Source organism: Dicentrarchus labrax, unplaced genomic scaffold (genome assembly GCF_905237075.1).
Source record: "Dicentrarchus labrax unplaced genomic scaffold, dlabrax2021, whole genome shotgun sequence".
Classification (NCBI taxonomy): domain Eukaryota; kingdom Metazoa; phylum Chordata; class Actinopteri; family Moronidae; genus Dicentrarchus; species Dicentrarchus labrax.
The window spans coordinates 20,454,902-20,599,080 of NW_026136709.1; the positions used below are offsets into that span (position 1 = coordinate 20,454,902).

At 38.7% G+C, this 144,179-nt stretch overlaps 1 protein-coding gene across 1 annotated transcript; it reads right to left on the bottom strand.

The window, feature by feature from the left end:
- Positions 1-12,570: 12,570 nt before the first annotated feature.
- LOC127369695 (cadherin-12-like) lies at positions 12,571-110,710 on the bottom strand. The gene is made up of 12 exons (XM_051411305.1): positions 110,183-110,710; positions 75,446-75,878; positions 57,250-57,544; positions 53,613-53,732; positions 51,642-51,809; positions 47,830-48,017; positions 34,918-35,171; positions 29,552-29,688; positions 23,974-24,095; positions 18,694-18,811; positions 16,760-17,011; positions 12,571-13,857 (listed from the first exon to the last, which is right to left on the bottom strand). The coding sequence occupies exons 2-12, from the start codon at positions 75,689-75,691 to the stop codon at positions 13,346-13,348; spliced, it is 2,412 nt and encodes an 803-aa protein (XP_051267265.1). The 5' UTR covers positions 75,692-75,878; positions 110,183-110,710; the 3' UTR covers positions 12,571-13,345.
- Between the last annotated feature and the right edge of the window lie 33,469 nt (positions 110,711-144,179).

Consider the following 144,179-nt stretch of genomic DNA (forward strand, 5'->3'; position numbering starts at 1 on the left):
ACATCAAGTTAACATTTGACTCTTTAAATTGTGAAATAAACACATTGTCTCTTTAAATTATGACCTGAATACAACACATCAGGGATTTTACACACCTCATATTCTCTTACAAGGTTATAGCTTAAATACACATATCCAGTAGTCTTAAACACTACCTATTATTATTATTATTATTATTATTATTATTATTATTATTAACTAACAAAACAAAAGTGCAAAAATAATCTTATACACCATCAAAGTAAAAGACTGCTACGACTCATAATTTTTATATTTTATAGCAGAGATATACTGCTTTAACTTTCAGTAATATTTAATCTCAAAATCAAAACAGTAGATACAATGTCAAGTTAACATAGCAGCAATAAGAAAAGAAAAGACACGCTGCTGCGCCATGTGTTGACAGCACGGGCTACTATAGTTAGCCGCATTAGCAAAACTCCAAACTTAACTCACCAAAACTCTGCCAAAAGCATCTAACTCCTGGCACACAGATCATAGAATTCTTCTCCTACGTGTCGTCTCAAGGTTGCCTTAATTTAATTTAACCACGTTCTTTTTGTGGGACTTAATTCCTCTCTCCAATCAGATGTCTGTATCGACTGATACAGCCAATAAGAACCAAGGCTAAGCAACCTTACTTTGACTGACACATTTTTTTAGCGAACAGAAAGTAAGAATGAGAATAAAATGAAACTTATAGAGATAAACTATCTACTGGGTTACACTTGTTTTAAATTTTATGTTTTACACATACCTTCATGCATGATATATGCATAATGTGAATGTCATGAATTTTTAAAAATGGCACTATAACCGCCACTCCTATTATGAAAACATACTTCTGTTAAGGAAGAAAATGTCAAACTGTACTTTAAAGAATAGAAATGGCATATTTATAACTGAATGTGAGACCTAAAGTAAGGGCAGTTTGGTGAAAAATATTTTATCATAATTGGCATACGGTATATTATCCTCACAAATGGGGCAAATGACATTTCAGTTTGTGTGAATAATTTCAATTTAATATTTTCAGTCCTGAACTTTTATATAAATGTGCTATAAATGTAAGAAAGCACAGATAATACATACTACAGTACAGTACAGCAAACCAAGTGCATCATGGTTTGCAGCTAAAACAGGTGGTACATTAAACTGATGCGTGCAAACTAACCACAACTGCTTAAAACCTCAAACCTGTGGAATGACACCATTCAACATGTTGCTTACAGTCAGAAAATTAAGACAGCTTTTTGAGATAAAACTAAATAATTCCAATTTAACTGAACACTGTTAAAGACAGTTGATGATGTCTTCACTCTTAAACTGGAGCCTGACATGAACTGGAGTTTGGTTACAACAGTAATCACACAACTAACTAGAGGAACAGTGACAATACAAACAGAAATACTAATAAAAGTGGTTATAAATTAAAATTATTGTTAAGGATGAGAAAACTTTTTAAAGCTACTATAAAGTGAGTGTTTAGACTTTGGGTAGAATATCACTTGAAGGGTTGCTTGGACTTGACTTGGCAGACTTCAGAACAGCTCTGCAATGAAACCACAATTGCAACATAAACGTTTGCTTATTCAGTCTAGTGTCTGGAGTCAGGTAGTTTGCAGAGGACACACTGTTTGCTGGGTTTGATTACAATCTTGGTTAGGCATCAAGAATTAGCTTCATCCTTTTTTTGCTGGAGTGATAATACAAGTTCCATCATGCAGAACAGAATTCCACTGTAACCGTCCGCACTTACACCTGAATGAAGTGGCCAATTTCAGGGTTACTACGTATGTTCTTTCTTCTATTCCCTCTTCCCCGCTGGCAGTTTTTGAGTTAGAGAAGTGTGCTTCTCATCAGTGAACAAAACTGACATGGGTAATGAGTTTCCTCATTTTCTCTTGGCGAGTTTCTATTTCAGCAATGTAGGTGCTTTTGGCAAAGTCATTAGAGTTGAACTTGTGCCACTGACTGCTGGTATTTTCTGCCTCTCAGAGCAATTCACACAGAAAAAATCGTTACCACCCGAACCTAAATACAAATACAACCCAAATACTAACCCAAGCCTTTATGCTGCATTGTGTATGAAGGTAGTTGTCTTTTCTCACAGTCTCTCAGTATACAGCTTCCCCGTGCTAAGAAATATTGCACCTTTTTTCATTTCTAACTTTAGCCTATAATCCTATGCCAACCCTATTCTCAAAAACTAAAACACTCCTGGATCACTTGCTTTCTGCAAGAAGCTAATTATTTAGTGTTAGCGGAGCAGCGCTGCCAGTGACACAGAAAAGCAGTTATCTCTCCTGGCAGAGGTGGTGAACTGTCTTTTCATTAATAGGTGGCAGCAAGGGTTTTCACTGGAGCAGTCCCAAATCTCAGATGCTGCAAAGGTTTCAGAAGTGTGATGACACCCAAGTGTGTATTTCTGGTAGACAAAGACAATAAATAGGAGAGAAGGATGTAAAAAAGGGGGAAAAAAGAGAGATTAAACTGAGATGATAAACAAGTAGCAAAAAACAAAGTCATGATAAGGACACAAAACACAAGGATTAGACTAAATGACAAAATAACAAAACATCATAGAAACAACAACAGATGCATACAATTGAAAGAGATTAAATTAATAAATACACTTGGACGCAGTGGCCTCCCTTGAAGATATTCTTCTTTGGTGCACAGGATTAAGAGAAGTGTGTGGTTGAATCTTGTTGCACTGAACACAGACTGAGGCAACAAGAATCTTAAAGCATAAATCTTAAGACTTCATGGCGTCCATCTTTGACTATGAAGGTCAAATAGATATTACAAAAGATGGAGTCATGCAGATCAAAATCTGTCGCATTACCTCAGGACTTCAGCTCCTCCCTGGAATAACACATGGATGTGATAATGTTTAAGGTTCCTTTCAGATCTATGCACAGAGATTCTAGTTTTTCACATAAATAGTAAAGCTACTGAAATAGGGTGGAATGAGATGAAACATTTGTTGCAACCTCCTTAAGGCCATTAAATCAAAAAGAGCCAGATGAAAGGAAAATGGAAAATAAATAAAAAGTTTTACTATAAAAGAAACATGACAGCATCTTCAGTCAATACCAATTAATTTTAGATGAATGTAAATTCAAATATCGGCCTCAAATTCCTACTTTGCCCATATTTAATAGAGTAAATCAATAATATTTACTAAATGGTAAAATATTAAATTCTCCTAAGTGGGGGATGGGGTGGGGGGTAAATCTGTTCATCACACTTACAGTACCACTGCTGAATGATGAAGACATAATTACTATTATCAAACTGTCTGAACAACAGGAACATCATGTCACTACCAACAAGTAAAGCAGCCAGTGCATAAAAGCAAACCTGTCATGTCTTTGTATGGATATTGGGGAAGGCAGCCATTAGCGACATAATGTAACAGGGTGAATTGCCATCACTTAGTTTCTTTTCATTAGCCTACTGCTTGTAAAAGAAATAGATGTGGTCTTTAGTGATGATGCAAACCAGTATTGTATATAGTGAAGGACACGCAGAAGGATATAAAGATAATAAACACTAGACAATTACAGAAAACTTCTTAATGTGACCGTGTGTGTGTGTGTGTATAACAAATCTTTAATGCCTCACTGTACAACTATTGAAATAAATGATTGTTATGCATACCATATAGAGGAAGGTGACAACTTCAAGGAAAAACCAACCAAGTGTCTTAATAAGGTGTTGGGCCATCATGTGCTGCACGACCAGCCTCAATACACCTTGGCATGGATTCTACAAGTCTCTGGAACTCTACTGGAGGGATGGAACACCATTAAGTCCTAAATACCCAATAGGTGTTCACTTGGATTAAGATGTGGTGAGATTATTTTCATACTCATTAAACCATTAGGTGACACCCCCCCTTGCCCTATGGATGGGGTAATTGTCAATCCCATTAGGATAGAAATGTTTCATCGCAGGATAAAGGTGATCACTCAGAAAAACTTTGTATTGATTTGCAGTACTTGACTGTTCTTGCTGACAGTCCGATCACGTCCTGAATTGACATTCACCTGAGGAAGAGCTTCTCTTCTGTTTTTCCTTACATATCGCACTAATGCACAAGAATCACAGTCATTAGGTTGCTAAACACAATTCCCTATCATAGCTGCTGGTGTCCTTCCCGTAGATCTAAATGCATGTCACTTTAGTCATTGTTCTTAGTGAAACACGAGCCAGTTGAGCAGTTTTCTGACTGAAGCTCCTGCTATCGGCGGCCCAACAATGAACCCTCTATCAAATTCACTTAAATCGTTTCCTCTTACGATGTTGATACAAAATCAGGCTTGACTGGGTCTGCTTTTTATACATGCCACAGAGCACAACTGGCTATTAATTGCTTAACTGTACCATGCAGTGGACCTGTGTGGAAGCATCTGCATTCATAATGTTTCTTCACTCTTTTTTCAGGGTTTCCTTTCATTTTGCATGTTAGTTGCTCTATACTGTGTATTTTACTGAATTACATAGATGATTTTGAGATCTAAAACTGTCAAATTCCACTGAATATGCATGAGAGAAATCTTTTTTGATGGATATTTTTTGAAAACAAAATCCATCAGGATGACAAGCAGTGCTAGAAGAAGTGTTGAGATCCTTCAATTCAGTAAGAAATATAAAAATACCACAATGCAAGTACTCAGTCTCAACTTACAAGTAAAAGTTCTGCATTCAAATTTGAACTTTTGTAAAAGCACAAAAAATATGAGAAAACCATGTTAAATAGTAATTGTTCAACAAAGTGCAATAGTGGAATATTGTGTGTAAATTTTGAACAATTAGAGTAAAGGTACCTTGATACAGTAACAACAAAAATGAATGAAAGTTTTATATGTATTACCTCATGCTGCTGTATTTCTTTTTCTTGCTGTTCCCCAGAGAGACTCATGAGAGTTAATGTCATCAGCAGCCATCCCAGCTTGTTTATATTCCCAGACTGGGCTGTAAAACTACATTAGCTTGGAGCTTTAGACTGAACGCCTGTGTTTCACCCCAGAGTTGAATAGAGGTGGCCAAGGTGCCATTTCACAGAGCACAGGGATAATCACAGGCGTCGTTACACCGTATTATATGGTTGAGATATTATTTTGGTTGCTTTTCAATAGAATGTGGTGCTTTTGCATTTTGTTCAGTGGCCTCAGTGTATGTAGGATGGAATTAGCAGATTGGTGGGATGTTATTAAAGGCCAGCAATGGCAGGCAAAAACATAGTTTTTCATGCACTGGTCAATTTTGAGATTTTGGGCTAGTTTGCCTGCCTAAGACTAATAGAAAGAAAAGAAAACATCCACAATACACATTTAAGTGTTTATTTTGCTACTCTTTGGATATCAGCTATCCAAGATTTTGATTAGATATTGTAACTGTAAAATGAATTGCACTGCGATGCAAATTTGTTTCAGTTTTTTCACATACTCTTACACACACAAAGCTTTTCAGTTTTATTCCTAGCTACATTCTGAAGCTTTGTAAGGTTTGTTCATATACCATTCATTTTTTTATGGCTGTATTTTATGATTTATGAGTAAAGAGATATTTCTTCTGCATAAGCCTTTGACTCACATGAAACAAGAAACTTGAAGCTGGCTTTATCTGATGTTTTTCTTCTGGAAATGTATGCAAATTGGCGCATAGTTAAAATTAGATAGTGAATCATTTTCATATTTAAACATACAATTTCAGAAAACTGGTAAAAGAAAAAAATATTTTCTTAATGCTAAGTAATCAAGTGGGTAAGTGCCATGTATAGAAACCACTTGTAGTATCTTGCCCTAAATAGACCTTTTATGATTAGATGCAGCCAAACAAACATGTCAGCTGTGTGTTGAATCAAATTAAGGTGTTATTACTTTAAATCTTACTGTTTACAATCTATGGAAAAACCTGCCAGACAACACGGAAGCTTATCAACATGAAGGACTGTGAGGAAAGGTACAGAAAGTCTTTTCAAGGCAGAGGGGGATGTCGCTGACTGAATCCAGTTGTCTCTCTGTTGAATTAATTTGTTTCACCACCAGCGCAGAAAAAGGAGTGTGTATTGAGATTTCAGCAGGACTTGTCGCCATTCATTTGCAGATCGTTGTGAACAGGATGTAATACATTTTTATGAATAATTAATATTTTCACACAATAAAAAATATGTTAATGAAGTCATAATGGCCGCTTTTTGGGAACTGTGGAAATTATTTCATTACTTATTTAGGTTTTTGCTCATAACTCCTGAACTGTGAGACCCATCTCTACAACTGAGATATTTTTTACCAGTCTGTACCTTTTGCTAAATTTTTACTCACAGATTATAAACAGTCTTTGCCAAATATCATACAAATAATCTTGTAAATATTATTATTTGCCAAAACCTTTTATTTGTAGCAACTGGTTAAAATAACGACTCGGTTACGGTTAGAGAATAATGATGGCCATCTTTCAGTAAGAAACAGGAAGTGAACCGACACATGTCAAAGTCTTACATTTTGTTGGACATGTCATCCTTAAACAAATCCCATCATTCCCTGTTTTATTAGAATAACGGACTTTAGAGGATTGTGCAGCCACGGCGAGGTATGCACTCTCTGAGAGCTTTTTGTGTTAATCAGTAATTTGTTCAATTTCACAGATCTGTGGTCAAATCTTTTCAAGCAATCAGGGTCTTCCACGCTGAATCATTTACTGTACCAGCAGTGCATAGAAGAAAGCTTCAGGCAGGGATGCTCTGCTAAATTCAATATTCTTGAAGCTTTCACTCTCAGCAGACCCAGATCCAAATTGGGTGCCACGACAATAAGGTGAAATCACACACAAAACCCAGACACAGATAATAAAACAAACTGGTGTTCACAGCAGTTAAAGGTGCGGTTTGCCCTCAGTTCATTTTCCAAGCATGAGTAAGTGCTGCCCACTGGATATCGACCTTTTTATAACCATATGACCTTGCATTTTGGGTTTGTTTGCTGTACTTTGTTCATATCATTTGTATTTAGATACCACAACCGGCACTGCAGCTGGAGGAGATCTGAGAGCTGCATTTTAAATCATCTTGGTGGTCCTTTGGTACCTCATGAGTTGGAATAATATCGAACAGTCTAAAAACTTTGGCGTAAACTGCTGCAAACACACTAAATGTGTACATCCTTAGATAATCCTATACTTTATCAAGCCATTTTCGGGTATTGCAGAGGCAAGCAGCTGGCCCTTTGGCCAAAAAATAAAAATCATAAATTCATAAACACAATGAAAGTGGTCTAAGAAGAGGCTGACTGCAGACAGAGCATCCCTGACCTATATTCCTTTAGATGAGACCCATCACTCTATACCTAAGAAGTAGTTGGCTCTGTAATAGTATGCACGTTTGTATTTCACCAGGCTGCGCAGCCTGTTTGGTACTGCCTTTTGAAAATAACACTCACACACACACACACAGTCCCTTGGGACTGTTACTGCGTAGGAAATGGTCTGTGTCTGTTGTTGTTGATAGTAAAGCACACCGATTGCAAGAGGAACGAGTTCAAGCCATGTCTACATGTTTAATCTGAACAGAGCACAGAGCATACGGCCCTTAACTCATTCAGCAGTGAACAGAGAAGCTGTTTTTACTCAGTTAATGAACTCATAAAGATGATGGTGTCTAAAAGAGGACTATTTCTGGGGTTGTGAATACATTTCCCGCTCCAGATCATGGGGCGGCTGAGAATGAGGGAAAAGGTGAGTGAATTGTTTGGGTTGCCATGTTAACTGACAATAGAAAATATGTTGTATTTCTTTCAGCTTATATTGTGTGTCATTGCCATATTAAAGCATGAGAGAATGAGTGAGAGCTGGAGTGTGGTAAAAGCTGCATGCTGAGTTATTGTGGCATTTAATGCTTAATTCATCTGTGCTGCAGCAGTAATATCAATCAGCATAGAACATACTGTACTTTGATATGTTCATTACAAAATATTACTTAAGAATATGTTTTTTTGTATTACGTTTCATTTTCATATGGAGGGTATGAGTACTATTTCAATGAATTCTGTTTTGTTTTAATTTTCACTTGTTTTAATCTGCATTTCTTGTTCCTGATATAAATAACTTTCTCTCCAGTAAATATTCATTTTGTCTATTTCCAATAGTTAACTAACAGCCATATGTTATGTGACTAACTAAAACTATGCAATCTAGCTGGTGAATTATTTGATATTTGAAAAATAAATCTACCCATATTCTTTTATTCTTTTTTTATTATTCTTAATTGTTCAGTTGCTCAGTTTTGAAGTTTTAATGTGAGTGTTGATGTGTTCCCTAGCAGTTCTGTCATTTCTGCTCCATAGAAAGAAAAAAATAATGCATTACAGTGATTCTCATGACTCTTTAGGGATCAGGGTGCTACTGGAGAACAGTGACAAGTGGAAAAATAAAGACACTTCATAAGAGGAATTCACAATTTTTCACACATGCTTCTGAAAATTGTGGATGGATTTAAAAAGTTACTTTGCAGCTTAATTTTTATGTAATACCTTCAAAGGGAAAATACGATGCTTTTTTATTCACTGGCTGACTTTTTCACCCTGTTCTTTCCGACCCTGTCTCTGGCGTAAATCCAGAGACAGGGTTGTGTTTGCTGAGACTTCTAAAATGATTCTGAATAAATGAGCCACATGTATCAGGACTTTATAGTGTCATTGGCAGTGCAGAATCAGATATGAATCGCAATCACAAAGAACTGTGTAACTTTCAACCGCCTTGACTCAAATGGGTTTTGACACCAAAACAATGCAATTCACGACACCAACTGTGACCTTCAAATTGACCTATTCTTCTAAGACATGGTGTCAACAAAAAGTCATTTTAAGTTTAAAAAGATGTAATACCTTTCAATACATTTGATTTCCATTACCCATGTGTGACAAATAAACTGGCAACTCTGTTTAAACTGCCCAGGCAAACAACCGTTGGTGTTTCTCCATCAGTTAATGTCTTAATCATTGCTTAACACTCAGTAAACATGTTCTTAGAGTGTGATAATGACTGTTTTGTTTACTTACATGCCACTGTCTCAAGGTTAGTCACTGTTGCTGCTGCATAATTAAAAGGGTAAACAAAGGTTAGTGGCCACAAATATATGCACACTAAGATCAGCACATTCTTGTAAAGCATACCTATCAGCTTAGAGAGCACTCGGCAGCGGTGGTGACAGCTTTATTTCCATATGCATAAACACTCTCAGAAAAAAAACCATGAGATGCAGAATAATACAAAGTGACTGATATTAATTACAGCACCCATATGTATCAGCACTATAATCCCTAACCGCAGCAGTGAGCAGTACAGGGGTTCATTAGAAACTCAGGCATGTTTCCATAGCAAACTGAAAAGTAATAACAGAGAGTGGTCTAGGTGATGTTGTGTATTCATTTATTTCAGTCTAAGCAAATTGTTCAGTGCCCACAACAATAGAAGAGTTTATTCAAAAGGCGCTGTGACAACTCGTCTTTGTTGAATCATGACAGCTATGCTTGCACAGACTCGTGTGACTCAGAAATTGAATGCTGTAAACACCTTGGTTCACAACCAAACAATGTTTCCATAATTTGAAAGCCCTGTAAATTGTGATGTTTTCCCACATTGCAAAGTCAAATGTTTACCACATATTTCCTGTGGCAAATAAAGTTTGTCATTGTGATGAAATTATTGATAAATGACTTGCAAGGAAGAGGATATTTTGATTTTTACAGTCACTCTACTCATGCTGGAGTACTGGCAGTAAAATGCTGGAGAGGAGACTAAACAATGAGTGGACAGCGCTGTTCGCTGGGGCAGAGACGGTTGAACCCCATCCAACATAAATAGTATCAATGCCATCACTTCTTTTTGCTTTGGCTTGTGGTAATGGTTGCTCTCCCCTGAGCTATTTCATAGATTGTGCCAGTTCTCTCATGTTTATGCATAGGATGGCGGCCCCCTCATTCCCACACCCATCACTCCTCCCTCTTAGTGCTGATGTCTCTGTTTGGTCTGTCAATGCTGCCGAGTGCCACTAGACAGGGTGAGTCACAAGTGCCATGGCAATAGTGTGTTTTGGGAAAGGCCACACGGCAACGGCAGGGGGGATATAGTGTTTAGTGATGACATTTGTCTGCTGTATCAATTCAAAAATCACTTTCACCGAACTGACCACACACGGTTGCAGCTGCAGTATTTTCATTGTTGATTTGTCTCTCTATTGTTTTTTAATTTTTATTTATTGCTTTGTCTATAGAAACACAACACATTCCCAGTGTGTTTATCTTGCAATTATTTCCTTTGTCTGAACAACAGTTAATACAAAATCTAGAAAATAATACTAAATGCTTATATAGGCATGCCAAAATGCTCACAGTGTAGCACAAGTAGGTGTTTAATTGTTTACCATGTTCATAGTTTAGCATGGTAGCATGCTAACATTCATTTGTACACAAAAAAAAAGCAGCTGAGACTGATGAGGTCATTACTTTTACAGTTATTTTGTCCTGAACTAAACTTGAAATTTTGACATGATGAGGGCGATGAAAAGTCAGAGAAACACTAAAGTGATTACAATTCATCCTGAGAAGGACATGAATGTGTGTGCCAAATGTCATGGCAATCCATCTAACTGGTGTTGAGACATTTGATTCAGGACCACAAATGTCAACCTCATGATGGCGCTAGAGGAAAAGTCAGCGGATCTCCAAAGTCATGTGGATTTATTATCCGGAAACCATTAATGTCTGTGCCAAATCTGGTGCCAATTAATCCGATAGAGTAGAAATATCTCACAGGATAAGTCTCTCGGTTGGTTAAAAACCCAAAGTAATTCAACTTATATTGATAGGAGAACTGCACATATTCACACTGGAAAACCTGGAGCCTATAATTTCCCTACAATTGACTGAGCATTATAGCACTACACTCACAATTCTAGGAAAGAGAAAAAGTACAGGTCCCACTGGTTAAAGGAGTAATAATAAATTGTTGGACAAAATGATAAGCCTTGTATATGTTAAGAATGAAGGACAGTGGTACAAGAAGGTTTGGAGGAAAACTCTGCAACCCAATGCTTTGTTATGAAGCCACAAAAAGACAAAATACAAAGCTGCATTATTACAACACAGTTTGCAATTGCCTTCCAAATCACCCATATAGGAGTTTTCTGATCCTGTGGAAGATGTTATTTGTCAGTGCCCCTCTAACCTCATATGAGCACTACAAGAATAATTTGTGTGACGGTTTTCTCATCTGCCATCGCTGTGGTTAGTGTGAGAAACCAACCACTCCAACATCTTCTCTAAAAAGAGGTTTTGTGGCAAGTTTGCATGACCACATGTTGTTGTAGCACCTCTTTGCTACATTGTTCTGTTGTGGCTCTGCTCTAATTAGCCGACTCACTCATCTCTCTTTTCAAAAATGTGACTAGATTGTTTTCAAAAGGATGGTAAGGGTGTAGAAGTGAACCTATGTCACGCTATTGTTGCAATTCCTGCTGCCTGCAAGGGTCATAGATAACCTAATGTCCATTCAAACACATCACTACATGTTTACTGAAGCTCAGCTTTGAGTATACCTGTTGGATGTGATAGACAGAGACAGAAAGGGAAATCACTTCACATCCATTGGTAGAGAGGCTCTGCATTGTATGTCACTGACTGCTTTGGCTTTCATCCAGACCTTCCATTTTGTCGTCACCAGACCATGGCAAGAAGGGTCTGAGCCACTCTATTCAATGACTGAGGAAATAGGGGCATTTTGATACCATGCTGAAGTCTCGGTGTGATTTGTAATTCTAACAACGTGATTGCCTGTCCTCAGCTTGGTGATGTTTAGTTGAATCCGGAAACACTCTATTTAAGAGCATTTATTTGTTGAATTGTCTGAAGAAACCCAATCAACTGTAAAGTAATTTCTCTCTTCCAGGAAGGTTGTGCTATCTTGTTGGTGGGATACGGGACAGAAGTTCATGTGTGCAATTTCAACATTGTGTCATTTCATTAAGAATAGAGGTTTCAGAGGTTTCTGTTGTGCACACATACATGTCTTTTTTTGTTTCTTTCTTCAGATTTTCACTGCCCAATGCTAAGAGCTAGGTACTAGAATTAAACACAAGGTACAGACTAATGGGATACTAAAATACTGGAAAAGTTTTACCTGATGATGGGGCTACAGAGAACAATTCATTGAGAGACATGAATATTTGTATCAAGTATATATTTACCATGTATAGTGGTGGCTCTATATAAAATGCCACCAAAGTCATCCAGGAACCATAAATGTCTGTACCAAATTCTGTGCCAATCCATCTGGTAGATGTTAACATATTTAACTGGATAATTAATAAATTTGACCCGCTGTTGGTGTGAAATAAAAAATCAGGGGATCCCAAAAGTCATTAGGATTCATCCGCTGGGCAGCATGGATATCTGCACCAAATGTAATGCCAATGCATTCATTTCACACACAATTTAAAAAAAATAATAGATCACACACACACAGTAATGTGGGCTAAATAATTATAAGGATTTTGTCCAAGTGTGGTTTATTTAAGAAAAATGTGTTTATTACATGACTGAACTGCAGTATGTAGCCCTAATTTATTTTTTACAACTCTAGTACAAGTCTATTCACAGGACCCACCTAACAGAAACATACATTTTCATGTGGGCCTTGCTTAATTACAAAATTCCTCGAGTGTCTCCAAAAATAAAAAATACAGATTGATGACTGAGAGATAAATAGATAAATACACAAAAAAATCTAATCAAACTCAATCAATCAATAAATAAATATAACAATAAATAACATTCAAAACATCTTTGGCCAAACTTGGGCCACTTCATTGTCCCCACAGAGTTGATATTGGTCTTGGTAGATGCCTCGGCCAGTCAGAGCACAGTATGTCGACTGGATTAACGTAACCTATGGGGTTCTAAAGAACAACACTGGATATGTGGCATGAAATAGCAAGTGAAAGAACAATTATATTGAGGCACTTTTAAGGATGTTCTAGGAAATGACAACATTTCCATGTGTATGCGTATTCCCCAAGAGGAAACAAAATGTAAGACAAGAAACAACATTCAATTGAAAGGTAATTGAATGGCTGCTTTGCTCATCTAATCATGTTATCATATTTTCCCTCGTTTTTTTACAATTTTGGGACTGAGCATGGCAAAAGGTACCACATAAAATAGAAAACAGTGAGCTGAAAAAAGATGAAAACTAATAACGTGAGGAAAACCAAGGTAAAACATTGTGTTTCGCCAACCAAAAGAACATTGTTACATATTTGCTTTTGAGTCTGTGAATAACATCAATGTGTGTTCTCCGTGGTGGTTGAGTCCGACTGAGTTTCTGACTGCTCCCCAAATATCCCTGCCAGTGTCTTAAAGCGGGGTCCCCAGTCATTGAGGTAATCATAGTCCTCCTCAAGGTCTATGGCGAGGGAGTCGATGGAGCTGAGCGACTCGGCCACAGAGCCGTTGCCTTCATAGGCATACGTGGCCAGGGAGTCGTAGGGTGGGGCTGAGTTGTCCATGTCATGCTCTTTCAGACGCTGGTTGATGAAATCTCTGATGTCTGCGCTGTCCTGAGAGACTGGTGGTTTTGGACCTCTCTTCATCTCAGGTTTGACGTCTCTGCGGTACAGGTTCTCTTTGACAACCTTGGGATTGCGAAGTGTCCCCATGTCGAATGCGTGTGTGTCCTCTTCCCCGCCTCCCTCATCGTCATAGTGGATCACATTGTCCCGGATGTCCTCTTTGGATGACATGAGGGTTTCCTTTTTCTTCTGCCGCCTCAAGCCCACGTAGAGGACCACAATGACTGGGGGAACAAATTGAGAAATTTACATGTTAAACACTGCACATTACTAAGCCTTAAACACATTTACTGTGAGGGGAAAAAAATGATGATATCACTGTACCCTGGTAAGCATAGTTTTGGTAATTTGTATGTCAAATGATGTTATGATATTATGGTTCAAACTTCCAGCTCATGTCATCTGTCGCCACCATGAGCTTAGCATTTTTGTTTTTTAGTCAAATGTCCAGACAACTATTGGATGGATTAGCATGAAATTTGTTACAGATATGAATGTCCCTCTCAGCATGAATTGTAATGACTTTAGTGATCCCCTGACATTTCAGCTCCAGCAGATTAAAATGTTCATTTCACAAAGACATTGGTTTAAAGCCCCATATCTGCAAAACTAATAACCCATCAGCTGACCCCATGAGCCTATGTGCTTGTGTTTAGTGCTAATTACCAAATGCTAGCATGCTTACTTAACTAAGATGGTAAAGATAACAATCACTTAGTATTAGAATTGTTAGCATGCTGATGTTGACATTAAGCTCAAAGCAGCACTGTGGCAAAGTCCAGTCTCACAGAGCCGCTCACATTGGATTCTAGTCTTAGATATTCAAGTTCTAGATGTCCGTATTTGAGATGCCTGGTTTACTTTTAACTTGTGTTTCAGCTGCATTTAGATTTTGTAGTTAAAATCTGCCTCACACTGAGACACAGTGAATGAAATCCTTGAAACTACTCATTTTCACGTTTTCATCCAAATGTGGCCCCAGTTCTAATGTCTAGACATAATCAATGTCTACTGGGACTTGCTTTTGTGGTTCAAAGCAAATAATGTGTGCTTCCAGCATTACATACTTATAATAGATAGCACAAGAAGTGTAAACACTGTTGGGTAAAATTGTACCACTGAGAATATACCCAAAGAGGTGGTTTACTGCTGTAGCACGCAAGCCTTCAGAGGTTGCTTGAGGTTTTACACATTTCAGACACTGTAGTACATGGCGTGATTTTCAACACATAATGCTACAATAAATTTCCTTCTCTCCCTTTCTCCTGTCAGTGCAGCCTGTCTTCCTTTGTGAAAAATGCAGTACAATATGTTTTCTTCCTCTGGGTTTTCAAAATACAGTTGCATATAGGAGGGAAAGAAATGGCCAGGGTAAAACTGAAATCAATCACATGAAAGTCCAATAAATACATTCAGACTGAAAAAAAAGCCTTAAATAGGTCTCTTCCTTTCATCCTCGTTGTATCTTAGTTCCTTTCTGTGTCCCTTCACTCCCAAGCGATTTTATCTGCCTGTGTATAGTGTGCCAGCTCCCCCCAGTGGCACCTATGTAGACTTCAACAACAATCTGCTATTATCAGACTTGAACAGAGCTTGTCACTGGATACAGCCATCCACATCAGTTTGGAAGAAACAGCAATACAGATTAAAGCCTCTGTGCTGGGCAGTTTAATTTACCTCATCATTTCTCCTCACACGACAACTGGGTCATCCTGACAAATCCTGCACAGGAACTAAGTGGCTCTATGGAAATGTTCTCAGTGTGAGTTCTGATTCTCTCTGCCACTTCCCTTCTCAGGGACAGCATGACAGTTTGGCGTCAGCCTCAGCCTTGGGGGCAAGTTGACTTGGGGCTTTGAAGACATTCTTCTCAGATGAAGTGAACACACCGACACAGCTCTACAGCACACCACTACAATCGCCTGTGTGCTTTTATGTTCCCTCACATATAAAACAATGAAACTGAAGCTGATATTTAACATGAATACATTCATGAAGGTAATGAAAAGGATTTATGATGAGGCATAACAAGAATTTATCAGTGGATTCCTTGTTGGACCATATATTAGAGAGAGATAGAGGAATGTAAATACAGCTCAATTCAAAGGTCACAGCTACCCTTGACTTCCACTGTAAAATAGAAACTTCTTTAACAACCGACCATCCCATATTCATAATTCAGAAAATGATGCCATAAACCTACATTTACTTCCTCCCCACTATGTAGATGAGTTTGGACATTAATAGCAGAGAATTAAGGAGGAGTTTTACAACCATGACCTTGTGTGAAATGTAAAAGCTGTAGCCTGGGAAGCAGCCACAGGGCAGCAAGATTGGATTTAGTTTATAGAGCTAAGCGTCCCTCCCTCCAATCTTGAACGTCTCATTGAATGACCAAATTCATATGGGTTCTGTAATTAACTGCAGACACTCCTGGAGAGAAGCCAAACCAGGTCTGACCGTCAGTTTAGCATATTTTGAGTCGGAATGCAGTCAAAAAGGGCAAGAAATAGCAATAGATCTGGCCATTTAGATACACATTTATATTTCAGGTGTTAAGCTCAGTGTCTGAAATTGATCCTATGTCAATGTACACTTTACTTTGTCAAGGAAATCTGTGGTGGCTTATTCGAGTTGACATTAAGGTATGGACACTTCAACAACATATCAGAGTTGAAGCTCATACATTTTACTTGAAACTAGAAACAAAGAACAAGATCACCAATACCTCCTCTTCCACGGAGGCCGCCATGTTTTAACAGTCATATTTGTATAGTAGCCCAGAATGGACGAACCAAACACTGGCTCTAGGTAGAACCTCTTGCGAGTTTCGCAGCCACTGTAGTTTCTCCTACATGCAAAGAAGGCTGAGCTGTATTCAAATGGTTGCAATCTGCAACTTCATCGCAAGATGCCACTATGTCCAACAAGCTGGTCCTTTTAAACTGTGAAAAATCCCAATCAAACCCTGTTGGACCCAAGAGTGAAGTTACCTTGTGCTGAAGTTAGATCAGGGGCTGCAGCACTAAAGAAATACATCAGACAACTTCCTGATCCCTTTATGATTATCAATGATGCTTTGCTAAAATGAAGAATGTTTACAAGCCAGAAGACAACAGGTCTTACCTAACAAGATGATGATACATAGCAGGATGGCAATCAGAGCTCCTGTGCTGAGACCCACAGGGAGAAAGATGGCCTCTGCGCTGCAAGTTAGCAGGGAACCATCAGATTCGCAGCCACATACACGGATGGTCAGGGTGCCTGTGCTGCTCTTCGGTGGGTAGCCATTATCTTCAATCACAACAGGGAGGAGGTAAATCTCCTGCAAACGCCTTCTAAAGCCACTTCGCTTCGTCACAATCCCAGCTGTGTTGTCTAGAAGAAGGGAAAAAGGGATAATTTTGCAATCAGCCATCAAAAGCCAAACAAACAAACCAACAAAAAATAAAAAAATAAATCATCAAAACAGTCAATGGTTTTTTGAAATAGTATGTGGTCTTTGATTAAAAGAATCTACCAAACTTGTATGGAAAGGCCTGAAGTAGTGCAGCAAGTGTCTTTTCCTTGATCTATACAGGTTAGACGGTGTTCTGACCAAGGCAAAAGAAAATATTCCACCCAGTATAACCTCACTCCAGCTACATTACAAGTCTGGAGGTCCAAGTATGAGAAGATAGATAAAACTTTTCAATGTCTGATAACTCTTTATGTTTGATATCAAATCCACTCTGAATGTGATGAGAAACTGCAGTGTATCAAAGAGTTGTCTTATCAAAGCTCTCACCATTTTACACCACTTACTTTAAAAGCTGATAGAGCCTAACCACACCCAGTACATCATTCCCTGAAACACTGCAAAGTGTTTCCTGTCTACCTGCACTGTGAGAACTATTGGGATCTGTTGTTATTTTGTTATCTCTTAGTGCAGGCAGCATCACTCCAGAGAAACAGCAGATTAGCAATGAGAGATAATAGATCAAAAAAAGAAAAACACACACATATACACACACACACACACACAAAGGTAACAACTTGGGAAGACAGCCGGAGGTGTGAGGATGGCGAGTGGAATAGAGGTCGACAGTATATACGAAGGAGAGGTAACGTGTCAGGTTGGACCTGCCTGGTTCTGTCTGCTACAGCTAGACTGTCTGACCCCTGTCAGGCCGGGTTTGTTCCACTGACGAAGCCTGGCACTTTTTCTTGACAGGAGGTCAGGCATTTTAGCACACCTTGCATGTTGTGCACAACTGTGATTTTGTTTGCGCTCCCTCTCCCCCTCTCTTGGTGAACCTGTCCGCGGAGCCCGTGGTGTTTGTATTTTCTGTCCCTGCGTATCAGATCTCACTTTGTATCTGGAGAGTGTGCTTGCAGGGCCTCTGGTGGACAGGAAGCCGCAAGACGGTGTGTCCAAAAGGTAAAACTGGATCAGAGGTTCGGACCTGGGCTTGTCAAGGATGGTGAATTCATTCGTTTCCCTGGCCTCATCCTGCCATGCCCTACTTTTCATTACCCGTCTTTCTGGTTAGACTTCAAAGGGCTCGGCCAGTGCACACTACAGAGTGTCATATATGGCCTTATCGTGAGACAACGTCTGACTGCATGCGATTTAAGTTATTTTTAGCACAGAGACCACTATAAACTTTGAGTAACACACAAGCAGATAACTGATCTTTAGAGTGTGGTTGTCCCTATTTCAAATTAGAGATCGGATGGTAATTATTAAGATTTTAATATTTTAAAGCTGCTTGTGTAATCTCAATTGACCCCTTTTTCTTTCATGAAAAAGTCTTCAGTTTACCATCTGCTTTCTTTCTAAGAAACGGTAATTGATTGCAGGTGCCATTTGTTTGTCAGCTGTAAAGCTGTAAAAACAGCTTTTCATTGCTGACAGTGATGTGGTTTCCATGCTTTAGAAGAGGAAGCTGCATAAATTGTGAGAGTAAGTGTGACTGGGTGATATCTCCTCAGGCTATATTGTGAGAAAACAATCAGCTCTATTGCACTGTACGGATTTTTCATGTCACCAAACGGAGGTGTTGTCGAAATGCACTTACTTCCAAAGTCGCGGATGGTGAAATTCTTGTTTTTCATATCTTCCTTTGGTGATTTGAAAGAGAATTGTTGTCCAGCAGTCGGTAGATCCTGATCTTTTGCACTGAATGTTTGAATCACCTGTTGAAAAAGAACATTAAAAATATAATTATACCTATTGTAAAAGGGAAGGCTTTCTTAGTGTCCTGTGGTTATAAATGACATTTACTTGTCTGATTTTTTACTTTAAAGCTGCAGTAGGTTACTTTTATAAAAATATTTTTTTGTCATATTTGCTGAAAATTTTACTGTTACCTGACAGTAGTACACGAGGCACATAATGTGTGAAAAACATTGGTTTCTCTGGCTCCTCCTAGTGTTCTCACAGGCATTTGCAAGAATCTACTGTGCCTGAAGAAAACAATCAGAGCCAAGAAAGATATAAATACACTTTGGGTTGGATGGATGAAGATAGTTGATTGTTGAGTCTCATCCCCAGGTTCCCAAAGCATCTGTATTTGATGGCTTGGGAATGAGACTCAACAATCAACCATCTTTCTTGCCTCAGATTGGTTGCTTTTGTTCTGGTGAATCCTTGCAAATCCCATTAGGAGCACTACAGCGAGCCAGAAGAACATTATTTTTTCACAGATTATCTGTCTCATGTGCTACTGTCAGGATATAGTGAAAGTTCCAGCACCATGACAAAAAATATCTTTTATAAAAATGACCTAATGCAGCTTTAAGTTTTACTTTTCTAATGGTCCTTCCTGTATGGGGTACACTGGTTGTAGACTGGTAATGCACTTTTTTATATATAGCCCCAAAATATATATATATATATATATTTTGTATTTTTATTTTAATGCTAGTCACAGCTAAACATTGACAGTAAGGGGGCGAGAGAGAGGAGAGATGACATGCGGCAAAGGGCAACAGGTTGGATTTGAACCAGATCCCAGATGAGCTATCTAGGCGCCCCAACTGGTAACACTTTTTTACATACTACATACTGACAGAAAACTGTCTGTGGTTTTGCACAGTTGGAAGGTTTTGTTTTGAGTAGCTGTTTTGATGTGAGATGTTTCACTTTGAAGGAAAAATAAAACTCCTACAGGTCAAATTGTTCTTGCAGAAAATGTGTAATTATTCAACATTGAACAGCAGTGTCAACTAGTCCTGAACTGACTGAGTGTTAGACATGTCAGTGCTGAAACAAGGCAGTGAGTTGTTTCCCTCTGTAGTTTCGGATGCAGTCGCTGAGCACTTGATTGATAACTTGTTGGAATTTCTAGATCACCTCAACACATAGTGTGATGGATTAACTTAATTCAAAACTGCTGGAGCTTGTTCAAGGGTCATAAAGAGAAAACATGTTTATGTTGCACTTCTATTACAGTGCATCTTCTAAGAGCACAGGGCTAACTCCCAATTGAAAAACAACCTACGATAAAACAAGAAAAAGACACGATTTGAACAATCCAACACATACTGCAGCACTTCAACAAACTGGATGACTTACAAAAAATGTGTTTATTGAACAACACCCAACCACTAACTTGTGCTTCGACCCTGCTACACAGACTGCTGATTCAGCCGCCTCTGTGCCAGACTGCTGACGGCTATATACTTTCTTCTTTTCCCAAAACGTCTCAGAGCTTTGTCTGAAACCGGCTGTCCTGCCAGCCCAGCTGTGCTACCAGTCTGCTCTTCCCCGCCCACCGGGTTTGACATCCTACAGACCTGATGCCTCAGCCCTGGATCCCCCCACATTCAGGAGCCACTAATCAGCCCTGCTGCCCCACTACATCAACCCGACTATGTTGCTCTCCCTCTCTTTCCCCTCTCAGTATTTGAATAAAATTCCCTCCAGGGGAGTAAACCTGACACCAGGTGTGATGAGTGCTCTGTTGTGTTCCCCACAGCAGCTGTACACTTTATACTATTGATTTCCAAAGACCAAATTAGCTTAGTGATGAATAAATCTAGAGCTGCAACTAACAATGACTTTCACTGGCGTTTAATCTATCAATATTTATGTTTTTTTCAGTAAATCAGAAGTAATGGCTTATGTCTATCAAACCCTACCATAGCCCAAAGTGATATAGATATTTTGCAGGGTGTCCCAGTGGAAGAGCAGTTAAGCCACATACCATAAAGCAGCAGTCTCTCTCCCTCCCCCTTGTTTCCTATCCAACTACACAATTAATTGTCCTTAAAAAGGCAGAAATACCCAAAAAATATTTTGTCTGAATAAAAGTCCAAAACCCAAAATGTATTCATATTAGAATAGTTGTAAAGATTTGCAGCTTTTGTCTTTTTCCTCTTTAGAAGCAGAGTGTTTGGCATTTAAACAAATGACAAATGATTAGTTAAAGCAGTTAATAATTCATTATCTGTCGATTGAGCAACCAAATAGTTTCAGCTCTTCTAAAAACTATAGAAAATTTATTTCAGCTCCAGTAAAGTTAACAATATTATATACGGTCATATGCTTCCACTTCTGACATAGTGACATTTCCTTCCAGCAGCTACATAAAATCTCTCTGTAAAACGTATCCAGTATAATAAAGTTTAGTTTGCTCATTTTTTTTGTCAATTTCTAAAATTGCTCAGTAATATTTCTGTGTAACATGATCTCTCTAAGGATTCTTTAAATGCTGTTTCAGAGGCAACAAGCAATAATGAATTATATGATATAAATAATAAATGAATAAATATCTTCGGCTTCAGTGCAAGTATTTGGCATAAGCCTTTTACAAGCATAAAGGTTTGTTTTATTTTCTAATTACACTATTAATTCTAATCTAGCATGTAAAAAATGTTCCTTTTCTCGGACTCAAGTGCTTCCCACCTCTTCTCGATCATAAGTGGAGCTGTGGCTGCTGTAACTGCTTATTACTCTGTGCTATTGTATATGTTAAATGGCTTTAAGTGTATTCTGCTTTTCCACTCAGCTGCATTGTAAGTTAGGCTTGATAAGACTACCAGCTAAATGTTGTAAATGTAAATGTAATTATTATAGCATAGCAAACTGACTGAGTAGGATAGCATTTCAATGTGGCATTATAAAAAGCAGAGCATATACATTAAAGAGCAAGGAACACATTATAGCCCTGGTTGTCCTAAGTATATGTAATACCTAGAACTCCACAGTAGTAAATATGCTTGTTTTATGATTCCTTTGTGGTTGCTTTTTCTCATTTCACAGTTCATCAGTTGAGGACTCTGATAAAAAAAAAAATGAAAAAATAAGGAAGTATTCTACTGTATTCCTTTGCCAGAGCCTTGACTTTTTTTATTTGCAAATCTCAGTTTAAGGTCTCAGGACTCCTTTCTGCTCTTCCAACACATTTACAAGAAAATACACAGCCGCTTCTCTTGCTTGGCTACATCCTGGTTACAGATTATTTTCTACGGGAGGTTGTGCCACAGCGTGATACACTCCAAAACAAGCGGTTTGTATGTTTTTCAGCAGTGTGAGTGCAGATAATCATCAAGAGAGACACGTGATAGATTTTACAAGAGGGGGATCTGCAATTCTTTATCATCCACCGGCTGTGCGCAACACCTGGCGGAATCATGCTGTGGAAACACTGGGGAAAAGTGTATATTCTGCACTGGAGGGCAAGAGAGTAGAGAAGGAGAAAAGAGTAGATTAAAATCAGGAGATTGAAGTAAGGAAGTAAGGGGGAGGATAAACGGACAGGGCAGGAGAGAAGGTGATGGCTTTTAAATACAGGAAATTTATATTGCATGATGATTACAATTCCTCAGAATAAAAGGCTACAGTTATCTAATTGTCTTGTTTTATGCCTTTTTTGAAATTGGGTTTTGTACTTTTCTAATTGTGTTAATAATAGTCTCTCCATAATATTTAATTTCATCCCCAGCTGACTGGATTATCAACCTCAATCCTTTATGTGTGGTGTCAACGTGTTGCAGAGCTGAATGGTGAGGGTTACCGGGCATACTTTGTGCAAGTGAGTGTAAAGATCTGTTGATCCTTGAAGCCCCTAAAAGCTTGGTTTAAAATCCCAAGTATTTCTCTGCAGCTTTAAATATTTATGATACAAAACTGTAAGCAACAATTACAGTAAAAGTTTGGAAAAGACTTCCGTATTTATTATTTATTGAGTGCGTAAAACTCAGTTATTCTGCTTCATCAGTGTGGATATGGATTGACAGTGCCCCAGTAGCATAAACAAATAAAACACAAATTTATATTCAGATTTTTCTTAAGTCCTAACTGGCAGGTTTACGTACATGACATAACAATTTTTTTCACCCTTCAAAAGCACAGACAGAAAAAAAAAAAAAAACAGATCTCTAAAGTGAAATGATCTAAACTTTGGCAGGAAATTGTGCATTCATGTCGGATCCCATTGTAGTACACAGCTGATTGAAAGAAAAGGTTGTCAGGGCCATTTTGCTAAGTGTCTTGACTCAATCTTGAGGGCTAAAAACATGGAAGAAATCACAGCCAACTTTATGTTAGGAAGACAGTGATGCCTTCAAATGCAGGGCACAGCCGTTGTTTTGATTGCAACAGGCCTGAGGACCGGCAAAACATCCTCAATGTGATGAGGAGTCTACAGCAATTTGATAGACTGCCAAAGAAGCTGTTCCCTCAGAACGCTAACTGCATATAGATGCTAGTTAATGGGCTAATTTACAGGCACAGGTGGTTTACAATGCGCACAGGCAAATTCTCTGCTGCATCTCAAATATATCATCTGAAATGTACTCTAGGTTGCTGATATGCAAAGCACTACTGTGCTTTATGATTGCTTCTCCAGCTGAATCGAACTCTATGACACAATCAGTTCAAGATTTAGATTCATACACTGTGCTGAAGGGTTCTCTGCAAACTCCTTTGAAATAAAAGGTTTTATTCAAGTGACCTTGAGTAAAATACTGGAAACAAACCCTGTGTTTAGTATCAATCTGAGAGCTAAATGTGTGTAATATGGGGGTCCAAAAAGCAGAAAATACCACTGAATTGTATCTCCACACGCCACAAAATCAGTGTTTATTTCTGCCTAAGTGTAAGCAATGACTCTCTGCCAGCGCTTATATGAATCCACACCTTTCAGAATCAATTTAACACCTTAAGCTAGTTTTCAACAACCACCTTGAAGCCATATAAGCTCTATTGGACAACAAACAACACTCCAATCAACAGTTGTCAACTCACTGAAAAATCAACACGTCTTAACACTAGAACATTTGTTGTGTTCAATGCCACAAGCACATGACGTGTGCACAGAAAAAGGCAGGGAAGAGAGCAAACGTGAACGTACCTGTCCCACTTTGGCATTTTCACACACAAAGGTCTCATAAGGACTGGCGAGTTCAGGTGGGAACTCATTGATGTCCAATACATGGACAGTGACGGCCACCCGACTGGTCAGAACTGGACTATCTGGAGAAGAAAACACAACATAGAAGAGTTCAAATAAAGCACAAACTCAGGACTAGATAGTGTTACATGAATAAAAAAAATAAAAATACAGTATGGACGTTTTTTTTTTTAATTACAGCACTGACATCATGTGGATATCTAAAGTACTACCATCATATGATGAGTGAAAGCATAAAGGTTTATCATTGTTGCAGTAGGATGGCCAAGTGGTTTAAGAGGCCGCCCGAGTGTCCAGTCAGAGTGTCCTTGAGCAGATGCTAAACTGCTTAGCTGCTCGCCCACTGTAGGTTGCTCTGGTTAAATGCGTCTGCTAGGAAACCATTCATAGGTCTGGAACATGTTGATGCATAAATTGCACCCGGACACTGCTGTTTTATGACGCTTTTGATTAATGATGAAAAGGAGAATTAAATAAAAACACAGTAAATGCATCCCGTGTGCTGCCTACAAATAAAGCATGTCTAAGATTATATAATATGGGTCTTTAGAGAGAATATTTTCCTCAGGTTCTGTTATGGGTTTAAGCTATAAGATGTGCAGCCCATATTAATTATAGTGTGAAAGCCCCCTTGAGAGGGACTAACTTGAATCCAGGGTTGTTTGTTACAATGTTTCCTCACTGCAGGGGCACAACGGGGAAATGTTCTTTTTGTGTGAAAGCCCAAGTAAGGTAAACTTTATGGATTTGATGTGGGAATAGGCTTTGCTCTGCAGCGGGGGGCTTAGTGTGCGCTTGTTTGTAAGTGCTAGTGCATGGGTGCATAGGTAGGTTTGTGTGTAGGTGGGTGGTTTTGAAGAATGCTGGGGGGGGGTGGAGGGGTCTGTAGAATCGTCTCAAGGGAATTGGAGACGCAGCCACAGCTCAGTTTGTAACCTGTCTCTGACCTTGATGGAAAAAGCAATCTTCCCACCGAGGTAAAAATGACACCAAGCATGGGATTTGCTGCTTTGCACTGACTGAACTACTAACATTGATGCTCACCCAGCAAAAATACTGATCTTTTCGGTCACTGAGGTCCTCAATTGTTTGGCCTCTAAAAAGTTTGAACAACTTAAAAATCTTCTAGATCAATGAAAAGTCCCGGGCTTCTGGATACAAGAGTTTATCATTTCCTCCTCATCCCATCTCAAAAACTCATCTCCATAACTGTTGACTGGCTCTAAGCATGTCATCAGTGATATATCTTATAGCCCACTAGATGGAGCAATGGTATAGTGGTTATATTCAAATCTGACTAGTGTCAGCATTTCAGCCCAATAACAAATGCTCTATTCATTTTATTGAAACAAAATCCTGTATTGCCAGAGAATGCTTGGTTGGTCAGCCATAAAGTTGCCTGCTTTATACTGCTTTTCTACTGGATATTACTTTTTTAATTAAGCTCATTATAATAAAAAACCTCCATCTTTGCAAGCAATCAACCACAAATCTATAAAAATGTGCTGCAAAACATAGATAGGAAGATTCTTTGTGGATACCAATCTGTTAAAAGTGCAACTGTAGACAGAATAAGTAAGCAAAGTCACAACATAAAACTTCATGTTGGTGTGAAACTACACTCAATTGCTGTAAATAGATAGAGCGTGTGCTTCCTCATTGCCTCCTGCCAAGGTTATTATTGCATTTAATAGATCTTCCCCTCTCTTTGACTCCTAAAAATTGCCACTGGGCTTAAATGCCAAAAAGCAAACCGTTAATCTAGCCCCGGCTCTTATTTAGCACGCCTTCTGCTGTGTACTGTGTCTCAGGAGAGCAGCAGACACTGCTCTCATTTTGCTGCATGACTGCGGTGTCTAGCAATGACCGGACAAATCTCTGAGGCTTTGTGAAGTGAAAAGTCTCCATCTCAGGTGTTGTGCTAATCATTGCAGAGTAAAGGTACCTATATTCAAGGAAAATGTCAACCAACAAACTCATATTGTTGGATGTTTTCCTCAGAGTCATTGTCACAGAGAAGAAAAGGCGTGGGTGGATAAATGTTAGAAAGCATTAGCAGCAAGGACACACAGTAGATGCAGAAACGGGTCAAATGTGGAGGTCTGCAATAATTTACTGTTTATTGAAAACTGCTGTGCAGTGCCAACTGAGGCTGCTCGAGAATGTAGAAAAGTCAGGACATATTTTTCTGTGTGTGACCTCTTCTCATACAATGCATTATTTCTATGGGAATTGAAGGTATTTTGCTTCAATATTTATAGCTGTTCTTCATGGTTTAAAACCCGAATAACAGACAGACAACATCCTGACGATGATAATAGAATGCATCGCAGTGGAGCCATAACAGCTATCCAATACCCAGAACACGAAGTTCTGCCAAATCTCACTCAAGGTCAAAAACACATTTGAACTCACAAGTTGGGACACGGTCCGTGTATGTTTTGGTCATTGGATTTTCCTTTCAGAAACGGGTATTAAAAAACAGAAAACGAGTGGTTATTTGATTTTCGTTTTAAAATACAAAAATTAAAATTGAAATACAAGGCGTTTTTCTTTTTCATGGTCAGAAAGGGATGAGCGAAATTAAAAAAATTATTCGATTTTCATTTTCTATTTCATATAACAAAAATTAAAATCACTAGAAAACAGAAACAGAAAAAAGGCCTGTTTTTCATATTCTGAGACCGGATGTTGTCATTAACAGGACCGTGCTGTGTAGAAGAAACAGTAGGCTAGTAGACTGCGTTCAATCCAGCCGTGAGTCCGATCTCCGTGGTCAAATCAGCCGCACTTAAATTTAGAGTGTACAAGTATTCTCAGCATTATGGTAAATGCGGAGAAACAGCGTATTTACTTCCGGTTTTCAAAATAAAGGTATTTAGAGCCGTAAGCTATAATTAAAATATGTTACATTAAAGTGTTTCATGTGCCCCTGATGAAAAAAAAACACTTTATATCAAGTATCTTTACTGCACCAGTGTGGAGAAATGCCAAAATAAAAGCCTCATATTTATGCCTCCAGAGATTGCATATTTGACCATATTTGAGGTACTGTAAAAACATATTGCTCAGTGTTTCCTGGCTACTGATGGTATATTTGACTTTTACACATATGAGACTACAAACATACTTAATATCAAGCATTTTTACTGTACAAATTTGGTCCCATATTTATACTTCCAGATTCCATATTTTCTTATATTTTTGAGCTACTGTAAAAACATATTGCTCAATATTTCCAGGCTATGGGTGAAACATTTTCATTATACTTCAATAATGCTGCAGTAATCATGACAAAATTTCACACAAATGTTTAATAACATCTTGATAATATAAACACTAAACACAAAATCCTACACAATTCTAATTTGTTTACTTTTCTCACAAAATGCAATGCAGTCCACATTCTTCTTATTTTGCTGCTCTGCTGTGTCCATTTGTAGGTAAAAGGGAAAAATAATTAGTTTTAACTTCAACTTTGGGACTTTTATTCTTCAATTTCTCCAAATTGGTACTGTAAAAATGCTTGATATTAAGTATACTTGTAGTCTTAGATGTGTAGAAGTCAAATATATCATCCATAGCCAGGAATTATTGAGCAAAGTGTTTTTACAGTAGCTCAAATATATGAAAATACCACTTGGAGGTACAAATATGGACTTTTATTGTTGAATTTCTCCAAATTGGTACAGTAAAAATGCTTGATATTAAGTATGTTTGTAGTCTCATATGTGTAAAAGTCAAATATACCATCAGTAGCCAGGAAACACTGAGCAATATGTTTTTACAGTACCTCAAATATGGTCAAATATGCAATCTCTGGAGGCATAAATATGAGACTTTTATTTTGGCATTTCTCCACACTGGTGCAGTAAAGATACTTGATATAAAGTGTTTTTTTTCATCAGGGGCACATGAAACACTTTAATGTAACATATTTTAATTTACGGCTCTAAATACCTTTATTTTGAAAACCGGAAGTAAATACGCTGTTTCTCCGCATTTACCATAATGCTGAGAATACTTGTACACTCTAAATTTAAGTGCGGCTGATTTGACCACGGAGATCGGACTCACGGCTGGATTGAACGCAGTCTACTAGTCTACTGTTTCTTCTACACAGCACCGTCCTGTAAATGACAACATCCGGTCTCAGAATATGAACAAACAGGCCTTTTTTCCGTTTCTGTTTTCTAGTGATTTTAATTTTTGTTATATGAAATAGAAAATGAAAATCGAATCATTTTTTAAATTTCGCTCATCCCTTTCTGACCATGAAAAAGAAAAACGTCTTGTATTTCAATTTTAATTTTTGTATTTTAAAACGAAAATCAAATAACCACTCGTTTTCTGTTTTTTAATACCCGTTTCTGAAAGGAAAATCCAATGACCAAAACATACACGGACCGGACACAAACGCCGGGGTGCTGAGTTTATCTTTATCTCGACTGCACCAGTGCAACCATTATTTTTTTTTCTGGAAGTGAATTTTCTTTTCTTTCTTTCTTTTTTCTCTCATAGTGAAAATTGTCTCTAGAGGAACATCTGTCCTCCGAGAGGGGAATCGGAGAGGGCAGATGGTTGGATCAGAGGCTGACTTGGGCAAAGGTGATAAGAAAGGGCTAAAACGCAGGTGGGCAAGATGTGCAGAAATACTGCCTGATTCCTGCGTCACTAGAACATGTAACGCCCTTTTTTAAACTCCCATCTTCCTCCTACTCCCTCCTCCCACCATCACATATCCTTTCAGTCTACCTCATCCTCCAGTTCCTTGACACTTATGCACAAAAGTCACACAAAGAAACACACGCACACACACATTGAAAACAGAATTAGCATGTCACTCCAATGACCTTGAGGGGAAGTGAGTAATATCAGTTTCCAAGGCGACAATGACTCAAGTTTTAACAGCCCATATTTCACAGTCTGTCCTAATGAATATACAGCGTGGGTAATTTTGATTGAGCACCAGCCTGCCTCTGGGATAATGACTTTGACGGTTCTTAGCAGATTTGATGACTTGATGACGATGGATTTGCTTATTTATCCGGAAATTTGCTCCACTTCCTTCATAAAAACATAATTAGCTTGATGGCATGTCTTAAAGCCACCGCTCTGCATTACTTCACTCTTTCTTGAGCTTGGCTCACAACATGCTGTGACGCGACCACATCTGCTCGCTGTAAAACTCTGTAAGGTTCACATTTTACTGCGGTGTAAGTAAAAGTTGACTCTGGCAAGAAAAGCTCTCTTCCAATGCCAATGTCATCAAACGTGTTAAAAAAGACAGTTAAAAATGAAAACAGAGTTGAAGTGAGTATGCTAGAGGAGACAATGTCCTGAAGATACATCCCTCTGGGAAAGCCATCATGGTTTATAGTCACCTATAAACCTTTCCAGCAAAATGGGATTGAGTATTGACTTGAGTAAAAGCGTGTTAAATCCTTCACACAGATTATGGTGGGGGAAGGACAACGCCACCTGCATGAATCACAATCGATCTTGTTGTCATACTTACTAAGTTTGGTTGCCACGATGGAGATATTGTGCTGGGCGATACTCTCTCTGTCAAGGAGTTCGTTTGTGGAAATTGTTCCCTCCACTGGATCAATGTCAAAGTAGCTGTCCAAGTCACTCTTCCAGTCAATGGAATACCTGAAAGAAAATGTTTGTTTAATGGCATCCATTTCCAACATAAACCAGAGAATTAAACCACAGTGATTCTCCCTCTGGTCTCATGTATATGAGTTAGGTGTAATATAATGTTGGCGTAGCCTTCATTACTCATTCTGAATGGTCATTTCCAGAAAATGTGCTGAGGATCGCATATACATTCCAATCTAGTAATGGGGCACATGTACTTTGGCCATGCTGAGCAAACGGATTTCTTGGGAACATAATGAATTTTAGGCACTGTTGAAACCGTATCAATCTCTCACGGCCGATGAACAACAAAGGCATAAAATGTTGGTTTGGTGTCTGAGAACAGAGGATACGCCGTCCTCTCTGAGAAATACATCTCTGGTCTTGCCCAGTCGCTCTGAATGCAAACTATGAAATACAAAAGAGATCTGAAACCAAACCGCATGCCACTGACAGCGCCATTCATCATGCCATGCTATTTGATCTTAAAAGGCTATTTTTCATTAATAATTTTTGCGATCGTCAGTGGGGCTCCCACAGGACAAAATATGTTGTTGTCTTTTATTCGTCTTCACAAGGAGGTCAGAGGTTGGGGGTTCAGTGCCTTGCTTGCAGGCACTTTGCACAGGACAGATGCTTAATTTCTCATGGGCTTGAGCCTGGACTTTCCACATGAAGGACAGCCACTCTAGGCCAAGAGTCTGCCATTTTTCTTTTCTTACTCTTAGCAAGCTATTTGATCTTAAAAGGGCATTTCTCATTAATATTTCTCATGCTTGTTTTTTTTACACTGTAGAGCCTCAAACTGGACTTGACTCACTCATTAAGAAAAAGAGGCCTAGCGTGCATTTAAACCCCCAAGTATTTTACTGTAATGAGAATGATAACAAAACCACTTCAGTAGAATTTTTTTACAAGCTTTGGTTCCATCAAATTTTCTGTTTCAATTTTGATTTGTCCACGTCCACTCTTTAAGTGTGTGTTGCGCGTAGCCTTGAAGTGAACATGATCGTGTCAAAATAGTTTAGTGTGAGTCTCTTTGATAAATATTACAGCCAAACTCCCATCAAGGGTTCAAAAGATCAATGGTTTGCGATCTTTCCTCAGGGCAAAACGCTTTTTTGTGTGGGGGGGTTATTATTTGAGTCAAGCTGCTATACTAAAGCATACGTTTCACTGTCAGTGTGGCCCAGTGGTTTGAGAAACTGCCTCATAACCAGACTATTACAAACTAAATCACAGAGTATGAATGTTTTGACATTTCCATGACCCAACAACAAACCCCCGCCAGGGCACAAGATAAATGGCAAACATGTTTCATAAACTATACTTTTCTGTACTCACGTGAGATAGAAAACATAAAAAACGTTTTACCTGTAATTGGTTCAATCTCAGTAATCAGTAAGGAGAATAGAGCTCATCAACAGCTGTGAGAAAGAAATCAAAGATCTAAAGAGTCTACTTAAGCTCAACTCAGCTCTGAGAACTGTAGATATGAAAATTAATTACAGCGTTATCTCCTACTTGCAACAGCAGTGCAGCGAACATTACACACGGTAATACACACGGTAGTTGAGGAAAAAGTAAAGGCACATTTGTGTTTATTTTCCACAGTCATTGATTTTTAGAGTTTATGGTTTTGCTGCAGTAAACACTTTCAAGTTCATGACCAGTGTGGCTCTTCGGTGTCTTGTGATCTGTGGTTACCATTTTAGATGGAAGCCAAAAGTTGAGTCTTTAAAACTTATTCTAACTTTAGGAAGCTCTTTGGATTCGACCAGCAATGCAGTATTCATGATGCCCTTTTGTTTCTCCAGCTGGAGATAACTCTGCACTATACTGCTAAATAGCAGAATCAGTTGAGTCTAAAGTCTAAAAGCATAATTCCCTATGCATGATGGGTCATTGGGTCTATTGTTTTGAAGTGAAGAATGCAAGGCTGCTCTCTGAAGACACACAAATGAACAATGTCAGCTGTGGTACTGATGAATATTTAAAGTGCTGAAGACAAAGTGGAGATCCACAGAATAGAGGGAATACGCTTTTTGTTGTACAAATCTCTGCTGCTTCTATTTTTTGTTGTTCCTGGAATAAAATATTCATAATAAAACAACTTCTGTGCATGCAACAGGTATTTTTACCATTTGTGTTACGATCAAACGAAACATCTTCGAAGAACCATTATTACAAAGCAATGTGCCTGAGCAAAAGTAGCAACTGTAATAGATTTTAACAAAATGGTTCTCATACATTTTTAAGGATGCACTTCTTTTGTCTTTGCCAATGACAGTCTATTGTTATCTACCACTCAAGTTGTATGGTAGAACACAGGATAGCGTGCACGTGTGTGTATTTGTGTGGTAGTGGGTTCATAGCAAGACGGAGAGACTGAGAAAGAAAAGGAATGGCTTGCCTTGAGTATAAATCAGGAGTTGAGTCAAGCATGTCAGAACTATAAAACTGAGCAGTGATGTTTGAATGTCCCACCTGATAATTATAGAGGAGAGACCAGCAGTCTACAGTATAGTGCCTTGTAAAATTATTTAGGACCCTAAAGTTTTGGGAGATATTGTTTTGCTATGAATTATGTTTGACAATGATTAATTTTTTTAATTATATGGAAAAGCAATCAAAGATAAATGAAAACATAAGGAATGCCACTGAATGTATAAATTAAAACAGTAGAGAAAAATTGTTTGCATTAATATTTATTCTTCACTGATATACTACACTACTGCTTATATTTTCTATCAGCTGTCATGTTCAATTTAGATTGTATTTATTTTTACTGAACAATGTTTAATGTGCAGACTTTCTTTGTATGGTCCAAACACCAACTCTTTTTTTCGAATCCATCCCAAAACTGTTAGTGTAACACTATCAGGAGGATGGCTTCCTCTATGTGACTTGGTCCATTTTAATTAAGGCCCATGAAAGTCTGAAAGAAACATAATAATCCACTTGATCATACCGTTGCCAAGCCAGACCAACAACACTAACATTCAATGTGCACTGTTATGTAATTCAACATCTACACAAAGATAACTTTAATATTTAGAATTACCATTAGCTAAGTTATGCCAATCATCACGATAATAATAAACAAATACATCTTAAAAACTGTATTATTTTACAATAGCTTCAAAGTACTGCACCAACTGCATGGAAACAGTTGGCCACTCTATTAAGAAATAACTTTTTTTTAAATGAACAAAAACTGAAACTGTGCGTATAACAGGTATGATGCAGCAATAAATAAAACTGCGTGACTCAAGACATGAGACAGAATAATTCCTTTTGAAACTAAAAATACTTTTTAGCCTAAGCTGCAGTTTTAGGGATATCAGCTGAAATGAGGCATATTATGTAAGATGACTGCCTCTGATAGCAAAATGTGAGTGTGTGAACAGGGTTGCTCTCCTTAACCAAAAAGTTAATGTAGTGAGTAAAGATTAAAAAAAATGGAATGAAATGTAACTTCAAAATAGTTTGAGCATTCATTGTCAGACTTAAGTCAGTATCTGCACTCTAAAAATAAATAAGAGTTCAAATATCCCTCTCATTTTAAGAGCGCAGATATCAGGTTCAGTTATGCAAATATAGGGCCACTAATAAAGTTATAATATTGTCTATGTCACATCACCAACATGTCCAGTGCCAAGAGATGATTCTGGCAGGATTTTACATGACAATGTCAAATGTACTACATAGATTGATTAGTGCACAAACTGATGAGTAAAACTGACGATACTCTCAAGATTAAAGCCATGATGACATTGATGAATGGAGACTGGAGACATTGATGAATGGATTAGAGCTCTAAAACCTTCAATCACTGGCTGCAGTATCACAGTACTTCTCCCTCTAGCTTTTTTTTATCCTCGCGGGAGTTACGAGGGATATTTGGTTCAATAGTAAAGCCTCTCAAGATGAAGATGTGCGTTCATATCCAGGCTTAATTCATTCACTGTTTCAGAGTAAAATTGAGTCAGTCTGAATTATTTAAACTGATTTACATAACTATAGGTCACACTGACATGCAGCTTATTTCTTATTTCCTTATCGCTATCTACTATTCAAGGAGAAAAGTTTTACGAAATACTCACAATTTAATCAGACAATCAAAACCCAGTTCTTATAATCTTTCAATTAAGTTATTAAGATTATGTCGGAACAATATCAGATTCAGAACAGAACAGAAAATATTGTTCCTTTATGGATTATATTCCATAAATATCATCCATATCTTTAAATTGTGTTTTAAAAATGTAAATAATTAGATTATTTAAATGAATACATTTAAATGGGATAATTCATTGGAAAGATTTATGTTTTTTCTCATTCAGTTTGTCCATTAAAGCCCATAATTTCCATAATAACAAATTCCCCTCAGGGATAAAAAGTAATTCTGATCTGATTCTGAATTTGTTTAATGCAAAAGATTGGAAAGAAATGAAATATCTATTTTTCTACCAAGATAACTGGACTTTATGATATTCACAAATAAACTCTATATTGCCATTAAAGTAATCTGATTCCCCCTTAACGGACAAGTGTGTATGATTTAGTGACATCTAGTGGTTAGTTTTCACATTGCAACTAATTGAACACCACTGGTATCTTGGAATGAGAATGGGTTGTGAATGTTGAAGGAAAAACCATGGTGGCCCCACAACTTGTGAAAGAAATGAAAGGTCCTATCTACAGCCAGTATACTGTTCATTCTGGGCTACTGTAGAAACATTGCAGTTTAACATGGTGGACTCCATGGAAGGCAACCCTTTGCATTTATACACAAAAAAGGCTCATTTCTAAAACACAACAATTGAAAACACAACAATTCGTAAATTCAGGTGATTATACACTAATGAAGACGTACCTATGAATATTATATCCCATTTCTGCAAAGAGATCCTCAGAAATGTTACACAATAAAGTGCTAAAGGGACCTTTAAGTCCCTTTTAAATTCAGTTAAGATTGTGAATTTGGGCTGTTTGCTAGAGAGAAAAAGAAATAAAACATGTTCACCAGACATAATCTAAATATGTCATGAGTAACCTAAAACAACATTGACCATTTTAGTCAAAGTGGAGCAAAGCAGTTGAAAGCTTACACAGTATAAATGTTTGCAGCCACTTAGATCACTTTGATAAATGCATTTCAATTTAACACCAAAGTACAAAAGAGTGTAGTGAAACTCACGTGTAAAGTGTATATTGTTTTAGACACTTTAACTTTACCTGACTGGACTGCTGCTGGCATCTAAATCCTGTGCTGTCACCGCTCCAATGATGGTGCCCGCGGGTGTGTCCTCGTACACATCCATCATATAGGAGGGCTTATTGAACACCGGGGGCTCGTCCACATCCAAAACGTTAATCTTCACTGTTGCTGTGTCTTTGAAGGCCCCAAAGCTTTGAAATCGTGGATCCAGATGAGCATTAGAGGCATCTACCTTAAAGGTGTATGCCTTCTTGGTTTCAAAGTCCAGCGGCTACAAAAAACAGAAAAGAATACAGTTAACATTACTTTTATAACTAGTTCATTTTCACATAATTGTACCCTGATCTACAATGTGTCAACTCTCCTGCTATAATTTACTTTCTGTGCAGTGTTCATCCAAGAGCACTTGAATAAATGCAGTAAATTAATATGAGCATCAGTGTTGACAGCAAGTTGGCCCTCAGTTCATTTTTGTTATTCCAGCATTTTCAAGGATGAGTAACTGGTATCAGATGTCAACAACAGCCTCCTCATACCCAACAAATTTTAGTATTTGGGTGATTTGAATGTTTATATTGTCACTCAGAACACATTCAAATGGCATTGTTCTCACCTGCCTGAAAAGTGCAGTAAACACACTTGTGAAAACACCCTCAGCTTATGATATCAAAGGTGATGATAGAATATATTTGTGTTATTTAAATGACAGCTCAAACGGCAGTCAATAGCACAGCAGTGCCTATTTCATTAGGATACACAGTAGGTCCTGACCAGGTTAATGTATTGTTCTCTCAGTGTGAATAAGTCAAGCTACAGTTACTTGGTTCTGCAGTATACGCCCCTGTTACAAGAGTTCTCCAAACAACAGCTCACAGGTTCATGTTCTACCTTCCAAAACCTCTGACATATCAGCCCAGGGTCAATTAGTCAAAAGCGAGGGGAGGAATCTGCATCCTCGGTATGTCTGTTGCTGAGGTGTAAACATCTGACAGCAGTGACACCCGTGTTCGTACTTCTGCCTGTCTCCTGCCCTCTCATGTGTGACCAACCATACTTGGCGAGCTTGCAGTCGTTCACGCTCTACTGGCCTTGAGTCACATGAGAGACATTCCTTTCTGTGTATTTCAAATTGACTAACATGTAACTACTATGGCGCCAATGCTATCTTCCTGCCCCAGGACTTGGGCTCCTCTGGCATGTTGTTTCAAAAGACACTGAGTGAAAACAGCTGGTAATAGCACAGAGAAGTGCGCTTATGTAAAGAGACAGTGAACGTGAGAAGGGAGGTTGTAGAAAAAAGCCTTTTTTGTGATGCTAGATAAATATGACCAGTCATCTGTCCAAATTAAATGCATATGAATTAGCAAAATAATTAGAGTCCAACCACTAGAAATGACCAGAGGCTGTGCAATCATGATTTCACAGTGATAGCAGATGCTTCTCAAGCCCTCAGTCTCTCCTCCATCTCCATGGTTTCACAGTCTCTGCTACAGCAGGTGTCCGTAAAAGAAAAAAAAAAAAGAGAGAGAGAGCTATGTGAAGGCAAGCCAATCTGAAAGCAATCATTGACCATCAACCACCATGATTGGTTTGATTACAGTGCGCCAGATGCAACTGGGTAGGCACAGCTATAAGATCCTTCAACAGGAAATACACTCTGTCCCTTTCAATCTCTTTCAAGAAGTGACAACACTGAGAGAAGACCAAGCTCCCCCGAAGCAACAGTCCCGCAGAAAAACTGAATTCACTGCAGGTGTCATTCAAATTCTGATCCCTACAATCAAACTAAAGGATTTCTTGCCAAGTTACATCTACAAAGTGGCCTAAAATTTACAGTCATTATTTAAGTTTATTGGACTTCCTGCTGGTTCCTGTGAATTCCTAGAAATCAGCATCAAAAGAAACTCAGTGTACTTCACTTTTCAAAGAGTGAGTTTCAGTTACGGAAACAAATGCATCAATAATGCAATCAAAACATTCTTGTTATTTGCAGTTTGTGTGATGCAAAACCAGTATGAAATATGCAAAGAAAATACCAAAGAAATAAATTAATACCAAGTAGGAGGCCCTCGTGTGCTGTATATCATATTGTTCCTGAACCACCACATGTACAGCCATGCATAGCTCAGCTGAAATACGTGCACAGGTGGAGGAGGAGGAGGAGGGAAGGCTATGCTGGGGAGGTGGACAGCAGGAGGTGTACACCAGGCCTCATTAGCCAGAGTCTCACTGGGGATGAGGAGAAGCACTGCTTTCCATCTCAACATGCTGCATCGCCACAATTAGGATAGAGGCCCAAACACTCACCCTTTATAACTGTCTAATTTTCATGTAATCCTCAGCTATCCGAAGACAGAGACTTGTGGAGTGCAATTGGGAAATGTTCTTTTCACTCGCAGACTTTGCACTTCTGACACAAATCTCCTCGCAAGCACAGCTAGCATCCTGGAGTTCCATTTGACAAATTATGTGCGCAAACAATGTCTAAACTTAAAACAGTTGAGCATGGATAAATATTATTTAGGCGCAGTAAAGTTAATAGTGACTGTTCTGATACGCTATTTTAAGGTTTTAGCTAATTATAGAGCTATCTTGTTTTCAGCCTTCTCGCTGTGGCCGATGAAGCAGTTAGACATTCAAAAGCACGTCAGTTTCATACAGTTATGTTGCTATAAAGTTGCTGACAGGCTTATTCAGCATTACACAGCCAAAACATAATGAGTATACTGGTTTGGTACACTCTCACAGAACGCCCAACTATACAGCTAAAACTAGAGAGCCATATTTTAACTCAAAGCTAGCTGGTATGCAGCTCATAGAAACTAAATTGATTGTACATTGATGTAGAATATACATTTTTAAAAACCAGAATCCTGGTAATTCAAATTATCGTTCCACATAACTTAACAGGACAAGTTAAATCCAGTCATTGAGAATAAAACAAAACTTCTAAACTTCTGCTAATGGTTACTAGCGTACAGGGCTAGTAGAAGAGATGACAAGCAAAACATAGAAACATTTGATATCAATGAATTGTTGAGTTAAATAACCAGCCTGGAAGCCATGAAATGGAGGCCCTACAATCTGTTTCATCTGTGACAGTTTGTCGGCTGGCCTGCAAAGTTTAAACCCTGTTTTTTTTTTTTTCCCTGCCTTTCTAGTGTCTCTCTACCTTTGTTGGCAAGAATTAATACTTAATGATCTTATGATAACATGCAACTGTAAGCCACTAATAACTTTAATGAGATGTTGTCTGCGAATCACATATCCTCACTGACAGTAGCTTTATTTGTGAGATAAATTCTTAGTTGATTAGCGAGCTAATAAGCTAACGACAAACAACAACAAACTCAAACTGATTATTTTCTCTTTTTGCCGAAGAGCCACCAGAGGGTGTGGTACATGACCTGAAAACTCTCTGCTCTGAATGACATCAAACATCTACTGTGTGTCAGCTGATTATTCAACTCATTATAATGTTTTACGTAGTTCATTTGACATATGTATCCATTCTAGTACATGTTTTAGTATTCCATTAGGATTGAAAGGTTTTGCTTGTGAAGGTACTCACTAAGTACCAGCAAATAATAGAGATGAAATCAGTGGAACAAATGCAGCTCATTTTCTCAGCAGATGGAGGCGGGAGAAGCCTTTGTGACACCCGTAGAACAATGCATGGACAGCCATATGATGAAGTGCCAAGACAATCCCACAGATGATTTTACATATTCTGGTTTGGGTGCAAAAAAGCAATGTTGAGAGCTTCAGACACACGATGCTCCAAGTATGTCTGAGATATCTGTTGTTAAATAGGAATAAAATGGGGCCAGGAGGGGGTAATGAGAAACTCTGAGTTAATGAGAAGACGTGCTAATGTGTCAACGCTTGACTTGGGGAGAATCAAATCAGATCTGGAGGCCATAGGGGAAATTTCCCAGGAAAGAAAAAGACGGCCATTCATTCTCTGACTGCATGTATCATTTTGCTCATTTTTTCCCCCCTTCCTCGAAGATGACCTACTTATGCGCTCAGAACCAGTGCTGTATGGGTAACTATTACCCATATCCACACATATATTATCTTTAAACAAGTTGCACGCACCTATGCATGTTCAATTACTCGTTTGAAGTGTCTCATTATAGCTTCAGTTGTTATGCACCTTTTATGGGTTACTGCGGACACAACAAGGAAGTGTATCAACGGAGGAATTTGTAAGGAGGACAGACCGAGTTCCTCTCATGTCAGTGCTGCTGCTCTTCAACATCACAACAGAACACACTTGAAATTCTAGACATGGTGCTGCGCCCTTTGATATGTAAATGTGCACCTTCATTGCACTGGCAGTGATACTGAATGAAGGAACTTTTTTTTTTTTCTTGCCAATTGAACGTGTTATGTTCCAAGGGAATTTGTTAATTTAGAACAGGGGACTAATCAAGGCATCACAGTCTCATAGGTACAGTATTATACTTTACAGGCATTAAAAAGTCCTTACATCGTCAGGTTCACATGTGCGAATACTGAACAATGGATTTGCTAGTTGATGATTTATACTGAGCTATAATAAGAGCAAATCCATAAACTGAAATCTGTTCCTCACTTGATACTTAGGTCTGTTCCTGGTCCCTCCCCCATAGCTTGCTCCCTGCGCGTTGTAAAGTGTTGGTTGCAGCTGTTTTTTCAGCTTGCTGGTTATTTTGGGGATGGGAGAAGCAGAATGATATGCATATTGAATAGATTCTCAGTTTTTGCGTTCAGTTCAGTATCACCATTGCAGAGTTCAATATTCTTCCCAAACCTCAGCTACGCTCACTCAGTAATATGGGTCTACTGTCTTCTGCCAACACCCAGAGTGAACCTAGCCTTTCCCCTTGAAGAATCATTATCACAGCATAGCAAGTCATTAGCAGCCTGATATCATTTGTTTGTGCTGAATACAGGTATTACCTGAAGAGGCTGAAGATTAAATAGGCTGAAAAATACTGCAAATGTTGTTTAATATGTGATACGCAGAGCAGTCTTAAATCCATTTAACCACAGTATTATATATTTACAATACAACTTATGAATCATTAACACCCCCTCACATGATTTATCCTCTGAGAGTAAATCAAAGCTAAGCCAAACATGCCTAGAATATCGCACATTTCTAATTGCAGCTTTGTGAGCCAACATATTTCTCCAAACAGCAACATGAGGCCTTGTTTGGATGCTTAATTCTAGTGAGGCCAACACCTCCTGATCCCACATGCCAGCACCCATCAGCTCAAAGCGAAATATTTGCCTGTTGGGTTGCAGTAAGCTCTAATAGTCGTAACAATGCCCAATAAGCTAAATACATTATTTCTGGGATATAAAGCCGCTTCAGGGGGAAAATTCCTCTGAGATTCTGAGATAAACAATTATGAGTCAGTGGTCTGAGTCCGGCCTGATATCTCTGTTGTGAATGGGTGCCTCCTTTATAAGGTCACTGCAGTCATTGACTGACGGTTCAGCAAGATTCTTTCATGCAGAATAATGCTAAAGACCTCTAGCCATCATTGTGCCATAAGCAGTCAACTGACCACGGAGCACAATGAGCTTATCATCAGTAGAGAAAAGCTTACATACCCCAGAGAGCCATTTGATGTCCCTCTGAATACTTGGGGGTCCTAACACCATGGAGTGGAGATGCTCACTTTATTGTGCTGCCATCAGTCACATCAGTTTGTGTCCTTGGCTGCCTTGAAGCATCTCCATCCCCCCAGTGCTCACAACAGTGGAGTGCCATAGGAGAGCCTTGCCAGCAGCCCTGTCCACACTGCAGTGGAGTGGAGTGACTGTGAAAGACTCGCACTGCCACTCTTAATAGGACAGGGTTAGCCATGGGATGAGCCCCGAGACACTAGTTTAATCTATTACACCCACGCCTCCACAGGCCACCAGAGAGAAGGCACTTCATCGACTCCAAGCACCACCTCAGCCTTGTCTTTGTCACTCTCTCTCTCCTCCTTTTCTGTCTTTGTACTCGTTCACTCACACATGGTACATGCATAACCAGACATACACACACATTGCTCCCTGCTTGGTTGCTTGGTGAGGTGTTATTCATCTGTGCTGGGCACCTGGATCTCCTGTTGTTCAGAGGTATTGTTTCCTTCTTTCCTCTTTCTTTTGACTCCTTTCACACCAGGGCCTAAAATAACTCATTTCACCTCCCACTGGAACATTCAGCACTATAATCAATAGATTAGCTTGAACTCCTGTCTGTGAGCAAGGCTCGGTTGCATGCCACTGGATGAGCTCTTAGATACAAATGCTATCGGTTTTAAGCTATAATACACTGCCATTACCCCATGGGAATATAGAGATTACATATATGTTTCAGACACTGCCACAAAGTAAGGATAATTTGTTATTTTAAAATGTACAGATATGTCCTTGGATAAGCTGGAAACTATATTGTTCTTTAGTATTCAACCAACACTCCTCACTGTTTTCTGGCCTTCAGTCAAGTTAGCAGTTTCTTCATTACTTTTGTCATTTGACCATTAATTTTTTTACTGCCTGGTAGTATCTCATCAAGACTGAAAGGCAGTAACAGCTTCCATTCTCTGAAATGATTTACTGTTCAAACAGCCCAGTAATGACATTTCTGATAGAGAAATTAGACTGCAGTCACTGTCTGGCTTTAGTGAAATTAAGTCCTTAATTGATGGCAGGAAGGATGAAAAAGGCTTCTTGCCTCAATACTGCCAATGGCTGTGACTTTAAGAAAGTCTAAATAGGGCCACGTTAGATCTGAGGCAATCCAGGCAATTAGTGGCATTTGTTTTGTATGCACATGTTTATCAGTTCTGCACTCTGTTGGTGACAAGCTCTTTCCTGAAATGTCATGCAACACCATAACATTAATCACTTGAATGTGCCGTTCTTTGGAAGTGGGAAAAAAATGTCACCTTATGCAAGCCTGATGAATCATTGGCCACTTTTTTTAGAGTGTTACCTGATCAACAAATACGTTTTCAGGGGTAAATCAGTTGGATTCTTGTAGAGTACCACAAAACATCTAGCTGGTCTGAAGTCATTGTGCTAGAACTACAGTCAGTGATCCAACATAAAGTTTTTATTAAATCTGCAATAACACGTCACCCTCCATTGTTCTGGACCGTCTCTTTCTGTCTCTGTCCGTGGTGCTGAAACATTTAAACATAGTTTCTCACTGTGTCAGAAACACTTCCTTGTTCACTCATTCCATATCCCCTATATAACATATACTATATCAAATGCACTTTCTAGTGAGCAGTCAACAGAGATTCTGGAAAAAAAAAATTGCATCATCACTGCCACTGTTATTTTTGCAATCTCTAAAATCTGACACATTGCATAATGGGATTGTTACTAAAAAGTGGTGTAGTGCACTATGTAGTGCATACAATACACTCTCTGAATTCAGACACTTATGTTATCAAAGTGTGCTATATGACATGGGGAGTGATTATGGACATAACCACCTATCAATAGCATAACAACCAACATGACCAACATGAATCATCTAGCAACACCCAAAACAGAGAAATCACAAACTCTAGTAAATGGACTGAATTAATTTAGCATTTTTCAACCTTAGTTGGAAAATGTGCCTCTGGGTCCCTGGGCCTGGCCAGTACAGTTTAGTACCTTGGTTAGGGACATGTGGACAGTAGAAGCCGGAGATTGAACCACCAACCCTGTGATTAATGAACCCGCTCTACTGCCACTGGTAGCAACTGAGCAACACCACAGAAACCACCACGATCACTCACGTAACCAAATGTAACATCTTGGCAACAAAACACAGAACACTAAATGAGCACAAAAATAACTTCATAACACCCCAGCTACACCCCAGAGAACCAGGCAAAAACTGAGTGACTTTACCTAATAGGCAAGTACACATAACTTTACATTATTTGCTATGATCATAATACATTTTTATTAAATATTTTACCATTAAATACTAGATTACAGTGTAGGTTTGGTGTACATGCAGATGATTGCAGTAAACAAGTCACCTGTACTTCTCTACAATGTTTTTCAACTCCTCTAACACTCTGAAGCAATGGATTTGGAGGCAATGCCAGAGGTCTGCAGCAAACGCTCTTTATTCAATGCACTGTGGCCACTGGGGGCATTCAGTTTGTACAGTGATGAGATAGTCCTGTATTAAAATGCATTCCCTGAATGCGAGCCAGCAAATATTATGCCACACATGCTGTCATTAAACAATGCCATTCCTCTAGGCTTACAACAGCAAATTTCAATTACGCATATCTGCCATCTTTTCTTCTCCCAGGAGGAGGTAAATAAACATGCAAATGGACAAACGACATTTAATCTAACTAAAAGTGATTTTACCAACACAACCGAAGGTTATCATGCTGACGCTCCCCATGTGTGGGAGTGCTATTGCTCTCCATAAAACTGTATGTATAGCAGTGTGTGTCCTTTCACATGCTTTTTCATGTACAGTATGTTGCTCTGTGTGCAAACATTTGTCTGCACACATTTGTCTGCACATTTCCCTAGGAATTCATTGGTGGATTGATCTATTGTCTCCCATAATCCTATGTTTTGCAGATGGGATGTGAAAACCCCTTCTGTGCCTCTGTGCCTCCCCCTGTATCGGCAGACTGGGAAACAGATGATCATCCTTTGAACCCATTACTCAGCCTGATCCTCTTATCATAACCAACCTTCCCGAGTCTCTAATTTGGGGTCTGCCAAACTCTGCTCTGTGTACAATGTGGCTTTCGTCTCCGTCCTGCTGTGTTTTTTCAACGCTGGTGCGAGGGAGGGAAGTCAAAAGAGAAGGAGAAAGAAAGAGACAAGAGAGAGAGGGAGACGGGATAGAGAGGGGGACTGTCTACACACATTTGCACACCTGTCTCTGGGGATATTCCACCAATCTGAAATAAGACAAGTCTGTAGGCGGGTCAGTATTCTGGGAACACAGTGAACAACTCATAAAGGCTTCATCTCCAGCTACCTACTCCCAACACCTTTCCAAGACACAGCTCATTCTTTCGCTCCTCTCTTTCTCACTCGCTCCATGTCCTGCTAATATCACAATCCCACACGGGTAGAGGCACATGTTGTTTAGTAAATTACACTGTGGGGGGGGTTTTGGTCAGTTAAAGGCGATCAGAATGTCCCCCATCAACAATGCCTTTGTGCAGTAGCCTTCTACTGTAGGGAATACATCACACTGCCTCAGTGTTATATGGCAGCATATCAAACACTGCAACTAAAACAATAGGAGGAATGATGCATCCTCACCATCCACCGAGGGTATACATGATGTAAACAAATAACCATCCTCATTTACATCATAATTGCCTGCTGTCTCATTCTGTTATTCCATTACTGTCAATGAGAAGGTCACTATGCGATGATCTATAGCCATGACTATTAGCACAATGTACACACTCAGTACATACAGTATATGTATGCACACACGCATGATTTACACTCAGAGGTTTGCTTATGTTCACGCACTTGCACAGAGAATACTGCGGGAGCTCTTGCACCAAGCAGGGAATCAATTACTCACTCAGCTGAATATTTTTGGGGATCAAAGGATCACACACCTTTGTGTGCTTGTGTTCTGGGGCATGTACTAAAAATGTGCCAGTTAACGAATACCTCAGTCTGATACATCAGAAAAACAAATGCAGATTTGCGTTTCCCCAAAGAAAATTTTAGACACTTACATCAGAAATACCCTGAAAGGCACAACAACAGGTAGAATTGGCTGCACTTTTTTTTTCTATTACTTTCGCAATCAGATGTAATATATGCTGCATGAAATGAAACAAGAGACAAAAAAAATTATGTTTGTACATGTACTTAAAAGTATTTTGTGGAGGTGAATTTGCAAGGAAAAGGCAGGATTTAATGAGAAGCCCACTTCTTTAATCTTCCAGAGGTGAATTCGTGCGGAAACCTACAAAGTTTTGCAGCAAGTCTGACAGACTGATTAGCACAAACGTTGAGGTTTGGTGGTAAATTAAATTGATACTGCTGAATACTTATATACTCCAAATACAATACAGTTATACTGTTATTTGACTTTATTTCAGCTGTATTGTATTGATGTCATAAGACATGACATGCTCCTACAAAATTATTGCTGACATGATGGTGAAGCAGAATGAGTTGTTTTATGTGTTTTGAAAATGATGAGACAAATCTCAGGTGCAACATTGTGGGGAAAATAAGAAGAAATCTCCTTCCTGAAAAGGAATCTATCTCATTCGTGCATCAAAGCATTGCTTCTGACATTTACATTATTCTTCTTTTCTGTATCACAAAGACATTTTGTGACCGTTGCATTATGCAGACTTAGCATTGCTCTGCAGTTCTTTTTTTCTATTGAACCTCAATAGCACTTACAACAAATGGCATTTAAACTCACCACAGGGGTCCACTGCATTCTGCCAAAGGGAAATGCAGTATAGCGTATGCAGGAATCAATGTTCAGGGGCTTGTGTCAGTGTGTGTGTGTGTGTGTGTGTGGGAAAATAGCAGGTAAAAAGCTTATTGTGCACACTTGGCGTGAGAGCACACAAGAAATTTCATATGTGTGCATAGGTGTAGTTTGATATGTGGTCGAGACCTTCTAACTTCAACACACTCATATCATATTCTTCTCAACTGTTACATGGCGCATTCAGAGAGACTGAGCCAAACATTTGCCAGCTGTTCAAGTGATACTGACATGATGTTTTTTAATAGGATGCTGGCAGAAGTGTGGAAGCGTGAGCAGTTCTGTTATTCAGTCGCCGATCCAAACGGCAGCGAGAGGTAACAGTTTGTAAACTGCTGAAAGCGGCACATTGCACAGTCTTGTTTACTAACCTGGATAGCCTGCGATGCTTGATGTCGTAGCAGACCCGATAGATTAGAGAGGCAAACAAAACAACATCTGTGAGCCATCAGATTCCTCTGTAACGGAGCACTTCTGAGTGATATGGCCAAATGTGGGCAAGGAGTCAGTCTAATGGTGATTTCATCAATACCAATTATTCTATTTATGCCCTTTTTGTATAATACTTTTAAAAATAGGTGTACCTTTTAAGAGTCCGCTCCTGAAACCTTAAAGAGACCATGCTGAGACTCTTTCATTCTCTGCTCATGCTGCACCCACTAATGCCTATTACCCACCCACTGTCACTGAGCTGAATGCTTTCAATGTCCAAGGAGAAAGAATATCATGCTCTAGCTCTCTACAGTCAAGCCTGTGGGTAGGGGAATTATATTATTTCTATTTAGTGTGCTTAGACTTGATGAATCTTCAAGTCTTTAACTAGGCATACCCTAAGGAGAGTGTCACAACAGAGAATGTACACAAATGCGGAAATAATTTTAATGGGGTGAATTTTACTGAATAAAACAAACCAACATGAATACATTATGAAAGCTGACGTTAAGATTGAGGAAGGAATTTACTGACGGGTTTCTCCATGGAGCAGTTGTGAAGCCCTTACTCCATTATTGACTGTCCTGTTGTTCTAGTTTTTGTCCAGAAAACTGTACTGTGGTATATTTGAAATTAAATGAAATATCTTTTGTTCACTCTTAAGGTCCTAACCACATATGGTCAAAGTTAAAGTATACATTAATTAAATCTACACATATAGCTAAAGTTAATAATTGATTGCATAAAAAAAGCCTTAATATAGCCTAGTTATTTAGCTATTAAAAACTCATTGCACTGGCTGGATCACTCTATTTCTCTCTGTGGCTGTAATGTCCTTTTTCTTTCACCTCTGGCAGTTGTGGGTCCCCCTTGAAAATGAGATGATAGACCTCAAAGGGTTTATCCTAGGAGTAATACATTTCTCTAATATCACTGGTGCTTTTGTGCCATTTGCCATTTAGTGGAGTGATATCATGGCCCTACAAATGCTATATGTGGTAAAAGTTTGTATTAAATTAGATAACTGTAGTTTAAAGAAACTGCAACCAAAGTCCAAGACCTCTTGCTGTGGGTCACTGTGCACTCGATGTATTAATCCATTTAGAAAAAAGAACATATGGCATAGTAAATGAGCCCTGACATGCTGCGTGAATACTTTATATAGCACAGGCGCACAGAGAGATCTATGCCATTGCTCTGAGCTGTGCATGGACAGCAAGGAGACAAACAGTTAGAGAGCAACATCACACAACTGAGAGATCACAGGTTCAGCCCTCGCATCTGCCAAGTGTCCTGCTGGTACAGCATTATGCAACTTATTTAATTTATATTTAACAGTTATTTCCTCCATTGCTTTGTTCTATGATGTTAATGATTTCTACTAAAGTTACTGAAGTAAAGAGATGTAAATGTCAAAGATGCTGTGAAGGCAACTTTCCGCAGGGCTCAAAAACAGGGAGTCACACCATTGGAATAGTAGCAGTAGGAAGGTTCTAGGTGTAAATATAACATACTGAATAGCATAGCCTGCGGGAAGTAGATGTGCTGGGGTGTTGAAACACCCTCACACCCAGGGGTAGCACCATCCAGGGGTAGCTCCCCCAGCGAGGCTATATATAAGAATATATGTATGTATGTTTAGTTACAGGATTTTTTCTTTTAGTTTTGTTATATCCCATCTCCCCATTCCTTGCCACCTGCAATATCCTTTCAATTTTTTCAAATGATCAGGTTTATCAGTATGTTTTCTGTGTTGCTGTTTTGTGGCACAGGAAGTGCTGTGTTTCATTGACAGCAGCATAACATAAATTGGGAAAATAGAAAAGTAAAACAGCTAGAATTAATATGTCCATGAAACAGGTAATCATGTCAAAAAAAGAAACTGGTGAGTGGTGAGTTTCACCATCCTTTATTGGCAACCAGCCACAGCACTGATTATTGGATTTCATCTGAGAATTCACAGGAAATGTTTGTTTCTGAGACTCCATACCCTTTTGAGAATGATGATCCCCTCTTGGTTGTGTTCATTGGTAGTGATGTCAAACATGGCACCTCCATCACCTGGCACAATGGTGTACTCTACTTCAGCATTTTTCCCGATGTCCAAGTCATGGGCTTTGATTCTACCGACAGCAGATCCCACTGCAGAGGACTCAGGAACTCGAAGGTGAAAGAAACCTGTCAACAAACAAACATCAGACTGGACTCAGGCTCATTTATTATCATCGCTTGACATCGGATAGAAAGTACTGAGCTCTTCACATCCTCTGTCCTTTCTGTAGTCTCTCATCCAACCGAGGATGTCTTATCCACCCACTGGCAAACAGCTGATATGCTGCTGTCTGAAGTCATCCCTGTAGCTATAGGCATGACATTATTCAATTTTGACGTGTCTGGACATCAAGGCTGCTCAGCTCCTAGTAATTGGCTGGCTCAACCTGTAAGATCAACAGACACAAAAGCACAGGGGCTTTGATAATCCCAACAGCAGAAATCACTGCTGAGGACTTGGGTAGAAATCTACAAACAAACCGTTTGTGTTGATTGATTGTCACTTCCATCTGACAATATGTGGAAATTAATCTTCACTGTTTCCCTTCACTCTCTGAAATGGCTAGCTGTTCGAACAATAGCACCTGCTTGTGCCAGAGAAATGAAAACTTTACTGTTGCATTACAAATCTAGTGCGAACACCTGGTGGCATCGTAGAGGTGCCATGGGCAATTTGGTATAATAGTGTCAAAATTATATTATTATTATTTAGGATTTAGAATGTTTTGGAGTAATTGCACCTCAAATTCTACACTGAGAACCGTGACAGTTCAAGAAACGTGGCACTCATTTTGTACATTCATTTTGAAACTGGTGCTATGTCAAAGTTATACATCATTTATTTGGGACTATTCATTGTGGCTGAATTCTACAAGCCCTACAATCACAGTGTTGCACTGGTGCCAAACCCCTCGAACCGGCTTCATTGTTTTGTTACATGTAGTTATTCTTAACAAATTCCACATTTGATTAGATGATTTCCTAACACATTTCTCTACTGACTTGAACTTGAGCTTAGGAATGGATACATCCAGGAAAAGACGATGTGCCAGAGAGAAAGAAGAAGAGAAGAAATGTATGAGTCTCTTAGGAACTCCTTTTGAGGATAGTGCTACTTGACAGACAATGGCATCAAAACGGGTGGATGCACTTGAACATACGTAAATGTCTACATTCAGCGTCAGACACTAGGCACTAGAAGGGTGAAAGGGGATATTGCTTGGCAGAGAGGGTGTTTCTTTTTTCTTAGCGGCGTAGCAAAAAAAATATATACTGAAACAAAGCCAAAATACTCATCTCTGCTCAGGCTGTTGGAAAATGTTGCATTCAGTGTTCCTATTGAAATTAAATAAACATTTAAATGTTCAGTATTATACTCAGTGTTGTGCTACATCATAAGATACTGGTGCCACTGCGATGTATGTTGTATGCTGCACTCCCATTTGTTATTCCTCAATTTGACAGTGGATCTTAGCTTTTTCCACAGTGTTGATCCCAGGATTGGCAGAGGAGAGCTGGGTCATATGGATGAATTTGGGTGCTATAATTTCAATAAATAATCAAGTACTTTCAAGGACATACATTATTTTCCTTTAAGGTGCATGTCCTTTCAAGGATAGGACAATAGCTTTTCTTTTTATTAGCTCCAGTGCCAAAACAGAGTGAGTTGCAGATTAAGAGGAGTTATCAAACAGCTGTTATATGGCGCTTTCAGTGGGTTAAGAGACACCATTAGGGATGTCACAAAAACCAATACTTTGGTACCAAGTCGATGCCAAAATTCTGACGGAACTCATTTTTCTACAGTACTGTATGTACCAATGGATGCATTTCTTCTGGACCTGATGGCACAGCATATACTCCTACAAATATTGTAGTCTGCCGTTAAATGCTATAGGAAGAAGAACATGTCAAAGACGGCGCCAAGTGCAGCTATACAAGTGATTGACTAGCTCTGTTGTCAACTCCTTGCTGTTTGTTTCTCTGTCGCTGTGCCGTGTACGTGTGTGTGTGTGTGTGTGTGTGTGTATGCTAGGTGCTCAACCCTGCCCGCAGTAAAACACTGCCACGGGTGGGGCTGAGCTCCTGATCAGAGGCGAGACAGAGAGTGGTGGAAAGTTGCACACTCACAGTGTCGTTGCAAGTGCAACAAAAACCCAGTGAACAAAAAGCAAATATGAGTAATTTATTCATGTCATCTGTGAAAAAGATGTACAGGAGGAAATAAATATTCAGCAGAATACAGTTCATTCAGGTAACTCAGGTAAAGGTTGCACTGAAGAAACAAACTCTGCAGAACTATTTTAAAGGGAGAGAGAATCTACATCTCAAAAATGATTAAAGGGAGAATTTGTTAGGCTATTTCATAGCCTACTTTGCTAATAAGCTATTTAGTATAAAATATATATATATATATATATATATATATATATATATATATATATATAATAGGGCGGCTATATTAATATATTATGCATAAATAGCATTAAGGAGCAGCTTGGTTTTCAGGCATTTTTTTTATTACTGCAATGCATAGCTATTCATCTGTATTATTAAAGAACTAAATAAGTATTGGATCAGGACTTGGTATCAGCAGATTTCTTTTTGATTATGGTATCAAACTGGTATTGAAAATCGTGGAATTCCACTAGTATCGGCATCAACAACTACATTTCTGGTATTGTGACATATATACCTATTACTATTACAATTGCAGACTTTGCAGTTGCATCCAGATCTGGTACATCTGGTATCACAGAGGTTCATTCAGGGAATTAACGGTTTACAAATACTTAATTTATAATAACTGGTGAGCAAAAAAGGATTTCTGTGAAAGACAGATGTGGGATGGATGCATGCAGCAATATTATAGTAAACTGAAATCATCTGATGAGGTCCTCCAATATGGCCACCACACATTGTTTTTTTTTTTCTTTACCTGTAAGCCTTCTATGGATGGAAAAGAGAAGAAGACAAAGAGAGGATTTGGGACAGGGCAGAGGAGCCACCATACTTGGCCCAAACCTCTGTGCTGTGACAGCATTATGGAAATATCATATTTTCCTCGCAGCCAAAGGAGCTTGACCGCCTGACTGCCTGTATTTACATTCAGAGAGCATTCGGTGTCACCGCAAAATACCCGAAGAGACTGCCTCAATACAGAACAGCATTTTTGCTTTCCTGTCATTCGCTTGCTGTTTTGGAATGAAGAATGCGTTTCGCACAGAGGTTAATGTTTATGCTTAGTATATGTAGAGAAGACAGATCAATGTGTTTACAGCAATGAGGTTTTTTTTTTCCCAGCTCGGCTTTTTACATGTCCTGGTGAACGGTACAATCAAATTAATCTGGTTTAGCAGCTTATACAAAATACCAGATAAAATACAGTGTTTAAATACACTGACTCAATCCCTGTCGCAGCACCATCATGCTTAAACCTGATCTAAATATAGAAGGATGCCCCATGAGCTAAATAACACAAATCCTAGTTTATTTGCCAGCGGTAGTAGCTGGAGATGCAATCATGCTAAATAAACAGGCCTTTGCTTACGACAGCGCATAATGACAAATAATGAAAACCAATTACAAAGAGTAGGCATGATGAATACTCCCTGCCCTGTTGTAATTGCATGGTGTTTATTTTGTTATCATCATATGTGTGAACCTGTGTATAGTCATCTACATTATATAGTAGGTGTTGTTAAACTGCCATCATATTTAGATGTCTCTTATATACAACGGGCTACTCACTTTTGGAGAATCTGGGTGGATTATCGTTGACATCGCTGAGGGTGATGTTGACGGTGGTGGTCCCGGCCAGCCCTCCCAGCTGGCCCCCCATGTCCTTGGCCTGGATTAATACCTGGTACTGTTCCTTCACCTCTCTGTCCATATTGGGCAAGGCTGTCTTTATAACCCCTGGTGTACGGCAAGATTAATGAGAAATCCAGATAGGAAAAGAGTTAGAAACAGAGGAAGAACAGAAGATAGTGAGATGTAGAGGTAGTGAGATTTCTTTTAAAATTACAAAGGAAATATGCTTGATGCCAAATGTACAATTTACTTCAAAATGCACTATTTATTTCCACCTCAGGAGCTCACTCTGCAATAAGAAGCTACATGTGTGGCTCCGACCAAGGCTGAAATAGAGGTCATTTCACAAACTGGAGACACTTGACATTCAATAGGGAACTCTGGTGAAGCCATATAATGATTCACTTGAGGATCAGAGACCCTGAGATCAGAGAGCGTTTGTACTGCAGATAAATAGCTAGGTCAGTGGGAGGTTGGCAGGCTAAAAGGAAGCAGGCAGCATAGGTGGGCCTTCAGTTTTTCCTCTTTCTTATTCCATTTAATATGGTTAGGATGTCCCATTTGATCCGCAGACCACTTACATGTGTGAATCCAAAATCAACGATTGTGTTTCTTTTTGAAGGTTCTGTCGTCTTTTTTTTTTTTTTTTTGAGAAGGGGGGATGTCCGTCTCGGAGAGGGATAATTCTGACACGCATGGAGATTTACGCATGTTGTTGTTGTCCCCCTCCCTGTCGCTCACCTTTTTCCTCCCAGTGTTTGCTCCCCTTGTTGATGTGCGTTTGGAGATAGATGCAGGCCCAGCAGGGCAAACATTTACTATAACAGTTTGATTTTTTCCAGCATCAGTTTGAAATACAGTCACAGTATGTGCTCTGTAAAGCTCTGGGATGAGCGGCATAATAAGCAACAGATTCCACCCTATCTGCCTGTGTGATATGTATGAACCTATTTTCATATGCTTTGAACTGTCCCAGATAGTAAGCCAACAGCAACCCACTACCGGCAAACACTGCTGGTATGAAGGTATTTCAGATTTAGAGCAGTCATCTGCCATACCCTGCCTGCTGCCACCGCTCTACAACCCTTTTTATTGCAATTTCTACCTATGACAGCATCCGCCTACACCAGCGAAGTGAAGGTATAAATAGTGTGGAAATAACTAAATAACAATGGTAAGCATAACATGTTATTGTGTTATTGGTCTTTTGGTAAATTCAATTTTTAAGCTACCTGCTGTAGCAGTTTGCTGCCTAACTGAAAACCACAGTGATCACACAGTGTCCTCGCAGCAAATATTCAGTCACTGATGGTTTTGAGATCAGTCTCCTTTCTGATGCTGAGACTGTTATAATTGTGGGTTTACCTGACATTCCTCCACCCCAGAAAGCTATTTAGAGATAATGTACTTGTTTTTTTTTATTTTTTTATCTAGCTTTCTCTAAAGCAGATATCCTGAATGTTTCTCTCATATTTCAGTGCTTTTTATTTTTATATGATTAAATGCTTGACATCAATGCTGCTTGTGTTTGATACAATTGAGCCATTCCTTCATAACTGTCAAATAAATAATTCACTGTCTTTATTAGAGAGCATGTGTCCTTTTGTGGCCCACTGCTTTGTGGACTGGCCTAGGGGTCATTTCTGGAACCTGTTTTATTCTCATGATATATGCTTGCACAGGTCTACACTATAGCGCACACCCTCAATCAATCATACATATCATTCCAGACTAATGGCCTAGATCACCTTACATCACTGCCTCGCTGCAATAGCTATAAAACAGAGGTACTTATTTTCTGACACTTTTACCTTGCATATTTAAAGTAAAAATGTAAATGTTTATGAACATTACTCCTACTGAATCATTATTTCTTTCCACATAAATCAACAAGGATATCTACTTTACCTGTTTTAGGGTCAACAGAGAAGTACGGCTGGCCATGGAGAATGCTGTATACCACTCTCGCACTGTTTCCATAGGTGGGGTCATCTGCATCAGTGGCTGTCACTTGCGTCACATACGTCCCTGTGGAAAGGAGTGGGAGGACATATTGACTTTGCCTTAATTTGTTTCCTCATGAGACTGAAATCCAAACCCTTTGAAGTTCATCAGTTTACTGAGCAATCTCACCTGACACTAATGAATGACGAATTACAACTGAGAAAGCTACAGCTAATACTGAACAGACAAAAGCCCCTGATAGAGTACAATGAGGAGGAGCTTGGAGGACAAAGGATGTTTTGGGATGTTGTTCACCTCCTTTTGTTGAATGTTTTGATTTGTACATTTGTAGCATTACTGAGTGGGCAAGGGTAAAAAAGCTCTTGTGTGGCCATTCATTAAACAATGCTACCATTAAGAAAACAACGGGCCATGGAAAGAATAGTATTAGGATGGAAGCCTTCCAAACCCTGCAGGAAGAAGGACAGAATAATTACTTGTTGGAGGTTTGGCTCATCCTCCTTAACTAGCTGGCAGTGAAAACACTATTCCATTAACACAGTCCTAATTTACCATGTTTTTAAATTCAACCAATCCAATCTAAAGTTTCCACTTCGACAAAAATAAACCAACAAAAATGCCTTGTCAGCCTGACTGTTTTATAACTCCAAGACACAAGCCTTGTGTTTCCTGGACAGATGGGCAGATTCTTTAAAAGGACTACTTGCAGATGGGTTTACATGGATGCCTTCACATGCAGACAGCTCCCTGCTCACATGTCCATGTATCAATCACATACCTACATCTGGCTATCTTAAAAACATGCTGTGAAAGATGTTTTCAGCTGCGGGATTTGTGGAACAGTGCGACACTGACCAGAGGGATGGCATTTGCGTGGTCATTTTAAATTCTGGTAAGCTCCCAGTTGCCTGTAAAGAACTGTCTGTATATCAAATAGGCTTTGCAGACTGAGCAAGATGGCAACAATGGCATTAAAACATTAGGTGAGAGAGATTAGTGTCTCAATCCTCCCTAACAAAGCCACACATGCCTGATTAGACATGCCAGAGAAGGGCTGCATCATGTTCAACGCGGCTGTACAAGAGATGAGATAATACATTAATGTCGTTTTTAGTTCAGTAAAGGAGAGGAAATCCACAGCTTGAAGAGCTCATATGTAGTGAAAGTTTAAAAGCCTTTAAGTACGGCTGACACCTACGCATTTCCAGGGGACACAGGTAACAGCCTTTACCCTAGCTTTGAGACAACAAACACGGCGAACAAATTCTATTCACGCAATTATGGAAATTCAGGAGTGTGATTAAGAACTATGTGGAAAGAATGCCTTCAAAGGTCATTGCTGGTAAACATAGGAGGAGAATGCAGACCAGTTTTGCTAAATATAGATTATCTGTCTGAGTTCATTAAATGTTCTTAACATTATTCAACAAATTACTGCATAATGCAGAGGAAACCAATTAACATAGAACAATATGCAACGTATATAGATTTTATATTCAAATATGAGGAGAAACAGAGATCAATTTGTGCAATCTGACTGATCCCACTGGGAAAGGATTTCTGTGGAGTTGCATGTAAAAGTCTGACACTGACAATCTGAAATGCAACTTTGTAGACAAGGAGTGAATCAACAAATTCATCAAGCTTAAGACATTTTGCGGTAATTACTTTTTTTTTTTTTTTTAATCTGTCACGTTCTCTAAACAATTTAGGGATAGGCTAATTGCTAACAACTCTCAGGAAGTCTCTGGATTATTGCCATGAGTGATTTTACAATGTTTGGCCACAGATTGGTCTTCATTACCGATTATTATTGCATATTTATGTTCAGCAATTCTCTCCTTTAGTTTTTGTTTTGCCCTGCTAACATAAAAAAACATCCACATGGGGATTCTTACCCAAGGCAACAAGGTTGTAACAATTAATGAACCCATTGATCACACAAGTCCTGCTGGTATAAATATTGATAAAGACTTTAGTTGGTCTGATGTTAAAACAACAGTTGCATCTCCCATGGTGTGAATAACCTCTGAATTAGTTATTGCACTGGCAGGGAAGGTAACTTCTTACACAAATTGTTGGGGGCTGCTGTTTGAAAAAGATATTTCTGATAGTGGTATCACTCAGCATAATTTGATAACACTGTAACTTGCTTATTTTTGTGATAGTGAAGGTTATGGTGCACCCACAGTTAATTTAGTGTTGTTTTATATTAAGTCAGAATTGTTCATTTGCACTGTAACTGCACATTTTGTGATTCCACATGTTTTCTGCACTTTGTAGCACTGTGGCATTTCCAGTTCCAGCACACAAAAGCAACATTACTATTTATTTAACAAACATAAGACACTAAATACTGTAGATTCAAATTTAGCCTCTTCCTAAACAGAAATCCATCGCATTTTGTCCTCAATTATGTTCATGAATGATTGCTTATTGATTTAACCAAACTCATCACAAGGAGTAAAACTGTTTCCTGTTGCTCTTGAGTGAGATATACAAAGCCTTAGTAAATGAATGAAATAACCCTTTTGCTGATGTCATCAGGGTTTTTTCATTAATGATTTTGCTGATGTCATCAGTGTTATTCCATTAATGATTTTGCTGATGTCGTCAGGGTATTTCAGCTTGGGCTTGAGACTTCAAATTTATAACATAAAGCCTTTTTTGCATATATTTTTTGGGGGGCCTTTTTCCCTTTTGTTAGATGGACAGAAAAGGGAGAGAGCGAGTGGATGACATGTAGGAAAGGGCCACAGGTTTGATTCAGACCCGTTGCTGCTGCAGCAAGGACTTACTGTAAAACCAGATAAGTTAATTTAACAAAAAAAAGCTGAGTCAATTTTTTAGGTTAAAAAATATTCTTGATGAAGACACTTTAAGTAGTAATTTGAAGTGGCACTAACTTAGTTTTGTAAGTTATAGAAACATTCCTGATTCATAACTTGGGTACTGGGTATTTTATTTTCACAGTACACAGTTAAAGTCATTAAAATTATAAAATTTTGTACTAAAATTACTAAATCTAGACTACTTAAAAATGTTCTCTTATCTTAGAAAATTCTGTTAGTTTTACTTAAAATTTTTGATGTAATCACAGTCACACTAGATGTTTGGTTGATTTTTTAAAACTTGTAAGCGTCTCTCTGATTCTACATTAAACAGTTGCAGAGCAGCTTATGATTCAGAGGGGCTGGGCTGTTGTTCCAGCTTTCAACCCATCCTCTAGAGATTGCTGATTTTGTAGTTTTGAGGGCTTCATTGCCATTCAGATCAAGAGGAACCATTCTCCTAGCGAAATACCTTGATCTGTTCTCCCTGGGGGTGGGGGTGTATAAAGACAAAGCTGTGAAATATATTCGGGGCACACCAAGAATAACTGGTTCTGTGAAATGTCAAAATCTGTTGGGTAGCAGCTTTGCCCCTCTGGTTGTACCTGTGATGCTCCTGAAACTTAACTTTTGTATTCTGTAGTTCAAGAGGAGAAAACAAAGCTGTCAGGGGAAAATCATTCAAATTAAAAAGTATTGGCTGCTCTTAATTTATTGGACAGAACCAGTCACTAAAGATGGTCACTTACCTACTGGTGACATCTCAGGGACGCTGGCCCGATATGGTCCCTCCAGGAACTTTGGCTCATTGTCGTTGATGTCTTGAACCTTGATTACAAATTCTGATTCAGGCTCTAAGGGCCTATTGGTGTCGATGTCAACAGCCTGGGCGCGAAGGGTGTAGTAAGGCTTCTCCTCCCTGTCAAGGCTCCTTAAGGCATGGATGTCCCCCGTTGTTTGGTCAATTGTGAAAATGGAGCCAGCCCCGTCCCCCGAGAGAGTGTACTTCACCGCACTGTCCCCCTTATCGAGGTCAGTGTGCAGCTGAAAGACAAAAGAGGAAAAAGACAGGTTGAGTGCAAACATTGGCACAGATAATGATTCATTGAAAGCACTAGGGAAGAACTGTCAAAGAACACTATTTCACAAAGAGAGTCAAGGAAACTGACTGCGCATCAAAGAGCAAATTCATGTCTCTGCAAAGATCTGCAAAACACTAAGTCATGAGAAAAATAAAATGATCGTACTTTCAGAACGTTTCACAGATTAATGAGGCTAAATCTCTCATAAATAATGGATTCCCTCAGTGCAATTATGCTGCAGTGATAGCTCTTCACCATCGTGGACCCTTTTCTATTCAAGCATGACTCAAAAATCTACTCTTATGTGGGACAGGAGATAAGAGTTTTTCTCAAAGTGGCAAAGATCAGACTGTGAGAACTAGAGGTAAATACTCTCTAATTTTGGATGCCTTCACCTGACAGCAGAGATATGTGACCAGATGACTCTCAGAACAGTTGCAAAACACCACTACTCCAGCCAGAGAACATCTTTGTTAATACAGATCCAGGGCCACGGCAGCTCTTTGTACAAGACAAACACATTCTGGGCTGGTGGCAGAAAGCTTATTGACATAGTTATGTTTCCCTCCCTGGGGAAATCAGATCAGTCATACAATTCAAAGCCTTTTAAATATTTAAGGGCTCGGATGAAATGTGATCATCACCATACATGGATATGGATTTTTGCCTTCTTATCAATGGCATGGGATTTCCACCAACACAGTTGAACAGCAGTCTTATTTCAGGAGGCAAGAACTGATATTTTAAGCACTAAAGCGGTGGCATAGTGTAGACAGCTAACTGGAGGACCTGCTGGCTCCGGGCAGCGTGGATTAATTTTTCTCTGTCAGAAAAGCTTCCATAACCTGCACTGAGATACCTCTAATTCTACACTTTATGGCTGACTTTGGGGCCTTTTCTAGCACTGTTAAAACATAACAGACATGGTGACTTTTTTGGTTGCTTGTGGATGGGAACTTGTGTTGACACACTGTAGTAAAGTAATGCAAAAATATAGCATCAGCAAGCCATTAATGTCCTGTAATCACATTCTGATTTATCAGCCTAGAATCCCTAGGAATTATGTCTACATTGGGCATTTTATGATTCCTGATGTCAAATGCCAATGTTCAGTGCCAACACAGGAAACTGTGTGCCCTATATGAGGATGTGGAGGCTTGTAGCATGTCCAACTTTCATGCTGGTGACCTCCCGTCACAGACCTGAAATTAATGTTTACAGGTTTATTAACCACAACCACAATCTTTCCCCACCCTCATCCAAATGTTTTAGTTGCTGTATCCTAACCATTAACCACATTTAATGTACCATAGCCATGGTCTTTTGCTCACCTTTCCATAACTGCCATGCGACAGCTAATGACTGAATGAATCCACACACTGACACTGTCTTCTTTTGTAATTTAGTCTATTTTATTTTTTTTTTTTTACCCAGCTAGTGAATATTAAGCTATCATTTGCACATAAGTAATTTCCCAGTGAACCTCCATTTTAATAGCAGTCATGGAGAGGAAAATTTGAGATGCAGCTATAAATTCTCTGTAGGTTACGGTTCAAAACAACCCAAGACACGCGAGCGAGCACAAACACACTGGGTGTTATTGGTGATTCAGTGCAAATTGCCCAGTTCACATAAGCATAGCATGGCATTATAAATGTCTCACCCATGGTGCATTATTCATTTCTATTCAAATGAATATGAATTATCTTTAGTACATGACCCTTGTTGGGTGACAACTAGGTCCCATAACGTTTTATGCAACAAGCACAAAATCTAAAATGTAGATTATGCATTGGCCATGTAAATAATGCTACAATATGCTACTCCCCCGCAAAGTAGACGATCTGACATCGAAAGAGAATAGATTGCTCTCTCCATTTTTCCTCACTCATCACTAGACTAGACACTTTAAAGTTTGTTTGTATTTTAAATATATTTTTGGGGCTTGTTATGCCTTTATTGATAGGACAAGGTAGGCAGGAAAGGAGGTAGAGAGAGAGGGGGGATCGAACCTCGGACTGACCTCGGACTCCAGGACTGCACCCCTCATTAATGTTAAGTTTAAGCTGATAAAGCATTCAGTTTTATTCTTGGTGAACATTAAATATTTGGTGAAGAAGATTTTTTATTTTTTAATCATTTATTTATTATTCTTATTCTTATTTATTTTTATTTTCACAGTTGAAGCCAATATAGGCAATGGAAACTTCAAAACTGTAGCTTTATCCTCCTAAAAAGTGCTTTCATATGCATGCACTGGAGCTAAGACTTACAGTAATTATTAGTGTAAGTGTCATGATACCCAGGTTTAATGAGTTGTCACGCTTCACTTTAGCCCGTGATTGACAACTTGAATGTCACACCAGCTTAATGGTGAATACCTCCATATAACATTTTTTTTTTTTTTTTTTTTAGCACCTTATAATTAACACATCCAGGCTTCTAACAAGGAAGAGGTGTTGAGTTCATTTCGTTTACCTCAGCTTACTTTAATATTGTAAAAATTGTATACCTTTACAGTGAAAAGGAGGTGAAAGACAGTCTGAAGGAAACTTTGAAGAAACTTTTCCAGGGACCAGAAACGGCCCCAGGTTAAAGTCAGCTATCTCACCTGCATAAAGTGCAAATAAATGTAACCTGCGCCGGAGGGAGGGGGTAGAAACAGGTGTGCACTCACAGCCCCTGATATGAGCGAGAGAAGATGTACGTGTTAAGTTAATGAATGCTACCTGGATACAAATACAGAGCATTGGACTCCGTAACGTCATCCAAATACTATCTGTAATAACTTTACTGGAGTTGTAAAGTTTGCCAAAGCCCACGCAGTTGATTAGGGGAGCTCCATCACCTTGGGAATGGAGCTAAGCTGACGTTACAGAGTGGAGCTGCCCACCGGGACGCGTCAAACACATACGACCTGTGTTTGACCTGTTGACCCCATGGTGTGTTCTCCGGCTGCACCTTCGAAGGACTCGGCTTAGGAGGAGAACTTCAGTCGACAGAAGTTTCTGATATCAATTTGGAAAAAAAACGGACCTGAGGATGTTTTGACAGAGATGGAGTTAGGCTGGGAAAAGGTAGGATATGATTGTGTTTTATTTCATTTAGTGGCGCTTGGAGGCCGTCCATGTTTGATCTGTGTCATTCTGCTGTCAGCTGCTGAGCCAGTGAGTTAATGTATTGACTTTCAATGCAGTTGTGTGTTGATCATTTTGATCAACATCGAGTAATTTTTACTTAATTATCCTGTCTATTTCATGATTAACTTTGAAACTGAGAAAATGAGTTATTGGAGTTTTTATGTTGAACATTTTGCGTGATTTAAGGCAGTCGGACAAAGTTTATCGCATTCAGTATCAGTTTTCTATTTCTTTATTAAAGTTACTTTGAACACATTTCATAAATACATATTATGATATTTATATATATAAAAAAATCCTCATTAATATTAGGTTGGTGTGATCTTCAGTATTTTATTATATTCTATTTTCTGCTATGTTATGCTGTTGGTTAAGTGGCTGCTGTAGTTTTGTGTGTTTGTGTGAATTTAATTATATTTTCTCAACACAAACCTTGTATACCATGTATTTTATCATACTATCTTTCCTCCACGAAACATGTATTGTACTTTAACATGTTGTCAATCCTTGAAATCACGTCATACAAACAAAACAAAAACATATTGAAAGGATATCTGGGTGGTTCTGCACACAGATGGAATTATGGACTGGACGGCAGATTCGACACACTGTGTGGACGTTGTCTGACTACAGAAGGTAGGACATTATTATGCTCTGCTGCTCGGCTGCTGTGCCATTGAGTGAGTGTTGGTCACTGTACCGTCCAGTTGCCTCTGTGCATGTATGCATGCATGTATGTCATGGTTTCGACCCACCTGCTGTGGGGTTGCTGGCAGTGGTTGATTTTTTTGTGGATGAATCCTTTTGTCTCTTATTAGCTATGGACATGTATTTATTAGCTACGGATACATTGTGAAGTACTGCAGCTGAGCTGTTATGGTTGTTGACTTCATCTTTGATGGCAAGTTGGCACTATCACAGTATCTCACTGTGATAGTTTTAGTCAGGGGTTGATTCAACTGCAGCACAGATGCGACATGCCTCTAACATGCTTCTCTCTTCTGTCTACACACATATATCATTTTATTATTTTCTTTTCTAATCTATTCCGTCAATGCTGCTTGGGTTAAGGTCGTTATCTTGGTTACTGTACCACTAGCTTGCCTCGCTGCGTGTGCATGTCATGCATGCACATCTACCTGCCACAGTGCTGTTACCAATGCATGCTTACTTGTGCTTTTTTTTGTATCTGGTTTTATTTGGAAAATGGCTACACAGTCTTCTGTAAAATCCTTTGGCCAGATAGCCCCCTCTTTAATTAAAGTGCCCCCATCAGAAAAAATGGGAAGTACTTATTTGAGCAGTAATGATCACAGTTATCTATAATTTCTGTGAAAAAGCAGGTCTGGCATGTCTGTAGAGCAATAATTACTAGCACAAAACCACTAGGATTTCAGCCGTATGTGTTTAAGCTCTTAACAAAACTGAGGTAGAGAGCTATGAGTTTTCATACGTGTTTTTATCTAAATAAAATAGAGATACACTAGGGTATGATTTGGTTTTAAAAAAATACATAGATAAACAAAATGCAATCATCCCGCTATTGCATTTTCAGATGAGCCAAATGAAAGCAAACTATTTCTCGTCAGGCTTTTGGCTGTCAGCAGTATGGTTTAGGAGTGGTGCTGCCCTCAGGTGATCCCCAGAAACTTGTGCTTCTAGGTTTGCCAGTCTTTTAACGAAACACTGTGCTTTCCAGTGCTGTGTTTTAGTCAGATAATGACAGGGGATCCTGCAACAAGAGTAGCTGTTTTGTGTAGCTGTTCATTTATTATCCATCTCGTTTCCTATTGTTTTGCAGTCCATTCACACTGTATCATTACCTCCTCCAAGGAGGTTATGTTTTCTGTGTCATTTGTTTGTTTAGTTGACAAAAAAACTACCAGTCCAATTTTCTAACTCGGTGGAAGGGTGTAGTCTGGGCCAAGGAAGAACCCATTACATTTTGGAGCGGATCCAAATCACGGGACGGATTAAAAGATATTTTTTCACTTTTGTTAATGTTTTTATACATGGGTCAATTGTAATGCAGTCATATATAGTGGTTGTGCTTGCAGATTTGTGTATCAAATTAGACTGGACCATTGGCCATGGTGGAGGTCTATGCTCTCGCAGTGCCCTTCTAATTTATAGTAGATTATCTCTAAGAAATTACTGTTGCAGGCTTTTGCAGACAGTCCTGTCAGACAGACAAAATGACAATACCATAACAACCTCATTCAACCTCATCCTTAGACCTGATGAAAATTGTTACTCCTTTTGTTTGTGACGTAGCAGGCAGATTACAGTGGCAGATGGACTGTTGCAACAATGTAGTCATAGTAGTGTCCACAATCTTTCACTACTTAGACCTAGCCAAGAAAAACTCACTGCTGACAGAAAACATACTGGGATGCACGGAGCAGCATAAACGTGTGTCCAATACCACAATACCACACGGATCACCTGCAACACTGTCGTGTAATTATAATGTTCTATTTTTGTTGAGAATATTTTCTGAGATACAGTTTGTGATTGCATTATATTGCACGATGTTCATCTGAACTTGCCACCCACTCCCGGTGAATAAAACACCTTACAATGAAGACTATACATTATAGGGCTGAATCAACATCTTTTCTGACACACTCTCAAAAATTAAGCAGAGTAAGCTTCACAGCAGTATCTGTTGCAGGGCAATTGGTTTGGATTGCATAATATTGTTTGGGTCGTCATGATAGTTTCCATCATGTACAACTGCATTGCACAAAGGCATTTAAAGGCAGATTGACAGAGAGTGACACTAATTCATTATTATACTGATAATTTATCAGACTTTTCAGTCAACACACAATACTCACGATTTGTTTCTTATTGCATAAATTATCACTTTGTATTCATGGCAAATGGGTAGTTTATAGTTTGTTGTCCCTTGACTGACAAGAAAAGAAAAAAAAAAACATATTTTTCAAATTCTCAGCTTATTCAATACAAATCCCCAGGAGAGGCACCTGCAAATCGATTCAGAACTGCACAATTAAAGATGAAAAAGAAATGCTAATGCAAACATAAAAAGAATAGGCACATTGCCCCATTAATTATAAGTGAAAGTTGACTGATATTAATTAAAAATTCCATTACTCTAACAATGGTAATCAATTATATAAAACGATTCATTAATATGGAGACAGACAAGGGCTTCTTTTAATGTACAAAACACCCATTTGGCTCAATAGACAAGAGGCAGAATCACAGGCACAACCTTCTTAACAGTATGTCAAAAGAAAACAGGGGATTTTACTAAAGAGAGAGGGGAAATTGTCCATTCCTTTCTTGTAACAGTTGTTTCCAATTTATAGCACATGAACCAACAAAACCGAGCCTATGCATGCATAATTCAAATGATGGCATTACTGATAACCTTATGCAAATCTAAAAAAAGAAGCAAACATACATTTGGTTAACACAATGCATGTGCAGAATGACTCAATGAAAGCTGGCTCACAGAGACTGTGTGATAATATTCACCCATATTATGGTGAGAGTCTTTACACTCCATTTTTCATGATAAGCATAATTAGCAAGATGCTCTGCTCAGGGTACCAGTTGACATGGCAGCTATAAAAGGAAACAGGTAGTGCGAGGAACTGAAATAAGATTCCTGTTACCATCCAAAACTCACCATCTGTTTGAGTAATTGTGTTTGCATTCATAATATTTTTTTCTCTCGGATGATTGCGCAGTGTTCAGAACTTTTCAAGACGCATTTTTTAGATTTACATTTTACACAGCCAGTTTGTGCTTTTGTCAAATGGATGTTTCAGTGAGCATGAATCAGGTCAGAGTCTTGCTTAAGCTCATTTAGCCAGGATTTATGGCTCTTTATGGACATGCATTAGATATTTCAGGGTTCAAAGCTGTGACCTATAATTTCCACAGTGTTGCCTGGAACAGTTGCAGGCAATGCAGATGGTCAGCCAGTGCATCAGCAGTGTTGTCAAAACAAATTACGGCAGGCCTATTGCTTATGTCCTATCAGTACAAAATACTGCTATCGAAGCTACTCAACTACTGCTGGAAATTGGGAAAATTGTAGCCCCTCTGTACTGGCTGTGGACTATTCGCATACTTAGGCTAGTGACTGTGCTTTGCAGGGAATTCTTGGCTCTGAGAGAGGGTGGTGTTCCCTTTTACTTTCAGGATTTGCAGCACATGGTCCCTCATTGGATATGCAGTAAACCCGCATATTGATTAATTTGAGTGATTTTCAGAGGAGAATGTAACCAACCTCTGTAGAAAATGCTGTAATTGGATTTCTGCAACCAGGATTATGCGGAGCTGCTCTCAGGAATGCATATGGAGGCCACAACTCTTTGCAGATAGTGAGCCAATATTGTTCCTTGAATGGCCCAGCAAACCCCACACCAACAAGTACATTCACAAATCAGTAAACATTCTGAAAAGGATTGGCATATCTTGTCTTTAAATGCAGTTAAATCGTGCTGGCAAATACCGGAGGGTATACTGGTTTTAATTTCCTATATTATATGAATTTTTGTGTTTATGAGTCTATTTTAAAATATTTAGTTTCAAATGGAAGCAATGTTAAAATTGTTATTTTTAAGTTAACTTTTTTACTATGTTGCGGTTTGAATAATTAAAAAAATGGTTTACTGCAGCTGTATCGTGCATTCTGATTCCTTAATGAATAATAACATTTTTGTGTAGCCAAGAAAACCCTATATTACTAAAAGCTTTCAGTATGTATGCAATATGAAGCCCAACTGAAATTAGAAAGCATTTATTTGTTCTGAATCACTCGTCCTGCGTTCTCCACTAAAAATAGAAACTTAAAGGGAGACATTTATATTTCATATGTTTGGTTTCATTATGGCGCCTCCTAATTTTACACACAATCTACGGAAAATACTGTTACGCTATGCATCTACATAGAGTCAGACCTCATTTTTGACACAGCCAACCAAATCTGAAATAAAGCAGAAGTGTCAGCAGTCTATCATAGGCAGAGCAGACAGTCACACTGAGCCAGACAGCAGAGCGCTACAACACCAACCCACATTAGCTTTCCTGCATAAGGCCTCCCCCTTATCTAACTTCAAAACATAAACATGTGTTCATGGTTCATCTGCACCCTAGCTTGTTGACTGAGCAATATTTTCTGGTACACCGTATAAACATGTCCCCTTTCTGGTGCAGCAATTTATCATAGATTTATTATACTTTGTGAATAACTTGATTCTGATCCATATTTAATGATGGCTTACGCTTTCAGCAAGACATATACTATCTCCCATCAAAATTCACACTACGTGCTGTTAATCAGTGTAAATCATTCTGCATCCATTGCTGCTTTATATGCTTCCCCGGCCTACCGCTGACTTGAATTTATTTTTATGCTGCTATTCATTATTAGGTCTGAAACTACCCTTCAATCCAACGGCCATTCAAACACTGTCCCACCAACCGAGTAGTGAGATGACACACTGGCACTATGTCGGCATGGTGGCATGCCGTAGGCGCCTCCATGTTTGTGCGTTGTCAGGCCAGTGCCATGTCATACCATGAGTGCTGGTTGCGTGGCAAGTTTTCGCAGGTAGTCAGTGGACTGGTGAGCTGCTGATGGAAAAAAAACACTATGTCAAATGCTGCAGGCTTATTATAGCTGATCGATATCGGCTTGCGAGCCATTTCTTTGCTGCTGACAGCTCGGAGCTTGCCATCTAGGTTGTGTCATGCCTCAGTCAGGTAATGGGGACGGAGAGAAAAAAGTGGCCATATAAACACAGCGGGCTATACTTGTAGATATGCAACAACAGAAAACATGTATAGGAGTGTGTGTGTGTTTGTGTGCATGAGTGTGAGAGAGCAAGGGAGTGAGAAAGAAGGGAGATGGGATAAAGAATGGGATAGATTGACAGATATAGCCTTGGGTGTCTGAAAACAGATAGAAAGGTGTATTCACCTCTGAAGCTGTATTAGTGCAATTCAGTGCTGTGTACATCTCACCTTCTGTTGTAAACAAGCATTCGTCAAAACCCAGACAACTACATTTACTGTTTGTAGATGGACACAGCTTGTAACCACAGTCGTCATATAACTTTGACCTAAAAGTCAACAATGTGAGGAACTACTGGTATGCAATAAGTACCAGCTTTAATCATGCATTACTGAGAGTTTCCAAAAATACATGTTGCATGATGCAAGGTTATATTTTACATAACAAATAAGATGGTGTAATAATGATTTTTGACATTTCATATTAATGTACATGATTGTTATTGATCTTAAAGACTGAGGTTAAGGCTTGATTCCCTTTTCTCATATCACACTTGATTAAACAATATAGTGATATTGATACGACATACAGAATGCAATTTTCTACCCAGAATCACAACAATATTGCCCATCAATGTCAAGGACCAAATGGAAAATGTTGACCATGGGAGTAAGTGATACTGATTGGGGCATTAGCACACCGTTTGGAAATATGATCCAGGCAATTCAGGGGAAAAAGTCCATTACCCATGAGGACAAAATATATGAAATATATTACTTTGGCAGGACAGATGAATGGCATCATTAGCTTTTATTTCAGCTGTTCTTTTCAGAATTTCTTGCAACATTCATCATCAACATACATTACAATTGTAAATGCGCTCAACCTCTTAATATGTTCTAACGAGGAGCTGAATCACTGGCAAACCTCATGCATATTCTCCAAGAGAGCAATCCTTTCAAATTACTTTGCACGTGACAGTTAATTACTTGAGCAACAATAACTAGATTAATTTAAGGGTAAGATCATGTATGAGCATTTTATATGATTGTGTTTTATACAAATTTTACATAATGTGCAAGTTTTCTGCATTCAAACATTTATCCATATCTGAGGGTAATTTCTATTATGAAATAATTGTGCTAACACTAGTCTAGAGGCTAGGGTCGTCTCATTGCAAATATATGTACTTGTGTGCTTATGTTCCGCGTCTTAGTGATTGCAGTATTGTTGTGTCAGACAATCAGTTACTGCATTAGATATGCTTTATGGAGACCATGGATATATCTACAGGATTATTGCGTGGCACTTTGCTCAGGCTCTGCGAGTAGTAGCCCTGCTTAGCTCTAGGTCACCGAATAGACCTCTGCATAGAACCGTGCAAAGCAATCAAGTTATGAAGCCTGTGATTTCGGAGTCGCCGTTAATTAACTGCTGGCTTGCAGTACGTCTCACTGAAGTATTTTACAGCAGTGGCTATCATCATGGTGTATAAACAGGTTTGCTGCTTTTATATTGGGCTCTTCAGGTTTTCAAGCATTTTACAGCTTAATTCCGAAGCATTTAAACTGAACCAGATTTAACAACATGGAACACGCTATCGCTAGTAAGCCTGGTAAATTTCATATGGTCAGATGATGGAATCTCTCTTTGTTGTGTCTGATGCATAAGTCTTGTTGAAAAGGTTTTTATGTCCTTCTTATAGGTCCTCATTGAAAGATTAAATTGCGGGCTCCACATCAGTAATAAATCTCAGCCAGGTGTGGGGTGGTACTGGGAGGTAGAGCCATCAATAAAAAGAAGGATGGTCATTCCTTGTCAGGCAGGAAGCAAGGGAATAAACAAGTTGTAGGAGAAACTGGCCTGCCCTTTCTAGCAAAAGTGGTTTATTGACTTGTATTTAAATGAGCAACCTTTTGTTTGCAAGCGTGAGAAACGGTGCATTGGAGCATGCCATCGCATGCCATCGCATGTTCTGTGTTGCAGTAAAGGGCTTTAAGAGACTTTCTTTTCCTTTCCTTTCCTTTCATAGTGTGACTCTATCTAAATTGATTGAATTTCTTTTAACCTTCAGTGCATTGGGGGTATGATGTTTGCTTTCTGAACTTAATGGCTGCATTGATGACTTTTTTAAGAAAAGCGATTCCCTTCCTGCGTTTTCTTGCCAAGTGTATAATTTGTTTAGCCCCCTTTGAGAGAGTCTTGCACGCTGCCTTGCTATCATGTTCCCATGACTTACTGCGTATGAAAAGAAAGCACGGCTGCGTCTCGTGTCGCTTTCTTTTGGAGGCAACACAGCAGAGTCTCAGTGACGCGCAAGGATATATTATTTTTTTTGGGGATACAGTGAGAATTTAGAGACCAGGTTGTCCTTACCTGGGTCCAATCACTCATCAATGAGATGGCAAAGAATAAAATGATTGGACTATGTACAGACGCTCTCTTCCCATCTCCTTTTACCTCTTTCCAATTTCTCTGTACCTTCCTATCTCTTCATCCTCCTCATACACAAAACTCGCTCTTTTCTTTCACATATATATATATCCAAGCCTTTGCATTGTGCTATAACAAGATAATGTCAGTGTAAATTATTAGACAACGCCTGAAATGAAAAATACTAGTGTACAAATTTGCCATGCGCGACATTCCATCCCCTTGCATCACAGTGGCACATTGTATGGTATGTTGTCAATACAAAATTGTAGCATCTGGTCAGAAAATCCCAGTATTGTTAATGATGACAAGCCTAATTGATGTATAGCTTTCGATTATACCTCCACTGCTAGTAAGCGGACATTATATTTACCATGCTTCCAAATGACAAGCTCGGTTCAGAAGTGCATTCTGAATCGCCACATTAGTGTAATTGTAGGTAAAATATGTCAAACAGCAATTCATGACGATTATGTTCAGACGGAGAGTGCCATGATGCTAGAAAGAAATGCTGAAAATAGCTGCTGAACTCAGCGGAGAGTTTATTAGAGAGTGAAAGGAAGCAGCTTGGCTTGATATACAACCACACCACTAATGGCAGATTTTTCTTGCAGATAATCACAGCTCAGCATAGGAAAGGCCTCAGCATTATCTAATTGTGAGTGCACAGGGTTGTTACATCAACCCCCTTAAGCCCTCTGGGCTTTAATTGCTAATCTGCAATAATGTGGTCGTTGTCAAAAGGAGATTGTCAGACGTTCTTAACATGTATAGTGGCATTAGATGTGAAATGTTGGTGCTCAGAGTGATTTTTAATCAATACGTCCTTTGTTCTTTTGTTTCACAAGTGACAGAATAATTATTCATGTCTTTTAAAAAACTGTCTAGGGAGACAGTCATACAATTATAATGGTTTTTTCTTATTTGTTTATTTTTTCATGATGATATTGGATCTTGGGAGTAAACACAGCACTGATTCTCGCTCAGAAGAGCATCCTCGTAAAGAAACTTGGACAGGTATATAAGTGGTATAAAACCTTTTTTAAATATCCTTGGCGGTCTGCCTTTTCTTTATTTATATTACAGGTCCACTGTGGTATTAATACCTCCATTGTACTGTTTAAAAAGTAAATTTGATTCACTCTAAGTAGCAGTTGCAAGTTCCACAGAGGAATCTTAGTGGCCCAGAGAGTTTTGAGACATTGTGCCTTTTATGTGAAATATTTAATAACCACTTTTCTAAACAACTGCAGCTCGGTTGCCCTTGAGCAAGGCTCCAGAGTGGTTGCGTCCATATTAATGCCTGCAGTAGGGACCAGTAGTAGTGCTAAAGACCATGCTGAATCTTGTCATGACCTTATTTGCACCTCAGGGAGTAAAGAGGATAATTAAGTAAGTAGTGTGAGTTGCAGTTCCCAGTTGTGATTGTAGATTTTTATAGCAATCCCTTCATGTTTAGTTTGTTCCACCTCGACTTGCCTGACCAAGAAGCTGTTAAGTCAAGAATATATAAATTCTGGCATAAATATTAAGATGTAGTATTGTGTGTTTGTGTGAAATAAATATGAATACATTGCTGTACTTTCTGTTTTTCACAGTTAGACAGTTTTTGCCTTCAAATTAGGTCGCATGCATTAAATGTTATAAGAGCCTGAGTCTAAATTTCTTTCTCTTTCTTTATTTTGTAGTCACACCATACCACCAAAACAAGTGGAAATGCAGACATGGCATATTTTTCTCCTGGTGTCGCAGAAGAAAAGAAATGTTGCTTTGCTTGCACTCATTAATCTGAAATAGACCAAACAGCGAGTAAAGATGGATAATGTTTTTTTCAGTCTGTTCTTCCCTCCACCATTCCCTGCATAAGACTAATATTTACCTGCGCCTCGTATGATTGAAACAGGAGAAGATAAGGTGTGCACATGGAAGAGGAAATTGTATTTTGCATGTTATGTATGTAATAATAATTTGATATAACAAATTAAGTCATATATGCATTGGGTCGTAAGCAAGGCCCCATCTGCTTGGGTAATCTATGATTTGATGACTGAAATGTGGTGTTTTTGTCTTAATTTAAATCATAAATATAGTCAACCAGTGAATACATAATCTGTACACAAATGTAACCTAAAAAAAAATCAGTACGGTGCTTAAAATTTAAACTAAAATACCTCCAATGTAATGCAAAACACTAAAACAGCCCTTACGTAAATTAAAGTTAGTCTGATAAATCTGCCAGATATACTGGCCAATATTAGCTTAGTGCATGTATATCTGTATTAGTCTGTGATAGCCTTTAAGTAACATGAAATTGCAATAAATTAATGTCAAACAATGTTCAAGGTTATTTAGGAAAAGTGTCACCATTACGTAGCTTGTCCACCAGAGAGCGCTGACAAGAAATCTCCCGCTCAGTATGAATCTTGTTCACAATTTAAAAAAACAGAACAAATGTTTTATTATTTTCTGTGTAGGGATGCAGCTAACGATTACTTTTCATTATTGATTAATCTTCAGATTATTTAAAAGAAAAGTAGTTTTTCTGTTGATTGAGCAATTGATCGAGCAATTGTTGAAGCTCTAGTTCTGTGTTTATGTAAAAAAGAACATACTATTGGCCAATATATCTCCAATATAACAGATTTCTTAGACTCCCAAATACCATTATCAATATCGGCCTCAAAAATATCTATACAGTAAATGGTACCCAATGATACTTCCCACAGTAATCTTTAGTTGTGACCGTTTCAGAAAGTATGAGCATTTCGGAAGATGTAATATGAGGCAGCTGAGTTTCTTTTGTGTGATTCTACTGTACTGAAATATGTTTTTTTTTGTGTCCACCATGTGCAATATATCAGAAGCTGGAGAGCACTGAGATGCCCAAAGCTAGTGCTCCAGTGCTGATCTGGCTGTATTATTTACACCGTACAGGCGCTTCAGGATTGCACAGCGGTTTAATGGTGAAACAGATTAGTATCAACCATCAAGTAGCATTACATAATAATTTTTGTGGTATGGTGATGGAGCTTCTAAATGTGCCTGAATACTTGGTGTATGCAGGTTCAGTGAAGTCTAAGTCTTATGAGGATGTTTGGAAACGAAAAAGGAAAACAATTAGGCACTCACAAGGACAACAAAATGTTATCATGTTGTTTCCAAACATCTGCTGTCACTACAAGCAACCACCGGTGCATTCAGGCGAACGTCACCAGTTAATAGGGAAACTAGTTGATCCGTAACTCTGGTACTCTGACTCCCCGACTCCACCGCCACCCCCGCTCCCTCCTTCCTCCCTCCTCCCTCCCTCCCTCCTCCCTCCCTCCTCCAGTGGTTGTCTCACATTCTGTATGCTGTCAGAACTGACAAAATTACCGCATCTTGTTAGTAATGTGAATTATTATATGAATTTTAATGCCCAGTGCTAATTAGTAGTGATTTTGCTGTTGCAGTTCGTGTTGGCATTGATGCATTTAATACAACGCTCTTGAAATAGATATTATTATTGCTGACATGGTCATGTTTTGGTAACAAACAGCACAGAATTTCAGCACATTTCCGAATAATATTGTCTTCTTTTATTAGTTTAATTGCACTGTGAGGTAAAATAGAAACCAACCCTGAAAGCCTAACAAAACACTTTGTATTGATCCGGAGTCCTCAGAGTTACATAGCAGGCAAAAACCCCTTGAAGCTACAGATAAATAAGCTCTGACTTCTTCATCCGGTTTGACAATTTTTTCTCTCTTATATTTAACACCTGCTTAACTGCTACAACGTTCACTCTTTTTCCTTGTGCTTTTGATATTAAATATACTAAGGCTTCATAAGAATACAATAGCTATCCCATTGTGTACCAGTATCTGTATATAGGAATATAAGAAGAACAACCCCGCCACTACTTTACAAATATCATGTTTCAAAAGGATACAGGCTATGTATTACTCAAATGGACAATGTTCACCCCTCCCTCTTCTCTTTACAGTAAGTTTTAGAGGTACGTCAGATTTTGAGACTTGGTTTGTGTAAAACCTGACATGTTGTTATCCTTTGTTGTTCTCTGTACAGTGATGCAACCAAAAAAAAGTTAAATTATCAACATTTAGGGTAATGCCTTAAGGGTAAGTTAATTGTGTATGCATCCCAATTCATCAAATTAAATAGAAGGAAAATTCTGTTTGATTCTAAGCATATCTTTACAGATCTCATAAATCTAAGCAGAGCCCTTTATACTAAAGCATAAAGTCTCATTGTCTCCGTGTATTTAAGGAGGATAGGATGAGAGAAAACAAACACAAGAAGAACAGCACTGCATGCAGACATTTTGAGGAGAAATGGCTCATTATATCTCCTGAAAAAGCATAAACACGCTGCCGTCTCTCACTCACACACATCCAGGTTGTCGTGTGCTTATTGACAGAGGTGTATAGTAACGAAGTAGATGTACCGTTACTTTGACGTTTGCCACCTCGTTACTCGTTACAAATTAAAATAGAAATCTAATTAATCATCAAAGGATTATCTGGAATGGGCGTGTCCGAGAGGACGAGAAGAACAACGTATGGTACTCCCAAGAAGATTAGTGGTAAGAGCGGGATGCGCGGTGCCTCTTGTGCCTACCACAGTGCCACGAGATAAAGGCGTTTAAGAACTCTCCATCCAACCTTAAGAAACACAAGGGGAGTTGTTTTGCTTCTTTTTATGCGTACTGTAAAAATACTTTGTTACTTGTACTTGTACTTTTGATACTTAAGTACATTTAATGTGAGCTACTTTAAGACTTTTACTCAAGTGATTTTCTTATGGGTGACTAACTTTTACCAAAGTTATTTTCAGTTATGGTACATTGTACTTTTACTTAGTTATTTTTTTTAAGTACTTTAGACACCTCTGCTAATTGATGTATAAATGAGACCGAGAGTAAACAAACAAAACAAAAATCATATAACCTTATTTATAAGCTAATGTGCAAATACATCATAACTATTGAGTATTCATTAATGCTCAAATAAGCAAGCAAGGCACAGAGGGAACACATACAGAGTTCCTCCTCCGCTCAGGCCCTGACAGAAATGTGTAGGCCTGAGAAATAATACTACTAATAATTTTGATAATTATTTCTTCAATTGATCAAGAAGGGCACTTCTGTCTCTGAGGGGAAAACAGCCCTATAGGCCAGGTCACTGAATGGAAATTCTGTTTACACTCTAGAGTGAATACATTACCACAATTAGGCATTGATGTATTACAGGACAATTATTCTTTGCACTAAGACTCATGGTCCATTAGAGTTCATTTATATGCGTTGGAAACAAAACCGTTACCTTTACAGGCCTCTGGATTGGTACTTGACTTGAGTCCTTGGCAGACACGGCACTGACACCCTGCCCTCCCAGTCTCCAGGCATTATGTGCTTTTATCCTGTTATAGCTACAATCAGTTTGAAACAAAAATCCTTTCCTTTAAGATTGTCCTGACAAAGGTCTGAGGATCTCATCTCCAAATGCTTTTCATATGGCAAAGAATCAGTCAATTATTTCGAAGCAGTGCAGCAGTCCAGGATTAAGTGACTTAAGGAGTGCAGCAGACAGCAGCCTCCCTCCCCTTTGCTTTTAGCCTCAGAGACTTCCACAAACAGCATAGCTTGTCAGGGCTGATTGCAGTGGCACTGGGGCAGATAAGTCAGTCTTACTATTATCCTATGTAAGCTAGGAGTGCCAAATTACAACTTTAGCCTTAAACCCCCACAGAGTTTACTTACAAATGTCTTAAGCCACAGTAGAGAATAAAAAATCCTATACTAAAAACAGAAAAGGCTAAGGTTTGAGGGGGGACAAAAAGACGTGTCTCATGGGATGTGTGTATACATCTCAGTCTGGATTCAGTTAAGGCTATTGGGTCTCTGCTGTCTTTTTATGGCTGTCAGTGTCTTCCCTGGCTCATAACTATGATGTTCTGACAGCTTTACAGGGACTATAATTTAAATTTATCTCTACCATGCCATCGATTCTCTCACCACTTCAATGTCATGTGTGTCTGGCTAGTCTAACATAAAATGTTGGCACAGTTCCATTAGCAGATATAGATTTTCCCACCCATGCCTGTGTCATTTATGTCTTAAAACACAAACAACAAGGGACAGATTTACAACAAGAGCATTATTAGATTAAAACGGTGAGGCTTAGTTCCAGGGACAAATTATTATAAATGAACTTGGGGCAGTTGCCATCAGAGTTGGTAGATGTATTGTTATTTGAATAAAAATCCCATTGTTAATGTGCATGTTTCAATAATAAACACATGGTGATATTTTATATTTCCGATATTGCCCAGCTGAAACCTCGCTCTACATTAGTGTCCTTTCTTTTCATTCTGTTCCTTTTCTCCTGTTTTATCTCCCTCACGTTCTATTGCTCCCTCCATTTACCACCAATTCAATTTCTCCCAAGCTCCTTACTATGTGATTTATGACTTCTCCCGTGCCATATAAAACTGGAAAAATAAGGCTTTTTACCTTGCCCACGTACTGCGGGTCTGACCCCATGTACTCCTCCAGTACAAAGAACTGGTTCCACACCCAGCCCCTTTTGACCCGTTGAAATCCAGCTGCCCCATTCCTCATTGGGCCCACCAAGCTCCTGGCGCGCTCCCTCCCCGTCCTGCTCCGTCCCAGTGGTGGTAAAGGTGGACGCAAAGAAAAGACTGAGCCGTCGTCGACTAGAATCCACAGGAACAGCAGCAGGCAGTTCCTTGTTAGCATTGGCGATCTGTGAGGTTCAGGTCCCCAAGTTAAAGTCCAGTGATGAGAAGTGAGCCACACTGAAAGTACTTGTGGACGTGGTTATGGGAAATGGGTGAGGTCGGGGTCCGTGCCAAGTGTGGCAAACACAAAAGCAGTTTTTCTGGGCCTGTCAGTATCCCACTCAGAGATTTATGGAGGTCATCACCTGAAAGAAAGAACACAAATACATAGTTTAAAGGGTTTGCTTCTTGTTGAATCCACATTACTTATATTAATGATACAGTGTTATTATTCTGATTAGAGACAGTCTCATAGCACACATGGTCATCATATATAGTAGTTATGGGATGTTAATAGCGTATTGTTCATGAATACCAATCACCAGGTGGCGCATACTCTTTACTCCGACCTCTCACCTGCTTTTGTCATTAGCTCCTCAGTGATAAATGATAGCACTGACATTCTCAATCAAAAAATAAGTGTTTTTATTTGCCTTACTGACAGACTGCTTCTATACTAGAGATTTCTCTTGGATGTATTCCCTGATTACCTAGATTACTTGTCTCTGTAGTGAAAACTATGACTCTGTTTTGGCTGTCAATTACAGACCAAGACCTGTCGGTGTTACAACAGTGTCTTGATTGCCCTTAGAGGTTGAAAGTCATGTATTATTGAATGACAGCGTAATGAGAGGGTGCTGATGAGCTTTTATGTTTCGCTTCGCAAACCATGTCTTAGTATTTATTTTAATCAAAAGGTTTCAGAAAGCTGCTGAACAAACGTGCAGTGGTTACATCAGTTGCTACCATCTGAACATACAGTATGATGCACTGGCAGTTCATATATCAAATTGACACATGTACCGTGTGAGATGTCAGTGCAAAGCAGCATGCACACAATGATTTCTTTAAGATACGTTGCTTTTTCTGAGACATCACTCCTATGAGGAACACAACCGATTTGACAACCAATGGCCACAGGAGATTGTTCCGCTTCTCGCAGCATGTCATTTGACAGACATGCATTCTATGAAAGAGGCAACTCATACAGAAGATTACCATAATCCAGCTCACAGACATGCAATTGAATATTTAATTTGTTCTTCCAATATGTTCTTTTATGTCTTCTCATAGATCAGTGGAAGTACCAATTGGCTGTAAGCACTGGCAGGATGGCGCATATCACAACATTGTCATGCCATGTCATTGAGCCTGACTTCGTGTGTGGTAAGGGAAATAAATACATGTATTTTGAAGGCATATATTTCAGCACATATTTCCGACAATTTTTGTACTATTCAATCACATGTTTATGCTATAGTGTTCCTTTTTAGAGCAATGCAAGTAGATTTGACAAGTAGAACTCTCAGTCTTAAAACTATTTGTGCTGCACAAAGTAGTGCCCTAATGCAATTTATCCATCATTGTTGAATACAAACCAAAGGAAATGCAGGTACTGAATAACTTGTGTAAGCACTTTCATAAACAGAAAAGTCCATCCAGCTCAATTGTTATTCTACACTTTGTGATTTATGAAAGCTCTGACTGTTGATTTGTTGATGTCAGGTTTGTTATGTTTGGAGAAGTAGCTCATTCTTATAATTAAAAGACCTAAAACTTGATTTAGTAATTCAACAATTATTCATTACACAGCCTAAAGCATAGAAGAAAGACATATTACAGAACCAACCTAATTTGTAAAGCCTCATTCATTACTGAGCAAACAACTATTGCACGGTTGCTGTTCACACCTTGTTTGCAATCCTGACTACCTTATCAACACTCAAGCATTCAGCCCTGGCCTTGTTAGGAGACACTTAATTGCACTGAAAACAAGAGACGGGAACCACAAATGGTTGGAATGAAGAATGGAGCTATGGTTTCCACACCTGGTTTATTGTTCCTCTCTCCCTCCTAATGCACTTATAAGCTGTACAGTAATGGAAGACAGCGCGCCTCTAATTTCATAACCGGAGCCCTCATTGACATCATTGTCTTTGATTAATTATACAGACTTGGAACATCGGCTTCAGAGGGAGATTACTTCAACAAGGTTATGCCGTGCACCCAGATCCATTTATTCTCTCTGTCACCACAGTATCTTAAAAGTCAAAACTGATCTGCAAAGTTCTCCGTGCAAAATTGGCAGGAACTATCTTGACACGGGTCAGACATGCCTCTCCCGCAGGTCACTCCTCATTTAGCATTGACATAATGGAAAATGACTGTTCCCATAATTCCTGCAAAATCACGCCTCTGCCACTGTACGGCCCTGGGAGGGCTTGATGCATATTTTATGAGATAAGTTCATTAGCATGTGTCGGGCTTCGGTTGTGAGCCTTGACCCGCGTGTCTACTTCAGATAACACGACGCAGTGGGCTGACAGCGTTCTCACACATCACCTTCAATAATCAAAGAACATATGGCTAGGCGATCTGCTGGTGCAGATTACCACCCACAAGAGACTCCCGCAGAAAGTTATTAGTCGTCAAGCCTGCCATAAACATGACAAACAAATAAGTAGGCATTGACTTCTGAAATGGAGGGGAGAAATTAGTCATCTGGATGAAGTTCTTGTTTCGCATACACTTCATTTCCTGATAGATATGTGGGCAGATATTCGGTTTTCCCCTCTTCTTTAACAACTGCAGTTGTTTTCCATTGTGTACCATCCGGAAACATAAAGAAGGCACAGTTGTTTTAATAAGGTTATTTACCTGCCTACTCATGATTCAGATAGGAGTTAGTCATCAAGGAGTTTTCAAGATATCTTTTGAAATGTTGTTGTTGAAAAAATTGGGTGGGATTTACATTTGGAGTAGAAGCATATTAATATATTTCCTGGAGGTAGAACTGATATTTGATTTTGATTAAACTACTTAATGTGTAAATTGGGAGGGGGCTCTATATTGAGTCATCACTCTTTTGTGTCAGCTTATCGGGCTAATATTTCACGCTATTCAAATATGCAAAAACTGTCTAATGACCGTGCAACCAAACCATGTACAGTTCATATTACAAAGGCAGCAGTGGTACAAACCAGAGATGTATATAGATAAGATTATAGGTTATCCAATATCCTATAGGATAATTTCCTGTAAACCCTGTCACTTGCTTAAACATTCTGCATATAATAATTTTGAGAATGTTGAAGTTATAGCTATGAGTTAATGGACTAAAATGTAGGATGTGTTGAGGTGTCCAGGACATGGATAGTTGTGGGAAGTGTCATGATGAGAGCATGTGTTGCCAGTCCTTTTGTGAACCAATCTGGATTCTTGGTTGCAGCAATGCAATTTATTCCTCAGACAATAATATTATTTTAAAAACTGCATGTATAATTGCTATTAAAATGTATTCCACCAATGGAAGTTTCCTGTATCACAATATTCCTCAAATATTTGCTTTAGATCCCCCTAACACTCTACTTATCTACGTCTGTTTGTTTCTTAAAGTGCTCATCCATTAGTTCTATAATTCAACAGTGTAATAACATTAAAAGTAACAGAAGCTGGGATGACTAACCTGTGAGACAATGATTAGCAAATAGAAAGGCGATTAGTGTTTTCAAGTGTTAAACAGACATCTAAGGAAGCAAAGTTAAGCATTCAATCAATATTGATGAATGCACTGCAGAGCCGGTTTTAAGCTCTTGTTCATGAATTATAATCACGTCATTGAGCAGACATTATTTGAAGAGAACACAGCGTGAGGCTAGGGATTTTGTTTAATGTGAAATTAGAATAATATAAGTTATTGCTATATTTTATTTTATACAGACATGTATATACAAATTAAATTTAAATTTTGAACATGTATACAATGTATACAGAATTAAAATTATGACATTTATTTGAATTTATAGAAGATAAAAATCTAAATGTAAAATTTTAACAAACATTAGATATGCTAGAACAACAATAAACAATTATTTGCAATTTAAATAAAGAAAAGCAACAGACTGACAAAGGACTATATATACCAGTAGCATACTGGTATATTGTTTTAGACATCTTTTACAGATATGTTGAGAGTCAGCACTGTCACCACAGTGATCACAACAGTGACCTCAATTGATCTACAGCCCTGACTGATGAGAAAATATGAGCACAAAGGCTTCACAGATGAAGAAAGAGAGTATTAGTCAGGGAAATCACTGTGAAGACATTGTTTTTGCGCGGCTAAGGCCAAAGAAGACTGTAATATCATTGAAACCCTTCAGGGGAAGAGTGGGAGGAGAGAAGAGTAGGTGGAAGCAATGTAATGAAAATGGGAGTAACAACACAGCTGGCCAGTCAAGCTAAATTATCAAAGAATACCTCATGCGTAGGTTATAGCACAACCAAAGTAATGAATAGTGAATAAAATGGCTCTGTTAGTTACTCAGACACGTATACTCATTCACGATGCAGTTTGGCTTCAGCCATTCTGTTGGCATGGCGAAAAACAAGGTAGGTAGGTGTGAAACATTGATTCCTACTGTGAAATTCAAGGCACCACAGTGAATACGTTGCTTTGTTGGGAACAGAAATATACTTCACTTTTAAAGAAATCTTTCAATTTTTAATGTTCTTTATGTGACATTCATTGGAGGGCTGCTTGCATGCAAGGCCTGTGCACAAAGCTGTAAGGAGCACAAAACTTGGTTCCCTGAACAATGGAAACATTAATATGATCTGATGAGTCGTCTTCCCCTCTTTTTCTTTCATCCCACGCACATTATGTTTGGGGAGAGCCAAAGGATGCCTTCTACTCACATTATGTCTGGGCAGTTGTTATGCTGGATGAATGCTGTGGGCACTCATACCAGGAATATGATGAGTTTTTACACAGTTCAAGTCTCCCCTCTGTATGACAGTGATGATGTTCCAAATATAATACAGCCATAATGTTCCTACCCATTGCAAATATTTGGGTTAAAGTTAGACTGCATTCATGAGAAGTTCTCTCTCTTTTCAGGACAGTGCTTTGGGAAGACTACAGATGATAAGTTTGTTATATATTGATAATGATACATTACGGGGGTTTGACCAACAGAAAACAAGTCCTTTATCGGCCACCTTGCTGAAAAACGGATTCAGCCATTAATAACTACGGGGATTTGAAGGAGATAACACTATTGAATTCCAGCAAGTTTTTTTGAACCACAGATTTGTCCTGTAAAAGAACACCCCTATCTTTCATTGAGTTCATTAGAACACTAAGACAGTAAGCCAAAACACTTTCTTTTAATAGTGACAAATGGCAACTACTCCCATTGCCAAGACTATTTCTGTGATAAATGTGCCTTGTTGCTTACTTTACTAAAGTGCTATGTCGGCAGAACCTAGACTGGAAAGAGACTTTGCAGAATGTTTCAGTTCTGTTGGGGAAGCTGCTGTTGATGTATAGTTTCACATGCTGCCAGTTATTTAATATTGGAAAATGTTGGATGACAGAAATGTTACCCAGAGGAAATCAATATGTTAAAAAATTATACTTAAAGTATTTCAGGGAAAACAATTATTTTCATTTATTCAAAATACACTAAAGAAGCATTTAATTGCCACTTATTAGTAGTTACCAAAAATGAAAATTAAAAAATTGCTAAATATTGCTTGAGCTAGAGATGTCCTGAACCAATCTGAGAAATTTGTATTCTTTGTGGATCTTGATCGGCTAAAATAAAGCTGATCAAAATAATTAATTGCATTTGTGATGGAAGGCAGGCCAAAAGTAAAGTTGTTGTCTGGTGTAAGTGCGCTCTGTAAGCCTGTGTGTGTGTGTGTGTGTGTGTGTGTAACTTTAATTCATATCAGAACAATAACTATTAAGTCAATCAATTTGAATTATTTGGCTTGTAAAACATGAGGTCTGCCAATATTATTAGTCTACAGCTGTTCCAGTGCATCAGATACATATGTAATCAATATTTTGGAAACATTTTTTGGAACAGACTCACATCAGACCCAAAAAAAATTTGACTAGGACAACCCCAGTTTGAGAAATGTGCACTGTGTTTATAATGGAAACTCTGACAACTGAGTGTCAGAAAGCCGGGTGTGAAAATAAAAGCAAACCAGACAAAGTTAGGTTTGTCACAGCCAGAATTACAACGGATGTCAACCTGTCTTTTTATTTTTTCATATGAAATGTCACTCCATCACTCCTACGTTTTCACCTTGACACCTTCCTGCCAGAGACAATAGTGTCAACCTTACCCAAACCCAACACAAAGTACTTATTCTGCATCAACAGAAACCAACCATGGAGAAGGAATATTGACTTGATTTTTATATTAAAAGAATACATTAATACGTTTAAACTCTAAACAAATCCAATCCCTTCTTATTGTTCTAAGTCGTGTCAAATAGTAGAAAACTGGTTAGGCAACATTTAAAATACATTTAAACCACTAGTTTACTCACACCTAATCTTTTTTTACACCACCAGAGCACATTATTTTTTACAGTATTTTTGTTTTAAAGCCATTAGCAGTAAAAAATCACATCAATCTGCTTTTACCCCTCAAGTTTTCTATATCCTCATAATCCAGTGCTCAGCTAGCTTTTATCATGTCTGTGACATCTGAAGCTTTGACAGATACAAATATTCAGAGTCAGGAGACATGCCTGATCTTATTCTGGAGCAGTGAACGACAGGCAGCTACAGAGATGAAATGAAGCAGCCCTGTTGCCCCAAGGCAGCAATGGAGCACCATAGGTGCAGAGGCAAATGCTGTCATCCACGCAGACAGACCTCAAGCATGTAGGGCTATAACACATTTTTGACCCTGACTGCTTGAAAACTGTTTTGTAGGGGACTACTCTCTCTCAGTTCCTCATAACCCAAAACATAAATATTGTATTGTTACACATGTAACTCAGAAGCAAACAGACTTCAGAAAATACGCTTCAGGTCACAGTTTGCATGATAAGCAGGAATAAAACACAACTCAGTTAAAAAAAAACTAAGCTAAACACAACATGTTAGAGAGATATTTGCCAAAGCAGCTGATGGACACATTTATTGTTTTAAGAATCTGACTTGCGACATCACACATCAGTTGGTTAGTCATAAGCGAGGTTTGCGAAGTCAGCATGTTGGTTCTTTCTTTAAAATGTATTTCCTGCGACGGGGAAAAAGCCCTGTTGCTGTAACCCTGAATTACCCCTTCTCATAATACTTTCCATCATACAGTGATCCAAGAAAAAAAGACTAGATTATAGAGTGACAAGAAATGGCTTCATCGGTTCAATTTTTTTCCATTTAGGAGCCATTCAAATCATTGAGTACATGAACTCCCTGAGATGGTATACCACCTTGAATATAATCCAGTGATGATGAAAAATAAATTAGCTGCGTGTCCTACTGAACGAAGGTTGCCTCTCTGTTAGAAACTGAACTTTTCCCCCCTGAAGATATGGAAGGCTTAGCTGTAGAGACAAAACTTGCCTGAGGCAATAAAGAAGCACCACACTGACTCAGCTCTCCCCAGCGTGAGCACGTCTGGATCCCCTGCCAACAGAGTCTGTGATGCAACAGATATGGCTCCAATGAAAGGTTATGATTAAAAAAGAAATACATATAAAACTACAAATAAGCTTGAAGGTTTTAAATTATGGATTTTTCTTAGATGTCATGCATAATCTGTGACATATTGCACACACACACAGGCGCACATACAAAAAAAAAGAAAAATAAAGTACCTCTAAAGGTGGAACAGCTCAAAACTGATGGCTGCTTCCTGTTGTCTGAGTCAGAGCTGCTGCGGTTCTCTGATCTGAACCGAATGAATGTACATTAAAATAAAAGCTGTGAATTTGGAGACCTGTCAGCACTCAGCTTGACTACGAGCCCACAAGCTAAATTGACTGTAGGGGGATTCCTGCTTTACCTGGGTGTGCAGTGCAAACTCAGATAGCCCCCGCTGCTTCAGTTTGAACTAAGAAAAGACAGACTCTAAGGCTGAAATCTGAACCCCGTTGTTGTGTTACAGTGTGTCATTAAATTCTGCTGAAGGCGATGCCAACTATTGACAAAGGAGGGTATAGAAGGCAAGTTGGATTATAAAAAGACAGATAGTATTGGGCAAGTGGTCATGCCCCTTGTCTTTTTCTCGGCAGAAAAGGAAAAACCTGAGTTGCACAACGCCATGTGTAATTAAAACACCTGGTCTCTGCAATGCAAAACTATTAACAGCCTCCAAAAAACAATATTGCAATGTTTTTTTCATTATAATTGTGAGATTACTAATAGGGGGTATAAACAATTTGTGCATTCAGCCATTTTCCTTAATATAAATGTTAATGCAGAAATAATAACAACAATGTAAGTATATAATCCCTTCTGCAAAATGTAACACTGTTATTGGGTGAGACTTGAGGACTACTTCAGGATAAATTGGCTATTTCATAATTCAGTTACATTTCCAGAGGGGGGAAAAAAAACTTATAACCACTTCATAAACATCCTTGTAAGAAATGATTTGGTCTTTTCTGCCAAGCTGTAAAACATGTGAGACGGTCAAATTTAATAATTTACCTTGCTGATATCCCACAGTCTCACTAAATACATGATTCTTATTAAACGCTACAGACAGTCAGTTGAACCACAACTCTCCAGCCACCATCACCGAGGTCATTTAATGATGCCAAAGTTCAGGAGCTACTGCAGTTGATACAGTACAAACTTTCTTTCCAGTCTAAAAAGTCTTTACCGTCCCTAATCCAATATAAATCTAGGCCCTTAAATTGCTGAATTTAATGCATCAGTTGTCCCCATACTTTGTGAGGTAGAGGATGGGCGCCTTAAATGTAGTACATTAACTTTAGTCATGGGTTAAACCCTGTAATGAAGGGATAAATTAAGGAGCAAGAGCATCATTAAGGGGTTACCGTTGGTCTGTTAAGTATCATTTAGCTGTTTTTTCCGCTTGAATTATTTATTCCAGCGTGAGCATTTCACCTTAATCCCTCTATAAACTCGATTGACTCCTTTAGACAACATCCACCGTCCTATCATAAAATATGGATTTGGCAACATATAAAGAATATCTAATAACCAGGAAAGGTTAGTTCTTCAAGATCTTTCAAAACACTCCTGGTTCCTGTTCACAGCTGTATTTTGACAAGGCCAAAACAGCATTTTGACCCAAAAATCAGAGGTGGCAAATTTTGGGTTATGGATTGTAGAAAAACTGTTTAAAGAGAGTTTCTGCTCGTCTTTAGTTTCATACTTTAGTAGATGAAAGTCAGGAAATGTATCTATAAGCTTGGTTTTATATTAGCCGGCGTTTGGCTGGCATCACATGTTGCTTTCTGGCAGGGGTTTCTGTGGACCAAAAGGAAGAGTAGTTTCAAATTCGGTGTAATTTGGATACACAACGCGTTCGGTATCATTACATTTTGAAAAACACGTCACCAGAACTCTGCGCAGCAGTAGGGCGGCACGGAGCGTGTCTCTGACAGCGCTGTCAGTCGAAGAGTCAATCACACGACACAGTAGAGGAGGAGACGTAGAGATGCTGTTACACGTCTCTTTAAACACAAAGTCGACTTTAGTAAAATCAGAGTGCCAGAGTCAGGATCACAGTCACTCTGTGTCGCACTGTCCTCCGTTTTTTCATCAAACCTCTCTTTCTTCTTCTCTGTTCCACACAGTCAGCTAGGTCATAACGTTTGTGTTTTATTGCTGTTTAAATGGAAGCTATTATATAGCTATTTAAAACATATGGCCGGTATTTTATATGGCCAGAATTCTGGGATATTAAAGGCTATATTGGTCATCAAAAAAAAAAAAAAAAGTGTAGTGTAAACTCTGCTAGAAACCTATGATATACTTTAAAAAGTGACCATGTAGAGTATAGACAACTAATAGTTAATATATTTAATCATGCAAAGCCACTGATATGGTTCCTGGAAACAGAAGAGTGAAAGGTGACCCACAGAATGCTGTTATTTAGAAGACAATGTGGCATTGTTTGCAGGACGATCTATTGTCAGAGGTCAAATATTCAGTCAGCAAAAATACGGTAAATGACACAGAAATCTACCATGTCTATTAAATTCTATTGAGGTTGCAAATAATGCATATAGAAAAGCAGTCAGCTGCTCAGCTGTTGTTACATTCCCCAGCAGATAGAACTGAGCAACTTCACCTTGAAGTCTTGTATTGAGCCAACTTAGCGGTGATTCAATATTGGAGCTGATCCGGCACAGTTAATTAGCGCTGTCTTTATCAGATTATCCAAAAGAGCATTTTCAGTATTTGTAGGTTTTTATCAAGCCTTCAGTGCGTAAAATGAATGGAGAATTTTTAGGTATTTTTCCTGCTGTGACCTTCATCAGTCATTTACACAGCAGAAAACAATTGATGTACTGCAAGTTGGCCTCTTTAATCACAGCTGAACAGCTTTCGCCTATTACAGCTGTTGTCTTCTTCTAATTACCCTGATCTAATAAGTGCATTTGCTTGCTGTGACAGACATATATCCCAAACTATTATGACTGTCATTATCCAGCCGCAGTATTTTTCAGCCAACGCGTCTCCCATTTTCACTTAATTAGACATTGCTAAATGTTAACAGATAAAGCTTGGGCGAGCAAGTCAGTCTGCGTTCAGATTTACACCCAGGCTGAGCAGATGGCAATAAATTAGATATGAGAGAGAGACAGAGGAGCAGAGAGAGAGAATAAAATGGACACTGGCCTAACAATTCCTGAATTCCTGTTCAATGGTAGAAAAAGAACCTGCCGTGTTCGCTGAAGGTGCCAGTCTCTATTCTAACTAACATAACTGGTGTTATGAGCAGTTCCATCTCTTCCCATCCCCTTCCACATCCCACTGTTTATTTTGTTTTTCATTTAGTGTTGTGGTTATATACTTAAAAGCATAGCCTTTATGCGTGACCGCTTTAATATTGCATCTTATATTCAGCATTTAGATCACAAGGTTTTCACCCAATAACTGGTCTTCACATCAACCACAGCACATGTAGACGCAGTGGTCAGATAACTCACATTTTTACTGAGTGATAAAACTCTCTTGAGGTTGGTGAAGGGGAATAAAAAAAAAAATCTTGCAAGCGTGTGTTCAATAGAATCGCTCGACTGTTCATTTTGAGTACACAGCTATGTGAATGGTAAGCTCTTCAACATTGTTATTCACTGAAGCTTAAATGGGGCTAACATATTCACCTCTGCAGTCCACGGAATACTAATGGCGTCCACACTTTGCCATTTACTTCTACTGGGGCACAAGTCTGTCTGTGTCACCCTGCACAGACATGAAACTTACTTCATCTAGTCGTTAGCCAGCGGTGGCGCGCGCAGCTGCCCTATGAAGTTCTCTCTCAACTTGAAAACTGTGAAAAGTACAGAATAAGTTCATGCTGAATAAATTTCCTCCAACTTGTTTTCAGTTCTGTTTCTTTCCCTTTGTTTACATTTTTCCACACCACGATAATGACTACAGTCGACGGGGAATTCTCACCCGATGAACGCCTTATTATTTGATTATTTGAGACAGCTCTTAAAGAAGTGTATGTGTACAGGCTTGGTGAGGCTTAATTAAGTGGCTCTGATGCTGTGGAGCCGTCACTCGTTTTGCGATTGGAGGACGGGGGAGAACGGAAAACAAATTAAGCCCTTTTGGTATGCACAATTGACAAACAATGTGTTGCTCATGAATATGAAAATCAGCACTTGACGTGGTACGTCTGCACGCCTGAAATATAGCAGGTGGAGCATCTCCCATGTCTCTAAGTTGAATGATACAAATATGGTGTTGATTTTTCCTCGTGTGGAGATTATATGTAGAGAGTGAAGGTAGCAGAAGGAATGATTTATACATACAGATGTTCCAACCTGGCATTGTTATTAGACTGAAGGATCACACATGTGAAAAAGTAAGCTTAAACTTTTTGTAACCTAGAGCACACTTCAAAGGATGGCACCATCAAACAATGGCGGTGACTATTCAGCTGAGGACATAATATACCCCCTAACAGTAACTGTACAGTATGCACACTGAGTGCAGTTACACACATTTCCATTAACTTTGTTTCTTTTTGTCTTACATGTTTTCCACCTGTTAATAATTATGGATTAGCTATTATTGTTTAAGTATGATAGAATGATTATGACGATTCCATTACACATCTTTTCATACATATTCACCCGGAGTGTTTAACTTTACAATTTTATTCAAAATACAACCACATTAGTCTCTTTTTCAGAACAAGATTCATCACCATGGTTTTTCTATTACCACAGTAATCTAAATGCAAATTTTAACTGTCCCTTTTTCCACCAGGATGATGCTTCTGGCACAGCATGTGCACTCGAATTGAGATGTGTTTTGCCCCTTCTGTTCTACCTCTCCTACCTAATCTTGAATGAAGACTGCTTATCATGTTGACATATTGTAAAAGAAAAGATGTCACTAATTGAACAAAAATAAAGCCTCGCAGTTAAATTCTGACACTGTTTGTTTTGCATCTACAGAGTTAGACAGAGTCAGCCGTGTAAGAAAGAGAGCTTTCCTAGGAGAACATCTTTGAACCAGTCAACAGGGATGACTAAAGAGGGGAATATTACAGTAAAATAAATCACCATATTACAGGGAGCAATCAGTAGCTGAGTTATAGATTCATGGTGGTGCTCTTCGATGATCCAGATGATAATTTTAATCTGATCAAATTAAAGTTTCAACAGCTAGTCCCTTTAAATAAAATTTTTAAATGTCATCCTTGCGGGGTGAGCTGCATTTACCATCTTGACTTAAATGTAAGCTTTGCAGAGTTTTCTCACGGAAAGTGTCGGCCTAGTTACTTTCTTTGCACAGGGAATGGGGAGGTGCACACTACACACACTGCCTACACACAGTGTGATGCCACAGCTATCCTGGATGCACCCATATGGATTGGTGGCAGTGAAAGGCTTCATCATTCCTGCCTTCCTTCGTGGCCCTGCCATCAATTTTCCCTGCATGGATATAGTCCTGAGTGACACCTGGTGAGTTGCTTTCTCCTATCTCTGCTCCTCCTCAGCACTGTAAATACATCCACAGTGCAGGAGCTGAACGTGCCTGTCCTCGTCTAACTTTAAACCCACGTGTTGGTGGTCTGATACCAATAATCTTGCCCTGCACGTTGCTACTCTGGCGTTGCCGCTCAATTGTGCTGTCATTGTGGTGAAGGGCGCCTGCTGTGGCCTTTTGTCTTTTTTTTACCGTATCCTATTCATTAGAGGAGTGAAGGCAGGAAAATATCTGGATCTTTCATTTCTTCACTGTTTCTTCAAGCTATGCAACATTTATGTGAAATGAAACTCATCTGCCTCTCATAGAACATAGAAATAGTATAAAACCCCTACTAATTATTACAAAATACTTATTATAGCCATTTCTATTTGTACAGATACAATTTTGTTGTTAAGATTTATGCCTCGATTTAAAGGAGGTTTTGCAGTATATTCAGAAAGAATAAGAATAAGAATAAGCCTGGGAATATAAAGCTGGACAAGTCTGAATCTGCAAACAAATATCAGATAAATACAAGGTTTACACTTTTTAGAAATCCATAATAATTTCATCTTGCCAGTCGCACATTTAAAGTTTTCAATGTTTTTAAACGAGACAGAACATTTTATATGTTTTACAATCTTTCTTGTTATCAAGGGGGTGGTCAGGCAGGATTTTACTAAATTAAATCCAGCCACCTCCACAGCACATGGTTTATGAAAAATTATCAATTTTCTGTGTGTGTTACCTGCCAGTGGGAACTATTTTTTGCTCAACATTATGCTCAATTCAGCCTACCTTCCTAAGAAAGTAATACAACTGTTTGTTTTTTTTGTGTAGTCACCAGGTGTTTAAACTATCTTGCAAACGTTAGAAGTTACACAGTATAAGATAGAAAAAAAAATCATTTGCGGGGTATATTATTCTTGAGGCACATTTGGTTATGTTATGAAATTAAAAAAACGTTTTTATCTCCTCAAGGGTGTGTGGCTTGGGCAACTTAAAACAAAGACGAGAGTCAAAGACCTGAGTAATGCCAACACTGTGGGTGCTGCCGGTGTTGGTAGAAGTACCCTATAAGTGCAAGAAAGCTCTCCCAATTGAGGCTAATTATACATTTTGTAATCTCTGCTGACAAACTGGGAGGATTTAATGTTTCAGTTAACATTTTTGCATTTATTGGCAACTCAGAACAGCTCAGGGATTCTGAAGTAGAGGGAACAAGTATTGTAAAGCCAAGAGATGTACAGGAATGCAAGTGCTTAGATTGAGGTGGACATTTTTGAATCAAACAATATATAAAAAGATACATTTTGCGTCTCCAGACTGAGGATGAGTGCGCAACTGTGACTTGAGGGTATGTCGGTTATACGGTAGTAGGTGAGAAGAGTGTAAATTGAATTCTCTTGGAAACAGAATTACTAATGATGTCCAGTCACCATAGAAATAGCTTAACACACTTAAAGGTGAACTGACAGTTGTGTTCAGCCAGAGCCTAATGAACTGCAGCGTATTCTGAAGGAGAAAAAGAGACAGGCTGGACGGAGTATTGTCTCAAATCTGTCCCAAATCGAAATGATGCTAGACATTTTTTTGTTATAAAAGTTTATTGTTGGGCATTTGTGTTCTGATGCAACGTGTCATTTTTAAGTTAATATATATGACGGAAAAACATGTCAAACCTTTTTTTCTTCTCTGCCGCTGTCCATGGTGCTGATTTATCTTTCTAGTAGAATTTGCATCATAGATAAAGAACAGCCACACATCTTGTCTTGTTCTCAGTGTTTTTGAATGTGCACATAGGCCTTCCTTAAGCCTTAAATAAACACAGCATGATCATGTGGATGTTAAATACAGCAATTCACAATGATAAGGTTAATGACTTTGAATACGCTGTAACTGCCATCAAATATCCACACTAGGTGCGTCTTTGGTAATCAAGTATCGGTGCAGGTAGTTATTAACAGTGTGAACTTTATTATGTTATGCATCAAAGCAAGCATGTAGAAAGAGTGAGTTGACATAATGACTTTAAAAAAGGTATATTGACTTAGTTGGTCTGCATTTGGCAATATTACATTAATCTGCATTGGCATAGCCATGTTGAGATCTTCTTTTAGAGAGAAAATGGGCTTATACCAACATGTTAATCATTTCCGATGATAATTATGTTTGAGAGCACATCTGCTATAGTCCAATAAGCATTTAGAATAAATAATGAGAAATTTTTAACTCTGAGAAAGGTCTGCTTAATTATTTAATGCCTCAAATGGATTCAGTAGTCTACATCAAATGGATGAACATCAAAAGGAGGATAAGGAGATCACAATTATCCCACCATAAAACTTACCATCCACTCTAAATTAAACTCAGCTAAAGCTGCTTAATTCTGTAGGTAGAAAACACTTCTTTTTAGTCTTGTGTACTCCATCAGACAAACCACCCCTATTGCCAATCATCTGTTATCATCATTATCTATCTTCTTTGAATATCCACCTTTACAAAGGAACATTGGGAGCATAGACAGCACAGACAGAAACATCCTTGCATGTTAAATAATGAAATACAGGACTTCTTGCAATATTTTCCAATAAATTAAACCTAATGAATGCCCCCCCTCCCATCATTGACCGAAATGGAAATTATTATACTAGTTTTCTTAGTTATCCTTGACAATTTCTAAAGACAATGAGCCTATATCCTGTATTTATTTATTTTTATTGTTGATTAAAATAAATTAACCAATGGTGAATGCACAGAGTAATGGAAATGACCTTCTGACCAAAATAACACAAAAGCAAACTTTTGCATAGGTAAACTGTGATGAGATTCGAGGTAAGAAAACTCCACAGGTATTGCTATTGTTGGATGTGTTGCAGCAAATAATGACAAAGATGCAGAGTAACTGCAGGGAGTCCACTATAATCCTGGCACAGACAGCAGCACATTAGCATTTAGATTTATTATAGAGAACCCTTAATCAGTGTGTACATAGGTTCACTGTGTCTCTTAATTACCTTGTGAGAGAGGACTAAACTACCGATGGGTGTTGCACAGATTAAATGTTCAACATTCTATTGCGGGACAACCTGATACCTGCAGCATATGGAAAAAAGACCTGACCATGACTTCATAACCCAATGCAAAGGTTTGTCATGCTGGATTACTGTTTATTAAAGATGAGCATGGATCACATGCAAAATGCAAGCTGTCTAACATGTCACTCTATGATCAGTATAATCTGACGTTGCACATCTTTCCTATTGATTCACCATGTGGGATCAGTGATAATAAACCAGTTTCTGTCATTACCGTAACAGCCATTACATTCTGACCACCTGGGCACCCTGTTGGTCAGAAGGTTCTGTAGCCCCATACCAACAAACTGCGATGCACTGTGTGTCCTGACACTTTTCTATCAGAACCAGCATTAACTTTTTAAGCAGTTTGGGCTACAGTAGCTCATCTGTTGGTCCACACCAACCAGCCTTTGTGCATCAATGAGCCTTGGCCGCGCATGACCCTGTCTCTGGTTCACCGCCTTTCCTTTGATAGGTACTGACAACTGCAGACCGGGAACACCCCACAAGAGCTCCAGCCATCACAATTTGTACCTTGTCAAAGTCGCTCAAATCCTCACGCTGCCCATTGTTCCTGCTTCTAACACATCAACTTTGAGGACAAAATGTTCACTTGCTGCCTGATATATCCCACCCGCTGACAGGTACCATGATAACAACAAAATCAGTGTTTTCCACTTCACCTGTCAGTGGTCATAATGTTATGGCTGATCGGTGTATCTTGAAGTTTTCATGACCTAAACTGTTTTCTTTGTAAAGACACAAAGGTGAACTTTAAGATTGGTGACACTGTTGTACATGATCTTGCACTTACTTGCTTAGTCAACCAACCAGCTCAGAGTAGTTTTTGTAATATATAAGGGTTTTCAGATAATTGAGTTTAATCTGAGCACTCCTGTTGCTCGCCCTACGTGACACTAATTAATACAGGCATGGGTTCAGACAAAGAATATAGGCCATAAGAAAACTTCCTTCGAGGCAGAGGGGGCACGTGTCTTCAGTAGCAGGGAGAGCTCGGGGATACATTACGAGCATTAATGAACAGTTAATAAAAGAAAATATCACATGCCAGTTTAATGAAAATATAGTGTGCAGGTTTAACAGGTGGTTTTTCATATAGCTGGGTGAATCTGAAGGGGGTGTCGTGGTGAGTGAGTGGTAGAGTGCATTATTAGACAGAAATATGCAGCTTTTTTGGTCTTGCTCTAATCATGTGACTTAGAAATACATATATTTTCTACACGCAAACTTAGGATAGATTTTAGATTATGTGTGGAGGTTGCGCTGTGGATAGTTAAACAAATGCCCCTTGAGTCTGCAAATCGATATTTCCCTCGGCTCAAAGTGTCAGAATGTCAGCACAACACATTTGTGTCTGTGAGGAATCAAATGAAATCAACTGAAACCCTGTGCGTTACAGCCATTGTATTATTCCATGAGTGACAACAAGTCCTCTGTTCCAATTTTCACGTTTTTTTTAACCCCTCTAGTGTGCATGCAACAGTGTGATCAGAAGAGCCAGAAATAAGAAATGCATTGCTTAAGGTTAGTTACATTTTACACCTGTCTCACCTACTTAGATGAAAAGTCTTTGCAGATGAACGTATTAGGGAAATTAGAGGTGCTAAGAGTGTATTGTGCACTCAAACAACTTTTCTTGAGGTTAATAAACAGACTAACACGCTGAAATGAGGGCTTTGCATAGTAAAATGTTAGCATCCTACACCATTAACCACATCTCTGATCCTTAATGGCAGGATTTAAAATACACACTTCTCTTGTTAGCATGAGTACAAGGGAACTGCTCCAATCCTGCTAGGGTTTTAATGTCAATGGAGTACGGATGCCAACTGATCACTTCTAATTTTAATATGTTTATGAGCAACATAGCCTAAATGATGTCTGATACAGAAACAAGAATATTTTCATGCTTAATTCCTAAGAGAATGATACTATAAGTTCAATAAAATGGACTTTATATTCAGTATTTCTATTTTCAGTGCAATTGTTAACTGCCGTAAACATTCAACTCCAGTAAAACCTCTGGAAACGAGTTTCATCACTGCAGTTGCCTCCCTGTCAAAGAAAATCACAAAAGGTCATCAGTGAAGCACAAGCCCATGTTTCTTATTAAATAGTGAGTGCAGCTTATCAAAAAGCCAAAAAGCAACTACGATGCCATCTCAGTGTTAGTGCACGATGACAAACAATGAATTTTGTAATGGACACTGCTTTATTGTACCTCTTAGGCCTCTTTTCTTTCTACCAAATATGTTTTGAGCTTGTCAGGCAGAAGAAGGTCCATTAATCAAAAAATAGGTATAGAATCACTGATATTATATATATTCATAATGTCAAGCTTTCTCTACAAACTACAGCATACTTAATGAGAGGTCTGGCATTCAGACATCAATTACCTGTTGCCAAAGACGATTGAACGGTTGCTATATTACGATCAATTATAATTGTAGTTATAATGGTCCAGTGTAATCAAAGCTTCAGCAATGAGGAAGTCATATCAACAATGGTTAAAGATTGTACACACCACACTTTTGTTTCTCTCTCTCTCTCTCTCTCTCTCTCTCTCTCTCTCTCTCTTGGCACATGGACTTTTAAAAAAAACCTGTCTTAACTTCACCAGTCGCAGGAAATACACCCGACAGCAGTATGCTGATATTAGCTTGCTGAGTTACTAACAGTATTTGCAAGGTAGCTAATCTATTTACGGGTAGTTGGCCCTCTTGCAAGAGTGACCAGATTTTTGCATTGTCAGTTGTGTTAGAGCAGGGCTAAGATCAGAGCTAAGACTTGAAACGGCTCCACATTTTAAAACTGCCAAGAGCCTGATTTGTTGTTTTCACTTCAAGTGTGGTGCCCGTTGTGAATCCGCTGTAATGCTCTTCACTTTGTTGTATTTTTATTTTTTTTAGCTGTCTGCTCCAGTTAATCACCCTTTCTTTAGCTCCAAAGTTTTGATGCAATTTTTACTTCTTTTGTTGTCTTATTTGGCTGTCACATTATCAGAAAGTCTGTCTACTTATTTGTCCAGCTGGAAGATTCTACCAAGGACAATGCATCATTTGTTTCAATAATAACAGGGAATTTGGCTGCTCGCAGAATCATCCATGCCACACATAATTGTTGACATTGATTCAGATTTGTTTGCTTGGGTCCACAGGGCAGCTGCCATTGTGGAACCACGGCATTTGTGCTGTGTTACAATCTCATGAACATACATACATAAGAAAGAGCTGAGCCACCCGCTTTGCTGAATTGTCGTCCGAAATATATATAATATGTGCTTTTTAAAGTACTCTTCATTAGTCCACAATGATTGACTTGAAGGACACAAATCGGACAATGCTATACTTTTTACTTGTGTGTCTCATATGGATGCGGAGAAGCCCTCAGCAGTCAAAAAAATCTTTTATTTTTGGAATGTAAAAATAAATGCAAAATATGAGGATGAAGCTTGAACAAGAATATACCAAATACAGACGAGATGATTTCTTCTTTTATTGGAGTTATGTCCTTGAAATGAAACCTCCCGACGAAGCACTCTGGACCTAATTTCATTAAACGGTAGATTTTGCCAAGTCAGTGAACCTAAAATTATGCAGTTGAACTCCCTGGTCTCCGGTCTCTGTCAAGGGGGATGGGGGGGTGGGAGTGAATCAACCTTAGACAGGTTACCACGCTGTGGCCTCCAGTCAACCTCAACTCCTCCTCAACTTGCTCTTTTCTAACCTTGCTTTTAATGTCTCCTCCGTTTTCTCCTACACGTTGTCCATTTTCTGCTCAACAGTGCTGCAAAATAAAACTAGAAAGACAGACAAAAACAAATATTTTTTTCATGATGTTATGGGTTATTAGGCACACTGAGTCACATTAAGCTGAGCCTCATTATCAGGGCAAAGATAAACTCGAAAAGCATTAGGGTTGGAACTCACTGATGTATGGCTATGATCATCGCATTGGTTATGCTAATGCATCTCTGTGTTTTCCGTGTGTGTGCTACCCTAATGGTCATGTTCATCAACGCGTGCATTTATGTACATACGTGCACATGGCCGTATGTGTCCATGAAAGCGTGAGAGTGAATGAGGAGTGTCAGTGTGCAGAGTGTTAATGTAAGAGGACTGCCTAACAAAGCAGTAAACGTTTCCTCACACCTTTCCGTTGACTGCAAGTGTTATAAAGTCAGTGGTCCGATCATATAATCTCAAACTAATGGGCCATTGTGCACATTGTTTCTCACTGGAAATTTTGTGTAATAATTATCTAATTAATTAATGCAGATCAAAAGAATGCAAGCAGAAGAGAATGTGTTTAGGATTTTGCCTTAGGCAGCCCTCAGTGACCACAGTATGCGATATAAACGATATGCCTCATGGAATCTCATCTTCCTCCCCTTTAGCAATCCGCGCTGCAAGCCATTGATGTTTGCTGCATTTGCACTCCGTACTGCTGGGCAATATTACTCTCAGATAAGTGCCAGCCAAAAAGGTTCACTTTAACCTGTGATACCTTTTGTGCAAATAGGTGGGGAGCCACTTTGAGCCAGTGACTTTGAGGTGGATGTTCTATGGGATTATTGTTTTGAAACGGTTTGATCTCATTTATTTGCCACTTCCACTGCCTGCTGTCATCTGGCTCTGATTACTGAAAACAATATGTGGCACAAAGCTGACAGAGAGCATTAGGAGTAGCAAGGGTGATGCGGTTTCAATTAAAAGAGAAGTACTTTTTTTTTTAATGCACATTCGAGTGTACTGCCCTTAAGTCGTACGCTTGTCGGAAATCGAAAACAGATTTTAGAAGTAAATAACAGGCTACAACAGTTGTCTTTTAACCTAGGCTTTCCCTTTTGAGAGCTTTCATTTCTGCCATGGCTCCCCCCCTTCCTGAAGAGTCCTTTTTCAGGCTGTCAAGTCCCCATCTCAAATCACAGATAATCTAATGGACCCTTTACTGAGCCTCACTATTAAAGTGGAGGGTCTGACCTCAAAGGCATTCAGAAAAACTACTTGAGCACTGGTGTTTTTCAGCACTTAATTAAAGTGACAAAAGCAGTATTCCCAGTGTGTTTAATCAAAGCCTTCTTGAAGGTATGACAATGTCTTTATTTCAATGAAGTGGGCTACTACTTTTCCTGTACTCATTCCAGTTGTCAGCGCAGACAAATAATGCAATATACAATTTGCAATTTTGAAAGGCAGTTGCAATAATGTCTCTTGCTACCTACATAGCCTACATTAGAATTAAACAAGGTAAACGGGAAGCGTCAGTCTGAGTGCTCACCAATAAAAATGAATTGGCAGTCAGATCCAGTTGGTGGTGTTTGGGAAAATTAATTTGCATTGTTTATTGATTAATATTTGAGAGTTGTGAAGGCTACTTTGTCACAGAGGGCCCATCAGCATTCGTAATCAAGCATCACAGTTCAACATTATTAGCCTCAAGCAGTGCTGGTATAATCAGTCAGCCAGGTAATATTAAAAGGTGGGCTCTCTCAGGCTCTCAAGTGACATAACTGCCTTAATCAAACAGTTATCACCCAAGAGGCCAGAGGGAGAGAGAATAATGAGAAAGCAATATCCTAGATTAAGAATTAGTCTTTTCTGCAATGGCTCTGTCTCACAGGGTCAATGGTGCATTATGGTATAGCATACAAAATTGGGGTAAAGGCAGATTTGAGCATGGTGCACTGTGGTTTCATAGCTCACACTGAGGGGAACAAAATGTAAACTATTTGTCCCATGCACCAAGTGGAAAAATAAAGAGTACATGGGCTAATGTTTTGTCTGCCAGTTCTTATAAACTGCTGTTTCCTTTGTCTGACAGTCTGTCTGTGCCACTTTGTTTCCCCAGTGTTAAAAGCTCTATTCATTGCCTGCATGTGTGTTGGATGCATAGTTAAGTGGAGAAGAAGTGACAACCACTCGTTAAAAAATCATTGCAGATACGTCTGAAAATAGAAGTTCCTGCATTTAACAGTCAAAAATATTGACTGCTGTATTTGAGATAGCTAAATATTTGCAGAAATGCCTTTATTACATTTTAGCAATGGAAACACCTCTCTCATACTGTACTGGCAGAGTTTTAGAAAGGATTATGTATTTCAGATAGTATGCATTATCTTTGGTCTGTGTGGCAACAACACTGGCCCTAAAAGTCCCATAGGGAGGAACTTTCTGTCTCGCTCTCTCTCCATTTGTACTTTATTCTTTTCAAGCTGTATTGAAATATTGAATAGATGGAGTCTAATACTGACAATGGCTATAAAAGGCTTATGAATAACTTCACATTCTGCATTTATTTTTTCTCTTCTACATTATTCAGTTTCAGTTAGCAAGTAAACTTTGAAAAGCTATTGCCATGTATTTAAACTGGAGCGGGTTCATGTGAATTCCTTAAAAAGAGGAAAATCTTCCCCAGGAAATAGAAGTTGTTTATCCATAATTCTATGAGCTGAAGTGAATATAAAAATGATTCTATGAATACTGTTTTCTCAAAGCCGTCCCTTATTGTAGGCTAAACTATGCACAGGCAATCTTAAACTGTGATGTATAGTGTTGGGTACTGTTCACATTTGAATCAATACCAATACTGGGACCAAACTCTCACTACCACTTTCATACTGTAATATTTCCCTGTAAACAGAATGCAATGCACTTAGTATGGGGTTCATACTAAGGTTTTAAACATACTAAAACATCTCATACATAATAATATTCACAATAATCATGCCAAATCAATAATCATTGAAGAAGTATGCTTTATCAACACACTTGCCAACCTCTAGACATCAAAGCCTAATCAGGAGACCAAACCTAACTGGGGTAGATCTTCCCAATTACATTAATGATTTTTGCATAGGCACCTAATAATAACCACTTATTGGGAATGATGAGAAAGTCTCAGAGCGACAGAGACACAGTGTCCCGGTATCCATAGTAACTCACCCGCTCCTGGCTCCACATGGTGCGAGGGGAGAGGGAGAGCCAATGCACGCTCTTGGTGTCCTCTCTTCGGGCTGGTCGACAGTCCTGTGGCTAACGCTAGTAAAACTTTAAACCAAGACGCTTGAAAAAGCTCAGATATCTTCAACAACTTATTCAACTAGCCAAATAATTACCTGAAACTGTCGATGAAGCAGTCAGTGCCTGATATAAAGTTCTGTCGTACAGGAGGGCTCAACTTCAGCGCTGGCTGCGGTTGCTGGGAGTGACTCAAGCACAGTAATGTTACACTCTTCGGCTTTTAGGTATATTTTGTGTGTGACCAGCCGTTTCTTGAGCTTAGACGTGTTGCCCTGGCCAGCTTTACAGTTTGCATTACGAAGCCTGCCTACCCAGATTCAGAGACTTGAACAAGCTGCAGGGGTGCCCTTAAGTTAGTATCTCTGTCTCTTTCTCTCTATGCTCCTCTCTCATCCAAATGCTCTCTCAGGTACTGAAATTTGGCCCATGTGGATTGGTAATCGTTAGTACAGGCTTCAGAATTCAGTCAATACACTTAAAAGTATCTCGTTCGGTACCCAACCCTAGTGAGAAAATATGAAACAATCTTTTTCACTTTTTGTTTCAAGTAATGTTGTTTGCGTCTGACTTCAACCCCAAACTGCAGATAAAGTGTTAAATAATAGAAAAATAATCATTAATGTTAATTAATTTTTTATGACACTAAGTTTGATTCACTGTGGAATAGAGTATTAATAAATTCCCCAACATGTACAAGGTCAATATTGACTAGAAATCACATAAATAAAATACTGGAAAATAAATCAAGTATAGCAGACCGCTGTATACGTGGAAAATAATTGATTAAGGGTTGATGAGCAGCTACTCTGAGGCATCATCTGTGTGACGTGACGACGCTGTTGTTTTTTTTTTCCCAGCAGCTCTAAGCCTCAAATCATGATTTCCCCAGAGCAACTGTTAATTATGTAATTCATGCTCATATGAAAAGATAACAGATCATCCATGTGTTTTTTTATTTTCTGTTACACAGTTACCACGCCTGATTTGTAAATCTAAATGTACAAATGTCACGATGCACGCGTGCATTACCATGTGGAGACGGAATCATCACACACCTAGGAACATCTGCGTGTTTTAATTATTTGTCTTTGAGGGGATATGTATTTTCCGCAGGAGTGCATCATTTACACACATATTTTTTTTATCTAACCCTGCTTTAATAGTTTGATCTCAAAATATCAGCATACCACAGAGCTTTGAATAGTTTTCTATGTATGTACAGTGAATGCATTATGGATTAAGAGTAAATGTGCCACATGGGAGAATGCATTAGCGCTCAGAAGAGTGCTGCATAATAAAACAGGAAGCATTGCTTTCTTCAGAGACAGTTGGCTAGTTTGGCTTAGAGTGAATTAAAAATAACTTTTCCTCTGTCATGCTGAAAGTTTTGAGGCACTGTAAAAACATACACACCCGCAGTTTCATTTTTGCATCTTAACAGGTTTCTCCTCCACTCCATAACTCCTTAAGTTCTGCCTCAAGTCCTCAGAGTTGGTCCGCAGACTCATGAGAACACGAAAACACAAGATCACAGGAGGATCCATCTCGCCAGGCTTCAGTCTACGAGCTTGTGCTCGAACCGCAGTGGTTCGGAACAACCAGCATCCTAAGCATCCCGAGAAAAGGGAGTACAATCAGCATTTGTTTAACCTTATTTTGCCTTCCATTTCTTCACATTTGGTGAGGAACAAAGAACTTAAATATAAATTTACTTGTGTAATCAGCAGCAAGTGAGTGAGGTAATAGCTGTGGGAATAGTGTAGCACAGGCTAGTTAGGTTCTTACTAAAATTTGAAATTGGTTTTAAGGTTAGGTAGGTATAAAACATTATATGCATGTATTATTATTATTATTATTAGTAGTAGTAGTGGTGGTGGTGGTGGTAGTAGTAGTGGTGGTGGTTGTGGTGGTGGTAGTAGTATAAAATTACATTTGTACATCTGCCACCTTAGAGTTGTGCTTACTCGGTTGCAGGTTCTCAGTTCATTTTCGATCAAACCTCCCACACATACAGGTAATTAAGGTAAGGAATGGCAACTTTAAACATTTTAAAGTAGACCATGCAGTTCATGTCACAGCAAGTTATTGAATCAAAAACTTATCCAATTTAAAGTTAAGATGTTTCCCAAACCATACAGTAACTCGAGTGATTTATGGCTCTATATAAGAAAGATGATAGATCTGTCAGTCCAGTGGATTGTGTAGACAATCAGAGACGGGGGCAGAGGCCTTGCTTTTGTAAGGATACAGTGCACATTGTTGTTTATGCTTTTCACAATGCAGTCAAAGGACCCTTGCTCATCAGCAAAACTCAGCAGGCTAGGTCACAGCTGTCAAATACAGAGCCCCAAGCCTTTGGGGTTTTGTCTTGAATTTTTGTTTCCTCTGACTCATTGTTCTGCTCAGATAAAGAAAAGTACAGCTGAATCTGTGGGAATGTAGTAAGAATGAAGGCCACTCCTGTGTGTATGTGTCCACTTACAATTATAACCAACCAATCTGTACGGTGACTACAATAACCAGCCCTCCTAACATGCACATTAACACTTAGACAAAGATGTTTACTGGGGTCAATGCACAAACATCTATGTAGTCTAATTTACTGTGTACCAAGCAAAACAGCACACATAACTCTATTAGTAAAGTAAAAAAATGGAGATATCAGCAGCCATCCATCACATACAAAACTTTTCAGTGGTAGTTATTTTTAATTTCTCCTGGATTCAGCACTCTGTAAAGATTTGGTGTCTCCTCAAATACTTCTTATAACTTAACTTTGAGCCCAAGCCCTAAGGGTGTGTGATACTGTATCACGCACAATAGCTATGCAGGTGATGTATAGTGTCAAATCTAAAATACGCAACAAGCAGTTGTTGAGTCTGCCACTGCATAATGATATTTCCATGTACAGAAGCTGGTGCAGCACCTGTGCAAGCCCCACCATCTGCATGGGCTAATGCATCCATGCTGCTGCCCCCCCCGAGAAGCACACAATGACATTGCCTTGACACAATGCAGTCTTCTAGTTTTACACGTACACCAAGGGTTTCAAATATCACATCCAATACCATTATGGTATCACGGTCAACAACAGAAACACAAGTAAAAGGTGTTACTTCATTGACTAAACAGATTTGTAGTACCTTTTTAGCCGACCATTTTTTGGTTCTGTTTAGTTCCATATCAGGCCCTGGCACCAATTAAGCAACCGTTTTATTTTATTTTTTGTTCAAGGCAAGAGGGACTGTTGCCACATTTCTCTCTCTCTGTTGCACTAACCAAAGCATTTGTCAAAATCCAGATTGTCCTGATTCCAATCCTCTTCTTTTCAAATATGGTTGTCTTTGAAGGACACTAGAAATATACTGCCGCCTCCTTGACATTTTATACTAACACTGGACAATTCACATTGTCCAGACCACAAAAGCACTGACCCAACTTGCAGGTGAGAAAATTATGGCCATATGACCATATCAAACTCCGTAGACTCTTTCAAATAATCCAATCTGCATTTCTAGCTATGTGACTATGAGTATTGTTAACTTGTTACAGCTTCAGTTAAACCTTAAATAAAGTTGATAGATCTCTCAGGCATTCTGTCTACTTTTAGGTTATTGAATATAAGTAAAAATCAGTGTCTATGTGAATAAAATGTTCTTGCATGTGTAAACAAGAGAGAAGGACTCTTACTGTGAAATACGCACTTTCTCAATTGTTCACTGTCTTCCAAAATTCCCATTTGTCTTTATACTGACAAACAAAAACACTCCCAAACCTATTGCATCCGATTGATTTTTTTTTTGCCATAATAAAGTCTCTTTTCTCACACTTTCTCCGTTTTGACTGGTTGCTGCATACACTAGTTCAAGTTAGAGATAACACTGTCTGTTCTCTGTCCTCTCTCAGCATGAAAAAACAGGTTTATGTTAGCACCTTTGATTAACTGTTACAACAATAACTTTCATCTATTCAATCCCAATTTATTTCCTTACAAGTCTTTTAATTAATCAGTTAAATAAAATCAATTGATACACTTTTTTTGACTGAAATATAGAGAATGAATTGTTTTGTTTTCAGTCCCTCATTCTTAAAGTTATTTAAATGTATTCAAGGCCAGAACAAATACTTTATATACTTTTTTTTTGTAAAGTCATGTGAATTTTAGGTGTCAGAGCTTTTCTTTTAAACTTGTGATATTAACAATTAAAAAGACTCAACTCAACTCTTGTCTCTTTAATCTTTGGCACAACTCCCCATGGCCTCTATTTACAGGTAAACACAATATATTAACCCTCCCAAATCTCCACACCCCTGTCCCCTGGCCCCTCGCTTCCTCTCTCTCTCTCACACCGCGTCCTATTCATCACACGCACTGCACATGCTGAGGAAAGTACGATCATGCTGACCTTGAGGAAGTCTCGCTCATAAGAAGACTCACCCGGGCCAAGATCTAGGGTCTGTCAAGATGATTTCTTATTCTATTTAATGGAAGAAGTGCAATGCTTTATCACTCCCCAGGTTCATGGTTTATATAAGGCATAAGGGCCAACCCTGTTTGAAATGGTAAGCTGTTAAGTAAAAAACCCAGTACACAAAAAAAGATGTCCTTAAGAGTCACAATGATTTAGGTGCAAGAGGGGGGTGATGGGTAATTTTATGTTAAATCGGCACTCTTCTGAATAGTAAACTAAGAAACAGATGACAATGTCCTCCTATCTCCTCAATGACACTTTCCACTAAGGCATTTGTTGGAAGATAAGCTTGAATGAACACGGAGGGAAGTGTTTCTTTGTCCTTACGTTCTCATCTAAGACCACAGTTCAGAGTAACACTTCAGATTGGTTAGCTCCGAAAAATGTTTTTGAATCGTTTGAAATTCCTTCATCTTCTTTGCAAGGTAATCTTAGCGCAGGAGTTACATTACATTGCCACATGTATTGTTCCAATATCTGTCATTTTATGCCAAATACACCATTTTTTGTTCTGCAGCCTGCCTCTGGGTGCGTTGGCACGTTTTAATTTATGAAAAAGGAGATCCATCCATCTCTCCTATCATATAAAACCTGCTGGTCTAGCTAACTACAGCTAAAATAATCTGCAAATGCTCTCTGCTGTCCATATCTCAAAGAGGTTTGTGTTACATTTCAGCTTCTAAATGAACACTGAAGTAAAGTTAATTGCAAAAACCCTAGTTCAGTAATATTTAATGAATCAGTAAAAATACAATAAAGTTCCATGTTTAACAGAGTTTAATGTAGCTGTGGTCACAGAGTGGAACCTCCATCATATCAGACAAGACTGGCAGTCGAACCCTAGTATATACTCAGAACATGATAATAATATAAATGAGCAGGCTGATATTTCATGGGTGGGTGCAACTGAGTTTTGCAGTTAGCTCCCATCCTCCCATATCAAATTGCTGCCTGCTGCTGTGCTAGCTCAGCCTCTGTTCTACTCCAGTAAGTTATGATGTAATTTTCCTCTCTGCCATGATAACGATAGGAGGAGGAGATACCAGAAAGAGCGACTGCTATAGGTAAATATTTAAAATTAAACTTCAGCCCCTAGACAAGCCGTTCAGTGCACCTAGACTTTGAATTACACCTCAGATATTGTAAATCACACAGAGCCGGTATCCTAATGTGTATAACCTTTTTTTTTTCTCTGTCTCTGTTCTGTAAGTTCGCAGTCACAACTGTAATTTTGTGGTGTTTTCCTTCATCTTCTAATGCTTGTATTGACCTTGTACAGTATGAACCAACGTACGTAAGACTGAAATGTTGCATGAATTTGGTATAAGATACTGTGATAGAATTACTGAAAAGATGGAAAGTAGACTAAAACATTTATGCTGCGCTGGTTGCATTTAAAGTAGTCTATATGCTAGGGAGGGTAACTTGCTCAAGTGTGTTAAGCAAAATGTGAAATGTTATACTCTGTGAGAGGTACTTCACAGGAAGGTGGTGTCTGCCGCACTGGGGAATGATGTGATTTAAGGAGCAAATTTTCTTTTAATGAAATGAAGATGAGTTTTGACGTGGATGAATAAAAGTGAAAATTTTATGTGGCATACAGTAGAGGACAGAATTAATTGCAGAGGCTTCTTGAAAAGAGGAAAAGGGAAACGCTGTTGCTAAATACATTAACTTGAGACCTCTTACATGAGGCCAACTCAACCATTTATTTTCACTTCTGATGTTTTACATCACAGACGTTAAGAAAATATATTGGTAGCAGAAATAGGATGTTACACTGTATGTTACGTTAAACCACACCTTATCAATGTCATTATCGGGTTCTATGGGAATAATGACCTGCTGTTTTGTTTTGCCTGTTCAGCTTAATGCACTGTTAAAAACACAAACAGTTTGGATAATCTTTAAATTGTTTAAGTCATTAAAAAAATATATGTTGCATTTCCATTTACTGGTTCCAGATTCTCAAATGTAAGAATTAGCTGATTCTCACTTTTTTATTAACCTGTAAACATGAGTTACTTTGGATTTGGACTGTTAGTTGGTCAAAATTATCATCTTTTATAATTTTTGACATCTAAACTAACTAGACTAAACATGTTAATTTATAATCAAAAAAATTGGTAGTTAAATTGCCAACATCCATAAATAGTACTGTATATTAGTGGTTGTTTTTATCATAACCGAAATGAAACTGACCGATTGCAACAACACAAAAGTTTCCCAGTTTTCATTTTTTTATTTTTTTCGAACACTCCAACTCAAGTGAAAATACAAATGTAGGAATTTTATTGACCCCTTGAAGCCATTATCTTTAAAAACGGTATGCTAATAGCATTGAAGTCATCAGCAAGATTTAATCAATTCACCAGAATGGAGTATTCCATATCTATTTCTACCTCTCACATTCCTGCAGGAGTGCTGCTGTGCTGTTCAGCCCCTATAATGAAAGGCCCCCCAGCACCCTCTCTAGAAATCATTACAATCTCTCTTTACCTCTAGGGTCAGTAAACTAATAGTCATTCACCTGTGTGACAGGAAATCTTTCCCAAGTTGCCATTGGGGGCCGGTGAGGTTGTGTTTAAGGTTATAGAGTCGAGTCCAGCTAGAGATGACTGTTTATTGTTTGGATGGATCCTGATGATTTAATGTGTGTTGGATTGAAGGCGTTTCATCACAGATGCAAGGGATGAGGCTCATGTATAAAACGTACTAATTGCCTGTCTTTCTGATACTGGCGGGGAATGAAAACCTTTTATTCATTGCTTGCAAAATGTGGAGACACAACAGAGAACAACTTTATAAATAGTAGAGTGAAGGCATTGGCATAGAAACAACCTCCATCATCCACTTGTACTGGTGCCTGCATATGGCCTCCAGTGATTTTTATGACCACAACTGTTCTTGCCCACTGTTTATTGAGAATCTGTGGTGGATTTCTCAAAGGGATGGCAGAAATGTATTCAAAGGCACAAAGGCCCCAGGGTCTCTTGAGGCTATTTTAAGACTTTGCTCTGCAATATTCAAAACATGTATGAAAGAAAGTTCATAAATTAAGTACTCCAACAAAATGAAGAGCCAATGAAGTGACTCACTTTGTGATTTCCTCAAAACATGAATGGAAATGTATTTAAGTGGAATTGTAAAAACAGGTTAATAATGTCAGTGACATTATAAAAAAAAAAACTGTTGTCTTTACTTCGCCAAGTGTGGCCATTCTCACATTATGGTCAGTGTTCAAACTATGCACAAATTGTCAAGTCACAGAGGATCCACCTCACCTTAGATCTCACATAGCACTCCATATTGAGCTCACTGTTTCATATGTGCATAGGGCAAAAGAGTTGTGTCCTCCATATAAAATGGTATCTTCAGGTAACCGCATCCTTCCTCCTTCTATTTTCACAACTACTTCAAACAACAGGCGTATACCACAGGGAAGGTTATATTTGTTTGCTTTCCAGAAAAAGCCTCAGCATCACTAGGCTGCAGAAACTGTGAGGTTTTACCTCTGTGGAGTGTTTTCTACTGCAGAGAGGAAGAAACACCATGTCCAAAAAGCTGACAAACGAACAGAGACAAATCTATATAAATAATTGCTAAGTGGAGTGAAGAGGAGTTGCCCATCATTCAGAGCAGAAGCGTGCGCAATATCTCCTGGAGATTGAGAGTCATCCATCACTGCAAGACTTTAATTTGAGATGTTTAGGACTCTTGCTGAGGATTGTCTGAGAGCTGGGGAGAGCCCTGCCTTAGAGGTCTGCAGGGGTCTTTGCAGAGTGTTGCTTGCTGTGGGAGAAATTGCTGCCTGACACAAAGCACGATCATACAAATACAATAGTTTGATCTGAGACTGGCCTTGAGACTGCAAACAGAACAAACCAAATCCACTATCTGATTAGCATTCAGATGCTTTAAACTGTGCAAGCAAGTTTGTGACAGTTAGCTTATTATGTCTTATGCTACTACAAAAATGCACACAGTCAGACACATTTCCATGCTCACACACACAGACACCTAGATTCACATATACACACACACACACACACACACACACAGAGCCGCACCTCATTTAGAGCGGAATGATGTCAAAATGAGCCCATTGAGTGGGGGCGGAGATTGAAGAGCCCAAGGTAAAGAGAGTCTGGAGACTCCAAATAATCTCAAGTATTGATTCTATTTAAGACCAAGGCTCTTGATGGACACAAAATGCGGTGATAGGTGGCATATCCAGATGACTGATCACTGTAGTTCTGCTTATGGTAAAAGCTGCGAACCATCCATAAATAACAGCTCACCCTAATCAAACAGTGCAGCGGATGCAAAGATATGATGACAGCTTATTGGACACGAGCTTTAATTTACCGCGAAGCACTCAGTCTTTCCATTAGATTTACATGGACACAGTCAGAGCAGAGGAAGACGTAAGGTGTGGGTTGACTTTACATTCACCCTGACAAGTGGTCTTGCTGTCTCGCTGTGGCAGATATCTGTCAGGCCATGAAGGCAGTTGATAATAGGTTTTGTTTTGGCCATTTCAGGTTTCCTCTGGTCTTGCATGACCAATTAAAACACTAGAGATGGATGTGTTTGACTTAACAATGATCCAATATGATACGTTGGTCACATGTGATAACCACAGGCTTTCACTAAATACAAAGTAATTTACCAAAACGTTCTAGCATGATTGTCTGGTGTCCTGCTGTGGTGATATTGTGAGGTGTCTTATTCCTTTAGGAATCCAAACTTGACTACAGAGTAATATAGGTAAATGTGTAAGGCAAAAACTCCACAAGCTCAAATAATTTCATTGGCCAACAAGAATTGAGACTTGATTAAATCTGCGTAAATCGAAGGCACTGTTGCACGGTGTGAAATGAGGAGATCTGATGTAACACTATTCAGTATAATATGATTTGATGGGATGGTGCTTCCTGTCCTTGCACTGAGGTTTTACCTATCAAGGGTTGCACTGAAACTATTTCTTATTTGTAACCGTAAGGAAATGACATAAAGCTGACATTATTTGCAATCTAAAAAGTCAGTCAACATGTTAACTTTGTTACGGAAAACATTGCCTTCCATTCACTGTCACTAGATGACACTAGGTGAAATCTTTGTCATGATGAGCCAGGTAGTGTCACTGCCATCACTTAATATACCACAAGTATATTGCGTGTCTCTTCATTTATCCCCTCTAATGCAGTTATAATACCTGAGTGGTTGGTGGCTGCATGCCCTGAATGCTCATTTTCTGCACAGTAGCCTCTGTGTACTCAAAGGGTCCAGCTCCTCTTTTCCTCTGGAAGTGGACTCCTTGGAGCGTAATTTGATTATTCCAAAGCAGGTGTTTTCAGCTGAATGCTGATAAGAAGATTCAGTGCCTCTGACACTAAAGTGAGTTACATTAGATGTGCTTAAAGTAGTGGAAGGCAAGAGCTTATTTTTATTTTTTTTATCTAATCTGTGAAAGAAGATGGGATTGACTTTGAAAACCGGTGCTAGAATCCACAAGGCATTTCTTTAGTCAGATTGAAATAATGTTACACACATACTGAGAATTGTAAATAAGTAATCTGCATTATTTCTGGTGGTGTACATTGGTTCAAAAGTGCATAATGTGGTGAAAGTCATTGTATTATGTCTGACTTTGCCCATGTGGCTGCCAGATGCTCAGACTCTAGATGAATTGTACGCAACACAGTACTCGAGATAATTGTGCCTCGGTTGAATGTGAAGAGATACAAAGTTGATGGTATAACTTGCAGTGGGACCGCTGATGTAACAATCAAATGTGTAAGTTCTCAGCAGATGTAGCTCGGCATCGCTTGAGGATACGTTTCTATGTTTTGTGTCCTTATATTTCCTTTCGGGGCTCATCCGAATGAGCATCTGCTACTGCGGAATGGGGGCAAGGTTGCATCTGTGATCCCATGTTTCTCAGCAAATCAGACTCTTTGATATCCTCTCAGATTGTTCTCTCTAATCCCTTTCCACACCACAAGAATGGTCTTACCCACTAATAATATTGCGGATATACACTGTGTGCAAACAAAAGGATTATCTCAAGCCTGTGATTGAGCCATCAGACCCTAATGTGCTCTTATTCTCAAATGAAAACAGTTTTTATTAGGACTGCACTGTGTAAACAGATACTCCACTATCTGTTACAGTTAAACTGAATACATATGGTTGTCCTTGAGGCTGTCATTTACATGTAGAATAAACAGTTATTTTCATTTAATTCTCTCTTTCATAATAAAATCATTTAATCCTACATGGACAGAAAGGAAATGGGGACAAAAAGGGTTTGTAGTTTGGTGGCTTATTTACGCGCAGCTTAGATCAACTTGCCAAAACCACTTGACATGCCACGGTGTGATAATCAGTGTTGAACACTCTCCAACGCAGAGTTGAAAAGCTACATAGCCTTTCATATGCAGATGAATTAAAATAACCCAGACCTACAAATGGGGTCAGCACTTTCAGAGTGAAGTGTTGCCTGACACATGAACCTATCTGCCTTAATTCACACTTAACTGAATTCTCATTTATACAAGCCATGGCAGAAAACACACTAGACACACAACTGCCCAAGTGTCTGTGTTCCACTGACTTGAACAGCAACTCCGTTGGTTGAAACATTGTCAAGGGCACAGCTGAAGCACATTTCATCCCACTTAACCAGCTGTTAGTGTCTCAACTGTGTTTACAGAGGGAATGATACCAATAGCATAATTGAATAAAGCACCTTCTGTTGTCTCAAGCTCTGTCAAAGAGATGTAAGATGTATATCAACTGCACAAACCAAGTAATAGCGGAGTTGCCAGAAATCAGTTCAAATTCTATAAAGGTGAGAACTTGAGTGGATGTGAGCTGCCTACAGGCGGAAAGAGAAGATACACTTACCTTTAATGGGACACTTTAGAGCAGAGACGTAGCCAGTTTAATCCAAATATTCACTGAATCAAACTGTCCTCCCACCTTCCTGCAGACTCTCTGCTGCTTTTACTCCTCTTTTAATTCCCTTTCTCACCCTGCTTTCCTCTTTGGTGCCTTTCTTTCATTATCCCGCTCGCTGCGTACAGTTTGAGCCCACGCTGGAAGAGAACGTATGCTTGTGAGCGTATGCCCTGTGCGACTTACAGACAACAGCTTCAGAATAGCTGGAGAATTCACGGGAGCTGTACCAAAGTGAAGCGCGTCCGTGCGGTCACAGAATGACGACTGAGGGGGAGAGAGAGAGAGAGAGAGAGAGAGAGAGAGAGAGAGAGAGAGAGAGGGAGCGAGAGAAAAAAGCTTGTGTGTGTGCATGCATCAGAGAGTGAGCGAGAAAGTGTGTCTGGAGGAGAGAGAGAGCCAGAGTGAGTGAGGAAGAGAGTGTGCGAGAGAGGTTTGTGAGCGCTGCTGGCTCAGTGGCAGGCGACAGTCGTGATTGCATTGGCGTAAGGCAGCAGCGCAAACCTCCCCCCCACCTCCCTTTTCTCTCTCTCTCTCTCTCTCTCTCTCTCTCGTCAGGTCCCCTGAGCACTGGGGGATCTTCATCATCAAGCAGATTAAAGCCAACTAGCAAGCACCCCACCCCCAAACCCCCCAGTGACACACACACACACACACACACAGAGCCAGTGGTGTGAGCTGTGGTCACCGGGGATATTCTAATCAGAGAGACACTTGGAGATGCTTCTTTTGTCCAGAACTCATGTGCTTGCGGATCCCATAAGGTCCAACTGAAATTAGAGAACCTTTGGTTCTCTGCAGTGAGTAAATAAATCTCTTTTTTAAGAGAGAAAAGTCTAGTAGTGTTGTGTGGAAGGCTTGGAGTGTTGAAACTGGAAATTTGCCAGTAAGTTTTAAAGCTTTAAAGCAGCTACAGTTGACTACCTGCTAGCTATTTACCAACCTAATGAAAGCGGATTTATACTGTGGAAACATTCATTTTATGTTCAAGCTTGTAACACATATCATATGTTTATTGGCATATCTTTTGTTTGCATGTCAGATGCTGCTGAAAGGCTGGCTGTTACTGCTGCAGTGCTATGGCAATTACTGCTTATTTTGATGGCCACTGTTTCTGCAACTTGGTTGTCAATCTGAGTACGTAGATATCCAATGGCAACCCTACTGGCAAATAAACACAGGGGGTGCCTTCTTTATTTAAAAAAATACAAAACAAAGTCCCTTTTGGGAACCAATTTAGTTTAATTTTGTCCTTAAAGGCATGTCATTTACGCAGCATATAGAGTATATTGAAGTGGCAAAGAAACCAATTTTAGTTTCAGCTCAACTTAAATGGTAGTGTAATAGTGGAGGGGAGATGGTGGATGAGTGTATCCATGCAGTTCTATATTCTATTTAAGGGACACTTCAGGAAAACCATCCATTCAGTGTTTACATCTGTAAGTGGTACTTTGGAGAGGTACCATTTGAGATTGTGTTGCTTAAGGTCGTGGATGAGGTTAGCAGGTGATTAGCATAAGGTAATGGCTAGTTATTATAGGTTTCCAGGGTGCAGTAAAACAAATACGTGTGTAGGATTATATTACTAAGGGTTGTGAAATGTGTCACATGTATGCTGGCTATAAAAGACACGGGTAAGGGGAATGGTCTGGGGTGCAGTGGGGGTCGGGGGGAATCCAGTCGGAAGAGGAGGCATCAGCTGGTTCCTGCTAATACCCATAACCTCTCAAAGCGAAAGAGCTAATAAAGAAACCCAACACCCCCTTCTATTCCCAACAGAGATCACCACAGAGAAAGAATTACATCATCTAAACATCAAAACTTTGCGGGTTTCTCTGAAGTGTGGCAGTTGTCGCTGACGGTGACCTAAATTCTCTTATTTTCATGTTTTGCATGATTTAATGCATTGCCTTACTTGGAACGCAGAACACAGATGTCATCTTGCCTCTCCCTCATATATTGGGCAGCAACCACCGGCTTTAACCTTTAAAATTAGAGCTTGATATAGTGGGGGAATCAAAGGTGGCACACATCACTCTATGGAAAAGGTTATTGAGGCATTAGCATTTAGTCCTCTCTATATTTAATTTTGACTGTCTTGAAGATGGACAGGGCTCACAGTGAAATAAATGTTTCTTTCTTTTTCTTTTCTTTGCTTAAAATGACACTGAAAACCTTGACTTTCATTACTAAAGTAGTTGAGAATTTTCTGCCAATAAAAATATGAAACACTCTCTTTTGTAGTTTTTATATAGTTTCAATTTCAGTACAGATGACAATGAAAATACGACCTTTAAAACCACTTTATCTAAAGATGGGAAACGGTAAATGTGAAATCATAATGGAACGACTCCAGTTTGCCAATCATTCCATTTCCATTGTCTTCTAATATGACCATGGTGAATATGTCCAAATGAAATACCATGAAGTAAAAATCAAATGTGTGCAGGAAGTCCGTCTCTACTCCTCAGAGGAAGCAATATAAAGAAAAAGCAATGGGGAAAAAAGGAACACTCAATGGTGTGAACATGACCCTTTTTTTAAAAATGTGATTCTAAAAAAAATCTGAAAGCTGTGGTTGAATGTAGTTGTGCAGCATTTTATACACTCAGCAGTCCTGGCTGACAACCCTGCTCCCAGATCAACCCTGTCCAGATGGCATGGCGTGGCCCTAGAGGACTCCATTTTTAATCCTCTTGGCACAGACTCCACTAAGCAAGAGGTGGAACGGATGCTCCGAGTCAGACGTCAATCAGGGCATTTCAGACTGGCCCGCTGCCTTATGGGACACAAAAGTGTCCCACACAAGTATGCATGCAGGACAGACAGAGGTAAAGTGCATTGGCATCAGTCCATACAAAGGATAAAGTGACTTTTAATTGAAGTTCATTATACATTGTTACCAGCCAGTCATGGAGGGTGACTGCTGATATGATGGAGGTTCCAGCACTGTGAACATAACCTTCTGGATATAGAAAATATTTAAACAACTCATTGGTTCCCATAACAGTAAAATGCATTGTGGCGCATATCCACACAGCACATGTAGCCTAACTGACAACATTACATATGTCATTGAGTTTAGAATTGTTATAGTTCAGGTTTATCTGAATAGTAACTTTTCATGCCAATGCAATGTACTTTAATGGTAATTAAACACTTAAACGAAGAAGGAAAATGACTCACAAGCACTGAAATGTGTCTCCAAATCTCAGAATTCCCTCCCCACTGGACTTTTTAATGTCTTTAAACTCCTCACAGTAAATGATGTTTCAAAAAAAGTAGAGTCAGTGAAAATGTAAAGCTTCTGCAATGGACCGTGATACTTGTTTAATGATATGTGACAAAGATATTGAAAAGTCATTTGGTGGTCCAAAATAGAGTGACTTACCTTCAACATATATTGGCTTGATTTCCTGTAAGGTTTCACGGGACAGAGCCATATGCACATATTTGATTCAAACATTGAAATATTGCTTATGAATATCAAAAGACACACTGCAGTGAATTATAAAGTCTGTGAATTGTTAATAAGCTTAGGGAGTATTTACACTGTAAAACTAATGCACAGTAATAATTCAGAATTAATTGCATCTGGTGTGTCTGTTAACTTTAATTGGCCACCAGAGGTGTGCAATTGCTCACTTTTCTTTTCTTTAAAATTTCATTGGGCAACTACAGTCGCTATTTGAGTGAAAGCATGTTGTTCCGGGTACATTAAATAAGAATGGTATTATGTATGTAAATGTAGAGATGTTGTAGTTGAAGTAAACTTTCAATGAACCTAATTTGGGTGCCAACCTTTTGAGGCTCGCAGAGAAGATAAATTTAAATATTCAGAGGTTTTACTCAATTTACTTCTTTTCTTCCCCGTCCTCCTTTCTGCTCCCTATTTTTCTGGAGCATGACAGGGATGAAGTGGGGGGAGGGTGGATGGATGTGGGGATGTGTTGCAGGACAACAAGGACCCAGGTGTACTTCTTATTAGCGGCTAAGCTAATGGAATCACCAGTCTGCCTCTCTCCGGATCATGCAGCTCAAGACAAGACCAGCCTGTCCTGAGGGAGGTCTGGCCCAGAAGAGGGCATCTGGTGCTCTGGTCTGCCTCCTCCTCTCTGACTTTCTTCAATTACCAGCAGCAGAAACACATAGGCATTATCCTGTAACAAATACACCAAATCTGTGGACCACGAATCCTGGTTGTGGTGTTATTTTGATCAAGCGTACCTTGTTTCTCAGTGGCCTTAAAGACAAATCCTTGTGGTGACAATTCATCTAAACTACTGGATTTCTATTTTTAATATGGCTCAGTTTTGCATGTAGCTAGTGTACATGACCCAGTGTAATTTGCATCACATGTATTTTCCCTTTCTTATGAAGAAATGACCAGTTGATTTACAACGTGTTGTTACTGCATTTTAAAGCAATTCATAGCATTACTACATTATATGTTATGGTAGACATTCATCAGTCACTATTGCCACCTTTAAAACTCGTAGTTCGACGAAACTATCTTTATTTCAGGGAACCAGACTGGAACTGCGATAGAGCGGTGCTTTGCCTTGTGAATATAGTCGTATTTGATTGTGAGAACTCATCCACATCCAGAGTGTTAAATCACAGTAGAAGAATCTTTGATTAAGCCTGTTCACATAAACAGGCTCTTCACAATCAAGACGTGAGGCACAATGAGGAAAGAGTTTTTTTCTTAAGGAAAACTCAAATTCTGAATACTGATCGCAGCACCAATGCCGCATTGATCTAAATGGAGCGGTAATTAAAACAGCCATGCGTTAGGGAGAGTTGCTTGAACGGAGTAAGCCAAACACTCAATCTGACAATGCCCCTGCAATACAGGTTGCTATTAACAACAATCAGTGCAGGCACTAGGATTGAGACATCTAATCAGTTTCTCAAAGCTGTAATGCCAGCCTAATGAAAGAGATTAAAAACGCTTATTTGAGAGAGGCTGGCGCATGTTTCCCTGATGATGTTTTTCTTCGTCCAGATGAAGATAAAAGCAAGGTAATAACGCTAGGAGAAAAACTCTCGAGCAGAATTTAAGATATTGAACATGAAATTCATCTCCATGGGTGGAAAATATTGGTTGTACAGGAGGAGCATCCACATGCAATTTGATTTTGAGTCACATCAGGCTCTGTCTGCAAAATGTGCATGTCACTGAAATTGACCCACAAATAAAATGGGGTCACGTTTCCTGCAGGTAGGAGTGAAAACTGTCTCAAAGTTTGGATGATTTGACAATTTGATCAGCAATTTTTTGCAAGTAATCAGTTCTGGCAGACACAAGCCCACTCCTGTCAGTGCCGCGGGCTGCTGCAAAATGAGCCCATATTACTTGTCTGCTGCAAAGGCTGAGGGATGTGTTGTCAGGCAAGCATTTGGCAAAGGTTTGGAGTGGGAGTGGGAAGGAGGAAACGCATTAAATACTGTGGAGAGATGAAGCGGCCAGTATATGGGCTTTAGCCTCCAGAGGTGGAGGTATATTGAACGAGTGAATGAGGATGGGCTGAATGGCTTGGAGGGCTGTGGTGCAGAGACTGCCTCAACTCTGAGTTGTGCTCTGCAGCTACAGTATATTACCTTTTCCTGCTGTCCACCTAAATGCAGCCCACAGACTCACACTTCAACCCATTGAGAGTATTTTAGTGTTTCACTCAGGCTGCATAATCGTACTTTCAGCCGGCTGCTGTGAGGAGGAGTAACACATTCAAATGTGATGTTACATGTTGTTTGTTTGGAAAGACCAAATGGTGCGTAGATGACACACTTGCTCCACTGTGGTCTGTTTTTCTGGCCACTGCAATGTGATGGGATAAGTACTGTGGTCTGTCCTATTAATGGTAGCAAGCCAACTTGGATGTTATGATGAAAACGAGAGACATGTAATCTCAGAGGGAGGGACGATGCCAGGGAAACGGCTTTCCTGTTTGTCCACAGCACGGATTTAGATCCCTTCATCCCAGCTCTCTCCCACTGCCTTCACAGCGTTATTATTCTCTGAATTCCCACGGTGTGGCCAATCAACAGATGTGTTTAAACCGAATTTGCCCCCACCACCCCACCCCAATAAGCCTCCCCACAACCAGTGATATTCTATCATGTAACAGAACATGGCAAATTCAACATGATTGCCAAGGTACAGTTTGCAAATGAGGTTTGCGTATAACTGACATTGAGCAAATGCTTCGTCCTTCAGAAAAAAATATGAAGCTGTAACATTTAGCTCTAGGCTAGGTCTACTCTTGTCAGGAACATTTGTATACTGTAATGAGAGTACCTTTTTTTTTTAATAGTACATATTACAGTTTAATAATATATTCAAATTATATTTAATATTCAAATACTATATGTATTCCACTTTGCAGTGATCGGTCATCATGAGGGAGGCTGATGGAAGAAACAATATTTAACAGATTAACTAGAATAAATAGTTTGAGATTTTAGAAATGTCCATTTCTGTTTATTTTGCATGGAACATAGTTGTAGAAAACATAATTGTGTTCCACAGATGAAAACAAGTTGAGCAGCATATTTTGAGGCAGCAACTTCTGCAACACTCTGGTCAACGTCTCTATGTGGCGACCTTCCATTCGGTACATTGGAACGCTGCTAAGATGCCATATGAGCAGTGGTTATTGTTTCTGTTTGTTACCTATTTTCACTAAAATGTACCTGAATATTCAAATCTGCTGTATTTTCATGCAGGGAAAAGAAGAAAAAGTTCTTTAAAGTAAATAAGGCCTTCTTCCATAGACATTAGATTATTTAAACATTAAAACAGATAGAAAACAAATGAGGTACTGATTATGTGCCACAGTCCCCAAACAGTGAAGACAAATGGTGAGACGAGAAAGTAGATGGTACATTTTCACCCATGTTTAATTTTATCTTTCAAAATAAAGACCTTTGAAAATATTTAAATTATTTTTTTTTTTAGTTTCTGACTTAATTGGATCTCACTTAAGGAGGCAGCAGACATGGGGAGAGGTGGAATGAGATCACATGCAGAAAAAAGTTCCCACACACTTAAGAGCTAACGATTGTACACATTGTACGCCTCTTAAACTGCCAGGCCACCATTATGCACCTCATTTTTAAAGTAAAATAAAAAAAAGAAATTGAAAATAATGAGCCCTGCACATGATTCATGAGTACCTTGGATATTACGAAACATACAAGGTAGCTCTGCTGCAGTTACCATCCAGAGCCTAATTTGTTACTGCTGAAGATGATTCCAGCAATTCTGTTTCAAAATTGGGTCAATAAATTGCTGTCAGTCTAATTCATTTGGCACTGAGTCATTAAAGCCAGAATGATGCTGTTGTAGCGCTGCTGCATCCGCCATTCTTGGCAAACGGGGCTTGAATTAATATTCAGCTGGATTGGTTTGCATGCACGTGCACACACACATGCGCACACACAGGGAGAGGCAGATAAAGAGAGCGGGAGACACAGATTATTTAAAAATGATGGTACCGGTACAGGCAAATGACCGGCTTCTCCTTCAGGAACTGTTTTCACCATGAATAATAAGGCACCCTGAAGTTTTGGGAATAACTACTGAGCTTCATAAACTTGAATCACCTGCTGTATTTCATTAGTACAACTCATAAACACATCAGAGTACATGCAGCTAGTTCTTTCACTGACTTAATCGGCCAGCTGTTTTTGTGTTTTATATTGAGCCACATCTTGTGACTGTAAAGAACCTCGTGTTTGTTACGTCCCAAAACACATTTTCCCACAAATTCATCAAAAGGCATCGTATCATGTGGTGCGCTTTTTTTTTTTCTGTTTGTCACTTAGCAGATTGGCTAAATAAGTTGTCTAATCCATTAGACATACATTGTTTATCAGTGGTCAACATGTGTGGTAAATGAAATTAAGGGATATTCCTCGTTTATATAATTTCTGCAGGGGAAAAAAATGCTATAAATGGAGTGACTGCTGAAAATGGCACCCCATTTCTTTCTGTAATCTCCACCAGAGGCTACTGGGACTTGCTGTTGCCTCTGAATGTGTAAGCTAATAGTAGAATATCATTTGATATGGTGCTCTGCTGTGAACATAATTTATAGTACTTCTTTTTCTGACACACATTTGTGTATCATAGTAAGAAGGAAACAAGCTTTGGATATTCAGTAGAATCAGGCTCTTTGAGGAAATAGTGTGTGTGTGATCCTCCTACATGCAAGGGCATTTTCAATTTTCTCAAAGAAAATCAAGTTTTTTTAGATGTTCTGCATTTTATGTCTTTGTTGGCGAGGGAAATCACAGGCATTCTTCGCTATCATCAACAGGCTTTCACAGGACAAATAGCACTGTTCCTGCTTGAATGATTTTAATCTGCATGTTTTCCATTTAGACGAATCAAAAAGAACAACAATATACGTACAGTACACAGTACATCTGAAGTAGACACAATAAATCGGTTCTCCTGTGAATACTTGCATCTTCTGTTGTTGGGCTTATTATGTTGCAATGCACAGAACCGTAGAATGGGTTTAAAGAAGGGTTGTCCATGTGCAGTATTTCAACATATACTTTTCAATTACCTGTCATAAAAAGGTCCAGGTTGCTTGGTAAGGGGTCTGGTCATTATTTGACTTAGCTTATGGTGCTGTTGAGTGTGGGATCATTATCAAATGGTTTCTTCCAACAGGCACTAAAGAGTAGTGTTGGCAGCCTTAGGCCTCAAGCTGTTCAACCTTACGCTCACTAATTGCTCTCTGTCAGGAAGGCCAGAATGTGTCAGTTCAACAGTGTTCAAGGCTCAGGGAGGAACTCTGGTAATGAAACAAATTTAAGAAGGGGAAAGAAGAAAAGAAATGGTGTTGTGAGTGAAGAGATGCAATACGGAATATTAATGTCCTTTGTGTATGGCAACAACAAAATGCTTTGTATTTGTGATATCTTTACTTACCAAATGGTGCCACGTATTAGCAACTAATATCCTCTAATCTGCTGATTAAGTAATTAATGGATTAACTGTACGGTCTATGGACGAGACATGAACAACTGAGAAACTGGAACTAGTGAATTCTTGTCATTTCAGCTTGAAGAGATAACTTGATGAGCCTTGAAAATGCCCCATAGCACACCTTTTCCTTGCTGGAATGAAGAGAGCAGGAATATTAGGAATTACGATTGGTTTAGTTTGTCAAAACAGAATAATGTAAGTATACTCAGTACGGTAGAAAAAAACAAAACACACTAAAACAAACAAAAAAAAAAATCATTGGCAAAGTCACAGAGGAAACACTTACATTGTTATAAGGACCCCTAAAATAGGCAATTTCAAACTTCATATAACTCAGTAAAGCTGTTTTCCAGCCTCTGTTCACTACAAAGCAAACACACACACACACACACACACACACACACACACACACACACACACACACACACACACACACACACACACTTGATGTGTGTTTTCTTTCTGAAAAGCTGAACATGACACTGGGTTATTCTGTTTGTTTTAGTGTAGGAGAAAGCTTCCCAGATCCTTTGTCAGAGCACTTCACTCCTTTTGTAATCCTCTCTGCTCCCCTAATAGTGTGGGCTGTAGTTCAGTGTTAGGTTATATGGGAACTTCAGGTGACTTTTGTGCAGCTGATGGCTGTTTTTCTTGGCTGATTGTGTTGCTCCTCTCATCAGAAAAAGAAATACCCACATTGTTAATTTCTGTGGTGCTTTCGAGTGCAAACTGGTCAATCTCGTCCATCCTCGGGCAAACAGAGGGAGCAAGTAATCAGATGAAAATAAATCAATAGTACAAAAGTCCAGGTGAAAGGAGACAAGAAAAATGAGAATCCGCCTTTGGAGATCATTCATGTCCCGCAATGCAAAAAATACTATTAAATAATATACTTTCTTTGTGTCATGTTGACAGGGCTGTAGGCCAAACAGAACAACGCAGCCTAAAGAAGCATGTTTAGGCACAATCTGGAAGATAAATCCAACCAGAATGTTCTACAACAGATTCATAACATAAGTCTAGTAAATATTTTAAAGGTTTTATTATTTGAGCACATATTTTCAGAGATTCATGTTCTTTTGCAGGGTTGTGCCAGGTCGCACACCCATCTGCACCTCGGGCAGTCCAGTAGCCACTCATCATTACCTGTGAACAGTAGGTATTAACTTGCCTTTTGAATGGAATACGCTCAATTGTGTATGATTGCGAGAGTTATAATAACAAGATGGAAACACATACGGTAGGTGCTGGAATGCAGAAAAAAGGTTGACACAGGTGAGCTACAATATGTGCGGAGGAAGAGGAAAATTGCTTTGAGTCATTCGCCATTACTGCCCTTTGATCACCTCCCCCCTTCAATAGTGGTGGGGAACAAACGCACTATGGCTTTTATAGCATACAGCAGAGCTTTTAAAAAAATAAAGAAGGCCAGTTTGTGCCGTTTTGACAGTTTCCCCTTTATTACATCCTGTGTTGCCTCCTCGGTGTTCGGCCTGCTTGCAGATAAAGATGATGAAAAGGAAAGAGACATCCATTCATTTTTAAATAATAAAATCACACAATCTATTATTAATGCGCAAAATGTCCAGCTTGGGATATCAAATGCACTTTTGAAGTCTGGAAGGGTATATCTTTTCACCTTGTTTGAAGCTGGTCCCAACAATATGAAAGGAGGTGGGTGTATAAAGGCAGAGAATATAAAGATGAGTGTGTGTTCACTTATTTATCTGTTTCATGCGTTTTACTCTTTTAGGGCTCAGTTCACAGGAAGTGCAGGATGGACATCTGAGCCTTTTGGGTAGGGATATTTCATAAACCACAATAAGTGTTGTGTGCCCGCAGTAACTTTTTTCTCTTTGAAGACAATTCAGAAGTCCACGGAGAGTTACATATTACTTTTTCCATGCTATTGGAATCGGATTGGCAGCTGGTTTCAAGTTTATATAACTGAAGAAGAAATGACAAACGTAACAAACTTTCTGAAATATCCTATCTACTATATCCTCTTGTTTGCGCAGGTTTACGGATTTAAAGTGCCTCCAAAGTTGTTCTTCACTTCCGAACGTTCAAAGGCCTTGAGATGTCCTTGTTGTTTTATTGGCTTTTCCTGACCTTTGTTTTGATTGAAAAGTTGACCCCTAAGATTTCATCCACCACAAAAAAAAAGAAATATTAGCTGACTTTTTCCTGCATGGTTTTGGTCTCTAAGCTCTTTTCCCACATAATCAATATTAAACCCCCCCATGTAGCGCTCTTTCTTGCTGCAGCGTTTGATTTTACCAAGTTAAATGATTTGGGATAATTCTCGAAATCCCAGGTCTTCCGATCCTATTTAAATCAGACACAAATTGAAATGTCAGTGCGGGGTAAATATGGAGGTGAAGATGCCGTTGCTCATTCTAACTATGTTCTTCCTATGTAATTAGATTTTGTTGTGGTTTGACAGCGCTGGTTCTGTGTTTCCCCTGATATAAAAAATTGAGGTCGTAGTGAAAGAAAGCAAGGTTTGAATATATTGGCCAGACAAATGTGACATTTTGTGCTGTTAAATCACACAGTGACAAATTATTGTATCCATGCCACCAATGTTTTTAGTGAATATTTATTGTCTAGCCTCTGTATAATTCACGAACCGCAGAGGTAGTTGATAGTTCATTAATTACTTGAGGTTCCCACATAATGATGGTCTCCTGAGAACAGGACTTAAGGCTTACTTCTGTTGATACATGTCTCTGGCATACTCATGCATGCATTCATAGATACATACACACACATTCAAAAAACAAACCATTTTAACTTCTCATTCACAGCCACCATTTAAAAAAAATGAAAAAATGAAAAAAAATTAGGAAAGAAAAAGACAAAATGGTTGAATCGATTAGGTTTACATTCCATTACACTTGGTTAGCTAAAGCTCAATTGTTTTTTTTCTTTTCAACACTTTAATTGATGTGTTGAGCAGACGTACATTCAGCTTGAATGTCATCAAAGGGAAAACGGAACCATTTACTGTCAACTTGTTGTGTGTAGGCAGTGTAATAATTGGTGTAGCCTCAATAAGTCTGCAAGTTTGTACATGTAAAGTTGTATGCAAGAACCGGGAGTTAGGTGGGGGCCCCCGTGTTTACTTCCATGCATGCACAAACAAACCATGCACATGAAAACACAAAACCAAACGATTCTGCTAAAGCACACTTCATTGACATATCAAAAGAATTCCCACACAAGGGGAAATATATAACACTGTATATAGCACCGTATTTATTTTGCAAATGTACATACTCCTCAGGACTGTGCACCTTACCTCCCTTTTTTGTACTATTACTTTATGTTTTGTACTATTACTTTTAATTTGTTTTTTTCTACACTGTTTTTGCACTGCTATTGGAGTTGGCTTTTTAATCTCATTGTGCATGTGTATGGTGACAATAAAGCCATTCTATTCTATTCTATTCAAAGTTTAGGAAGATCTGCACTTGCATATACAACCCACTACATGGTATGGTGCTAATACAATGAGGTGTATCGACATTCACTAACAATGAAGTGTTCTTATTTGAATTCCAAATTCCTTTAAATGGTTGCCTAAGAGTTTCCAATGTAGGCATTTTCTTACACTTTACACTGTCTCTGGTGATAAATCCCAATACCAGTCCCTATTACTCATGCCGGAATAGGTCTGTGTTCTTCACTGTAGAGGGATTGAATCGACTCTGCTTTCAGGTTGGACCAGTAATGCGGAAATGAAAGAAAAGCGAAAAGTCACAAATTAAACTCCTTGCTTCCTCTGGCAGGTTCTTTTCAAGACGAGCTGTCAGGGCTTGACTGTTGAGCTGATCTCACACACGGAAAAGATAATTAAATAATGGAGGCCCACGTCTCGTAAATTCCACCGTATGGATTTAGGATTTCTCAGCAGTTTTACCTTCCCAACTGTGCCATACAATCAATATTTGATCAAGGTCCCAGTCATCAGAGCCTATGCATCCCTGTTTTAACTTTTAATTCCCTCCCCATATGTGTAATTCCCTTAAACTGGGATGGCAGCGTTCGCCAATATTTGATTTTCTAAGTGTGCAGTCACAATCAGTGCCCTTTGAACTGTATAATTTCAGGCATGGGTAGCTTCCATGACCAAAGATTGTGGTCTTTAAATTCATTCAAGGCATCTGCCCACACATCTGGCTTATGAAGAAAGAAGTTGATCAGAGGCATTGCATGAAAAGGGTGGCTATTCACACAACCATGTAAGTAAATTAATGCAAAATTGCATTAGTAAGATTTACTATTTTCCAATCTGGCCAGTATTAATTCAGACACACATGTTAATCTGAATATATTGAGATTTCACGACATACAAATATAATGAAAATGGTAAACTGGGATTTTACACACTCGAGAGATGGGGATCTTTTTTATATGTATTCACACAGGCATAATGCTAATGAACAAAGCAAAATAGATGGTTGTCTTTACAGTTTAGTGAACCGGTATGTATTAAAGTGATTTAGAGTTACTTTCATTTGACAAGATGGTAATATCTGGGAGAAAGTTTCCGCAGTAGTGATGAACTGGAACTAATTCAATTCATTATTTTTTTTTTAATTTTCCTTTTTTATGGGAGGACATACGGGTAGGGAAAATCACAGAGGACTGGTGAAGGCATTCTGTTCCCTTTCAGACAAGCACTTTGATGACACTTGGAATGGGCAATAATTAAAATCTTATTTGCATAATGTTCCTCAAAAACTTTATGGACAGCAAATTTAATTAAACTACAGTTCTTACACACCGTGACCTTGCATTTAGGAAAAAAAAAAAAAGATATGCTATTTTCTCCTTTCAAAGCTATGCTAATTATATCATTTGAAAGCATTTTCCACCCCTTCCTCAATTTCTCAACATACAGCCTATATCTCTCCAGTGGTCCCATGAAAAATCAGTATGGCAATGTAAGTTTGAACTAGTAAGCAGGACAATTACAAACCTCTGCGGTAAATATTAAGCGGATACTGTGCATTTGACTAAAAATGAGGGATTAACTACTTAAAATGCCCTGCTTAAAATGCTTGATCCCTTGACTGGACTTCAAAGTGAAGTTATATTGGAAGGCAGGGCATTATCTGTGGCCCTGTTGTGTCACTGACACTCAGAAGTCACAGAATCCTTCCAAGAAAGTTTGAAATTCATGGGAAAGTACACTGTGATCACAATGGAGAAATGGCTGGATGGACAAGTGGTTGCTTCGTGCTGCAAGACTACAATTTTATATTTGCTATTGCAAAAAAATGTTGCAATGCATGATCTGGGTAGTTAACAAATATTCCGTCTTTCTTTGCTTAAGTAAAAGTATTTCCCACACTGTAAAAACACTTTTTTACAAATATTGAAAATTGTAGATAAGTATGTAAGTGTAATTAGCAGAATATACTTAAGTATTAAAAGCAAAAGTAAAAGAAAAATGTCCTCTGTGACTGTGCTACTACACTATCATCTTATCATTTGATTATTATTAGTCATGCATTTATGTATAATAGTAATTTCACTGTTGTAGTTGGTTGAAGTGGAGCTAAGTTGGCTGTCGATATGATCGACCATTAGTTGCTTATTACCAGACTTGAATAATGGGTTGGGATACAGTGAACAGGCCTGAAATGGTTTAAGTTCAGTTAGTGTTGGCGATTGCTTCTTCCTCCGCAGCTCCTTTAACGTGCCGGGTTCCTGAGGACACTGTTCTTGTGCTACTTCTCTTCTCTATATATATGCTCCCACTGGCTGCCCTCATTAGGAAGCATGTCATGCGCTTCCATTGTTTTGCGGACGATACCCAGCTGTACCTCCATCTAAAATGCCACCTGCCTCTGCAACCCTATTTAACTTGTTTCCAGGACATTGAAGACTGAATGTCCCCCAACATCTTGATGTTATATTAACTAAAAAACTGAGCTGGTTCTTTTTGGCCGCCCTGAATCCGCCAGCTTTCTGTGTATGAAGCTCTGTCCACCGTCCATCCTTCCTGAAACCTTATGAATGAAACCTTGGGATGATTTTTTGATGCTGCATTTAAGTTTGACAAATTGATAGGTTCTGTGGTGAGAGGCAGCTTTTTGCCAACTACAAGCCCCACTGAAACTACCATTCCAAGGCTGGGTAAAAGTAGTCTAATACATGCTTTTATTATCGCTCGCCTTCACTGCTGTAACTGCTTATACATGGGAGCCAGTCAGTCTTCACTCACACATCTGCAAGTTTTTAACTGGTTCCTGTCAGCATGAGCACATCTCCCCTGTACTTGCCTCCCTTCACTGGCTGCCTGTCAGTTTTAGAATTCATTTTACATTTTTACTGTTTGTTTACAAAGCCCTTCGTGGATTGGCTCCCTCTTACCTATCTGACATTTGAATTCCCTACCCTATAAGCTAGGTCACTGAGGTCCTCAGACGAGTCCTTTCTGGTCGTCCCTCGGGCTTGTGGAAGCTCTGGGGTGTCTCTGTTGAACAAACTACCCAACCAAATCAGATCTGCCCCTTCTACTGAGTAGAAGAGGGTGAGTTATATAAAAATCCACCCACCATACAGTTCTCATGAATGGGGGAATTACCTATAGAAACCTTTTTTTTTTTTTTTATCAGACTGATCATTTTTGTAGCCAGGCTCGAGTGGCTGTTTGAGGAACTGCAGTTTTTATTTTGTTTCTGTGTGTGTGTTAGCTTCATTTGCCAGCCAAGAGGTTCCCGCTTGTCTTTGACTAGTTCTTCTCTGCCTATGTTTGTAAAGCCCTCTGGTCAGAATGTTTTAAAGTTGCTATATAAATAAATTTGACTTGACATAATATAAATAATTAAAAAGGAAAGCAGCTGGAACCATGAAATGTTTTTGAATGAAAAATTACTTAAATATTCTGTTTCTGTTTACGTCATTCATTTTCTGTCATCAATTAATCAGTTATTCCACTAATCATTTCAGCTATTCTTTTATATGCTACTGGGTATTTTAATCTATAACAAAACATCATATTTTATAAGCACTTCATAAATTTTGTATGCAAAAATATACATTTCTAAAGTGACTAGTCTTCTGTCAAATCAATGTAGTGAAGTAAAAAAAGCAACATCTGTCTCTGAAATGCTGTGGATTAGAAGTATAAAGTGGTATGAAAAGAAGAAACATAAGTAAAGCACAAGTACAAGTAGCCGTAAACTGAATAATATGACTATACTGTGATGAAACACATCAATGCTGATGTTAAGATCAACAACATTTATGTTAATCTGCATTTGAAAAACTATTTAAAATCACTGTGCACCTTGTAAGTAGAATGCTTGGTTAGAGGGACTAATTTACGTCATGGCATGCATATAAAAAAACAGCGTTAATGCCTTCTAATCACAGGAGGGGGTCCCAGCCTCCGCTTTGAGTGGGAGTCTGTGAAACTGCTGCACTCATTTTCAAATGTACTGATCAAGACACATCATTCACAGGAGTTTATGTAATTTTTTTCAAAACTTCTGAAGGGTGTAGTCACACTTTAAATACGGTACTGGAGTAAATCTACCTAGTTATATTCCAACACTGGTGTGACACCCTCTGCTTTTTTACATTTTTTTCCAACTGAAGACATGACGTATTTTTGAGTCATGTCAAATGAGTCACACATTTGACACGTAATTCATATTGTATGTGTATGTGTGTGTGCATACAGGCAGGCTATAAATACCAACACTACCACATGTTAGGTTTTGGAGGGTATAAATGGTATTCTGCCTAAGCTGTCACTTTGCCTGGCGTTTTTCCTTTCTTGCTCATTTGCAGTTGGGGTATTAAACGAGCATGCTAGTAATGAGGTTGTCAAAAGTATGGCTACTTAGATACTTTTAAATACCACATGGTTTAAAGGGTACAACAATATTTCTTATTTATTTTTCAATTGTATTTAAATGATCAAAGCCTGGTTAAAACACTGGGAAAGAAAACTGACTTGGCATATACTAATAATAATAATTACTATTAATGCATGTTTTTAGTGACTTTCAAGTACCAGCACTGTGTGCAGGTTGTTAATAAAAAAAGCTTTGTATCTAAGTTTAAAATTCAGGTATTGTGTCAACCTTAGCTAGTAATGTGGCATACCGGTACTTAGTGCTGGCACAGTTTCAGGGGGCGCTGGCTGCCTTACACAGCTTATAATTGCTTATTATTTGATGCCTTTCATGGTCTCTCCGATGAATGCATTTTGAAGCCTGTTAGTTCTTAATAACAGATCAAACATTCATGAGTCTTGCTGATTTCTAATAATATCGTAAAACCTGTGCCAGATGCCTTTGGAAGCTGCAGACAAAACACCGGACTAACCAGGAGAGCAACATAGTGGATTTTCTCCTTTTAATTAATTCTGAGAGAACATGACTTTTAATTGCTGGTTAGAAACTGAACAGCAACCTTTCCAGATGAATTTCTGTCACCAACGTGGAGCTGCTAACAGTTTAGTTTTGCATTTTTCTACTGATGGTGTGGACACCGTTTCTTCACACAATTAAAGCATACATCTATAACTGTAGGAAAATACATCAAATTAATTAACAGTAACAACAAAAAGTGCTATAGCTACACTTGCTACATTTGGAGGGACGCTCGTCTGTCAGGGAAAGTGCTCTCTTGAGATAATCGCCAGATGTATTGTTGGACGCAATTGTAAATGTTGGGGATGGCGATTAACTTGGTGAAGCAACACTGTTTCCTTGTCAGTACAAGCAATGATGGCTGCTCTTTTCACCTTGAACTTTCTGCTCTTAGTTTGAAGTGAGTGTGAGACAGGAAGCAGCATTTATGAGACAAGACACACGGTAACAATAAGACAACAATAGAGAAACCTTTCACCAGGATTACGAAACAACTGCAATCAGTCACTTTGTCTCTTTCTGTCGATGTGAGTGCACAGTCTGGAGACTTTAAATTTGGTTCTTTCTTCCTTGCCATGTGTGTCCGAAGGTTTGCAGCCAACAAAATGTGTGAATAGTTTTGAAGATGTCAACAATATGTTGCACTGTAGGTAGCAAATAGTCTTGCTACATTGTACTTACGATCAGTACTTGTTGTATGTGTCTACCTAATATGTACCTACTACTATGTATTAAGACACTTACTCATTCTGTACATTTTCTTTTACTCCTTGAGTTTGGTGATCTTGATCCAGTACAGGTACAGAACCCACAGTGGATTGTTTGAGAGCCTGTTGAGAGAACAGCTCTAATCCTATGAACATGTCAACGATAAAGCCCTAATAATTTATTTAATCTCTGTCCAGTGTCAACAAACAGCTTTCAGGAAAAGATCTCGGGCACAATGGTGTCATAAATGTCACAGGTGTCTCGTCATACTGACGAAGAGAGCTGAAGGAAGACACAGCACTGAGGCCAGATAGATTGTATTCCCTCTGATACCTCTTCAAAGGGGACACTTTCATTTCATATCTGCAGTGTTTACTCAGGGGAGAACAGTATTGACTCAATCCCAGAGGAATGGAGAAAAAAGGTCCTCTAATATTGATATCATCAATTTTTAGAATTGTTCCACTGTGAACTTATCAGAATGGTAAGTCAGCTGTGGTAACCATAAGTCAATGACAAATTTGCTTATCCTGCAGACTAGCAAATAGATATATAAATAAACATGCCTTTATGTTTTTATTCTGTTAGAGAGAATAAGGAAATAAACTGTCCCTAGAAGGCTGTTGTTGAAAAGCCACATTGATTTAAATAATCGCAGGGCATATTTACCCAGTCCTAACAAAGCTCTTTTACTGGTTACCACCAGTGACCTTTTTAAGCTCTATTGAGCCATGTCCATTGTCATTCTTTAATCAATCTACTCAGGTTTTTATATAAGCAAAAGAATATACAGAAATAGCCGAATGTTAACATTATTTTAGACCATAATATGTGCTCAGTTCCTTCTGTTCAGGTCCAAGCAGAAGTAACTGCTTTCAGTACACTAACAGCCATTGTCTCGTACCGGTAAAACCTCACATTTTCGGGGTCATTTACTCTTACTGCTTTGGATGACTTTCTTGCTCCTTCAGAACTGCATAATTCAGGTCTCATGAAAGAGGACAAAGATTCACATTGCCAGGTGTCTCAGTGTCTTTGCTCTCACCTGCACCTCGGCTCCTTTGTTTACCTGACAAAACCAGACTAAAGGAGTAAACAGTGCAGAGTTGGAGTGCTTGCTCCAAAAATGCCTTTTACATTATAAAATTAAATCACTGTGGAGTGTGTTTTACTGACTGCCATCCAAGCATCACTATAGCTAAATCAAGTGTGTCTGTGAATAATGAACTCTGTATAGCAGCTTGGGCAGCCAATGAAAGCAGCATTAATCAATTATCACATGATGAAATTGTTTTTCGGACAGATTTTGGAAAAAGATAGATCTTTTACAGACAGGTCACCATTTAAGATAAACTCTAAATGGTTAGGATCCCCATACATTTAAGAATAGCACATAAAAAAACAAACAATCAAACAAAAAATGTAATACATGTTTCGCTGGGAAGCCTGTATTTACTTTTCTTAGTGTGCTGCATTGTTAGGCATGTGCCATTTTGCAGTGAAGGAGTCATTGCAGTTAGGGACTGTCATCAAAGAAAACAAAAGCCTCTCTGATATCTTTTCCAAATTTGAATGACAAATTATAGTGTTGGCTGATGGCAAAGCTGCTAGCTGTTTTCTCAAATGCCTGTGGTAAATTTCATTTGAAATTCTAATCAATTAGAGGTATCTCTTGATTCAACTCGAACAAAATGAGCCGGATAGGTTTCCACATGGCTGGTTGGGGCTGGATATTGTTGAAACATTTCTGATATGGATACCTTGACTTAGATACCGGTTCCTGAATTATTGGACAATCAATACCAATTTTATAAAATAAATTTTAACAAAGAGAAAATGCATTACAATACAGTTGCTCACTTCAAAGGGGGAAGCTGTGACCTGGGTGCAGCTGGAGAAACAGTTTCTACTATGCACACTTTACTCAACCTGGATAACTGGACTAAAATGAAGAAGCTGGATATCTATACAGTATTTGACTATATAAAGGAATGCAAACTATTGTCAAAAGAAACACTAATAACAAGTAGTATGGCACCAATACGTCTAGTCTGATCCAAAAAAGAAGCTATTCGTCCATAATAGTGACAAAGTTTGGTACCCAGCCCTACAGCTAGTTGGTTTTCTAAGGTTTATCCTCGAGCACTTACTGTTAGGCATACTAGAAGTGATGCATTATACATTACATATTCAAGGTAAGCTATTTTAGGTTTTCTCCTTTCACTGTACCAAACAGTGTGATTTCAAACCACACATTATGTGGCTGATGAACAGCTTAACTCATTAAGTAAATACCTATTAAATGAAATGTTGGCACGACAAATTCTATCACTCTTGAATATAAGTCAGGAGGGAGCAAGCCCCCGATTGGCCCTCTGAGTATCTTATTAAAATATTAAACCTCCAAGGATGAACCTATTCTGAAGCAGGAGTTTTTGGGTTTTAATTATGTATGTACTAGATAACGAGACCCTATGATTGAGCTTATGGCAAGGTTTTGCTACCTCAGGTCAAGGACTAGTACAACCATACACAGTTGTCCTTCTCCTTATTAGTTGTATTGGAAAGTAGGACGAAGTGAAGCCAGTGAGAACCAAAAAATATACTCACTAGAAGAGTTTTAATAATGCTAAAATAAAATAACAGATTTCTCAAATGCGATTCATAATTTGACGTATTGTATTCCAACTGAGGACCAGCCATTCTTATGTCTGTGAAAAAAGGGCGTGTTCCAATGAAATGAAGGCTTGTAGCCCAGAACAAAAAGACTTGGCTACAGTTCCAGAGACAAAGGGCTGTCCTATTGCAGTTCTATACAGTAGACTTCTCTGCTGGAGATCTAATTTCAGTAATTAGAGCCATAAAGGAAGTGAAATCTCATCACAGCTAGAAGATCAGATCGGACACATCTAAGGCTGCTTTAGATCTTCTATTGAGCTCCTTTAGACAAAGAGAGCTTGGGTAATTAAGTCTGGGAACCCCAATGGCTTTAGCTGATTCACTGTTATTAGTTAGGCCTGCAAGAGGACAATGACTGAAATGATAAGTCGGCCCTGATTATTTAGCCATATTTTAAACCATCAAAAAGAAAATTTACCGGAGGGCTGCACGTGTCGAAATGCATCAGCTTTCATATGCATTATTAGTCACACCCACTGGCTAAGAAGTATTTCATGCTATTCTTGCATACATTGTATAGGTTGTTAAATCAATAACACAAGGTACTGTGGAAGTGTGTGTGATTGTTATTTATTGTGAATGCAGCTATATTTAAGAGATGAAAAGGGTTTTATTTCGAAGTGTAGTTGCCAAAGAATCGTGTCTGCATTCTAATAGCGGCATGACTTGCTCTGGCTTTCCGAGCACAGCTCTTTCTCCTCTTATCCCCTGCAAATATATTACTGCAGCACGTTCAAGTTTTCAGACATTCATAATTGAGTAGCATATGATGAATAGCACAAGGGTGTTCCATTTTAGGCTGACTGGAAAACAGTGGCAGGATCTGCAATGAGCCAATGCTTTCTTCCAGCTATCAAGCTCCATATATCTCAATACTGAAGACAATTTGAAACAGTCTGTGCTTGAGAAGGAATACGGATTTATAGTGACACGACACTTTTACTATTTGCACTTCAGTGTCACATGGATACTGAATCATTTCTCATAGGTCTTGTCCAGTTATTTGTTTGTGCAAAAATATTTTATTATTTTTGAATTTAATTAATGAGATTTAATCAAGTAACGTGCAATAATAATAATAACAATAGCTATGGAATTGTTAATGATAAGAAAATATGTGACTTTCCTGTAAAACAGGCAGTTAGGGAGGGACTTGCAGTAGCCAATAGTGTGTCAGGGCCCCCCAGACCAGCAGCTGAGGCAGATCAGCTGGAGGACATCAGAGGGAATATTTCCTCAATTAAATATGATCCAGTTCCACCCAAATAATTGATAAAGTTTGTTTTTTGTACAAGTGATAGTTCGCTCTTTTTATACAATAATCATTGAGGTCCAGACCCAACAAACACTCCACTCTGGTGGAAAGCTATGCTGTTGCTAGCTAGGTAACTAGTGAATCATCGCTTTATGTTGCTAAGAGTTATGGAATGATTGACAGGTGGATGTCATGATATTATTGGTTGAAAAAAAAAGTTAGGTCATGCTTACGTAAGCACACGTCTTAACTTTTTTCTTTGCCATATATTGTTAAATATATAACAATATAACGAGGAATACAATCTTAAAGGGATAAATGGCATCTTTCAGTTCACCTGGACTTTAAAAGTTTTAGTGAGATTCTTTCTTTACTCATTTTGGATCTTTTATCTTCTCCTTCCAACACATTGAACCTTTTCTTAAACAATTTGCTTCCAAATAAAACCTACTTGACTTATATTCAGTAGTCTGTAATTAGTTGGGTGGGTGGTAAACTCCTATGGAAGAAAGTTAAAGAAGTAAGAAAGGTAAAAAAACAAACAGAAAGGCAATACTTACCCAGAAGAATAAGTGGGATCTACTGTATATACTTGTGTATTAGAATCTTACATCTAACTTTGTTCTAGTCCTTTGACTCATGCAGGACCTTTTACACCTTTGACAGTGACCTTTTTAAAATAGAAAAAAACAGTGCTACTTAAATGCCCATTGTGTAACATTTAGAAAGTTCTGTTGGCAGAAATGGAATGTAACATTTAGGACTGTTCCCTATAGTCAACTAAACCATTAGTTGAGAATTTTAGTTGGATAGTGGCAGAAACAAAAAAACAATGTCAGTAGTTAGAGCCATAAAGTATCAGGGGATTGTAGCAACATGGACTTTTTCTCTTGCAACACAGGAACACTCTTACCGAAGGTGGGCCAGCGGGCCGGGACTGAACACAGCCTCTGACGCTGACCAGTGGATTTTCTGCGGCTCCAACCAGGACTAGACACAGCGGGTTTAGGCAGGGACGAGAGAGGTGTGTGGCAAAAGAGGAGCGAGTTTGTAGTGAGTCGATTTACATCACCCGTTGTGTTGATAGGTATGTGAGTAATTGTTTTTGTGGAGCTGGAAGTTACTTATTCCGTGTTTTGCACAAGGTTACACTGTGAAAGAAATGATGAAAAGATTGATATATTGACAGATGACTTATTTTTATTCGCAGTAAAACTTGATATTGAGAATATTACTCACCAGGGAGTGCAAGTAATATTTGAAATTACAAAACTATTGTCTAGGCAATTGTTACTTATTTCAGTCAGTACATTGATCATTTAAATATTTTAATGAACGTTCATTCAAATGTCTGGTTACAACACAGGCAGCTTTGAGGTGCTCCTACAGCAATATCAAATATCAAGTGTTTTTCCATTAAATTTTGAGCTTTGAGTATTAGCTGCCTTAGGGCATGAAACGTGAAAATACTGAAGTCTGTGCTCTAACGTCCTGGCATTAGCTGCGATTTGTCTATACTCCTGACATTTGCTCAAGTAATCAGAAAAACAGATCTTGTTTTTTTTTCCTTTGAAGAGCTTAAGGCCAAACATTCAAAGTGTTATGTGCACTGTTCTGACACCCAGGTATTTAGTATAGCCAATTTATGGCAAACTATTGATTTATTATCAGTCTTGGAGCTCTTGCCTTGGGGGAGCCATAATAGCCCTATTGATGCATCCCCCTCGATCCACTGGAGATTAAATGAGGGGTTATTTTATGTGGTTTTGTTCCTCATGCTCATAAAGTCTTCCTATGCCCTGTAAGGTGACAGTCTAGTCTTTTGAACATGAGTGGCTCCAAAGTTTAACTGAGGATTTATTGGTGCGTGGTCATAAGATGGCTGCATAAATAAAAGCATTGACGGATACATCACCACCCAAGGTCGCACACAATCTACCACTTCTCAGCACAAGTGTTTATTAGGGAGGGCACTCACTTGATTAAAAAATGATTTAGATTTGGGTCTGGGATGAGACATTTAGCTTGGTTCATTATTTCTATACAACATAATGGGAGACATTAAAACATTAAGGTCCTATAGGAGGTGAATGCATTTGTTATGACTTGCTGGTGACATAGATTAACGATATACCCTAAATTCTCATGCTGAAGTTTTCATCAATTGGATTAATCATTTTTGGGGGGTCAGTGTCTTGAGAACATGTCAGATCAAAGTATACTTTTCTGCCTGTGGATGCATATTTCAAAGCACAAGAAGACATCTGATGAAGGCTCCTTCTGTCTCTCTGCCGAAGTGGAAAGAGTGTTTTTGTTCAATATAGGCATGCCATCTTACATTTTATACAACATGTATCTTTCCCCAAGTCACCCTTTATCTTTTTTGACATTAAATCAACAGAAGCCTGCTCTATCAGCAGTCTGACACTTAATAAACGAGTGAGTGTATAGTTTCTGGAGGTTGTACCTAAAACACGGAGTTTAAAATTCAAGCAAGTGGTTTGTTGAACATGGGCTGCTCATATGCAGAAGGATTTCACACTAGAAGGCGAGAGAAGTCTTGAGGGGGCTTTGATCGCTAGTTCAAAATCCATTACTTTTGCTTGACGGAGACAAGGAGATCCAGCAGCATAAATTAACATCAAAGGTAGATCAGCTAATGGGGAAAGGTCTAGTAGCCACATACCCCATAGAAAGTAAAATTACTGTACCAATACCTACCTGTTTTAATTATTCTAGAAGAATCAAGAACATGGCTTGAAGCTTATGTTAAAATTCAGCAAATGTCATGTTTCTATTCTTTTGAATAATTTAACATTGGCATGTTTCTTAAACATTTTTACAGGAAACAGAGCAAAAACTTTGGCTTCGTGTTTAAATACTATGTAGTATAAATAGTTTCAGAAATACATATAGAGCTACATCTACAAGATACAAGATGCAGCCCACATCAACAAGGAATTGGAAAAAATAGGATTATCCATTTGTCTTTGAGTTCCAATATGTGAACATAAAGTTGAGAATATATTACAATTTGATTATCATAACTAGGCCATGGCTGGTTACTGCATAGAGCTCATTTAATGAAACATTTCAGAGTCCCCTGCAATATTCAAGATATTTGCTTTCAGGGAAATGTAAATGAAGAAACCATTAGCATACTGCATTTTATGGTATGTCTGTGACAGTGCCATAACACCTCCGCCAGACAAATGACCACATGGAAAAACTAAAATAACTTTTAAATCGTTAGATACAGAAGACTAAAGATTATTAATCTGAACCAGTCACTGTAAAGTTTTTCTATTGTTTATGAAAAACAGAATCCAAACAATCCCTATTGACTATTCATCTACTCAGTTTATGCTCTGAGAATTTTGGTTTGCCTCCATTTGCACTGGCAGCCATGTCCTTTTAGTCATTACGATGGAAAATGAAACCAGTGTTTTCTTCTTTCTCTGGCTTTCAGTGAGAGTTGGTTGGAATACAAGACGTTGCTCAACAACACAGAATATATATATATATATATATATATATCACAAAATACCTTAGACTTGTCTTTGCTTTTATTTATTTGTCAACAAATGCAACAGATTTCAGTGTAACTGCAGCAGATTTTAGGGCACAGGATGGATTAATATTGAGAAAACATGAGCGTATCGGCTTTTGGCTTTCAAGTGTTCAAGTTTCAAAGGAACAACATTTTCATTCTCCTGTTACAGTAGTATTATCCAAATGCACATGGGACATTTTCATTGTATTTGTGCATGTTCAGTATCAGAAGAAGGTCTCAGGTGATTTTCTTTTCCTTTTACTATCAGCAGCAACCCGTGATGACAGTTTTCTCAGAGTTTTTCCTGTGCAATCACCATCTTTGTGCAGAAATATTCAGCTAATCAAGACATATGAGCTGCAGCATCCTTTCGGAATTCCTTTTCCCTTGCAGGGCTGTGATTGGTTCGGTAAACGTGATGATGGATACATTTCCCACGAGACAAGACCTTTAATTAACTGTCTTTTGTCATTAACAGAAGAAGCCAAAAATCTCTATGCCTTATGAGGACAACCAAAACTATAGCCTGCATTAGCAGTGACAATGCAATACCCGTACAATAGTGAATGTAAAAACAAATGAGAGCATGAAGAAGGAAGAAAGCAGAGCATGCTGATGTCATACATATTAAACCATCCAGCCCAGCACTATCCGGTCCTCTCTTTTCACTCAGAACTAATGAGTTACCCTTGGAAGTAATTGTCATATCAGTCTCATTAACACTGAGGCTATTTCTTTCAAGTGCTTTTGCCCACTGAACTGTTTTGGAGTTCTACCACCGCTCTAAAGCAGGTAAGAGGGGCTATATATTATTTTAATAACAATTAGTGTTAACCTGCTCATTTATTATTTGGAAACATTGTGTGCTACAGTAAGTATGGCTCTTCTGCTCATGCTAACTGGTCTAAAAGCACAAATATATCTCACATTTATTCCAAACAAACCATTGCCGAAGTTGATGTGGCACACTGCTTTTTTTTATTTTATTTACCAGACACACAATGTTAAAACGCCCAGGTTTATTTCTAATCACCTGTGGTTTCAACACAGCACACCTTGGCTACAATCTCCACCACTACATGTCACACCCCTTTAAATTGCTAATGAAGGCAAACAGGAGGGGTGGGTGTGGGCGAAAAGGATGAAATCATGTTCCGGTTGTTTCGTGTCAGCGTGAGCATCTTCCTGGGTCTGACAGATCAGCCAATTAACCTTATTTACCACGTCTCCCCTCATCCTCTAACGAGCTCCACTGGGCTTCTTTCTAATAACGAGCTGCTGAGATTGGGGACCATTGGTGTGTAGGTTCCAATTGCGTTTGTCCTGCAATCATTAAGGTGACAAGATAGCAGCTCATGTACTCCGGAACTGCCTGAGCAAGAATGTTCATGGTGCTGTTCATGTTGTTGTTTTTCATGATTGGTAAGCCTCATATGGAGTTGCTTACACTTCAATTAGTGCAATATGTATTTGCTCAATTGTAAAATGGTACATTAATACAGATATAATGGGATTATCTGGCCTACACAAATACATCTTAATGGGAGCTCTTTACATGATGTTTACAAGCTTAAGTAGGCAAGTGGGAAACTTCTACTGTTAGTCCTCTCTAATTGCTAGTGTAGAGATTGTCACCAATTTAGCATTTGGTTGGATATGGGATGAATAACAAGGTTGCCTCACCTGTCACCTTACAGAAAGCAGGAGCAATGTTTTTTTTAATAGTCAATACCTGTGCTGGTAAAGAAAGTTTTTGTCCACTTGCAACTGTGGCTGGTGGATTCCAAAAGCTGCTTTCTTGTTTTCACTGACAGTGTGCAGCATGGGAAAAATAACAAAACAGAAACTATAATATTCGAGCAATAGGGTATTTAGACTTTTTGACTTTTTGTCACCACACTTAATCTTAACAAACTTACATGACAGTATTTATGACAGCTATAGTAAAAAAATAGATGTAAAATGGAACAAGGGGAACATGTTGCTCCTAGGAGGTGGCTCGAAGGACATCCTGGCTCTGGCTAAATAATCTGTCCACTGCTGATGCACTATCCACTAACTGAATATATCTAGTTTAAATGTGTGTATCAGTATGATATTATAACATTATACTTTAAAAAAAGCATTATGTTAATGTAATTGTTTGTTTGTATAATGTGGATATATTAATTATATAATGTTGGTATTTGAATTATAATTGCATAATAGTATGCTATTCAGCCACTAGTACTATATTAATTCCAGTTGGGGTTAATAAAGCAGTCTAAGCAATACCCAACCAACATTAAATTCTTGTTGTAGGTTTTGTTCCTTCATTAAATGCTTGTGCAATAAAATGGTCTACAGTGGTGGTTAGTCTCTACTTTGTTAAGAACCATTCATGCACAAAATAGAGCTGAACACTTAAAAACTTCATAACCTTTTTTTGATGTCCCGCCCCATCCAAGCTGTGATTGGTCAGTTCTTATCAATCGTATTTCAACAAAAGGAACCCGATGTAGCCAAACAGTCGAACCAGCCAAACCCAAACCTTGCTTATCTTATCCCTGCAGTTGTCTGGCGTACCGCTTCAGCTGCAAAACCCAACTCTCCTGTAAGTTGAACTTTACTGAAGATCTTGAGGAGGATGGTCTGGTGTGGAAACAGAGCGGGCCGACGACACATCTCTCTCGCCCTTGTTGTCCTATAATGGGCTGCTCAAGCGGCCCAGCAGAGCAGACTGCCCACCAGGATTTCTCCCTTATTATTCTTTTTATACATCCATTGAGGGTTCCCGATGGCCAGTCCCACTATGACCCCTGCAATATAACGCCACGTTGTTTTTCTTGCCTCCTTGTTAAAGTGTCTGCGTAAAACAACTGGACTCGTGACTCTGTCTGTATTGTGGAAGGTCACAAATGGTCAATACTAAAAATAAGAGCCAAATAACTAACAAACATACTACAGCTCATTGGTGTTTTTAATTCAAGTTTGCTCTATCAAATGGGTTTATTATTAATCTCTGGAATCGACTGGAATCAGCCTCCACTTTCAATAAAGCCTAATTACATATATCAGTGTGCTTGTGTGTGATATTAGTGATAGCATTATCTTTGCAGTAAATATGTTGGGAGATACTTTCATTTGTCTTAACATTTTGCCAAAGCATGTTACAGGTTGTATTAGTGTAGCTAACAGAAAACCGATGTAGGTTAAACTGACATACTTAAATACTTATTGGGCTACCTAACTCAGGCAGGCTTGGCAATGTTTAGGCTTAAGGATTATTTAACAGGCTTCATTGTAATTCTGTGCACAGAAACAGATACAATAAAAAGTTAGTCTATAGTTTTGTCTCACCACATGACCACTGTATGTCAGTGACCACTGTATGTCAGTGGTCATGGTCGTGTGGTAATCTTGTTGTTCATGGGAACTACATGAAAAGGTCCCTGAGAACATCGTTTTGAAAGTTTCTTTCTTTGTTGTTCTTATAAAGGTCTTGTCCCTAACTCTGTCTGTGACAGTATTTTTCCCCTCTTGTATATGACAGAAGTTTCACTAAAGGCAGAAAAAAACAACAACTTTGCTCTGGTCATTTGTGATTCATCTATTCAAGTAAGCCTGCCTTTGGAGCAGATACACTCTCTGCTCCATGACCTTCACTGGACAAGCATTGGTTTCAGGGCTGTGATTTTTAGGTCCCCACTGTGTTTGGTGTGGATGCCTGTGGAGACACTAATACAACCCATAGTGCAGAGTTTTAATATGGTACCCTGAGCAGGTGCTAAGAATCCTCTTCTATTCAACCTTCACCCTTCTAAAGGCACTTCAGCAATCTTCAAGTTGCCATTTTATGTAGCAGAGGTATCTGCTGTAAAACTAGAGGCACACGGACATTGAGATTACTTACTAAAAGAAGAAAGTACTTTCAGTGTGGGTGTGTGTGTGCGCGCGCCTGAGTGCATTATTTGTCTTCATACCTTTAGTCCCATTTACTGCCCTAAATGCCTCTCGGGCCTTTTTACTCACGCATAAACAGTCGTTTACGAAGTCAATATGCCAGTTAATGTTCAGTCACAATAGCTAATATATGGCAGTGAGCCATACCGAGTGATGTGCTTAAGGATCTTATAATGGTCTCATGTCAAGTTAATGTTTTTATGTCTCAGTAAGTGCTGTCACTGCAACAAGCCGGCTTCACTTCTGCAGCAAAGCTGTCACAAAATGCGAAAAAAAAAGAGGCTTATCTCCTTTTAAGCCACATTCATCTGACTCCTGTGGTTGGAATATGTTCTTTCTAAGTCAGTAAAAGCGCATAAAAATGCCCATCAGTGTGCAGTCGATCCAATATCTGTCGGTTCTTCTGCGTGTGTGTGTACATAATCCTCACATAACATTTTCAGATGTAAAACAATTAGTCAATCAGTGACTTGATTGACAGAAAATTATTCATCAATTATTTTAATGATCAAGTAATCATTGAAGTTTTGAGGAAGAAAATTGTGATGAACAGTTTTCACTATTTTCAGACCTTTCATAGACCAAACCATAACTCAAATGAGAGAAAACAATCAGCACATTGAGAATAACAATGAGAATAATCACACGATTGATTAATTTGTTTAGCTAGGACTGGGCTTTCAATATTATATTATTATAGTTAATTGTCTTTTATCATATTGTGACAAAATTCATAAAATCACATGAAGACATTTTGAACTGCATTATCACAATATGATGCCATCATTATAAAGAGAGAATATTAGTGGTATAAGTCTGACTCAATTTGACCACATTGTGAAATCTAAAATACAAATGCACATATAGTTTGTAATATTATAATATAATCATAAGTTTAGTAATTTGTATGTTTGTTCTTTTAAACCATAAAAAGAGTAATTGGGATAATGTAACACTGTACATTGTAACACTGCTGTGACTGATAGTTATTTGGATAATTTTCTCCTCAGTGTCATCAGCTAGCCTAAAAGAAAGGTTCCTGTTGCACTCTCAAACAGTAGAAGCACTTAAAATAAAAGACCAAAAGCACTTCAGGTCAAATCGGGAGCCTATGGAAAATTGCACTTCACTTTCAGGTTAATAGTAATATATCTGCAAACCATGACCAAGAGTGCACTATAATTCTGGTAGCTCCCCATCTTAAAAAACAAAACAAAAAAACAAAACAGCGGTTCCCAGGCAGTGCAGATACATCAGAGAAAATGTAGCATGTCATCTTCTCTAATGCAGCAGGAGCCATCTGATAATCAAGCTGGCAAGCTGCACTCACTTTTATTTGAACTGTGAAAGTTGATGAATCAGACTTGGCTGCACACTTACGACCCCTCTAGCCTCCTCTCCTTTGTGTGTTGCTTCTGCTTCTTGTGTGGCTCATCCATCTTATTAGGGCACAGTGCCCTCCAATATGCTACCCTTCAAAATGTGGATGGAAGGATCAATTCTACCCATTTGAACTACAAAAAAATGGAAATTGCTTTGCGTTCCTATAGTGGCTCTGCATTAGGCTACTATTTTTTTTTTTTCATAATGGCTAAAATGTGCAAGCTAGTGTAAATAGGCTTCCTTTTCTTCATTAATTATTAAATATGTCTATAAACTGCCAGTAAACAAATGCTTCTAAAACAACTCAAACGATGATCAATGATCAATTAATTTGACATTTTTTCTTAGAGAATTATTTTGATTTGTAGCATTCATCAACTTGTTTCCAGTTAGTTTAACTAAAACAGTTGGAATATTAGTGGTCCCAGTAGTTATTACTTTTAGTATCATATGGTTCTGTGTACAGCTTGCCGACACTACACCGAATGACGAGCCAAGGGAAGTGTCACAGAGAAAAATTACTGCGCATCTTGTAAGCTGTGAATTAATTAGGAAAAAATGCATGCAGAATCAATTCATCATGTTTCAAAATTAGATATTTATGCACTTTCCGTCCAAATTTAGTAAAATTGCTTTTAAAGAACATTGGCAGAACTGTGGGTGTGGGAACTCTAAATCTCAAGGCTTTCTGGCTCTAGGAGACTGTACCATCCCTGGAAGGTATAAGAGCAATCATGAAACCTGCCCAGGCCCACAATTCCTGTGTGCATACTGTATTTAAAACTGTGGCTGTTTTCCAGCTCAATAGAGCAGATTTATTGTGGTAGTGCTTGGCAATACGACTGAAAAACATGTCGATATATATATATATATTTTTTTTTTTACTTAGATGAAACTACATTAAAAAAGGATTTTTAAAGTGAATAATAACATACCATATTCTAAATAGCCTTAATGAATGCCTAAAGTTATTTAATTTTACTTTCCTGAAGGTTCTGGCTAAATAACTGCATGGTACAACATTATATGGCAAATTTTACATTTGAAATACTTGAAATAGTCATGGAAAAACTTTGATGTCATTTTTAGAATTGTTCTGAATGGCAAGATGGTTAAAATAACCCGAAAGGAAGAAGTGAAACATGATATGCATGTTTTGTCTAATGCACTTTCCTCTACTGAAGCTGTGTCACTGAACTCCAGCACTGCACTTCGGGATGTATCCAGTTTGTTATTATGCCAGTGTCGGTCACACTCAATGTATTAGCGGCCTGTCGTACCATGCTGTAATGCCTTCCTTTCATTGTACTGGCTTTTCATTTGTAAAAGAGAATAGGACATTGAGCAAGCAACATGTTTTTTTCCAGCCAAGAAAACTACTTCACAAAGCAGAATTATTATTACAGTTCTTTGCATCATGATATGATACTTTGTCATTATATATTGTTGGATCTTGTGTCTAATTAGCTATCTTACTCAGGATGGGAGGGGGGTTTACCAGAGATACTGTATGTGTTGGAAGAGACACGTTTGGCATATTTTGCTGTTATTACTAGGTGAACAGATGTTGTGTATCACTTGACCTCTTAAACTCTGATGCGGTTCCCCCTGCCTGTCCTGTAAGTTGCTTTAAACCAAAAAAATGTCAGTTATATAGTGAAGGTATATTATGCCACCTATCGAAAGATTCAAACCAAAATACATATTTGAATTGCTCCATCACCATCAGATAAAGGTTTAAATGTCAGCTGTGTCATTTCATTCACATTTCCCTGTAATTCCATCTGGCATATTTAGTTATTGTAAAAACACTGATATCTCTGTAATATCCATCTGTAATGATGGAACCCCTCCAGTGGGTCATGGGAAATTACAAACATCAAGGTAGAAGCAGTTCGTTCTTTTACATGTGCTAGAAATGTGGATTTTAATTTGTACTGATTTAATGACAAGATCAAACAAAAATCCATCTTGCCAGGCTTCAGTCTGTGTTTGTGGCCGGTACAGTGTTCCTGGACTATTAATATGAGGCACCATATTTCAACCCGTTCTCATTCCCAGGTCATCAAATATCAGTGTGCTTTGTTACGCACTTTCTGCCAGAAAGTCTTTCAGACACGTGGTGTTTATTTTGTGAGATTGAGGCAATAAATCAACTTGGTTAGGTTTAAGAAAAGATCATGGTTTGGGTTCAAATAAGTACGTTACTTACGTCTGTGGTGTTACCTTATGTACTCAAGTTAACATACATTACTTAACTTAAAATAAGTCAATTTTGACTTTAGGTTTCACATGTGACACGAATAACGGTCTCCTGGGTGAAAGTCTTGTGTTTGACCCATCCATGCATCCTCCCCAACCTCCTACCTACACGGACTTTGTTGCAGGCTTTAAAAATAAGTCTCCTGACTTCCGAAAGTCTAACCCTCTAGCAGACCTGTGCGTCTCATACAGACGCTAAAGGGTATCTTGTGCTATGTGAGACGCAGAGGGGGCATGGCAAAATGTATTTGACAACCTGGGACTGAGAACAGGGCACTTTTTTTGCAGAAGGCTTGGAGACGACCACATCAGACCGAGACAGATAGAGAAAGGGTGTGTGCTTAATATTGTCACAGTTCTCCTTATCGGGAACTGTATGAATAACCTTCACTGTAAAATGAATCGTAAGGTTACAATAATTTCTTAGGCAGTATGCCATCTTAACAATTGTGGCTTATGGAGAACCACAGACAGCCTACTGTGCTCAGCCTTCATTTCTTTGTTCTAATTTCTATTTCTATCCTCTGGACATGATCCCTATTGTCAGTTGTCGGCCTCAGCGATTGAATAGCCTCGTCAAGCCTCTCCAGAGGAGTCCCCTGCTCGAGAGCAGTCTTGGCAGGAGGGGGACAGTTGGCGTCGCCTATCTCTGCCTTTCTCTCAGAAACACTGGCACTTCAGCCTTTTTGTATCACGTTGATTGATTTCCTACTAGATGGTTTGTTTTGTTGGAGCACTTACGAGGGCCAAGATGGTTAAGT

What these genes read in the sequence shown, in the direction of transcription:
- LOC127369695 (XM_051411305.1), bottom strand. Translation starts at nt 75,691, where the DNA reads ATGCTAACAAGGAACTGCCTGCTGCTGTTCCTGTGGATTCTAGTCGAC. An exon ending in GCCAGCAGCAGTCCAGTCAG is followed by an intron (nt 29,689 to 34,917) that starts GTAAAGTTAAAG and finishes ATTTTCTTTCAG; the next exon opens with GTATTCCATTGACTGGAAGA. An exon ending in CACCATCCGCGACTTTGGAA is followed by an intron (nt 17,012 to 18,693) that starts GTAAGTGCATTT and finishes CCCTTCTTCTAG; the next exon opens with ACAACACAGCTGGGATTGTG.